Source organism: Rhinichthys klamathensis, unplaced genomic scaffold (assembly GCF_029890125.1).
Source record: "Rhinichthys klamathensis goyatoka isolate OS25496 unplaced genomic scaffold, OSU_Roscu_1.1 h1tg000561l_1, whole genome shotgun sequence".
Classification (NCBI taxonomy): Eukaryota; Metazoa; Chordata; class Actinopteri; order Cypriniformes; family Leuciscidae; genus Rhinichthys; species Rhinichthys klamathensis.
The window spans coordinates 385,367-525,564 of NW_026607027.1; the positions used below are offsets into that span (position 1 = coordinate 385,367).

The window sequence follows — 140,198 nt, forward strand, 5'->3', positions numbered from 1 at the left end:
CTTAAGATAACACGCAGGAGCAGGCCGAGTGGGCAGCCAGGGATCGCTGGTAGGGACCACCACATCTGAGCAGATTACCACCATAGCAGAGCAGATGGGACTAAAGATCCCCATGGTGGAGGAGATGACCCCCACAGCAGTGCAGACAAGACTGAAGATTCCCACAGCGGAACAGAAGACCACCTCAACAGAGTAGACGGGACTGATGATCCCCATGGTGGAGCAGAAGACCACCACAGCAGGGCAGACAGGGCTGGTGACCAGCAATCAGGACCACCATGGCAGAGCAGAAGACCACCAGGGAAGATCAGGTGGAACTGGAGACCACCACAGTGTAGCAAACGAGACAGGAGAACTTGGAACAGCCACTCTGGCTGAGACGAAACGGGCTGGGAAATCAGTAGTGGCCTCCGTGGCCATAAGGCAGGCAGGGATTACTAGGAAGATCACCATGGTCATAACAGGGCAGGCAGGGAGTTCAGTGTCAGCCTCTGTGGCCATAGTAGAGCCGTCAGGGGATACAGAGAGTTCAGAAGTGGCCTCCCCATATGTTGCCGCCTCGGGGGAATCAAGGAGGTGTGTGCAGCCCAAACACAGAAAATGATTGTCGCTGTCACAGAGAGCACTGTGGACAATGGATCAACCTCCGGGACAGACAGTGCTGAGGTTGGCAGGCTTGAGGGCGATGAGGCCGGTGGGCTTGAGACCGTAGGTCTTGGGATGCTGGCTGCTCGCCCCCCCGACAATCAGTGGTGGACCCGAGAAGGATCTGGTGGCAGGCATGATGTGTGAGGACTCTGGGGTAGCTCATGATGCCTGGCGCCCCCAGTAGACCAGACTCTGTGGCCATCAGAGCTTGGGACCTATAATGTTTGCAAAATGATAAAATGGAACGTTCCCTTAATGTTTGCATAACCAAGAAAAAGGATGATTTTTTTTTTTTTTTTAACTGGACGTTTTTTTTTATTTTTTTATTTCTTAATGGGAACGTTAGAAAAACATTCTTAGAACATATTTTTGTTAGCTGGGTATTTATGTATTAGTTGTCTGGGTCTGTGAGCGTTCTTGCTGTGGTATCCTAGCAATGCTCAGATCTGGAATGCGAGGACAGGCTGTGAAGTGCAGCTGTGCTGTTGCCTTTTCAACGACTGTCACATACCATTGGCTGTCTGCCCCATAGTGCCTTCTGATTGGCAGGACCTATGATCTGTTTGAATTAGTGACTGATGTTAGAACAAACAAGAGGCCCAAAACAGGGAAATTTTCTTTGTAAGTTTTATTTCCATTGCCAGATTTTTGTCCATTGCTGAGTCTCGTCAGTATTCACTGAAAATGGAATCTCTGGCAACAGAATATTCTGGATCTTGCCCTTTCATACTGGAGATAGCAGTATAGGAAAGCCAATTTTGTAACTTGTTGAAAATTCAACAATTCCATGCTGGTCTAGGCTGGTTTATGCTTGTTAGTGCTGGTCTAGCTGGTGAACCAGCATGTTCATGCTGTTCTCGAGCAAAACGGAGCTGGTGAAATTAGTTCATCAGCATGGTCTTGCAGGGTTGACTCTGAGTAGGCCAGCTCTCTAAATGCAATCAGTATTTTGGGGGCAAGAATTGTTTTTGCTTGCATATTTTGTGTATTTCACACACTAATGATGTAAAGGAAAAACAATATAAGGTTAAAACATGATTTATTGAATTATTTGATTATAACTTTGTAATTTATTTAAAAAATTCATTGTTTTAGTTATGATTACATTATTAATCAATCAGTGCGCTTACATGCACCCTCATAATGTGATTATAATGGGATTTTGGCAATATTGCAATTAAACTTGACCTAATGTAAACACAATACTTCGATCAAACTAATGCGATTACCGGTAAGCTCATAATCGTAGTAATCATATTTGCATTAAACTATGTGTTGTATGCTGATTTTAATCGCAATAAAACAGGCATGTAATACACGGATGATGTGTTGTTCACACAACTTCATGAATGAACTCCATGACACATGAGTCATGACAACTGAAAGTTGCTGTTTTTAAAGACTTTCGTTCTCATTTGGGAACTCACTGATTCCAAAAAGTGCACATAGTAAAAGGTATGCCATTGCAGTCAGGAGTGTGGAATAGTGGTGATAGTGATATTGTCAGTAGTCACATTTATTTATGTAGTGCTTTTTACAATACAGATTATTTCACAGTAGTGTGCAGTAGTAGCATGCACTTTCAACAATTGCTGAAAGATAATTAATTCAACCAAGGTCAATGGCCAAGTGCCCAACTAAAGGGCTTCAACAACCTTTGTACATGTACCATATGAAATAAATAAAGCCAAACTGGTTTGTAATAAGTGAATATGGTAATGCTGTTTTTGGAATTGTTTAATCCTCCTCTGGTGAGATATTGATTTTATTTGCAGTTGATTTCATCTAAGGCTGTGTGGCTGTAATTCAGTTGTAGTGTGTCACTCTTGTCTTCGGTGATTCTGCTTGTTAAACCAGCATCCCATGCTGGGGACCAGCGTACAAAACATACCTTATGCTGGTGACCAGCGTACAAAACATAACCTATGCTGGTGACCAGCAATGCTGGATTTTTCAGCAGGGTTATATTATGGTACTCGGAATAACTTGCAGTATAACTGAGATTATCTGGCTGATTATAATGACCGATCAAACTACTTCACTAATCAAAGTCTCTTCCTCAGACATGACCAAACTTCATATTTCTTGCAGTGATTCTTGTCTGCATGTTCAAGAGTTTGACTAAAAGTGTGACATTTTACACTCTTTAATGAATGATGAAGTCCTGCAGGTAGGTTTAACACGTCACAGATTAACAGAGGTTTTGCTTCACTTCGAATTCCGAAGGCAACACTGGCAGAATTGTTTTCTGAAGAAGAAAAAAAATGTCACTAACAAGAAGCCTGACAGCCTGGAATTCCACCCAGGTTCACTTTAGACTGAGGCATAAGCCTTTTTTTTTACACACGCAAAATATCTTAAAGAAATAATGAAAATTAAAATCCTTACTTTATTTATTTACCTTGATGTCTTGTCTAATCTGTATGCTGTTTTTCCCTGTGGAAAGCAAAAGGAGAAATTTCAAGGTGACCTTCAAGGGGCCATATGGAGGATTCAGAAACCCTTGTTATTAATGACAGACACTGGTGGCCATTAAGTGAACTGCAGCCAGCTAATTATTGCTCATGCTCACGCTCATGACGCGAGCCATCATCAACCAAAACAGTAACATAATGTACAAGAGACTGAATGCGATGCACCGGCTTCATGATAATAACTAGCTTGACTTTTGAAAATTACTTGGTTAATATAGCATACTGATACACACAGACACCTACACACTATCAGATTATACCAAGACAATTTTACAGTTGTTTACTATTGCACTATTGTACTGTATGTTTTCTATGTCATATGTTGTACTACGACCGAGCAACATGACATCATGACTTTGCGTAAACATACACGCCACTTTCAAGTCAAGTGGCGTGTTATCTATACGCATTTTGAGCTATCCGCGTGTATGTCCACGCCGAAACTAACCGTCATCTTTTGCGTGTATGTCTACGCCATTAAATGTCCGAGTGATTCCGCGTGTATGTGTACGCCGTTAAATGTATATTTACATCTGTGGAGCAATATTTTTTTTCCTAGGATGGTAGGGGAACACTCATAAATGGTATTAACCCCAGTGACGGGTAGGTTTAGGGACGGGGTTGGGGTAGGTCATATATTTATTCATACAGTAATGTAACGTTAAGTCAACGGCGTTGATAAACACGCTGAAAAGCGATTATGCGTGTTGATAGCACGCCAAAAATGGAAATATGAATTGGCGTGTCATACATACGCCATTTCATGAGATCAGTCTGGACCGAGAAACAAGCGTAGGGACTTGCCATTATCCTGTATACCTGACTTTTAGTATAGCGAAATGTCTATATATCTCCCCCTAAATGTCTCCCATGTCTTATAGGGAGCTAATAGAGAGTTTTGGGGACTGGAGTGATAAAAACGGTCTCAGGATAAATGTTAGTAAGACAAACGAAATAGTTGTTGATTATAGTAGACTTCCTCAGAAAGTGGTACCAGTAAATTCCTCTCTCCAACTTTCCCTTTGTCTCCATTCTCTGTCTCAGGTCGTTGGTGTTGGTTTGATGCATATGTACTTGGCGGTTCCCCTGACACTTAAAAGAGCATGTCAAGTCATCGTGGTAACACAGGGCAGCAGGGGCAGCTTGCCCTAGCTTGAGCCTTTCCCAGAATGCACCAGCTGTTCCGTCTAGTGTTGGGACAGAGAGACCTGTCCCGTGCAGGAGACCTCTTCTCTCTGGATGACAGCGAGATTGAAGACTGTCTGTCGCAAGCCCTGGAGGAAATCAAAGTCATATCCTGCTCTACAGTGAGTACACTGACCTCAAATAACAAATAGCTTTCTTAGTTGTTTAAAAGGGTCATATCATTTTTTGTACCAAACATTTGAGTTATTTTAGTTTGTTCATATTTGTTTTATGTGATAATTGTCTATTTTGTTTTCCAAAGTTTACATTATTGTCATGAATTGCGTGGAAGCAAAGGCGGTAGTCGGATCTAAATGCAGCAGCAGACTTTAATAATACAAACTAGGGAAAACTCAGAACAGGCAAGACACTCGTAAATACATTCATACATTCAATAACTGACAAAGACAGGGCAGAAACACAGGGCTTAAATAATCAGAGACAAACGAGCAGACAGGATAACAAGGGGGCGTGGATAACAAGAAACACCTGGGACAACTAATGACAAGACACTAATGACACTAAACATGACAGGACACAAGACCCACATTATGACATAACCCCCCCCCCTTAAGGGCGGCTCCTGACGCCCAACAAAACCAAAAAAAAAAACCAAAAAGTTCAGGAGGGCGGTGAAGCACAGGCGGTCTTGGGGGAGGGATGGAGGGCCGCAGAGCGTGGGCGGACCAGACTGGGCCGGTGACCAGGGCGGAGCCGGACGAGGCGAAGGCCAGGGCGGAGCAGGACGAGGCGAAGGCCAGGGCGGAGCAGGACGAGGCGAAGGCCAGGGTGGTGACGCCCCTGCAGACGACCATGGCGGCGCAGCCTTCATGGTCTCTTCACCGGACCCTTGGCCCCCCCCCCAAAAAATACTTGGGAAAACCTAGGGGGACAACCTCCGGGCTGGCAACGGGCTCTGGAACAGTCTCATGGAGCTTGATAGATATAGGCAGGGCGAAGAGCAGAGACGGGACCGGCAGGGCGAGGCGCAGAGGCGGGGCCGGCAGGGCGAGGCGCACAGGCGGGGCCGGCAGGGCGAGGCGCACAGGCGGGGCCGGCAGGGCGAGGCGTCTGGGAACGCCCACCGGAGCCTGGCGAACCAAACGAGTCCTCCTTCTCCTCCTGCGATGGCGAGTCACTGGGCTTGATACTCTAACTTGGCTAGATTCAGCACTTGACTTGGCACTTGACTCACTTGACACGACACTTGACTCGGGATTCGGTTCACTTGACTCGGGATTCGGTTCACTTGACTCGGGATTCGGTTCACTTGACTCGGGATTCGATTCGGTTCACTTGACTCGGGATTCGACTCGGGATTCGACTCGGGACTTGACTCGGGACTTGACTCGTGAACCGCGGGTTCGGCTGGGCAGACGTCAGTCGCGGGCTCGGAAGACAGAAACTCAGGCATGTCGGTCTCGGCGGGAAGAAGCTCAGGCATGTCGTGAAAAGCAGGCTCGACTTGGCTCACGTGAAGCGCGGGTTCGGCTGGACAGACGTGAGTTGCAGGCTTGTGGAGCGCGGTGTCGGCAGTGCGGATGCGGCGAACGGGCTTTCTCAGAGCTCGGTTGGAAACTCTCTTACGTGAACTGTGCTTGGAATTACCTGGAACGGTCTTGACGGAATGCCCTGGTTTGGGAACACAGCTGATCTCCTCAGCGAGTCCTACAGTGAGTGACGAACCGCACACCCACAACGCTCGGTCCAGGAACTGCACAAAAGAGAGGTGTTCCGCATCTAACAGAAGCATTGCGCCGAGCGTGTCGTCCATCCCACTCCAGAAATTATACTTGAGTGTTTCCTCACTCAAATTTGTCTCATGATAAAACTCTAGATAAGCCCCCACGTACTCCTCAAGCGACCGTCCATTCTGGTAGAATCCGTCCTCCATCATCATACCTCTTGTTTTACGGTCGGTGGTTCCCGGGTACTACTGCTAGATCCTGGTGGTCAGTTATTCTGTCATGAATTGCGTGGAAGCAAAGGCGGTAGTCGGATCTAAATGCAGCAGCAGACTTTAATAATACAAACTAGGGAAAACTCAGAACAGGCAAGACACTCGTAAATACATTCATACATTCAATAACTGACAAAGACAGGGCAGAAACACAGGGCTTAAATAATCAGAGACAAACGAGCAGACAGGATAACAAGGGGGCGTGGATAACAAGAAACACCTGGGACAACTAATGACAAGACACTAATGACACTAAACATGACAGGACACAAGACCCACATTATGACAATTATATTGTTACAGGTTGTACAAAAAGTTCCATCTCTAGTTATTTAAAATCTCGATAGTTAGACTTGTAAAATATTTTTTTTTTATAAAGAATGGTCAAAGCTCAGGCTTGTCATGTATTTGGCTTTTTATTCTTGGATAAGAATGGTGAAGACCCCCATACTGAGATATAATTTTAAGTTTTCTTATTGTGGAAAAAGCATTTTTTGTGATTGATCAGATTTTAGCAATAACAAAGATAACTGATGGATCCTTTATGATAATACATATGTTACGGTACAACTACAGTGCAATGCAAATAGTAAATATAACATAAAGTGAGAAGTAATAGTAAATAGTTTAGTCAATAAAATAAACAAATAGTATACAGCAAATAAAATAGTAATGAATAGTATAATTATTTAATATCATAAGTACAATAATACAATCATAAAAATATTGATAATAGCATATAGTTTATTAATAATACTACAATAATAGCAATATAATAAGAAATATCAATTACAGAGTATATACAATAAAAATAAGTTAAATAGTGACATTTTAATATTTAACTCTTTTTGTTAAATTTCAGTTTTATTGATCAGTAATAGCCATTATAACAGAAGTAGCTTCAGTCAAACATACAGCAGGATACAACGTTAAAATAGCCTAAATATAAAGTTATGAAACTTCACTTTGCCCTCAGCCAAAACGATTTACCAGGGAACCATTTATAGATTAATGAGACCAAAGATCGCCCATTAGATATACACAAGACGAATTATATCTCATGTTTAACCACTAGACTACAGACATCCGAGTCAGCGGCAAAACTTCAGAAGCACTGGCCGAGGTACGGCTGTTCCTGGCGGGGTAGACGAGCGCTGAGCCCCGGTGATAGCATCTTACAACTCCGAAAACGTCAGATCAAATTTTTAAATAGGCGCTATCTTTATAAACAAACCACAGATTTGAGCTTCAAACAACTACATTGTCGACTGAATAACTATTAAAACTACATTTCGTGACACAATAACAGTAGTATTTTTAAATGTAACCTCTGAACGTTACTATTACTAATTAAATCATGACCAAATACAACCAAAAACAAACGTTCAGTCTTGCTTGTGAAAGGTAATTCCTCGAAAAGCTGTTTTCAATTGTGTGGCGATGTGTACAGCCCCAAGCAGCGCACAAAACAGGCATTTTTCTCAATTCCCGGTATGAGAGGTATGGGAAAGTTGCCATCCCCAACATGGCGGCGCCGTTGACGTACGCTCCAGCGGCCAATAGGGCGTCTATGTATTTATTATGTCTATGGTCCCTAGTCTCTTGTGTCATATTCTGATTGGTTCCCTTGTCTATGTGTCACGTTCTCATTAGTTAATTGTTCATTGCTTTCAGGTGTGTCTTGTTAAGTCTTTGGCTACATCCGAATTCGCATACTTCCTTACTATATAGTAGTGATGGCAATTTCAAAACACTGCTTCATGAAGCTTCGAAACCTTTACAAATCTTTTGTTTCAAGTCAATGGTGCGGAGCGTTCAAACTGCCAGAGTCACGTCATTTCAGTAAACGAGGCTTCATTACGTCATAACTGTTTTGAAACACTTCAAAATTTGATCTCTGTCAACCCATGATTAATGAGGAGTCACTGAGAACCAATGAACAGTGGGTTTTACCTGATCTCTGATCAGTTTTATAAATTTGTAGACATTTTAATTAGACATTAATATAATTAAAATTAATAATGGTAGTTAATACATTGGCCTGTTTAGCTGAGCCATTCATAGAACAAACTAAACAAACCCTGACAATTGATCAAAGAACATATAGACACTTGATAATCTTATTGGATGATTAGATAATTGCATTTGAAAGATTTTATTTTTAATAAAAAATTTGCAATAGATTTGTAAATGGGGATTTTTGTATGCATGTTTGGCCTGGGTTTTTGTTGCATTTACACTGTTCTGACCACTAGGGGTCACCGTGGAGACGGGTGTCAGATTGTTTCGAAGCGTCGACACAATATTTATAACTGTTTCAGTGTTCCATGAAGCCTCAATATGCCCACCACTACTATATACCGGTAGTAGGCGAAAAACAAAAGTACGTCTGAATTCACAGTACTCATAGTAGGCAAAAATACCCGGATGAACTACTGCTTCCTGCGAGATTCTGAAGTGTGTGCTGCGATGTACACTTTACTATCCTATGAGGCCATAAGAGAGGATTTATGAATGCCAGTGAAGCGATGCAGCTGATGCTGGTAGGTCACATGATAGTGACATCATGGCGAATGTAGTAGTGCAGATTGCATTCATGCTACACACACTCATAGGTTATAAATTGGCTGTGGCGCACAAGGGAAATAGGTTATAGTATATATAAACAGGAAATTATAACTCATGACATGAGCACACATTAAATTTCCCGTGCACACGTGAAACGTTTCTCGTGTGCACGCAATAGTTTCTCTTGAGCACGCAATAGTTTCCAGTGAGCATGCAAAATAGTCTATCCGAAAGTCTGTCATTTTTTTTTTTTTTTTGCAAGGGTCCGTTTAGGGGCTCCGTAATAAACCATCTGTTAATCTTGCGCACAAGATGAAAGCCTGGAATTAAATTATTAAAAAGGTAATTCAAGAAATATTTAGTTAAACTAAAATAAATCAATTTGTTGTTTTGTTGTTATTGTGAAAATGACAATGAAAGTACATGCACCTTTGAAAATTCATTTGGCTTTATTGCTAAAAACTTACTGCAATGATTCAATCTGGTCAAAGATAAAACAGCAAATTCTACCATGATGTACTGTACACATACACAAGTGTACATTACAGTTAATTTAAATGATCCAAAATAAACACTCGACAACTCAACAATTTTACTATTCTTCTGTAAAATAAATTAGTATTATTATTAAATACTCATTTTTAATTAATTGTATTAATTATTTTACACTTCAATAGTATTGTTGCAATAGTGATATATTTCTTTATCTGTTTTGATCTTTTATCATTTAGATGCTGATGATACTACTACTACTACTATATATTATTATTTTATAGTCATATTGACAGGCCTGGTTGATGATATGCTGTTAAAGTGAAGTTAGAGAGCATATGGCATGTTTTAGTTGATCATTGACCCTGTCAGCACTGCATATCTGAATAATTTGAATAAGGTGACCCCTCATTTCCTCAGTGTTTTTTAAAATTAAAATGAGTAAAAATTAAAATTACTTCTAAAGGAATGTTAGGGACACTGAGCGTGCTAAAGCCAGTTCTTCTTGCCTTATTGGGCTTCTGTGTTCTGGCTGGCTTTTGTAAACAGATTTGGGCTCATCCAGCGTCTCAGGGGTACTCGTTCTCTCTTCGTCTCATTCTCTCTTCTCTTGTATTTCTCTCTCCAGGGCCTACACTGTCCTCCTTTCCACAGTCACGTGCATAACATTATCATTCCAAACATGCCACACCACAAAGATCCAAACTTTCTTGCTTAATGATACCTCATGTTTTCAGAAATCTAAAATGAAGCTGTTTGCATGCAAATACTGTATAGCACACAATTAGTATACAAACTGTTGCTTAATAGTCAGTGTATGAATGTCAATCAAACCATAATGTTTTAAATATCACGAATTGTCAGCGAGGGGTTGCAAAAAGGAGTGAGTTTTGTGATTCAATGAACCCGGAAACGGTCTGATCACCTGGTCAGTCACATGATTGTCTGCTGTAAATAAAATGTCATATGCTTGGAATGATAAGAATAAATTCATATTTAATTTAATAATTGTCACAGATAAACAGGAGAAGGAACCTGGGTATCGTTGAGCAGGATCTTTATTAAATGGGTAGAAGATCGAATGAACAGCAGACAATCAGGAGTTATTTGGAGACAGGTTGCAGATAGTCACACTTAGCTCATGGATCTTTCTCTCTTTTGCAGGTTGATGATGAAGCACACGGATGAGTTGGGAAACTTCGGTTCAGGGAAGCATGTAGCAGGAAGGTGAGCAAGAAGGTAAGCAGGAGTCAGGCATAAGTGTTCTCAAGATCGACTAGACGGGAGTGAGGGAGTGTGGCTGGTGAGTATGTGGGTGATTGGAGCTGAAGGACTTGGTGGACATGTTGGTGGAATCCATGACAGAACCCCCCCTTCACGGACAGCTCCTGATAACCAGGCACGGCGGCCCCTGCCCCGAGGTACTGGGTGTTCTGAATGGGCAGTGTGCAATTTGGTGAAAGAGTAGGATCCAGTATATCATCATGTGGGACCCATGTGGGAATCCTGAATGGAGTGGACGGTGTAGATGTGGTTGTCGTCTGCTTCTATGGGAGGAGAAGGTATTTCATCAGCACCAGGCCCTGTGTAGGAAGGGAGAAGAGATGCATGTGAGGTTTAAGCAGAGACGCATGGAAGGTAGGAGCAATCTTATATTCAGAAGGTAGGTTTAAACGATACGTGACGTCATTGATTTGCCGGTGAATGGTCCAATGAATCGGGGACAGCTTGCTGGAAGGCAGCCAGAGACAGATGTCCCTGGTAGAGAACCAGACCTTCTGCCCTGGATGGTACATGGGTGTCGCTGCTCTTCTTGCATCGACCTGGCTCTTACGTATGTCTCCGTACTGCCCTCTGAAGGTGGATGTGAGCTGAGTCCCACACCCTCTCGCTTTCCTGGAACCAGTAGCTTCAGCTGTGTTGGTGGTTGTGGCAGTATGACCGTAGGTAATATCCGATTTCCTGGATCATGCGCTCCGTTTGGCCATTTGTCTGAGGGTGATATGCTGAAGACAAGCTTACAGACACACCGAGCAGATGTAAGAAGGCTTTCCACACACATGAAGTAAACTGTGACCAACTAACCGACATAATGTCTTCTGGCAGTCCATAGTTACGAAACACATGGTGAAATAATGCCTCTGCAGTCTCCAGAGCGGATGGTAAACCTTTAAATGGGATGAGCTTACAGGCCTTAGAGAAATGGTCAACTACAACCAGGATGCATGTGTTGGTGTCAGAAGGAGGTAAGTCAGTGACGAAGTCGATGCCAAGGTGTCTCACCTCAGTGTCTATTGGGAATCGGCAATCGTTGCAGCTTGCCTTCTGGAAGGTGTCTCGGGGTTCTGGAAACAGCCTCTGACCAATCGTTATGCGTTCTGGGTCAGAGCGAGAGTGTTTTCTGGTAACCTGGATGCCCTCATCCCGGAGACGAGTCCATGAGGGTAACACGTAAAGTTGATGGTATACGTGCAGCCCTCGGGTGGCTGTAGCGAAAGGGTAAGTCAGAATCAGGATGTTTAAGGATGGGAGCAGATCAAAAGGCATTCTTCAGCTGTTGGAAGGCGCTGGTGGCCGCTGGATTCCAGGATAGAGACTTGGGCCGGTTTCGGAGAATTGTGGTTAATGGTGCAGCGATTTGACTAAAATTAGCGACAAACTTTCGATAGATATGGGCAAATCCTAGGAAGCGTTGAAATTCCTCAACGGTGGTGGGTTGTGGCCAGACCTTAACGGCAGTGACTTTCCCCTGGTCCATCTGAACGTTTGATCCATCAATGATGTAACCAAGGAATTGGATGGAGGGAAGATGGAATTCGCACTTTTCCAATTTCAGGTAAAGATGGTTTTTTCCTGAGACGTTGAAGGACCTGCACAACGTGTCTGTGGTGTTCAGCCAGATTCCGAGAGTACATTAGAATATCATTGATGTAGATGATACTGAATTGCTGGAGCATGTCTTGGAACAACTCATCCATGAAAGCATGGAACACAGACAGTGAGTTAGCCAGCCTGTACGGCATAATTCGGTACTCATAGTGGCCAGACGGTGTTAAGGCGGCGGTCTTCCATCCATCATCTTTTCTAATTTGGATAAGATTATTGGCGCTGTGCAGGTCCAGCTTGGAAAAGATGCGGGTCGCCTCTCAGTTGTTCCAGGGTTGATGGGACCAGGGGAAGAGTATAGCGGTACTTGATGATTTGATCAGTGAGAGCCCTGTAGTAAATGCATTGCCGCAAGCCTTCATCCTTTTTGGCCACGTAGAAGAAGAAGCTCAAAGCGGCAGGAGAGGTACCTGTAGATGGTTGAAAGAATCCTTGTTCCAGGGTTTATTTGATGTATTCATCCATGGCCTTTTCGGTCCAGGGAAGTGTGCAGCAGGAAGAAGGTGAGCAAGCAGGTAAGTAGGAGTCAGCCAGATCTCATGTGGAGATCAACCGGTGAGTGTGCCTGGTGAGTATTTGTAGGGGAGGTAATCAAGTGATGACAGATGCAACTGGTTAGAATTCGTGGACCTGGTGCTGAGGTGGAATCCATGACAATAATAGGGAAATAATGTCTTATTATTATTATTATTTGATTATTTAAATCTCCTGTTTAAAAATAGTAAGATAGATTATTATATCTGCCCTGCATTTTTCTCAAAATTAATATCATTTTTAATATATGTGGAAATAAGTTAATGCAGACTCTTAATTACATGAGGTAAACATAAGCTGTTCCAGCATTTCGGTAATAAAAGTGTACAACTTTAAAATGCATGCAAATTACCTGAAGTGCAACAGTTATTGTACGGTGTTGCGCAGTGGTCAAAAAGGATTTAAACAGTGCATTTTGAATTGATCTCCTCTTGTAAACTCAGAGATGTGGATTTGAACAGCAATTAAATTACCTCACAACCTTAGTGTTTGTCAAAAAACAGTAGGTAATTTGGCCGAGGATTTTTATGCGGTGGGAGAAAAACACTGAGATTCTGGATTCGGACGGCAATAAAATCACTGACTAGCCCCTATAAATGTTGAAAATACCTTACGTCCCTTTGAGAAACAATTACCGTCTGAATAGTGCTTAAGATTAACAAGACACAGGTGTGACACTTAATGGCAAAACAAAAACCATGGCAACAAAAGAGCAGAAAACACAGGAAACTGAACTGATAACATTGCAAAACTAACTCAAAATCCAACTCAAGCAAAACAAAGACCAGACGTGTCAAGACCAGACGTGGCCTATTCACTGGATTCTGAAATAAATCAAATACTTCAGAAATGGAGGAAACTAAGAACTTTGATCTTATTTTGTACTGCAGCACTTGCTCCTTCAAATGCTTTCAAATGCTCCTTCGCATTTGAAAATGACGTACCACCTACACTAAACCCTACCCTAACTGAACCTAACTGATAGTGTTAACAAAAGCAAACGTGAGATAAAAGCAAATTTGCTGAAGCAACCAGGGCATTTTATCTTGATTCTACAAGTCTTTGAACTCTTTTTTTAATGTAACAGAGCCTTAAATGCACACTCTTTTATTCAGTTATGTGATTTGTTACAGGACTACCTGACCAATGACAATGACCAGGCGGTGGTGGAGATCTGCATTACACGCATCACTACAGCGATCAGGGAGACAGGCTCGATTGAGAGGCATGGAGCATCTCTTGTGTCCTTATGGGAGTCATGTCTTGAACATAACCTCCAGCCGCAGGGCAAAGATGAAGACACACCTCATGCCAAGATTGCCTCCGACATCACCAGCTGCATCTTGCAGGTGAGAGTAACGCTTAAGTGCTAAAGCACACTAATGATTTCTGTACATTTATAAACACAACAGTATCTTCCTGTTAGCAATAGTAAACATTATTCCAGTAACATTAATAGTGTGTTTGTTCAAAGTTATCTGGTCTTTAATAATATTCCAAAAACGTTAGCACAAGAACATTGTCTATATATTAATCACGGAACGTCTTTTTCTGAAACGTTTTAGTTTTAGTCAAAAGTAACATTCTCATAATGTTTGCAAAATAATAAAAAGGAATGTTCCCTTACCTTTTGCTTAACCAAGAAAAAAAAAGTTTTTAAAACATTCAAAAGATCAGAATGTATTGAATGTTCAGAGTACCTGAAGCCGGGTTCGTCACTTATTGGGGTCCTCTGGAAACATTTCCGTTGTGTTCTGTGCTATTTGCAGCGCGTTTCTGTATTTGGTTGTGTTGTGAACTTTTGCAGCGCTTCTCTGTATTTGATTGTGTTGTGAGTATTTGGAGCACACATGTGTTGATGAAGATGTTTTCTTAATTTGCGGGTGTTTTTCTATTTTGCGGGTGTTTTCTTCAGTTACAGCGCGTTGAGCTCTCTCGGCCACCGTATATGTAACTACCATATAAGTTTCAAAACATTAAATCCACAGAAAAATGCACACAGCCTGCGTAAAGTAGCTGTGCCTTTTCACGAGCCGTTGTGACTTCCGTAAAAGTTTGACGTCAGAACTACTCAGTCACCGTCCCTCCCTCCTTTTGCCCAACCCCCAGGCAACATCCCGTCCATGCAATTGCTGGGCAACAACAACACAGAAACATGTCGAGTAAACGGTGTTCAGTCGATGGATGTCAGGAAACTACATCATTGCACAGGCTTCCGAACAACATTAATATAAAAGACCAGTGGCTAATGTTTATTTATCCAAAAATACCACAGCAATTTAAGTCGACCTTAACCATCTGTTCTGCACATTTCACAAGTGACTGCTTATTCAATCAGGCACAGTTCAATGCCGGTTTTTCAAAGAAGCTACTCATCGAAGATGCTACAGTCCCTACATTGTTGGGTCCGACCTCAAATTCGCAACCCGTAAATAAACTTACATTGGAGCCAGCATAACCTGAAATTATAATTTGTAAACGAATATGCAACACTAACATGTTGCTAAGTTGATGCTGACATGTTGTTTTGTACAGTCTATAGTTACCACAAGCTTTGATAGAATATCTGTTGGAAACAAGACAAAATACGTTGTTTGTTTTCCTAAGTTACAGACACCGGCCCTGTTGGTGATTGAGTTAAAGGCATTGAGATTGAGTTCACTCAGTCTCTGTGTCTTTTGTTTTGCTAACAGAAACTAACGTTTAGTGTACTTGCAAGGGTAACGTTATTCAAAAAGTCTGAGTTTGTTTACAGACAGTTTAAATTAGCGTTAATGTTAAATCTGCGTGCAGCATTGATGTAATAGTAATGATAATACTCTTACAATGCCGAAAGTAAAAAAACAAACATTAATTACTATTCTGAAATATCCTTTTGTAAGCGTGTTTGAGGAGGTGGTTGGTTGTCTCCTGTCGTCGCCGATTAGGGGTCTGAGTCCGGCTCGAACATATAAGGCCGAAATAACATTTCCCTCAGCAATGTCCATCATTACAGGTGTTTTATTTACCTTACTTGTGAGCATCCCCAAGCCACAGCAGGCTACAGCATACATTACCCTAGTTACCTGTGGTTGGCCTAGCCATGCGTCACTCAGAAAACAACAGACCAATCAGAAGAGAGGCTCATGAATATTAATTAGACAGGCCAAAATCGACCTGTTCTTAGCAGAGCTCCTGAGAAAGGAGCTGTAAAAACATATTGAGATGGTTTTTGGTACTTATACCGCAAATATATATTCTTAACTGTGTATAGGGAATAGCGGTACTGACCACACATTTTACAAGATAAGATATTGTTCAATGACGCTCAGAAAGCGTTATTCATTTTCCATGCCTTTCCGAATTTGGCTTCAGGCACATCCCTATTCAAGTGGTGTTCCATCACACTTCAGAAATCCCCAACTGATTGTAATGCAGTATGACAAAAGCTATAATATCATTTGCTTGCAGATTTTCTGCTTTGTTTGATATTTTGTAATCTGACCAATGTCATTCATAGATCTTTTCTATGGGGATACCGCTACACTGTGTTCCAAATTATTATGCAAGTTACATACCAGTAGGAATTCAGTACAATAAACATTTAGATTTTAGTTTTTCAAAGAAAGTGTTTTTGTCCATATCTTTTTAGATAACTGAAATCAATCTAATCTATTATATATATATATATATATATATATATTTTTTTAAATAACCTACCCTTTACACGATACTTTGTCTTATATTACCTTGGTATTGAATTAAAAAGAGCTAGTGCCACTAGGGTGTTTCTAATTCAGCTGCCGAAAGAGTGATAATAAATTCATCATCATTCTCTCTTTTTTGGAAAGTTGTGGAAATGCTGTATTTTTTTTTATTTTTTTTTGCTATTGGAGCAAATGAAAACTCGTTCACCACCATAGATTTTTACCCAACTATGACGACAACTGCTTCCGAGAACCCTGGAAATGTGAAAGGGTCCATATTTAAACCAGCTTTGTCAGTTATGAAGCAATAATAACATTCTCAGGGAGTCAAGTGGCATGTCTTAAAATGGAACTGACACGCCTGACAACAGCAATTAGCCTGCTAATTAATTAGCTGCTTCTTAATATTTGCTTTACTGTCTCATTCTCACATCCTCTCTCTCTCTCTCTCTCTCTCTCTCTCTCTCTCTCTCTCTCTCTCTCTCTCTCTCTCTCTCTCTCTCTCTCTCTCTCTCTCTCGACTTTCCCTCTTGTTTTTGTATTTGTCTCTTTCACACACAGACACACAGACACACACACACACACACACACACACACACACACACACACACACACACACACATGCATGCATTCACTTACACAATGAGCCGCATATGAATCTTAGAGAAGGGCTTAGAGAGAGGCTGATCTAGAGTGATGCATTCTGGGTAGTGGTAGAGATCAGTATTCATTAGAGAACTGCAGCTTGAACGGTCTTATGCCTGAGTTCTTCAGAACTATTTGTGGAAAGGCTCTTTGATCTGAGCAGCAGTCACATATTCAAGTGGCTGTTTTATAATTAGCTTGGGTTCTTTGGAAGTTATTTGCCCTATGTCATGCTTTTTAAAGTTTTATTTCCGATATTTAAGGACCTTTTCCCTTCAGGCAAGAAGATGAATGGCTATCTTTTTTTACAGTAAAGGAAAATAAATCTCTTAATTTGCTCCAGAAGAAATGAAATTCATATTCATAGCATGCAGTAGACGTTAAATTATGATACTAGATAAATTAAATAATGAACTAATTATGGCATTCAAACTAGTGATATTTAAACATAATGAATCTTATTATTTTTATTTTGACCAAATGTATCAAATTGTGGTGTGGTTGTGTAAAACTTGAACCTTTATAATAAAATAACTTCTCATTTCATTCGATGAATCACTTATCCAACTGATGTTTCATCTGTTTCAACCTGACATGTTCACATCATCTTCTCTAGGGGGCAGCAGAACATTTAACATAACCTACTTTCTGTGGCAGGCTTCAGTTTGATCCTTTGAAATGTTTACTGCTGCCTTTCATGCTTTATATAGTATCTCTTATTATTAAATTATTAGAATCTCTTATTATTAAAGAGATACCTTATATAGTATCTCTTATTTATGTAATTAACTAAGCAGCAGCCAGCTAACCCTTATGTAATAATTCTCTGAATCTATTAAAGTCTTTATTGATTGATCTTGGCATACGCTATTTGGAATTAGCACATGCTGATATATTGATTTTTACTTAATTAAATTAAACTTCTAATTGAGCATTTCAATTCAGTCTGCGCGGTGTGGAACGTTCTTTAAAATAGTTTGTAAAGGTCGTAACTAATAAACCGTATACAATTAATCTGTGACCTGAGATGCAGGTCTAAATTTGAGGTTATTTTTTTTATTTTTTTCAGAATTACAACAGGCCTCCAGTGATGGTGTTAGCGGTCCCTGTGGCGGTGCGGTTCTTGCAGCAAGGGAACCAAGAGCTGAGTAGAAACATGTCCAGCTACTTGTCACTGGCTGCCATTGCGAAAGCTGAACTCCTGGCCCAACACACTGAGGCCATCACCTGCAGCGTACTGACAGGTAGGGGTTCGACACAGGGTCCTGGGGGTGGGAGGGTTCACGGTAGGTGACTAAAATAGCATAGACTTCACAAAATACTTTGTGCTCTGGGTCATGGTGATTTTACATTCTTAAAAGGTTTTAGGCAGAGTACAAAGGAACTTAACAGTCACATTGTGTCCTAACTAGATACGGTGTGTTTGGGCATTTTCACACTGGCATATTTTCTTCGTTAGTTCGGTTCGTTTAGGCATGTTTAAACTCAGCAATCGCGCTTGAATTCACACCAAGGAAATCGGTCTGAGATCGCCTGAACAAGAATGTCTCAGTCCGCTTGAAAACAAACTCTTGAGCAGTTTGCTTGTGGTGAGAAAGCAAACCGACATAATGGACCAACGAACCAGGCTGTATCACAATGCATAAGTAATTGCATATGTTATGTGAAAAGCAACTGTGTTTGGTTTGCTGATGCTTCTCAAAATGGTCGCACAGCGGACGAAAAGCACAGCGCCGCGTCTAGGACAACTCACAGGTATCACACACCGGGCGCGCACATTCTATTTTCAGCTTGTCTGTCAGTGGCACCCAGCTAGGACTCAGGACGCTATTCAAAATCTTGCCACACCACAGAGTGCCACTAACAGTTTTCTATGATATCGCATTTTATTTGTCTCAATTCGTCATTTATGTTGTACATACTGATACATTTAGTTTTACATTCATAATTTTACAGCTTGAATAAAGTCTAAACATATGTTGGAAAAATGTATAGGCCTAATAAATGTAGCCCTTTCTAATCTTTCATTTTGCTCTGTTGTGCCATTTTTTTCCATACACTAACCTGAGTGCAAAAGTATATACCGGTACTGTATGTTTGCCTGTCGTGATTACATTCTCTGTTGTGTGCCTTCACCTATTGGAGGTATAGGTCACAACACACTTTAGAGTTATTTCAACAGCATAGGGTAGCGTAGCCAGTGGTGGAATGTAACGAAGTACAAATACTTCGTTACTTTACTTAAGTACATTTTTCACGTATCTGTACTTTACTTAAGTAGAATCAATGGTGCATACTTTTTACTTTTACTTCATTACATTTTGCAGCAATTATTATACTTTCTACTCCACTACATTTCTACAACATTGTTACATTTTCGTTAAATTTTCTGATCAGTTTTTCCCCTGCCAAAACGTCATCCTGACCGTCCGTTCATCGCACGTTTGTCTCACCAGTGAAGTTTGGTTGCCATAGATATATCAACCCGGTCACACTAAATGCGTCTCTATAGCACGCAGTGTGTTTATCGTGCAATTTATACGCGAAAATTAGTTTTTACATGCATAGGAAACGCATTGGTAGGTTTAGTAGTGATGTGGGGTGCGTGTGTATCATACGTTTGGTTAGGATTAGTATGGCAAGCCAAGAGGTTCAGAATTACGCCATAAATGAATCGCGTTTACAGCCAAACGCCTTCATATACGGCGTTTTAACATAATATGTGTGTTTATATATATATATATATATATACCGTATATAGTAAGGGTATATAGTAAGCTTGATGTGTATATTGCCTAATTGTAAGCTTGTTCAGAAATGGTGACAAAAACTTAAAATATAACTGCTTTTCCATCGTATTGAACATCATTATATGAGTATTGGGTTGAATGAGTTAGAATTAACTGTTTTATTAATCATTAGAATATAGACATTAAGAGAATAAATTGTTATGCAAGTACTTTTACTTTTAATACTTAAAGTACATTTAAAATCAGGTACTTTTTACTTTTTACTTAAGTAGGGTTGTCATTGTGGTGCTTCTACTTTTACTAAAGTAAATATGTCTCTGGTTATTTGTACTTTTACTTAAGTACTGAGATTCAGTACTTCCTCCACCACTGAGCGTAGCGATAACTATAACTAAATGGACGACTAAAAACTCAATGAAGTAGGGAAATACCCTGAATTATACGCCAGAAATCGGAGAATATTTAAAGACGAAAATGCTGAAATCAGCGTGGAGGAAGATTGCTGATGTTACTGGATTTTCTTGTGAGATTCTCAATTATGGTACGCCCTGAGGTAAAATGTTCAGTTAACTGACGATAACAACGATACAGTATTTAATTGTGCATTATCTAAATTTCAAAATGTCCTTAAACATAACAATATTGTTGACCACAAACTGACAATAGAATGTGTGCGTCCGGCGTGCGATAGCTGTGAGTTGTCCTAGACGCGGCGCTGCGCTTCTCGTCCGGTGTGCGACCGCCTTAAGACAGGAGTAATTCATTGTTAGGGTTATGGCTGTGTTTGTTTGACAAGAATATTGTTCCAGGACCAACAACAGATGTTGATCCAGGAACATGTCCTAGTTGGCAAAGTCACCGTCACCGTGTGCTATGTTTGATTACGCAATAGAAAACAATGATGAGTCATGGAAGATATAAAACCATCATATTCCCCATGATTCAGTGCTTTCCAGGCCCTGCACCTCATTGCCATTGTTTTAATTAGCGAAGCAGTCCTTTTTTGCCTTTAAAAGAATATTCACACACACACATACCAATGACTGTTTAGTTTCCACAGCACTAAAGTGCCACCCACAGCATTGGCGTAGTGTAGAGGGCGTGTGGTCTTCCTGGCCCACAGTGTGTGGTTATGGTTTCTGGTCTCAAAACCACACAGTTAAATGGGTCATTTGAGACATCCACAATGAAGCAAACTTTATTACAATCATTGTTCTTCAAAATTGACATGTTATTCAATGCTTTTTGAATTAAAGATTTGCATTTTTGTTTTAAAGAGTTGGCCCATGAAATGAGGAATAGATGGTAAATTTGACCTAGTGTTTGTGCCAAAATACACTCACATCTCAGCTGTTCAAACATCTACTCACACAAATTGTTGCCCATCGAAGATAAAGATCTGATTGGTGTGGGTCTACTTATTGTGTTGAAACTCTGTCATTAAGGAAGGGTCAGTCTGGGAGATCTTTGGCCAGGGCCATCAGAGGCAAAGAACAATCATGGCTTCATTAGGGAATAGTGTGGTCAAATTTACATTGACCTAAACTCATTGTCATATAATTTGGTTCAGCCAAAGGACAACAGCATTGTAAATGCCTTCCAACTGAGCCACAGAATAAATACTGAAAGATTTTAAAAAGTTATGTTTTGTTGGTATAGCTTAATCATGTTAAAGATAAGGATATAAACTGGATGAAATCTACTTTTTTTTTACATTTCTTATGGTTGAATAATTAAAATTGTACTGTAGGACAGCTACAAGCGAAAGGCCCTCTAAAAACGGTCACCCAAGAAACTTGAGGGTGTTTTTTTTTTTTTTTTTTTGGATGATGTAGTGGATCACCTGGCATGTTTATTCCACAGGGGGAAGGTGATAAATATATTTTTTTTTGGCTATCTACTTAAAGTCTGGTATATGCCAATTTGTCAGCTTCTTCTGGCCAGAAAATGTCCATTTAGACAAACATTGGCTTAATGATGAGTTTTTTCTTTCACATAAGCCTTCATATCAGCCTGGTAGCTTGTAACACAACTATCACATGTTGTGATACATTTTTTTTGTTTAACAAATGAAACATTATCCGTCCAGTGGATATCCATCCAGTCATGCCACAGTGGTTTATGGAGAGGTCCCTCATTCTACTTTCTACATTCTACTTCTACATTTAACATTCTGCTTCTTGCCAACACAAAAAACATTACCTCAGCTGAAGAAGGACCCTCTTGGGCTTTAATTTGTATTATTCAACTGTTGATGAGGGATTGAGATCTAAATGAAGTGTATTGTCTTAAAACTGGGCTTGCTGCTTGACCATCATGTCTGTCCAAGAGCTGGTTACGTTACTTTCAATTGTGAAACTGTCATGACATTTTCCAGTCAACAATTGCCCAAGTTTTTTAGCCTGAGGTATTGTCAAAAATTGGCTGACCACTGCAGTGAGGCAGTTTGCATTGATATGCTTAGGTTTCCATATGCTCTATGTTTGTGTATATTGTCAGGACTCAGATGATTACATCTTGTACCATTGCAGCACTCTAGTGGGCTGAGTGGGAAGATAAAGCCGATACACAAGTTAGCATAACCTCTGGGTTGAATCCAACCTGCACTAGAGATATAAAACAGAGCATTTACCCTACTCACCCTTTCTTAAAAGTAACATGACAGCACAGGACAACCTACATTTCTACATTTCCTTGCCGTAATTTGACATGACTCATTATGATACTCGGTTTAACTTACAGTAATAGTCAGTTATGGGTCTTCATTTCCAGTATAAGCATATTAAGTTTTGTGGTTTCTCCATGTGCCATGCATTATAGCAGAGCAAATACAGATTATTAGAACTTAATGGCTCAGCATTGTCCTTCCTCAAGCCTCCCATTGGGGTCTGTCTCTTATTCAGTCTCCTTTCCCCTTCTCTCATTAACACCACCCTGGTCCTACTTGCCTCGGGTTCAGAGAGAACCGATAACGTGCGACCTATTCCCAGTCCATGAAGCAGGAAGTGGGGTGAGGTAATAGGGTTCAGGTTAGGTTTTGTGGGATACCTTTGAGGGGTTCTGAATGCTGAACACTGCAAAAGGAAGCGTAGAGCAATGATTCATAGAAACAACTGCTTCATTGGTACAGCGATTAGTTTACAATTTCGTGGTCTGTTTAGTGCTCAGGCCAGGCTCTATGGAAATCAAAGGCTGTGTCCGAAATCGCACACTCTCTTGAGTAGGTTCTTATTTTGAAGTAATTACTTCACGGCCACTAAAAAAGTATGTTCTATAAAGTATGTGTAGTATGACTGTAATCTGGACGTATTACATTTGCCATGTTGCCCTTACCACGGCACGTGACCTACTAGCGTCATCAAATGCACACTTCAGAATCTTGCCGGAAGAAGTAGGTCATCTGGGTACGTTTTGCTTACTCTTTGATGAGTACTGTGAATTCGGACATACTTCTTTTGTTGCATACTGTTTTTAGACTACTATATAGTAGGGAAGTATTAGATTATGAATGCAGCTTAACATTTAGAATGGTAAGTAAAGAACACCATGACCAGCTTGACTTCAGCAATGACTTGTTGGCTACCATCATGAATTTCCACACTGATCAAGGCTGGTAATTACTTGTCAGTACTGGTGTACTAGTTTAGTCTTGTGGTTCACAAGAAATACTTCTGTCGTCCTAATTGACCAAGGTAATGTTGTTATAGTTAAGCAAGTTCAGTAGGCTTGTTGTGGCATGCTGGTCTTTTCAGCAGGACAGGCAACTGCTTGTACAATCATTTAGTCTCTTTAAAACATTTTTGATGAGCTGTGTAGATGTCTCGCCATGACCTCTTGTGTTTCCTTAGTTTGTAGCTGCCTCAACACAGTGGTCTCATGTTAAAGTCATGTCGGAGGTACGATGTGAGTGTTTGTAGTGGTCTGGAGTGTGTTAGGCACAGCTCCCCTGGTGTGTACACTCACTACAGGAGCAGGAAAGCCAGAGGTAGAAAAGAGCATCTTTGAAACATTAAAGGTTTTGAATGGCTCACAAACTCCCTCTAGCAATGCTCATTATTAGTAATATCCTTCAAGAATGCATTCTCCCTACCACCATCTGGATCCACTAATCAGTCTGAGGCCTGAGTGTTTTTGCTAAGCCAATGATTTGTTCCTCTTTTACACTGACCCGTGACCAGTGTCATCCAGATCTTTGGTTTTGTTGCATGTTATAAATGTAAAATACCAGACACTTAGTGTGGCCCATGCTGTTTTCTCATGTTTTCAATTAACTGATTACTTGAATACTCTACACTTGATGTACATGACTCATCATGATCACAAAAGTTCATAATCATTATCAAAATGTATTTACTTGCTCTGTGTCTGAAATAGCCTTTTTGTCCATGTGGTAAAGGTTGTTGTGTGTGTGTGTGTGTGTATTTTTCTTTGAATATAAAGTTTATCTCACTGTGGAAGTAAAATGGGTTTTGAATGTTATTTAAAGTAACAACAGGTAACTTTTCAGCCTTCATAATATATTTCCAAGTCTCTTGTGATGGTACATCGACTTACAATAGGTTGAATGACACGTCTGCCATAGCCTGACGGGGTCTGTAGCGTTTTTAATCGTACTTTTAAACTTCGGGTTTCGGGTAGTAACCGGCGAACAAAGAGAACTACAAAATTCGACTGCTTTACGGCATATACGTCACTTCCACCACCACCCCCACTTCCTTAAAATCGGACTTGCGAGCCAAATGTTACAGTCATGGCCGAAGCAGCACAGAAAAACAAGACAGCAAAGGTTTTATCGGAGCAAAGCAAAAAGAGAAAAAGAGAGTGATCGCGTTAAAGGCAGAACGAGGATCAACATTGCAGAGCTGCCAACTCTCACGCATTGGCCGTGAGACACCCGCATTTAATTGGTTTCACACGCTCACACGCCACACCCCCGGTTTCTCACGCTAAATTGTCAACCCGGTCGGTCAAATGCCTGAAAGATGAGTTTATCTATAGATCTCTACCTGTTGAGCCACTCGTGATCGACAAGTTATACCGCAAATTAGTTCAAATCTCCCGGAATCTAGAGCGAGCGCGCACGCGAGACAGAGACTGTGCTCCAACGCGCGCGGACGGCAGAGAGAGAAAGCGAGCGAGAGACCTTGCGTGTGCAGGGAGCATCGAACCCCCCATCGAAAAAAGAATGCCTCTCTCTAACCTCTCTAATTCGCTAGAGTAGTAGCGAATTATCAATCTGGTAGCTAGTAAACGATATTCTAGTTTTTGATGGTTAGCTATCGCTAGTATTCTCGTTCTGATTTGAACTTTGCAATCGATGAAATGCAAATAGCAAATGTTTGACCTAAAAAGTGTAGTCTACTCAACATGTACAAAGAAAGGAGGAAGATTATTAATAAAATCATATTTTAGGATACCTAACATGTCTGTGATATTTGTTTATTTGTCTTGCCTCAAGCTATAATGCAAATCGATTTGTAAAATTTGCAGATTCATTTATGGTAGCTTGATATTATAATATTGACAATATATGGTTATTATCAACCACTCAAACATTGCATTGAAGTATCATATAGATTCAGTAAAACGGTAACCAATAAACTAGGCTACTATAATGACGCTGGCTTGTAAACGTGAGCATCGCGATCATTTGTCGTTAGAAAAAAAAATAAAACCCATGAAATTATATTCATATGACATGCTGAAATATATGCCACTGTACCTGGGATGAAGACATTTCACACGCGATGCAAGCAGAACACCTGCATGTGACCTCCTCCTACAGTGTTCAGGGCTATCATGGTTGTCAACAAATGCACGTGCATGTAGGATGACAGTTTACGACAGTAGTAGAGGACAATACTGTTTCCCAACTGTAGGGGGAGCCCGAGAGCAAAAAACGACCTGTTGTTACTTTAATGTTGACATTAACTAATAGGTTGCTTCTATTAGATTCTGTAAGTTTTTTTTACTTAAAAAAAAAAGAGGCAAACCACACAAGAGATATTGAAACGTGTAGAGCAGATTCACTGGCCCTGTTTCAAATGCTGTGTTAAGGTGTGGTCACATTACCTAAATTTCAACAATTTTTTGCTGGCAAAATATCCCCATTTTCAAATGTCATTAGTGTAGCGAGCACAGCGCAGACATAAGTAACTTTCAGGCGAAACAGTTGTTGTTGGTCAACGCAGGTCAAATCCATTGCGTATTCTACGTATTGAAATCTTTCTTCTTCATGTATTTGAAATTTCAGATGGCATGAATTCTTAATTTTTTGCACCCACAAAAATTTGCCTAACACTTTCATAGTGGCTACAATTCATGAGCATTCTTCTGTAACCTAAAATGACGAATGGAGCAACCTAGGGTACAGCCATGACAGGTGTGTCATTTTGGACACCCTGCACAATTTTAATTAAAGAATGATTTAGCAAATTAGATATGGTATGATAAAACATCATTGAATCCGGATATATTTATGACACTTTACAGTTAACCCAGCTAACAAAAATATGTTTTGCTAACATTGCCATTAAGTTATAAAAATGTTATTTTTTGATGTTTTAGACAGCGCCCAAATACTAAATATTAAATACTAATACCAAGTACTAAATACTAATACCGTTTTAGACAGCGCCCAAATACTAAATACTAAGCGCCCAAATAATCTTTCACTCTTCTAATTCACACAAAATTATATCAAAATGGCGGTTATGTTTTAAAGGAACGTAAACAGATAAGAAATTAAACACTTGTTTAACAGTATTTTGGATCCATGCAGCTCTTAAAGTGAAAGCAGCCTAATATTCCTGATGTGCTAATGTCTGTGTTTTAATGTTAATCAAACAACAACAACAACAAAAAATCGTTCACTACTCTTGACTAAATAACTTTTGTAACTTTATGGGTCATACTATTAACATTACCTGAGCAGTTGAATTAAATACACTATAAAACCACACTCATTCAGGGACATGCGTTTATTGATAAGAACAGAATATGTTTAAAATGCCAGGTGTGCTGTAAGAGAAGAGGACGGTTTTGTTGAGCACAGTTCAGCTAGTCCTCTTTAATGCTGTTAAACTGAAATTAAGCATAGTGTCTGTCAATCAATTGCATGTGAAATTTGCTGTATTAGGTGTGTGTGTGTGTGTGTGTGTGTGTGTGTGTGTATGTATATATATATATATATATATATATATATATATATATATATATATATATATATATATATATATATATATATATATATATATATATATATATATATATATGCTCATACCCCCCCTAACTCTCTGACTCACCTGAATGCTATTGTGTAATTTCCACTTGGCCTAGACCTACCTGAAAGGCACTGTTTATTTCATATGCATCTTTGTTCTGTTGTATTTATATTGGCCTGTTGAATATTAAAGCATCTAATATATGTTCAACAGAAATTATTTGATGATGTAGCAATCAACTTGCTAGTATACCTTTCAATGCATGCATTTTTGAACTTTGCTAATTTAAAACATGATCAAAACACTATTTTAATAACAAAAGTTCAAAAAGAAAGCAAATGACAAATATCAGTATCTGAATCGGCCAATAGTTGTTTGTTAAAATTGGTTTCAGTATCGGCCAAAAAATAATAATATATCAGTGCATCGCTAGTTCTGAGAATGTTCCATGTCAGCTGGGTATGTTCTATTATCCAATGCACTTTCATTCACCTCTTGATCACAACCGGTCCTGGATGACAATGTTTTTTTTTTGTCATTTTTATTATAGTTTGTTTCTCCCGGCCCTCAGAAAAAAAATATTTATGTACATTATACATTCAACTTTGCCTCTTAACAAAAAACAATTTACATTATATTACATTTAATCACATCAGCAGAAACAAAAATAGTCACAATTTGTAAACATTTTCCACAGTTCCATCATCAAAACATAGCAACCACCTTGTGTTAAAATGACAAACCAAAGGCAAAAAATGTATTCATTAGCAGAAATCATATAACAAAGTATTTCGAAATAGCCATATGTAACATATTCTATAGTTTTAAAAAATGCATAAGAAAAATAACAATGAACAGAAGGATTACATTACAAATAGATTAAAAATTAAGTCTAATCTGAATGTAAACATTACCAATCAAGATAAATAGTTTGGCGATACATAATATATTTGTAAAAATTCCTTCCACTTTGTATTAATTGAAAACATTCTTTTAAAACAGAACATTTTTGTAAAAATATATAGTCATATGTGATGATGTCCCTCCAATGGCAGCAGTTTACCTATTGCTTGACTACAGTCTGTTCACCCTACAATTTCCCTATGAAGGAACATTTTCCATCTGAAAAGGAGGAAAATTACTGTTGTTTGCAGGTGTAGCGAAGCAGGTTCTTAATATGTGATTGTAGGAGCTCAGCTGATTGGAATACAGGGCTCAGGTGGTTAAGACAGTAGAGAAATTAGTATATTAGCTTGACACCCCCTTTTGGCTCAATGTCAGACACGCCCCATGCCACCACATTACCACGGATACCACAACCACTCCCATCCAGCCGTGCCTGCTGAGATATTTCCTTTGAATCCAAAACATGGTCCCACATGTTCACTCCAGTCATCTTCCCTGTGAAGGCTTGATCAGCATCAAATGTGTCTGGCTTACTAAAATGCCTGAAGTGACGTCCATACTCTTGCCCCAATAGTATGCTTCCTTTGCTACGTAGCTCATGCCCCTCAGCCACTCCGGGAGAGCTTGCAGCTTGTTGACCATTCACCCACATCGAGGCCAAGCCCTGCTGTGAGCTCCAGACTGCACAAATGTGCACCCACTGAGCCTCTTGTACTGCTCCTGAAGCTTCCACCAAATGGGCTTCACCATTGACTGTAAAAAAGACACTCTGTCCATTCAACACCAGCTGGAGTTCGTAGGCATTGCCAGTTGTGCTGTAAGTGAAGAGGACGGTTTTGTTGAGCACCTGAGTTGGTTTCACCCACAGACAAATGGTGACGGCATTGGTCTGGAAGGTTTTCTTGGCTGAGACTTCAACATGAGCTGTAGATGAACGTGTGGGGAAGAGCAGCCCAGTGTCACAGCCTGGAGAGAAAGAAGGATTTGTGTTATCAAAGTTTAATTATCCCCTGTTGGAAGGAACAGAATTAATCTGTAGTGATGTCTGTTCCCCTATATTTCAGAGGGAGAACCATTGCACCAATCCACCCATCACTAGGTGCGTATGATTGCACTGTAGAAGACTTTAGCTTATTTTCTATGTGTAACCTTCACATAGTCAAAATCTTTCAAGGAGGGTTCATCACAAAGCATTTACTTTTTTTAATTAAAAGGTCAGTATTTTGTGATGTAATCTTCAGTGCATTCTTTTTAGTCTTATAGGGGTCCTCGGAGTAATGGTTTTTATTGTAAACATTTAGTCATTATGGATCCTGTCCAGTTTTTGCTCCCGCTAAGCCTTTCTAAAGAGCGACAGAGATCAAGAGACTTATTCCTTATTCCTTGTGCTATTAATATTTATTCATTACTGAATGTGATGAGAATTGGTCTGGTAGAACCCAACAAGGATCTTCTTTGTGCAGTTGTGTTTTGTAAGCGTGTGTGAGCATGTTTTATACGGATGGACAGTTTTGTGCACAATTAGCTGGCATAACCATTAAGAGGATCTTCAACTAGAAGAATCTGAATTACAGTGGAAGACTTGTAAAACAGTCATAAAAGAAAAGTAAGGGTCTTTGGTAATGGGTTTGGTAATGAGATTTTCTTTGCTATGGATGATTGCTTTGCTATGACAGGCTATGGCTCTCCTTTCCTACTGTAGCTTACAGTATTTCCATTACATTTGTTTTGGGTTTCCTGCTTTGGGAGGATGGAGGGAGGCTAATTCATTCTCTAAAGTCTCATCTGGTTCTGTTTTCCCCCTTGGACACTTTGGTGTGGTCGCCCTGTATAGCTGTTAATAATTATACCTCCCTCTGTCTTCCATTTACTCTACCTCTACAAAGCTATTTAATGCAGAAGGCATGGGCATTCACAGATTAAATCTTTTTTTGCTTAAGTTGACTAGAAACTGTATCCGGCTTACTGACAAGGTGAAAGCTCTCTTGATGCGGACAAAGCTTGTTTCCCAACTCAGTAGGAGCTTGGGGAAAGTCGTACGGGGTTAAATATTTATTAGATTTTGGGGGATATCAGCCTCCTACCTTAGGTCTGCTCAGGGGGTCGTATGAGTTGACATTTTGTGTTTGTGTTAGTCAGCTAAATTGGCTAGTGGTTTGATGGTAGCATGTGGTTTGCATAAATCACAGATTTACAGCTCAAAATTTACAGCACCAAAGCAGAATCGTCACCTTGGCGGTCTGTTTTAGTCCTATCCAGATTGATCTTAAAAGGTTAACTCACATAAAGCAACTTACTTGCAAAGGGGGTTGAAATTGGTGCATGATTTTTTGTTGTTCAAAACCTGTAACATAAATCTACATGTGCGTTTTACCCTTCCCCAACACAATGTGTTCTTTAATCTGAGCCATGGGGTAGCATTTATTGCACATAGTTAAACACTTTGAGGCATTGTTTAAATGACACAGGTTTGAATCTGGCTTGGAGACATTTCTTTATCCCACTTTGCCTCTCCCTACCCATTGGTTGCTATACTTGCCTCTCAATAAAGTGGCAAATGGACTGCTTTTGCTTGTTACAACATAGACTGTCTCACCTGATGGAAGCATGTGTGCAAAGCTTGACCTGGTGTAAAGAGTCAGCTGTTCCCGGATGGTTTGCAGCTCACTGGAGATAGTTGCCAGAGTCTTTTCCAGCCTACCTCCATTCTCTGTCTCAGTCACTTCTTGCATGAGATGTCGGGTCTGGACGCTCTTGGCTTGGGAGGCCATATCTCCTCCCGCCCATTTCACGCAGCCGTTCTCCAGTCGCTCCAGCCGTGCAGCCTGGTTTACACTGCCAGCCAGTAGCTGCTGCAGGGCTGTATCATGCCGTGTGTACTGATCAGCTGAGACCTCTCGCACACGGTCCAGTGCATTCTGCAATCGCGTCTCTGTTTGAGTCCCAGCCCGTCGAACCAAGCTCTCAACTGCAGATGCACAAGAGCCACCGTACTGGGCCACAAACTGTAACATCTCTCCTCTCAGACTCTGCAGCTCAACCTTGATGATATCATCTGTATACTGCAGGAGCATGTTCTCTTTCATTTGGGAATTTTCCAGCATTGTGAAGAGCTTATCCCACTTAGTAAAAGCTGGACTTTTGCAGGGTTCAGGGAAAGGTGTGGGGGTCTCCCCTAAGAGAGAAATCAAGGGAAAGAGAGGAACGCAGAAAAGTTGAGCTTACATGACATGGTTTTTATATGTACTCAAGGTGACACCATTTGTTGAGTTTGAAGGGTTAGCAGCGAAGAGTGCGACATGGTCCTAGCTAACTCAGAGAATGTCAACTTTAGTAATGAAATATTGCATCTAAGGCAGTCATAGTTGACTTAGCTACTTAGTTCTGGAAAACTCAAAATAAAATAGTGCCAAAAGTAGATAAAGGGTATGACCCATATAGACAAATTATTAATTGAAACTCAACCAAAGAATATCTTTTCCATGTTCTACAACAATAGGATGAGCCTAACAAACAGCAATCCAAAATCTTCACATGAAATCGACACGTTTCTTCACATGATTAAAAATGATTGTGAAGGCACTAACACATTCATTTTCTTCAAAACATAGCTTTATTTCTAACTATGGTTTGCTTATGAAAAAAATGTCACAATAGAATACACAAACTTAAGAAAATGATCAGCTCTTTTTATTTAAATTTAACTTAATATATCTAAAGCTATATTCAGTATGTATATATGACTATCAAACACACAACATTTTTTGTTTCTTGGATCAATCTGGTTAATAAATCAGCTTCTCTCTCTCTTTCTATGTCCCTCCATCGTTTGCTTTCGCCAGAGACAAATAGTACACTCCAAAGACAACAATTGAAAACAACAATCAATACACAATCGTAGTATAACCTCTTCCACAAATAAAACTCATAATTCTGCATTCATTCTGTTACGCTACCACAAATATTCCCACATTCACAAATGTCTAAACACATCCCGGGTGAGTTTCTTTTCCCTGCTAATAAAACTCCTTTTTGACATGTCCACACACACTCTGATAGTGGAAATCCTTTAATCCGGTTTATTTATCCTGTCAGCACTTACATGTCTCCTTCACTTACAGCTGATAGTACTGATCACAGTGGAATATTTTTTATTTCTGTCAGTTACTCACCTTCCATTGGGTCCTCTTCAGTTATCTCGTTAAAATAATTGGGTCCAAAGCCCACATCGATTTCATCCTCATAATTCTCAGGTACTGCCATGGACAATGAAGCCACCAGACACATGGCCTGGAGGAATGTCCACATGGACATGCTAGCCATGTGAAAATAAGAACAAGACTCAGTGTTTGTGTATAATGTCTCGTCCTCTCTCTGTTGGTCCTTCTTGTTAGATGCTAAGCAATCGGTTGGCTGGACTCCTTCTTGTTTGGTGAACTGCAGCTGAAAGGCAACTGAGCCTGATAGAGGAGCTCTGTGGTCTATATAAACATTGCGCTCAGAGAGAGCGAGAAAGAGGGGTGGGGGGAGAGAGAGAGTTACGTAGCTTCAGTGAGAAATTCTTCGTTGGAGGTAGTATGGGAAGTCAAATTGTTGTACTGCTCCTGCAATGGAGAGAGAGAGAGAGAGAGTTTGGGGGAGAGAGAGAGTTTGGGGGAGGATGTTGGGCAAGAGGTAATAAGTTGAGGCAAGTAAATGAAACCTGGAAATACCAGTGAATTAAGAAAAAGTGGCCTGGAAAGGTCATGGGGAATTTTTGTAATGAATGTAAATTTTCTCATATGTAACACCCTATTCCTTAATTTAATTTATCCTTATAACCACTGACACTAATCTAACACAGTCTAAATCTAACCTTGACCCTTAACGTCTGTTATAAATACTGCCCTTGTTCCTTCATCTGACTTGGATCTTAACTCTCAGCCCTAACACCTATTCATACTCTCAGTCCCTAATTTAGTAGTAACTTTCATTTTCAGGTTTGCCATCAATTTTTCATTTTCAATGAGAGTGGTCCATTTATGGCAAAGTTGAAAAAAGTTACAACAGAGACATGAAGTTGCGACTACCAAAAGTGAAGATAGTTGAGCATACGATCCATCTCCTGTGAGACAAAATCTTGGCCTACAGTGCTTCTCATTTGTGATCATATTTTCAAAAGCTAGGGTCAGTTCTGCCGTGCACCAATGATGTCAGGGCAGCCAGCATCAGAAACGCTTAGCAACTAATACAGTGACCTGGCGACCAGTGATTACCCTAGTGACAAAAACCTATACCAAAATGTATTTAAAATACATTTATTTCATACAAAGTATACTACAAAAACCATTAACATATTTACTTGCATATCGCTCGAGACTTACTGATATAAATATTATAATTAAACTTTATTTGGAGTTCTTCTTTATTGCACTATGCACATTTGTTAATATAAAGCTAAATGTGTTTTAATATCACTATTAGTAAGGATAGTATGATCTCTGTATAATATCAGTCTTTAAATGCATGATATTTAAAGTGTACCTAAAGTATACTTTCAATAGTTCCACTTTGGCACAATCAAATATACTTAGGCCTAAGTATATATTTAGTTGAAGTTCAGCACTACTTCCGGATAACTAAAGTGCATTTAGTACAAAATTAGTTGTAGCAATTTAACAGACTTTAAGTATACCAATTTAGTATACTAAACGTACAATTGCAGGGTATTTATATTAAGTACATAAATATGTAAAGGTATTTGTAGTATACTTAGCATAAAATAAATGTATTTTAAATACATTTTGGTATATTTATTTTTTACTAGGGGTAAAATTGCTGTAAATGTGATTTGATTCCAAGCTTCCACTCCTTTACCTAGTCCCAACTCCTTTTCTCCACTCCAAAACAAGACTTGGATCCGGTTCTGGACTAGGATTTGCTGATTTGGATCCACTGTTCAGAAACCTAACTCCAAAATCTAATCCAAAAGTTAATAGGATTGTTTTTTCAAGTATCTGCACACCACATGATAAACCACAAAAAAAAAAAATTCCTTCAAGCCCATGTTCTCTTATTTTATTACCGAATAATGTGCTTTACTTATTCAAATATTACTTGTCTATTATTCTGTTTGTACTGGGTAACTTCTGGGGCTGGTGCAGGATTTATATATTTAATGTGCAGGACATTATGGAAACAGAAGGGTCCATGACATGTACCCTTTGGAAAGTTGACATTAATATGTCTGCAACTCAAAATGCCAAACTCCAACGGATGGATTTTTCTGCTTATGTCAGCTATGTTTATGACAGCATGAGCATGCCAACAAGTCTTTTCAGAATGTGAGCTTTACATAAGTCATCAGTCCATTTGCAGTCAGAATTATCTTAACACGTTCTCTGTTCAGCATAATATTTTTAACTGATGAAGATCACACCCCACAGTCTGCCATTTCCCACAGTAGCATGTGTTCCCTGCTGAGGATGTATATTACTTGTTGCAAAAATTACAGAGGCGTATCTGAATGTGAACTCAGAGCAGGGTGACGGGACAGTACAAATGTGAATGACTGGTCTCGTTGTCTAATGGGAACACAGTGGAAGGTCAGTCAGCCTTGGCTAATGCCGTCAATCTGCCACCTTGGAATGAAAAGTGCTGATAATGAAATTCCAGTAGCACCTACACCATAATTGAAGGCAAAGCTCAGACAATGAGGTCCTCTTAACTAGATTTTAATTGTGCAGTATATTGCATGACAACCTTACACCTACACCCGAAGTGGGCTGAGCAGGAAGGAAATATTAAAATGAACACCTGGATATTTATCATTTCCTTGAAATACATTTTTGTAATTTATTGTACATGGAATGCACTTTATTATTTGTTGTACTGAACAAAATGTGTTAATGCTCTGAGTCCACCTGATTTAAATAGGGTGATCAGACATCTCTTTTCCCCCGGGACATTCCTGTATTTCAGCTCCATTTTTAGTGTCCCGACTTATTATGAAAATATTATGTTTTGTCCCATATCTCTTCTTTCCTAAATTGTCTTTGCTTGGTGATCATAAAAACAAGTATCAGAGAGCGTAGAGGAGATCAAGTCAGACGCAAAGATGTCAACGAATTTAATGAAGATCTTCAAAATGCGTTTATCAATTATTATGCACAGTAAGTTGTGAGAAAAGAACTCCATGTGGCATCGCGTTGAATGACACACACCAGAAGCGCTCTCTCAGACAGCGCCAGTCCCGAATTCAGTTCTCTTTGGGCCTAAATGACATTTGGTATGCATTCAGGGCTCGACAGTACTGCCCGATGGAGCGTGAACGACTCTCGGGACAGTAGACGGAACTGTCACTTGCCCGAGTGCTGGTGGGCCAGTGCTGCATCGTCACAAAAGTTTATAATTTGCACGTGTTTATCATTTGCAAGCTTTGGCTATTGAAATATTTTAAAAGTGCAAGAAGACGCATTTGGTACTCGCTGTTTGAGAAGTTCTCTTTCACGTTTTCTTTCGCTTGAACGTACATTTTCACACAAAATTATGACAAATATGCCCATATTGCGATTATCCTAGTAAACATTGTCGGTTGTGACTTAAGTGAATGTAAACAGTTGAGAAGTAAAACGCTTGTGTAAGGACAGGTCCAAATATGTTTGTACTGTTAAAAGCATGGGATTGCAAGTCAGTGGAACTGCTGCCTGTCTTTTTAATGTTGATAAAACAACAAGACAAAGAAAAAAAATCGCTCACGGCTCTTGACCGAATAGCTTTTGAAACTTTAAAAAGGATGAATCTCTATTTAATTCATACAGTGAAGACTATCCAGTGTTATTTAACATTTGTTTACTTTATTCAATACCAGTACCTGAAAACAATAACTAGGCCAGTCGAAAGCCCCTTGGTTTATTGTTAACATTGAATATAACTTTATTGAATCACTGAATAACTTAGCCTACACATTGATAAGCAATAGTATTACTTCAGTTATATGCTATAACACGTGTAGTGTTTAAAAATTATGGTTACACTTTCCAATTAGTTTCTTTTTAAAGAGTCTTTAAAATATTGTATCTCTATGTAGGTAAATATTGTTGTTTAATGTTATGTATTGTTAGATTAGTGCTTTAAAATGATAATTCTGGAACGTGTGAAAGGCTCCTAAGTCGACTTCAAACACGAAAATCTATTTAAAAAATGGATCCTGTCACTGTTAGTGAAAGATTCAGTGATATGGAAATAAAACAAACCATGTTTGACTTTCTTATTATTTAATATATATTCAATTTTCCCATGCTGGTGGCAAGCAACCAGCATCCCATGCTTGTCCCTGCATGCAAAACATACCTTATGCTGGTGACCAGCAATCCTGGATTTTTCAGAAGGGTATATATGCAACTTATTTAGTGTCAGGCAACATAGAAACTGTACTTGGGAATCCTAATGCAATTTCTGTGGCAAAATGGACTTGCACGAATAATAAATCCGTTGTCAAACTGGCTTACCAAACCCTTCCTCCGTACTGAGGGGGTTGAAATTTTTCTAAAAATTTTCAGATACCTTCTGCCAAAGCACTTGGCAAAGATTAAATTACTTATCACATGTGGTCTTTGGAAGTGAATGAAAGATTGTTAGTATTTCCTGTTAACTGTCTAAGGCCAGTAAGTCTTATTATGGAATGTTATGTATAACACCAATCCTTCATTAACACCTCCCGCTGTATGTAGAAACAGGTGGGCAGGTCTTCTGCAAGACTAAATGTCCTCCCTGAGCCAGGCAAAACATCTCCTTTACAGAATTATGTCTGTTAACTGACCGCTCTGACTTAGATGGCTTGCCAGAGCAGAGATTAGATTTGTGGTTGATGATGGGTGGGAGTTTCCTACCATATTTAGTTCCTGGTGACGTGACATTTTTTTTAGCAGATATGTGGATGATCAGTAAGAATTGTACATGACACTAAATCAGAGCGTTAGTTACAGCTGGGTCTTTGAAATTAGTAGACTTATTCATCAATATTTCTTAGCTATAACCTTCCAGTAAACTTTTCAAAGGGGGGTGGGGGGGGTTGTTAGTTCCAGCTCATGCAATTTCCCAATCCTGTCCCCCTCTCTCTCCCACTTCGCTTCCTGTCTACCTTATACTGTGCTATATAATAATGGAAGACAAAAAGTTGCACATTTATTTTTACTTAATAATCCCACTGCACACAAATCTTATTTGTTTTTCAAGTTGAATTTTTAGTTAGTTAGATTGATTACATTGGCATTTTAATGATTGATTCGTTACAATGCCAAAACTTCAATAACAAATACTCAGAGAGAAAAACATTGTTAGATTTATGATGTTAACTGTGGAAACGTGCCATCGCAGTCTGTGAAAATGCTCCAATAGTGCTTCAAGAAAAGGGCTCAGATAATGAATCCATCCTCACTCATTTTGTATGAGAAATGCCATTTACATTTCCACAACAGTACAATTTGTTCCTTAGTGGGAGGTTCTGTTCATCTTGTTTTTTGTGTTGTTGTTTTTTTTTTACATTTTTTTGTTTGTAGTTAAGTAACATTTATGGCTTTTTGGCATAGATTATGGCTACCATGATCATTTTCATAAGGGAGGTGTGCTGTATTGATTGATTGTTGGTTTGAATAGGTAATGCCATGCTGTTGAGAGTGCTGCCATCCGTATATCCACGACAACCAGGGCCAATCCATCAACACATCCGTGAGCTGACGGCGATGATGTCCCAGCTGGACCAAGCCGGTAGACACCACCTGCTCAGACTACTGCAGATGATTTCTGACCTTCACCCCCTGGTAAGTGAAGAGAGGTGGATGAGTGAGTGAAAGAATGAAAGTGGTATTTGGGGATGAATTCTGGTCAAGGTGAGTTATTCTGAGTAACAGAAAAAATAATTTAAAGGTCGTCAAATGAGTGCAGAGTGAGTTATTTAGCATTTATTTTAAAGCAGACAGCTGCAGCACAAGGTCAAACACTATAAAACAGTTTGATGGTTGACGCCTCTGCAGATTCCATAGCAGCCGTCAAACGGATGGGGAAATATAAGAAAACACGTCAGAACCCGCTGCCCCCCCACGACTCTCAGTGAAGACAAATTTTACAGGAAAAGAAAAGGGGAAACCACACTTTTGGCAGAAACAGAACAAGTCATCTGTTTTTTTTACATTTTACATCTGGCAAATAGCAGATGTGCGGAGTCAGAAGTAAAGAATGCAGTAGTCATGAGGTGTTAATTTTGCATTGGGTAACCAGCACATGCATATCAATCAGCTCATCAGTGAAAATACCCACATTAACACATTGGGTGCTTTCAATAGTGGTGAGATTAGGAAAGACTATGAGACAGTATCTTGTAATTGGTCATTCTTTTGGCATTTCCATTTGTGTTCATTTACAGAAACAGGAAATGGGAAATCAATGGAAACTGGTTCTACAGTACTTTCAAGGATTCATATTATCATTCCTCAAGCCCAAAGTCCAGGGCCATAACCATCATAGACACTGAGGAAAAAGGTCAAGGTCAACCCAATATTAAGACTAGTGGTCAACAAAAATGGGATTTTCAATGGATGATAGATACACTTGTTGTTACGGGTGCGTGGTACCAAGAAGCACGAGGAGACGAGGAATACAGGAAACAGGATTTAATAACAAAAGACACTATCCAAAAATGTACCATACACAAACGAGAACCGACAAGGAGTGAGGGAGAACACAGGGTTTACATACACAGAGAACAGATTAGGGAAACAAGGCACAGCTGGGACAAATTAACTAAACACAGGTGAAGGAACTGAACACAAACGAGGAGCGGGAAAACTGGGACACTGGACTGAACCAAAAATACTAAACAGGGGGAAACACAGGACATACATGTAACACTTGTATCACGATTTAGAAATATATGGTTACAGCCTTACGAAGCAGCAAAACATATGTATTGTTACTAACCCTAAAACAGTTCATTAAACTTTGTGGCAAGAAACTATTTTCTGTACAATAATGAGCATGAATAATGAAATGCTGATAAAGGCTAGAACAATTATTGTTCACTTGTGGAAAAGCTTTAGCTTTTAATTCATAAGGTTTTTGATATCATGAAAAACATGAATTCAGTCTAGTGTGTCTAAAGTTATGACAGGTAATGTATGTGACTCATTCTCAGGAAGGAATGCAGTTTGCTTCAAAGTTGTACTATTTCCTTAAAGACTTAATATTTTGTAGAAAAATATAAATTGTGGCTGTGTTTGAATTTCTTCACAAAAAATGTTTTAATTTAAAGTCGGCATGCAATGGAAATTCACCCTATGCATGTTATACAGCTTATTGTGAACAATTTATCTGTGCATACGGTTCATTTTTTTAAACGTTTTTGACCTTGTGATGTTTAATCAAAATGTCATAACCAATCTTTTAATCTTGCTAAACCCTGGCCTTGCAAGCTCATGTTCATCTGCCATCAACATCTAATTGACAACAGATTCATAGAACCAAGTTAATTTGTTAATAATCCATTACACTCAGATGTATGTCTCAATTCTATAAATCCAGATATTCACTTCATCATGACTATACAAGTCTGCCAGCTGGAATACGTACTTACCAGCATAGACTATCATAGAAATGTATAATAGCTTTTCTGTTTAAATGTATGGATTGATGGATAAAAAACAAACAAACAAACAGGTTGATCAATAACTTTCCATGTATTGTAAATCAGAAATAATTTCCAAGAGGAGTTTCCCCAGGCACTTTCTGCCCCAAAACCAGAGTCCTTCAAGGGTCCCGTTTGGTAAACCCGCACCCGTCCCGTACCTGCAGTACTTAACAGAACACCCGACCCGTTATCCGACAGCAGCACTAATTTAATATAAGAACAATACAAAACTTTCGGCCACTGCTGGAAGTTTATATAGAGATTTGGAAGCAAATGGGATTAACTAAGATTAGTCAGTGGTTTTTACATCCTGGCAGAGACTGGGAATCCTGCTTCTCACAGGACGTCCTGTCTGCCTCACCAGATCCTCTTTATCTCCTCTCCACCACTGCCAGTTCAAAGGTTTCCCAAAGAACAATGAGAGGATTAAGAAAATCCTTGCTAAAAGGGTATCGTTAGATCAATTTCATGCTGGAGAAAAGAGCTCATGTGACTCATATGCCTCTGGTCATCACTACAGTTTGTAAGACATGACACAAGATGTCAACCAACACACAAGATTTTACTGATGATCTGTCTTTCTTTTGTGAGTCACTTTTTGAAGGTCATTCACTGCTTTGTTGTAACAGACGTTAATACATCTTGAAAAACTCTCCATAGTGGGAGGATGATGACGAGTTTCCTTCTGCTCTACATTTTATTTCTCTCTGTTACTATCTCCATCAATTTTTTTTACACAAGCTCATAGGAACTAGGGATTCTGGTTAATGGGTGGGCGGCACTGAACTCAACCAACCAGAGTGCAGTGGTTCTTTACGCAGCACGATTAGAACCATAAGGGACCTCTGATGAAAGAACAGTTCAGGACCAAATGAGTGTGTTTGTGGTGTTTTTACCTCTTTTTTTTTTACATCCCCACTGTGAAGGATCCAGATAGCCTGTCCCTATGTGCTTCCAAGAACAGCAGAGAACAAACTTTTCCACCTTATGCTTCTCCTTCCGTCCTATTTCCTCGGCCCGTTGTCATGCTGCACGCTTTTTATGCAATATAAAACAGGTCTTACGCTTTAACCCTTCTGAATAATCTCGTCTTTTTGTCTCCTCAGGTTTTATCGTCTTTGGTACCATCGTTGATTGGTTACCTCAGTGACAATGATCTCAGTGACACTGCCCTGGGTGTGTTGGTTAACGTGGCTCAGGCAAGCCCTGCCTCTCTCGCTCCCTACCTGTCAACACTGAGAAATGTAGGTCAGAAGAACCCTTGGTTGTTGGGACACATCGCTAAGATCCATGGGACAGTGGGTCTGACTAGTGAGGTGGGTATTTATGTTTTCGTGCTTTAAAAGCTTGTTCTTATGTCAGAAATACATTGAGATGAGTGTCATGCACCATATAAAATTAAAACACTATTTATAAAAAACGAATAAACACTATTCAGATGATTACTAATGAATGCACCTTTATAAATGTGCCTGCTCATGGCGTGAGAAGCTGAAAAAAAGTCTAGTGCATAGTTACATGGGCCATCACCAAAAATAGTACATTCAGAATGAAGGAACAAGTCTTTGTGAATAACAATCAAGAAGCATATGCCAGTACACGTTATCTTTAAGCCTTTGCACTAATAGCTTCTCTCTCTATCTTACCTTTAAAATGCACGGTTGCATATCACATACCACCGGTAGGACTTTTTCTTCTCACATAATAAAACAGTAATTACTGTGAGATTTATTGTTGAAGGCAGTGAATGTTGCAGAAGTGGTTCTTTGATGTCTCTAATGTTGTTGCTTTAGGGGTGAATGTAGAAACAGGGAGGAGTTGAAGCACGCTAAAACTGCTGCTAAAACCTTTATTAGACATTAGACACTTCACGTTTCTCTTGGAGTTGAAACAGCCATGCTGCACGTTTTCTCCAGTTTTTTTATTTTTATTTATGGGGGATTTCAGAGCAGATCTGGGCAGGATTATGGTTATTGTAGTAGGCGATGAAGAGTTAAGATGGATGAGGAACGTGAGTTGTATCACTCATCGGTCGTGTCTGTGTGTGCATGTATATGTGTGGATCTCCGGTTTCTTTGTGTTAGTATATTGGCACCCTGGACTGTTTGTTCCAGCGTGTTTTGTATCATTATTATAAGTATCCATCATGTTAGGGAAATCAGGAGAGCGGAAAATGGACTTTGCTCTTTTTGGTCCGTTGTTTTAGTACAAACACCCGTTTTCACTCGACTTCCTCTTTTATCTTTTTATCTTTTATCTTTCTCTCTTTGATTCCGTCTGTTCTCCTCTCCCTCTAATTGTCTTTATTTCCACATTTTCCACAATAAATGTGTTTAATAAAACATTTTGTTGTTGTTTTTGAGTATAATATTTCAATACATCAACCTTTTATGGCTCATATACTGTACGTAGTATGATATAGTGAGAATATGGAGCTCATTCTCAAGGAGGAAAAAAATACCTCACATTAATTCAGAGGCTCAAACTGAGCAAAAAAGCAATTTGGTCCAGTTGTTGATATTTATATGGCCAAAAATGTTGTATATGAAAAAAAGTAAACTCAAGTTCTTTCAATCAGTAAGTGTCCATCTTGAAATCACCACCTTCAGCACCCTGGCATTGTGTTGGTGACTTTTGCCAACTCACATTTTCTTCAAAAACTGTAAAACGTACTTCATCTTCTTTAGTTCTACAACACTCCTCCATCTCCCAACTTTGTCTTATGCTTTGTTCTTCTTTCAGCAACTACAGTATTTGTTAGCAGTAATTTAGTCACTAATGGCTCCGCTCACTTTTTTGTGCCATCCTCTCTTTCATGTTAATTGAGTAGAATGGAAGTGTTGACAAAGTTCTGGATGTGTCAGCATCACTAAGCTGTTCCAGAATAAAATCACTCAGGGTGCTTCTGAAATTAGTGAGGATGCTCTAGTAAAGTGCAGATGTAATGTGTAAGCGTGTAATTGGCCGTCTGTCCTCTTAGTCGGTCCCTTCCTAGTCTTGGTGGGCCACTGTCCTTCAGAGTTCAGCTCCAACCCCAATTAAACACACCTGATCCAGTTAATCAAGGTTTTAGGCATACTAGAACAGGCAGGTGGGCCTCGCTTAGCTCATCCTTGTGATGAAGTTCCAAACCTGCTTGCTGTACCAAGAGATAAGGGAACACATTTTAGCACTTCATCGCTATTTCAGAGAGAGAGCGCTCTTGCATTCTTTCTTTCATTCTCTATCAGTTTGGTAAACCAATACAGTACCTGCAGCGTACTTGGCCGTTTCTCAATGTTGCCTAATGTGTTTGCTTTGGAGGTGGATCACGGTCTGACCAGTTGTGATCAGGGCCATGTGGAGATGAAATGGCAGAAGCTGAAGGAGGTTTGATCCAGTTACTTTCTTAGTGGACCTACTCAGAGGTCCCATATGCCCTTGCAGCAAAACAATCAAGGAAATATGGCACTTTTACTTCTGTACAACCATGATGTAACTCTGAAAGTATGAAATAAACTTCCAAAACCAATCGTAAACCTTAGTTTAGTACCGTCTAAATACCCATCAAAACATTTATAAAACAGCATTTATATCCATCTATATAGTTTTCTAGTTAGGTCTCTGTTGAGGAATTGACCAATGTTTTACTGAACTGGCTTCATGTGGCAGGCTTCCCTGTGTTCAGAAAGAGTGACAGCGTTGGCTTGTTAAACATGGATAAGTCCCAAATTGCTGAATGCTGAAAAAGTTTATTCCTTTCATATTTGCGGAGGGGCAATTAGGGGAGACAGCAGAAAAAAATTGACAAACAAAAAGGGTTTACCACGGTTTTAGAAAATCGTCACTGAAACATGAGCTACAGAACAAAAGCACGTGCACACACACATGCTCAACCACCATAGAGGAGATTGGACCATTGTTGGATGCTAAATCTCATATGATTGCCTAAGACTGGCCAAATTGCTCCTTTTCCCCCTGCGTAGCAACACATGCTGTGAATCTGCATTTCTCAAATTGTTCCTGCTCCTGTAAAAAAAAAAAAAAAAAAAAAAATAATGATTTTTTTTTTTTTGCACATTACTGTGGGCTGACTGGAAATAGGGAATAATTATAGTGTCACAATACTAAAATAAATGTAATCATTCTAAAATAGGCTTCATTTATTATGAATTTTTTCTTTTCTTTTTCTTTCAGGGTAAAATGTGACCCAGACATTGCTTGACCGTTTTTTTGTTGTTGTTTTTTGTAAGATTCACCTAAACCCGAAACCCATGGTGTGGGTTTAGGTGAAAAAACCTAAACCCTAAAAAACCTAAACCTAAACCCATGGTGTGGGTTTAGGTGGGTCAGTGTGATATTGCTGATACCAGCACTGTATCATATACAGATACAGTACTTATTGTAAGGGGCATTGTGTACTTTATTTGTTTTTTTGAATACTTTCCCTACCAAATCTTTTTTTTTATAGGATTCATTTAATTTAATTTCTTCCTGGCCCTCATTCTCATTTCCTTTTGGTGATGTGTGACACGTCTTTTTAACCCACATTAGTAACAGAAAACATGTAAGGATTGGCCCTGCGGCTACAAAATACATGTGTTGTTTTTTGAGGCAACACTTAATAAAATCCTAAACAAACTTTAGCGACAGGTTTAGCTGTTTACTTTTCAAAGTGTTGATTAATTGTAATGATGTAAACCATATTAAAAAATCATGATGCATATTTTGTCGTAGGGTGAAATTTCAAAAAGTTCAAAAAATTGTGCTTAAAGTACAAGTACAAGTACAAATGTAATATGTAAATATAAATATATAATAAACGTAAAACAATAAATGATATATATGATAAATATAATATTAGCAAGCTGGGAGGCTGAAATTGGTTTGTTTATTTTAAATTAGAGGGGAAAAAAATCTGGTTAAAAAAATAACATTGAAGAATGCTGTCAACAAATATAGTTATGTAAATATTAAGAAACTGAAATTAAATTTCAAATTTAAAGTATTTATTTGACTTCCCAACATGCTGTGAAAATGCAGTAACGGGGTTGTAATTACGCAATTAATTGTAAAATTAGGTCATTAAAAATTAGGGTAGCACTTTATTTTAATATGTCCTTGTTACACGTTACATGTATTTACTATAGTAATAACTATAAATTAGGCATAATTATATGCAACTAACCATCAACCAAACCCTAATCCTACCCTAACCCTAATGTAAGTACATGAAGTTAATAAATATTACTCAGTACTTAAATGTATTACACTGTAACAATGACACCTCAAAATAAAGTGCAGTAACCAAAATGAGTTGGGTATGGACAGCACTCTTATTCCATGAATGGTATGTGTCTTATATAACAGGTAAATTCTGATGGAATAATTGGCAACTTTGTTACAATGGTGTGTGTGTGTCATTCTCTTGGTTCTGTATATGGTCCAACTTGCAAGCTTGGCTCTTGTTCATGCTCTGAGTATAATTCTTTTGGGATTTTTCCTAGAATTGAGAGATGTTTACCCCAGTCTGAATGATGAAACTGGGCTGCTATTCCGTGTGCGAACCACAGTGTGGGGCATCAAATGAATGTTTCTGAACAGTGCATGATTTTGCCAGTGCCAGTAAATGGCACAATCGGCTTTGATTTGGCTTTGCACGTTTTGCCCAACTGTGATATTTTTAACATCTGTTTACCTTCTAATGACTCAAGAACAAGTAGATTATTTGCAACCATGACTCAGGCATAGGCACCAAGAGTGTTTTGTAACGTGTTACTGCAGCTTCCAAAAACAGTTTGTCGGATAATTGTTTGGAATTTTTCCTTGAAGAAATTCAAACTGGAAAGCAGATTTAATGTTACAGAACATCTTATAAAGGTGATAAAAAATTTTTTTTTAAAAAGACACTAGGGGTGTTACGGTACTTGGTAAAAAAAAAGACAGCCCAAGTCCCTTTTTATTGTCATTATATAAAAAGGGTAGCACTTTATTTGACAGTCTTGTAAAATAAACGATGTACTTATTACAGTAATTACAGTAAATGGGTAATAACTAGGCACCTAACCTAACTCCTAAACCTTACCTTAACCCCTGTAGTTACCTTAAATAACCCAGTTTTTCCTTAGGTAGATACACTGCAAGTACACTGTAAGTACATTTAAGTACAGTATACTGTAAAATAATGTGCAACCAAAAAAAGCAATGTGGATATTGTACATCATATTTCAATTGAAGAAAGGAAGTATTACAAGTTTGGAATGACATAAGGAATGGCATAAGTTATGACACTATAAATTAAAACTATCTTTTTGTGATGGATGGTAAAACAGCTCCTGCCCCTGCCCCTTCAACCTCCTGCCCCAGGTTGTTGTTCTAATTAGTTCAGTTTAGTTTTCAGCTGACTCTTAACTGAGTCAAACAGAGGAACAAATCGATCTCTGTAATTCACAATCTAAAAGCCTAAGTCTGGAAATTACAGAACAGTGCTGAGGCAGATCTCCTCGCCCTCCATCACTCACCCTTCCTTTCCTTAGAAAAGCATTGTTTCCAGTTATTTTAAAACAAAACTAGGTATGTTTACATCAAAGTCCTTTTCAGGCAAGTCATTTCACTTGCCATCATTGAAACGCCTCTCGCAGCTCCTATCTCTTTGAATGGGGAAACATCAAATTCTCGAAAACTGTTCTCTAAGCTTGCAATAAAATTTCATATTTGAAATCACCAATGAAATCTGACAACAACTGTCCCATACATTTTGTTTATAAATGCTCAACTCATGACAAAAAACTGCATTCAGGCTGGAGCAGCCAATGTTTATGCGCAGTCTTAAGCACACGTCTCAGAACACTGACTGTTTCTATCATAGACATAATAAATACATAGACGCCCTATTGGCCGCTGGAGCGTACGTCAACGGTGCCGCCATATTGGGGATGGCAACTTTCCCATACCTCTCATACCGGGAATTGAGAAAAAGGCCTGTTTTGTGCGCTGCTTGGGGCTGTACACATCGCCACACAATTGAAAACAGCTTTCAGGGAATTACCTTTCACAAGCAAGACTGAACGTTTGCTTTTGGTTGTATTTGGTCATGATTTAATTAGTAATAGTAACGTTCAGAGGATACATTTAAAAATACTACTGTTATTGTGTCACGAAATGTAGTTATAATAGTTTTTCAGTCGACAATGTAGTTGTTTAAAGCTCAAATCTGTGGTTTGTTTATAAAGATAGCGCCTATTTAAAAATTTTATCTGACGTTTTCGGAGTCGTAAGATGCTATCACCGGGGCTCAGCGCTCGTCTACCCCGCCTGGAACAGCCGTACCTCGGCCAGTGCTTCTGGCGTTTGCCGCTGACTCGGATGTCTCTAGTCTAGTGGTTAAACATGAGATATAATTCGTCTTGTGTATATCTAATGGGCGATCTTTGGTCTCATTAATCTATAAATGGTTCCCTGGTAAATCGTTTTGGCTGAGGGCAAAGTGAAGTTTCATAACTTTATATTTAGGCTATTTTAACGTTGTATCCTGCTGTATGTTTGACTGAAACTTCTGTTATAATGGCTATTACTGATCAATAAAACTTAACAAATTTAAGCAATTTAACAAAAAGAGTTAAATATTAAATATAAGTCACTATTTAACTTATTTTTTATTGTGTATATTCTGTAATTGATATTTCTTATTCTATTGCTATTATTATAGTATTATTAATAAACTATATGCTATTATCAATATTTTTATGATTGTATTATTGTACTTATGATATTATATAATTATACTATTCATTACTATTTTATTTGCTGTATACTATTTGTTTATTTTATTGACTAAACTATTTACTATTACTTCTCACTTTGTTATATTTACTATTTGCATTGCACTGTAGTTGTACCATAACATATGTATTATCATAAAGGATCCATCAGTTATCTTTGTTATTGCTAAAATCTGTTAAATCACAGAAAATGCTTTTTCCACAATAAGAAAACTTAAATTATATCTCAGTATGGGGGTCTTATCCAAGAATAAAAAGCCAAATACATGACAAGCCTGAGCTTTGACCATTCTTTATTTAAAAAAAAAAATATTTTACAAGTCTAACTATTGAGATTTTAAATAACTAGAGATGGAACTTTTTGTACACCACATACAAACCACTGAAATCGGTTGATAAATGTAAAAACAGTTTTTGTTTTTATCCAGAAAAAATGCAGCTCGCCGTTTACTTGCATTTGATTACAGTGCAGTCTTGCCCTCCGCAAAATGGCGGACCCGTTGACGTATCGCAGCAACGTTCCAAAGTGGCCAATAGGGCGTCTATGTATTTATTATGTCTATGGTTTCTATAGCAAAGAGAGCTTCTAACGGCAGCTGCAATGGCGCAATAACTTTATCAATTGGTGATTGGCTCTTTTACTTGGCGGGACTTATTCCACCATATTGCTCGTTGTACTTTCATAGTAATACAAGTGCACCATCTTTGTACATCTAAAGTCTTTGGTTTACATGCACTTATTTTCGTCAGTCGGAATTAGTCAGATTTCAGATTCTGAAAGTTCTGTTTATATGAACACTAAACAATGCAATTTTATTCACATTTTCATTTAAATAAGCATTTCATAAATTCCTGAACAAAACTTCAAAAAGCCTCATGATAATGTCACCGGAGCTACCGCGAGCATATTGTCATAAGATCTTTTCTAGCAAATATTTAGTAAATGTTCAGTCTCCTCCACTGACCTGTTCGTAAGATGTTAGACGTATATTAACAAACACACAGTTGTGTGACGTTAACTGTATGAAAACATCAAGTTATTTTGAATACGACAGAAAATGATCGGATTCAAGCATTTACATGCTTACATTGTGATCAGATGATTTTAGATCTACAGCACCCCTTTACAATCTGATCGAAATTTCATTCGGAACCATTAAGGCTTTTCAATCTGATGCATGACACGGTCTTCCAAAAACATGATGCTCAAGTTAAAAGAAGTTCGACTTTTAAAAAAACGCGTCTCTTTGTTCTACTGACCTTGTGTTTTTAACGGCAAAAACTCATTCTTTGTGAACTAGCATCATACCCAGTAGGGGTGTCAAAAGAACTGCTTTGGTACCAAATCGATATTGCAATAAAAATGCAATACTTTCTATAGTATTATGAGTTGACCGGCAGAAGGCTGTCTGTCTGGCAGTCGGCTGCTTTCAGACGCAGCATGCATACTGTATTTGTGTACGTGAACTCACTAGGTTTTAGAACATAGCCATTAGTTCTGTTTTGCTCAAATTTCAGTCCTGTTAAACTTAAAAGAGTGTGAGGTATTTTCACATGAAATTTGGCTAATAGGTTTAGCACAATAATTTTGGATGAAAGTGATCTCATTAGGCCAAACATAAATTTGTGGTGGTGGTAAGCAGAGATTACAGTAAAATGAAGTGTGTTGGCTTATTGAGCCAGAGCTCAGCCCGATGTCTACGGGACAGAGTTTGGCTGGCCAAGGCTTTTCTTGGCACTCTTGACTTGATCTCTGGTCCAAAGCTCGTATCAGATTTAAACACAACCAGATGTTTACGTATGCACTCAACCTGTAAAATTCACGAGCGTATGCCAAAAATCGGAATCCCTCATTCTGTTTGAATATGAAACTGCACCTCATCATTTACTTCCTTTTTATCGTTACAGGCTAAATCTTGTCTGTCTGTGATTTCTCTGTCCTAATATCCTAACTTTATTGTTAAAATTAAGTTTGAGTTTAGGATTCTAGAAGGACGTTTAAAGGACCTTTAAGATAATGTAAAGAATGACCAAGAATATATTTTTTGAAGATGTGCCTCTTAAGGCTTCGTTCAGACAGCAGGCAAAGTATGATTTTTGTTTTTTGCTCATATGTGGTTTTTGCCATGACAGTGTGAACGGCACAAACCACATGGAATCTGATCTTTTAGGGCCACTTCCATATGTGGTCCTAAATCTGTTACAGGTCAGATGTTTTGCAATGCGACCTCAGTCTGAACGGTCATATCAGAATTCATGCGACTTTTATGTCACGTTTATGTCGCATTTTTACTTTAATGTTCTCCGTGTTTACCTCCGCAGAGCCGGACAGTAACGGAGTACATTTACTTGAGTACAATTTTGAGGGATCTGTACTTTACTCGAGTATCATTTTTGGGGATTACTCATGACTTTACTCAAGTACATTTGAGAGGCAAATATTGTACTCTTTACTCCACTACATTTCTATCCATAACCGTGAGTACCCGTTACTTCTAAAAAAAAAAAGAAAAGAAAAAAAAGAAAAATCTCGGAAACTCTCAATTTGTTGTTTCCCTCTCAAACTTGATTGGATTGTGCAGGCGCCACTGATTGGGACAGCCTATCAGCAATCACCTTCAGCTTTCCGCCAAAGTCAACTCCATGGTCAGATTTAGATAAGAGACGAAACAGGTTCAAATGTGGGTGCAAAAAATCCATTAAAACTCTAGCAGAGGTTTGTCAGAGCGTTGCCATTGTGCATTGCTTTGTGGGCAAGTGAGAAATGTTAAATAAAGCAACATGGTAAAAAGATGAAAATGACTCGAATTAACTTTCAATTCCTTTTAGATTATCAAAGGTATTAACATTTTTCATAACTCCATGTAGGACGTTTCTGTACATAAATGTAAGCACGGTTCGCGTACCTACCCCGAAGTGATAAAATAAAATTCTGTATCAAATTTATAGGCAAAGACAAGTAGTTTGTTTAGGCATGGTTTGTAGGGAATTAAAAACCTGCGCACATATATTCGAACACACATAACTATAGAATCAATTCTTAACGCGCATGTGAACGCCATCAGCGTTTATCACAGGTTCAGTTTAAAGTCTGTTTAGAGAGAACGGCGTCGTCTTAGCCGCCCCTAATTTAATAACAAATGATCATTTCGACGGAAGTGAATCAATCAAAACTAACTTTAGCTGGAAATAACATTATTCAAGAATCGCTATAAAGCCAAAACAATCTCTGTTACCTTAAATTATGTTTATCTCTGTAAAGCTGCTTTGAAACAATCTACATTGTTAAAAGCGCTATATAAATGAAGATGACTTGACACTGTGGCAGTAGTAATGCAATATTTAGACAATTTACTCTTGTACTCTTGATACTCAAGTACTTTTAAAAACAAGTACTTCAGTACTTTTACTTAAGTAGACATCTGACTGTAGTACTTTTACTTGAGTAAAATTTAGCAAGGGGTATCTGTACCTTTACTCAAGTAACGAAGCTGTGTACTCTGTCCACCTCTGTACTTCCGTATGACAGCGTGCTGCGTGATGTCCTTTTGTCATTCTTTTGCGCATGTGGGTCAGTCCAGGACCATGATCTGTTCGTACTGGAATCTGATATTGGCCACATTTAAAACAACAATGTGAACAGCTATACAAAACAAATCGGATCTGAGCAATAAATGGCTCGCAGTGTGAACATAGCCTATAAATTCTATGTAAATGTCCCTTTTGCTTGTAAAATGAGTAACAACGAATAAAGGAATTAAAGGAAAATTGTACTTCTGATTAAATGACCACAACACACCATTAAAACAGCACTGTTTTATTGTGGAGAGCTCATACACTTAAGAAAAAGAAGAAAAAAAGAACAATCAACACCTAATGTTTTTCCGGTTACACTGATTTTGTTTTGCATGTAAACACCTTTATTGGCACGTTAGTTTATTCAGTGTGCACATCTAACTGCATAACAATTTTGGCATTCTGACATATAGTTAGACAGCCACTATCACATACCAGCAGGCCAACTTGCGTCATACTGATAATTATTTAAGTGACTCAAGAGCAAGCATATAGGCGTGCTTTGGTTTTCCGTTCATATAGCAGCCAACATGAATAATAAATAATTACCACTGTCTTACCTAATTCAGCAAAATCCAACTCTCGAACCTGACATCATACAGTACGGTCATATACTGTAGTCACCACCACCAAAGCGGCAGCTTGAAATGTTTTTAGAAGTTAGGATATTATCTAGTGGAGAGAATTGAGCAGGGGAATTGTTTGGTTGATGTTTTAGCTGGTTTTATTTTGACCAAGTCAAGTTCACTGCACACTAGTTTAGAGTTGATTGAGATTGAAAAATTACTAAAACTTTAAAAGTAAAAATAAAAAACTGAAAAGATATAAAATAAATAAAATAGCCAGGGTGTCACGTTTAGTTGTGGGTTTTGTTTCATGTTCATGTTTCATGTCTTTTATTTAGAAGTTTTGTGCCTGGTTTCTTGTCATGTGACCTTGCCCTCATGTGACCATGTCCTGTGCTTCCCTATATGCGTCAGGTTCTGATTGGTTCCCTTGTTTCATGATCTTATTGGTTCTTTGTTGAAGGTCTAGCTTTCTATAACAAAGTACACTGAAGGCAAGTATAAAGATCGTGAAGTTTATTTAAATCCTATTGTAAACAGATACAAATTGAACAAAGACTTGGCTTTACTTGATAAACTAAACTTGAACATGAACAACTTCATCAATTTTACAACAAATACTCACAACACAAGCAAATACAGAAACGCGCTGCAAATAGCACAGACCGCAACGGAAATGTTTCCAGAGGACCCCAATAAGTGACGTACCTGGCTGGGACATGCTTATTGCTCAATGTATACTTTTTATTTATTTTAATGCAAAACGTATACAATATACAAAATGTATTAGAGTTAACAAAGAGCTGAAAAAATAAATAAATAAAAATAAAAGATAGAGAAAAAGAACATGAGGGTAAGATATTAATCTATACATCAGTTACATTGTACAGATTTTTGTCATGTTATATTTAAATAATTTTCATAGGAAATGTTAGGTAATGCAGGGTCCAAAGATGAGAAGGCAAGTTTTAAAGTTGAGACACTCACACACAGATAAAGCATGTTATAAAAACTTTTTTTTTATAAAATATATATTTATTTGCAACAGTTATGTTAACAGCAATAATAAGAAATCTCTGTCTTAAGAACAGCTATTCAGCTTATGGACACCGTGCTGCGTTGTCATGGGAACATCCCAGGTGAAAATAATGAGGAAATTACGAAATCGCCCCCTAAACCCTCATTCACTATTCCCTACATTTGTCTACTAATACAGTTCACTTGAAGGAGTGAATCAAAAGGAGTGAGTGAATTCGGACAGCCGTTGATCTGTACACAGCTGGGTTCGTCACTTATTGGGGTCCCCTGGAAACATTTCCGTTGTGGTCTGTGCTATTTGCTGCGCGTTTCTGTATTTGGTTGTGTTGTGAGTATTTGGAGCACACGTGTGTTGTGAAACTGATGAAGATGTTTTCTTAATTTACGGGTGTTTTTTCTATTGGCAAGTATTTTCTTCAGTTGCAGCGCACTGAGCTCTCTCGGCCACCGTACATTAGGGCTATTTATACACAAAGACTAAACAACAAGAAACACCTGAACCCAGTGAAATAATAAAAACATGACACATGAAACACTTAAGACTAGGGAAGCACAATACATGTTTACATGAGCGCAAGGAAGTCACATGACAAGAAACCAGGAACAAAACTTCAAAATAAAAGACATGAAACTTAACGTGACACAGGCGTAGCGAATCTATAAGAAGCGTAACTTTATTAAACAAAACAAAAGAGTGAGAAATAAACAAAATATAAGAAATAAATGCACAATACACAACCAACACCAGACAATGAACAGACAGAACTGAGGGTAATACATACAAAGCAAACGAATGAACTAAACAAGGAACAGGTGAATGAAATCAATGAAACAATAAGTAACCATGACGACAAATGAAAGCATTCTTAGTACCAAGACAGTGGAAAGGGAACACGGGACATAATGAGAAACAAACTTAAAGTCCATGAAAAGTAAACAAAAACCAAAACTGAACGTGACAATACTAATATCTCAGTGATACTAAAAAAAACACTGGTTTTATTTATTTATTCATTCATTTTTGGTTGCCCAATCTTTATCTGTTGTCACATTCCGTACAGAATTAATTCAGAATTTGTTGTGCTTGTTCATGCCCAATGAGCTAAAAAAATATTTCTTTTCTAATGGCACTGTACATTAAGAGCATTTTATTACAAATGCAGATGTTCAAAAACTGTTAATGGATCCAAACATCTTTTTAAATGATTTGTTTACCCTAATGTGTAATGGACCAACTGTTTCTTAAGACCCACAGTTCTGTCATAATGGAGCTAGATCAGTCTGTATATTAATATCAGAAGCTGTTTTTGACTTTTCACATCCTGATTCTGACACATTTGTACTACATTGTTTTATACAAATCTTATGTTTTCAAATGGGAATTCAATTGCTGATGCCAATATGAAAATTTATTGTCTCCCCCTTTCAGTTTGATTTAGTTTTTGTTTTGAGTCACCACTCTGACTGGGGGGGAAACATGTTTTGAATCAGATCCACATATTAGTTTAAAATAGGAATGAAAAATAGTGTTTAGATATGCTTTCAGGCACAGCCAGAGTCACACCCATTGTGTAAGACGTAATGTAGTCCCTGTTTTGTACGTTTCTTAAAAATCCATCATGATGTGATTTTACTCTATTTCTGGACCTTTCTTGATATTTTAAAATATTGTTTATTGCGCTACATGTCCTGAATTGCGGCCAATCATTTTGTTACAGTTTTCTTGTTTTATATACAACTTTTTATTTTAAAAGATCTGTTGTTTATCTCAAATGTACAATGGTGAATGGTTTACTCTGATATACCTGGTAATCATTCAGTATGATCTCTGTATCATTTTACTATAGTACTTTTTTGAAATGGTTAAAAAAATCGGTTATCTTAATTATATCATCAATAAGTGATCAACATCAGCAACAATAGGATAACAGCTTACTAGTTAATGTCCAAAATTAATAATCCTTTAGAAATCATTATAATATGCTGATTTTGTGCTCAATAATTCTTTTTTTATAATTCTTCTATGATTATTCGTATTATTATAAATGTTTTATATCTGTTGTGCTGCTACATTTTAAATGACTGTACATCAACTGCATCTAGTATTAAGCATCATGTAATGTTTACAAATTACAAACAGCAATAAGCCACAGGAGGCCATATGTTACAGTGATTTTACCACGAGTAAAGAATATTCATAGGCACGGTGTGAAGTGAAACAGCATCAACAGCAATAGGATAAAAGACCAATGTTTAAAGTCAGCATGAAATGGAAGTTTGTGACGTACATTCAAGTGAAACAGCTTTTTGAACAAGAAACAATGAAGTTCAGGACTTGATTTTTGTTCACCGGGTATTGATTGTATCGTTGGATGGTTGTGGTTTGCTATTGCTGTGATCTCATGTGAGTGACAGGTTGTCCCGCCCTCACGCCAGTAAACGCATCATCAGAGAAGAGAAGAGATGATTTTGATTAAGGAATACGAGGGCACATGATTATTAAAAAAAATAATGATTGTGCACAGAATGATAAATCATTTATAATAAATACTGCAATATTCCATTAAAAAAAAAAAAGAATTGTCCATTTTGATTTCATAAACAAAATATACAGTTCTTCCACCCATTATTATATGTCTTATTGAACACTGTTTGGTTGCCACCACTCAACTTGGATTTTTTTATTTAAAATTACAATACATTTTACATGTACTTCTCATGTGCAGGTCCAGGCCCGCGGGGCGCTGCAGTATCTGGTGTCTCTGTTAGCGAGTATGGAGCACAGCGCCCATCACACACTACTGCTGGAAATCCGCTGCCTGACCGATCGCTACACCTCCATCCTGGGCGGCGGAGGAAAAGACATCTACCGCATGAGCAACAGCTTCACCGCCATCGCTCGACTGCTGGGACGCAAGCTGGAAGCTGATAGTACACTGAGCAGGTACACACACACACACACACATGCTTTGATTTCCTGAGTAGCTTTGACATGTTCCAGAATTCGTTTTTTGAAATCACACGGGTGATTAGTTTTATTGCTGTAATTGACATTTTATTATGATGGAGTAACTTCTGTTTAAAAGCTCCTTAATCCACAGACCTTTGTCTGCTTGTCAACACTCGCCATTGCAAAATTCTTCTTATAATCAGCGTTTTGGCAGTTTCATTGCTAGAAGAACGATGAGGTAAAGAGTTGTACTTCAGATTGAAGCATTCTGTCCATTTCTCTTTTTCATATGTGCTCTCTTGAGGAAAAATTAGCTGCGAAAGATTAATGACCGAGAAAGATACATTTACAGAATGAAATATGGGATAAAGGTATTTTGTAAATTAAATGGACAGGATAGAAAATCCTTTCTCTACTTTTTCTCGTCTTTCTCCCCGTGTTCTTGCTTATCTACTTTTTGAAAGGATTTTAAAATCTTGAATTATCTAAAAATGACCTTTACTACAACTAGAACTATAGAAGTAGTTTTTATTGCATATATGTGTCTTTCTAGTTTAGTTTAGTTTAGTTTAGTTTAGTTTATTAAGATCCCCATTAGCTGCTGCAAAAGCAGTAGCTATTCTTCCTGGGGTCTATAGACTTCAACACAAGAAAAAATATTCTTATAACATAAAACCATACATTATATAGACAAAAAAGGAGTGTACACATTCATACATTACAATACAACAACATACTAAAAAACAATAAAACAACAGCTCTACATTATTCATTATCACAATACACAGTTACAGCCATACTACTATAGGGTTCATAATTTTCACAATGTTTTTCCTCTTTTCAACCATTCATATCAAAAAAACATAAAATAATAACAATTATTCAAATGTAAATAAATTAAGTCTTAATCTTTTACGAAAATGTATTGCATTCATTCCCAAAATCAAAAACTGCGGAAGAGAATTCCATGCCACCATCGCTCTATACAGCACCGTCTTTTTGTATAAGGTTAGTTCGACACGGAGGTAACAAAAAGCGACTCTCTGTTGACTGACGAGTGGAATATTGATGCACAGCACTAAAAAAAGACAGTCTGCTGTATAGTATTTCTGGCATTTTTGTAACAATAATTTTCCTAACAAAGTTAACAATGCAATAACTAATTCCACTTTTTACACTTAGCCAAACTAACCTAGTATTCAGGTCTCTAACACTAGTCCTGAAAGGGCAACTTAGTCTAGTCTAGTTTAACTATTTATACCTACCTATCAATTTCAGTGTGCAGGTTTGGAATAAATTATGATTATTACATGGCTTTCTGGAATGCTTGATTCTGATTGTTCAATGACGTTAGTCTGATAATTTTGTTTAATGACACTAAACCGCATTCACTCAGGGTTTAGACTACATTAAAATGAAAAATTAAATCTAGCAAGAAAAGTCAATAAGAGATCTCTATTTAGATTCAGACTCAAACACACTCAGTTGTGGCTTGTTTATCAGACTGAGCTGTGTTAAATTAAATGTATACTACAAGTAAATGTAATGCACACTAGTTCACATTTTGGTCACATTTTTTAAGGGCTATATTTCTAAGTAACCTCTTTCTGAGATTGTTTGTGTACATTTTTTGCTGTATGTTTAAAATACCAGGATGATGTGCATTTTTGTTCCAATAGAGTATACCGTATCCCCTTTCACGCAGAGCGTTGATCCCAGAAAATTGCCATAGAATTGCTAGAGTGCCTTCTGGGTGAACGCAAACACTTCCCGGGATCAATCGCGAGATGTGGTCCTAGTAACATTGCCGGGATCAGTCTCGGAACGCACCCTGTGTGAACAAAAGGCAGGACCAATGCCGTAAGGGGTGTGTCGTCGCAATGACGTAGTTTCGTGCGACTCTTTTACCGGGGGTTTTAAATGTAGATCAACGTTCACGTTGCACCTTAAAAAGAAGAAAGTCTGTGTTCGTCAAGGAACAAAGGAAGGATGAAAAAATTTATGCAAACACGTCACATCCTGATGTCATGTGTCTTTATGGGATCTTTACAGGATGTGTGTGAACGCACAAACAGATTCCAGAAAATCACTGGCAGTGTGAATGAACCAAAACCAAATGATCCCGGGACACATTATCAGTGTATTTTCTGGAATCTCTGTGTGAAAGGGGCTTGTGTGAGATTCCATTTCCAATATAATAAGCCATAGCTTCATCTTCAAAGGAATAGTCTATTGACTGCAATTTGTCTGTCTTGACTTTTTTTTATTTTTTAAGTTAAGGGATTTTACACAATATTGAGTAAAAAGGCAAAGTAACCATTTTTACATGATTGTAATGTACCTTGCCAGAACAGAACAGGATGAGCATGTGACGACAATCTACTATTTGCTACATTGATTGTTACATAGATTATACTAATTCAAATACTGTTTTTTTTTTAAGTATACTGTACATACTGTGCAGTATACAGTAAGCGCAGTGCAGTAGTGTTCTTTTCTGAACACAGCCTTTATCTTTGTGCATCAGAGGAGAGGAGAAGGTGCAGGATTTGTCCAGGCCGAGTGAAGCCAAGTCTAGTTCTGACATGTTTGCTGAGAACCAGCGTCTCCAGGTGAAGATCCAGGCTTTTGATCAGAAGATGGGAGATGAGGAGGAGGTGGAGTCTGAGAGAGAGGACGCGTCTCCTGGTCCTCAGAGATGCCACAGTCTGGGTCAGGCAGCGCGAGACGAGCGCAGAGAGATGAGGTTCAACAGGTGGGCAATACAATGAAAATATAAGTTCAAAATGATTGAAATTTATATTATTACAGTTACATTCTGCTTTCTTAAGATGGGTTGAAAGTCATGAACTTAATTACATTTTATGCTATTGACAGCCATAACTTTATGTTTCTCTTCAGTTTTATACATCTAACTATAAATGTGGGTAGAAAGAAATACAGTGTCAACTTAATAAAAGTAAATATTTCCCAGATAAGGTTTTACTTATTGCACCTATACTGTATAGTCGTGTATTTTAAACATGAGAATGTATTGTTGACTTGAGGGATGATAATACTGTATTTGGGGGCCCGTGGCATCAAAAAAGTTTGAAGACCCTTTTTGTGTGAACAACACTCGTTTACAAATTAATTATTAGAATATCAGATCGTTTATATATAGAAGTCTTAGGGTGTGTTAGGTACCAAATGAACCAAGTGAACCAAACTACAAGTGTGAAGACTTACCCTTAAAGTTAATCAGAATCAAAATTGGCCATATTTACTTTCTTAAATGAAGTCTGGCAGTGTTTTCATAAAAAAAAAATCTAATTTAACAACTTGTTTTTCCTTTGAATCAGCTTTCTTTTTTTGCTGATGTAACAAATCCCTCTTGCTTTTCAATACCTCCCTTCTAATCACATGTCTCCGTTCTTGAATGCCTCTTTTCAGGATCAGAGCAGTTCCAGATGGATAAAAAAAAAATGTATTTAATGTTGACAGGTACCGAAGAAAAAGCTAACTATTTAATTATAAAAGCTAGGGAAAAGGCAGGAAAATGGTCATGGAAATCTTATTTAAGGTGTGTTTACAATTGGCAGGTTTGGTTTGATTAAGACAAACTCTGGTATGATTGCTCTTTTAGTGCGGTTCATTTGAATAAGTGTGAACGCTGCCATTCGAAACCCTGGTGCGCACCAAACAAGCGGGCCGAGACCCACCTCTTCAGGGGTCTCAGCACGCTTCCAAACAAACTCTGATGCGATTAAACTAAAATATGAATGCAGCAAGGACCAAAGATCTAAACGAACCAAAAACAGGATGTGATGTCACAAGATGCGACCCTAAAAAGGACAGAATGCTCAAACATACCTGGTTCTTCTCTTCATAGGAGTTACGTTGCCCATCACAGTTTGGTACAGGCGTCTGAATTATTGTCTCCTTGCTGCAGATTTTCGTTTATATGTGCAAAACAGGAATACCTAGCACTGTTTACACTTTTTAGAACCTCTTTGTGAGTTCTCATCTGGTAAAAAATAACAACATATGTATACACATACAACAAGCACATTTAGCCCAGCACACAACATTGTTTTCGATGTTCGGTAAGTTCCGTCACAAAGGATACATAATAAAAGGTGCTTAAAAATAAATAAAAATAAATTTGGTGTTAAAAATGACAGTGTGGCCGCTAAGCGAACCAGGCCTAAATGTGTTTTCTTTTTTGGACCAAAAAAACCAAGAGAACCAAAATGCAAGTGTAAGCACACCCTAAGACATAAGTAGGCTTCAGGGAAATACTATAATACTGCAAAAAAATATGTTCTACATAGTCTATTATAGTATGGTCCTTTTTAACTCATAGGATTAAAAAACATGAAGTGAGACTGAGATTTTGTATTTTGAGTTGTGCTGTTCTCTCATGTTCAGGTCAAAAAGTCTGGCTCTTCACGCTGTACGCACACAATCCATTAACTCTGACAGCAGTCCAGAGGGAGAGGGGTTGGTGGATGTGAGCACAGAACTCAATGTCTGTGAGGCCAGTCCCAGCTCAGAGACTGGTCCTGTCCCCTCAACCCTGCAGGAGAACCACAAAGATCCCACAAAAAATCAACCCGACACCTCTCCAAACAGTGAGGGGCAAAAGGTGGAGGTTGGAGACCCCCGGGAGGGAGATCGACTCTGGATCCACCTGAGAGACAACATGAAGGAAATCAAAACCTTCTGTGCCGAAATGATCAAACTAATCCCCATACCTGAGCACTGTGTCATTGAAGGTAAACCGTCAAATCTAAGAACAATCCACACAGTAACATGTTCAAAAATACCTCACATTCAAGTGTAGTGCAGCAGGACAACTCTCTTCTACAACTCACTCTCATTTAGAAATTACTTATTATTGGAGGCAAAATGATGTGAATGATTATTCAAGATTGAATTTCATGTCAGGTGCTAATTCTTGTTTTTAGCTGGTTTAGCAGAACATGAAGATAACACTTTCCTGGCATATTTTTAGATATGTTAGAAATGTAAACGCCAATTACACACTGGGATTGCATGCTGAGTGGTCTAACTTTTTTAGTCGATTCCCCACTGTTATGATAATGTTATCACCAAATACTGCTCTTCACATGCCCAGAAATTTTGTTTGAAATACACATGATCCACATATGAGCTCATTTTTTTCATTAGATTGCAGAGTTTAGTACATGACATTGTTTTTGTACCCTATATTTATATTTGAATCCCAAATTTCACTAATATTTTCATTAAATTGCTCGATAGAAGCTGTTCCATTGTTTGAGTCGATGGTCAAAACATGATTTATAATATTAGCTATGACATTGGTTATTGACCATAATGTAGAACTAACATTTTCCGTAGAGAAAGTTGTCCTTGCCCTGGCAAAACTCTCTGCACTCTTAAGCAATATCACATGATCAAGAGTGCTGTTTTTCCTGAGCACGATTCCGAATGTGATATTGATGTTATTATACAGGTTAATATTAAGTTAGTTACATTTTAGACACACTTTTGTCTGTTTTCATATGTTTTGCCAACGAAAATTAGCCTGGTTAAAACCAGACCATTCTCAGTTGTAACTTTATGGTCTGGCAAAGCGTCATAGACAAATCATTTCCAGAGGGGCGTCACCAACGGACGTCGCAGATAGACCTAAAACCAATCAGAGCGATGAAGGAGATGACGTATGCAGAGCGTCCGAGTGTTGTTCTTTGCTCGGTTTTTAACAAAAAGGAAACGTTCAAATCGCTTAAAACAGACGCGATAGCTGATTCGAACGAGTGATGTTCGACGGCGGCATCCATCTTTGTAATGTAGGCTACAAAATCTGCTTCAAAATCCCAGCGCTGTCGTCATCGTGTAAAGCCCGCCCCAACGTTTCTGATTGGTGCCGCGATTTCGACGGATTGGAAATGGGCTTGAATGAGCTGACTAACTTTCAGAGCAAATCCAAATTTGCCGGAAGTTGTCTGGGTTTTCCCAGGCTAAACGAAAATAGTTCCAAACAAAACTGAATCTGCGTTTTTGAATGAATCGTATGAGTGAATGAGTAATGAATCAGCTGTTTGACTCAATGACTCACTTATTAAGACAGTGACTTACCGCCACCTACTAAAAAGTATCAATTCTTTATTTTTCAATCATTTGATGTTTTAATGTTCAACATGTTGTTTTTAAAACATTAATTTCATAATAATCCCGTCAGGAATTCATAAGTCCAGTTGCTGTAATAGCACACCTCTCCTCAATAAGCTGATTTGATGTATCATCATCACTAGCACATTGCTGGATGAGTTATGCGCTGAAGTGAAGTTCATAAGGTTCAATTCATTGTTCAAATCCATGAGTATGAACAATAGTAATAGTGATGCTTGCCTTTTCAAACACCACTAATTATCAGCTGTCTGTTCATTGAGTGTAATACGCTACAATTAAGCTGTGGGTGGCAGAGAGAACAAAGGGTTGCTTGGCAAAGCTATTTTAACATCTCCCCTGCACTCCCCGGGTCTCTGCCTCACCTTCACATTACTCAACAGCTCTCCCACTGAGAAACAGTAAGATAATCGATCAGTCGGAGACCTGCTGAACTGGCGGGATACATGTGAGTTCGTTTATGTGTGTCAGCGTGAGGGATTCAGTGCAGTCATACTTACCAGATCATGGAAAAACAGCTAATGCCATAGACATTTGTGGAAAGGTGTTAGAAAGTGATTTTGTGAAAGATTTGTTGAACAGTGTCCTATTATTGGCAGACATCAGTAGATAGATCTCTTGTCTTTTACTCTAGTCCTTTTAGCAATTAGTCTCCCTTTTGAAGCGCACAACTATAGCACTCGAGTTCGACAGTGAAGAAGCATTTCAATGGTTGGACCCACTGAACAAACATGCCTCTTCGCTACATGAGAACGTTTTTTGAGTCTGTTAAGCAGAAGAATTAGCTTTATTTATGAATATGTAAAACGACGTAAACTGTATTGTCGCCCAGCTCTAATCTGCTAATTGTGTGAATATATTAAGATACCATAAATATTAGCATCATTTTCTGTAAAGCTGCTTTGAAGAAAATTGGGTAACGCTTTAGATTACAGCCCGGAAAGTACTGTGTAATTAAGAGGAATTTACAGAGTAACTTTCCGTAATTATAGTGTACCTATAAAATACTTACATGTAAGTGTAAGGGAACAATATGTAAAGTTTGGGGAATAAAGGGGTAACAACCAGGAGAACTAAAAAAATATTTATACTGTAAATATTATAGAACTAAGGGGTACTTATTCTACCATTATGATACAACAATCTTACATTTGGGAGCAATTTAGCAAGAACATACACTGCATACCTTTTTGTAATAATTGTGTACCAAGGCAATAAATACTGTATAGGCTTTTTTAAAATTACACGGTACATATCTATGCATTTATACCTTTTTTTTTTCTTTCTTTTTTTGATAGCAAAAGTGCAGATGTTTAAGTTTGGGCTAACATGTTTCAAGGCAAGAAAAGCTAAGACAATTGCAATTTTTTTTAAATACTGGGAAATATATCTTGTTTCATGGGGTTACAGGGTAAGTGGTGCTTGTATAATAAATAAAGGTTTCCGAGTCAGTGATATAAGATTGTGTGTATGCATTTTTATTGTACTTACCCTGTAACTACATGGAACAAGGGGGTAACAAGCACCACTACATGAAACAAGAGTATCTTTGCTCAATATTTTAGCAAAAGTTGCAGTTGTTTTAGTTTTCAGAGCACTTTTGTTAAAAATATTACTTTATAAATGCATAGATATGTACCCTGTAATTTTTAAAAAGCCTATACAGTATGTACTGGTTCACCATTATTTCAAAAAGGTACGCAGTGTATGTTCTTGCTAAATTGATCCCAAATGTAAGATTGTTATATCATAATAGTAGAATAAGTACCCCTTAGTTCTATAATACTTACAGTATAAATATTTTTTTTAATTCTCCTGGTTGTTACCCCTTTATTCCCCAAACTTAAATTATTGTTCCCATATACTTATATTGTAAGTACGTTGTAGGTACACTATAATCACCGAAGGTTACGCTGTAAAATTGCTTAAATTACGCAGTACTTTCCGGGCTGTAATCTAAAGTGTTACGGAAAAATTGGGTATTATAAAAAGTGCTATACACATACATTTTACTGGACATAAAGAAGTTATTGAAACTCAGAATTTACTTTAAGCACAAATGTATTCATTATTAATTAAGTATTTTTGCCCTTTTTGTATAGTTTGACAAGTTATGCTTTAGATCAGCTTTATTGTGGATAAAATTATTATGATGATTGAACAAAACTGTTGAGTGAAGAATTCAATAACTTAATCATAAGAAGACATTCACTGGTTGCCTCCTACTGGTATATTAATGTTTGAGTCAATAAGAGGAATTAACATCACCACCATTTAGCCCAAAATATAATTTCGATTTTATAAAAATTTTGGTGCTGCTTGAGCCATGTCAAAAAAGACAATGTGATCTAAAGCAGTTATTCTATAAGTGCTGTTTCAGAAACACATCTGGAGAATCAAGGGACTTTAATACCATACACTATTGTATTACAAGATGGAGCAGTTTATTTTAGGATATTATGTGGTTTTGGGAAGTAGGTTATATTTTTGATGAAGGAATTCATAAGCAATTCATGCTCCTGTGCTTGTGTGTGTGTTGTACTCCAGACTCCCATCGTGGCTGTGTGGCTAAGCTGTCATTCTCCTGTCCACTGAAAGGACACTACTGCCTCTATGGAAAGTCCTGTTTCTCCCTGTGTAGCTGCCAGCCACATATCTGGATCCAAATCATGCTTCTGGCACTGCAGGTAACAGTCAGACATGTTGTTTTTGTGGCACAAGATGTGTGGGGGTGTGTGAGTGTGTTTATATTTGTGAGGGCCAGATGTTCTCACTTAGATAATGCAATATCATGACAACCATTTATTGATTCAAAGGCTTATAAATAGGCCAAATCATGTTTGTATTTAAATCTAGTGATCTGCAGAGGTTTCTGTGAGGGTTATGTTTAAGGGTAGGGGTCAGGTTTGAAAATTATCATTAACCTGATATAAAAACAATGGAAGTCTATGAGATGTTTAGACTAATAAAAACAAATGTGTTTGTGTATGTGTCAATGTATCATTGAGGGGAATAAATAACAGTTGTAAATATTATTTGTGGTAGTTGGATCCTTTATATATAGACTTTATTTATAAATTATACATGTATTTGCTTGCTTTCTGTACATATTACCTTTGGTTTTGTTTTTTCAAGCTTTATTTTTCAAGCTGCTTAGTACACACTGCAGAGTTCTTGGAGTGACAACCGTATTTAAATGCGGGATTGAATCTTATACAGTAGGTATATTGAATCTTAAAACATGAGACCCCACCCTCCCTTCAGAGCGTCTCCAAAAGCCCCCTTTAAAACATGAATGCACACGGCAGAGTCTGCAAAGCGTCACGAGAGACAAAGTTAAATTACCTAATTTCTCAAACCACATAACATTACAATAATAATCATCGTAAACTACTTACAGAGCTCTTACTTGTACCACTTGACTGCTGCAGATTAATTTCTGCATTGATAGTGTTGACATAGAAACAGAAAAATCCCAGTCTGAGGACGTCACGGGTTGCCATCTCGTAATTACAGTTACGACATGGTGTGAAAGCAGCATAAGCTCGTTGTTTTGGTTTAGGAGGAACTGTAAAAGGCTGCTGCTGTTTGTTTGTGGCGCTCGGTAACGGTCTACAAATCAGCATAGCTTTAACGTGCTAATGACGTGTGATGTCGGCGCGAGCAGGGTGTGCAGAAGTATGGAAATGCATATGTTGACAGGCAGGTAGGACATCATATCATTGCATTCGGACCGAATACAATGATTGGATGAACATGTTTTGGTCCTGAGACTTCCACTGAAGATATATGTTTTAATATTTAGACCACTTCTCTTATTGATTGCTATCAGGATGTGAAGAGAGTTTCACCCAGTATAACAAAAAGTGTTTATAAAACGAATTTCCGACCCTTCCTCTAAACTGCATTGGTTGACGTTGCAACCATAGCAATGGACAGGGCAAAACAGATCTGTAAGTTGATATACAGTACAGTAGAGTGATATATCAGTGATATTTCAAATTAAACTATTTTAGTAAATTTACAAAATGAGCCTGCTGTTTACCAGGGTGTTGCTGTGCGGTTGTGTTCTAGGTGGTTTCTACTAGGCAGTTGGTTGAGGGTTATTCAATTCAATTCACATTTATTTGTATAGCGCTTTTCACAATACACATAATTTCGAAACAGCTTTACAGAAAATGCATGAGTCCACATTACAATTTAGAGTGATCTGTTTTCAGAGGTAACTGTCTAAGTTATGTATTTCAGACATGTACATATACGAAATCACAGTTAGCGAAAAAGGTATTAATTTAAACAATGTAATAATTGAATGCAGAAACAATGAGCTCATTGAAGTAATGAATACTTGTTAACAAATGATTATGACATTTTATGATGGATGTTATGATGGATTCTAGGGTGTTCTTGGTGTGGGACAAGTTACATATGTAGATGTTTAATACTTTGGCTTAGAGGTTTATCTTATCTTACCATAAGCAGCAGCAAATGTAATGCTTGCCTCTAATTATGAGTGGAGTGAATCTTGGCAAGCTAGCAGTGTATCTTGTCTATGTGCAGAGTAAAGTGAGCGAGGCGTTGTGCTGTCAGGACGAGTGTGTACAGCAGCTGAGGAAACTCTGGGAGAAAACACAGCTGACGGGAGCACACAGCTTCGAGCTGGCCATGACCCAGACAACTGTTCCTCACAAGAAGGTAAAGTCTCTACCATCTCTCTTTTATGCTGTCTCTGTCTGTCTGTCTGTCTGTCTGTCTGTCTGTCATTCACACAAACACACACTCATATGAACCAACATGTATCCACTCAGTCAGCACCTCCCTCTACCTGAGAAATGACGCTAGATTTGACCTCACACTCCAGCCCATCTGCTTTTAACCCACCCATGATGTTTGAAGGGATTGTTCATCTAAAAAAAAAAAAAAGACAAAATGGCACCATCAAAGTGGTCCACACAACTCACATGCTATATTCCAATGGATGTCAATTTACATAAATTCCCATAATCGATTGTTGTTTAAATTAGCCTTAACCTCTTAAATCCGAAGCAGGGTTGCTACTAAGTTATTATGTTACTTAAAAACCACAGCCCTGAATGTCAGCAGAGATCCTGTCAACTAGACAATCCGCTGTGACGACCTCGTCGACACGACAGCCATTGGCACAGATCCTCAGCAAAGACCACAAGAACCAGACAAGTCCTCTGCACAGACCTATGACTAGCTTCATCCCCATACTGGCATGATGAATCTGATCTGCCCCCAATTTTTTTAAGAACACTCAGGAAGCATAGGCAATAAATCACAACCACATAAACCAAATCAAGATTGAAAAACTGAACCGAAAAAACTAGGGGCTTAAATAGGAGTTATTTACGGAACTAAGAATAGGTGTGGAACTAACTATGGAAACTAACAATGACCGGGAACACAGGCAAAACAAGAACAGGGAAAATGAAACCAAAACACAATCAAACTGAACAGAACTAAACATAACCCTGACAGACACTTGATAATGGTAATGCAATTCACTCATTGCATTATCATACATTATATTTAGCATTATATATAAAGTTTACTTGCTTTTTTGTGATCAGATTAGAAGTCATTCTAATATGCTGATTTGATGCTCAATTACTAATAATGGTTCTTATTATTATCAGTGTTGAAAATGTCGCCTAATTTTTTTATTATTTTTTTGGAAACCGTGATACTTTTTAGGATTCTCTGATTTTTTTTTTTAAAGAACATAATTTATTTGAAAATATATATTTTTTTGTAATATTATAAATGTCAGTACTGTTAGTTTTGATCAATTGAATGCAGTTTTCCGATTAAATGTTTGTTTTTGTTTTTATCTTTCCACAAACTTCAAAATCAAAACAAAACAGCAAAACACATGGATAAGTATAAACATATGTAGTTATAAAACATTTATAAGCCATTGATAATAAGACAAATAATAAGAAAAATAATAGAAGAAGAAGAAAAATTATTGTGCACCAAATCAGCATATTAAAATGATTTCTGAAGGATCATGTGACACTGAAGACTGGAGTAATAGCAGCTAAAAATTCAGCTTTCCCATCACAGGAATAAAATACGTAAATATACAGTATTTAAATAGAAAAACGTTCTATGAAATTGTTATATTATTTCACAATATTACTGTTTTTACTGTGTTTTTGATCAAATAAATGCAGCCTTGGTGAGCATAATATACATAGACAGTGAAGTAAATTATTTATATTGCTTTCTGCTGAGAATCCCCAACTGTAGGTTAGATCAAATAAGCAGGATCAATCAGTCATCATGCCGCTTCCTCTCTGCAGGACATATTTAAGGAAGAAGTGGCCCAGCAGGGTATGAAAACTCTGTCTAATCCGTGTCAAGACTTACATTTATGCCTTTGGGGAAAATGCATAGATTTCTAAAGCGTGTATATAATGGCAACCTTGCTCTACAAGTCAAACTTCTCTGTGGAGATCAATAAAGAAAGACCTAAAATAAAGTAGATATTTAACATCACAGAGCTCAATATACTTCCTCTGTTATAGTGGAAAATGGCCACGTCATGCAAACCGTGAGAGGTCAGAGGTCGTGATAGCTCCTGAGACTGGGATGTTTACCTTAGGTCATTTCCTCTTCATGGTGCCATGTAAATCTGAGTGCTTGGTTGATCTTTTCAAACATCGTAAATGTCAAGTCTGGAATAATTACATAGTACAGCTGGTGTCTTTTGTGCCTTTATGCTGTCTTCCTTGTCTTCCTCCCTTTGCCTAAATGTGGGGTCATTTAACTTCTAGCGAAGAACTTTGTGTGCACTACACACATATGGAATCTGTTTGCGTTGGGCACATACAAAAAATACGAGGCAGGACACTAGCAAAACCATCTTGAATGCACTCATAAACATCCCCTAACTGATGCCGTAACCCCTAACATGTCCTTTGATTTGTTCTCTGGCCTACGCTTCAATTGAAAGGGTCGTATCATGAAAAAAAAGGTATGTTTTTCTTGTACTATTTAGACATACTTTAAGGATTATAATGCAAAGCTTCCTCCTAGTCTACCTAAAAACTTTCATTAGAAACTGCACTGCGAAAACTCGTTCAGAAATTATTTAGTGTTCATTAACTTTTCTATGGAAGTAAAATAATCCCAAATGTTTTTGAAACAAAAAGCCTGTTGAATTGTACTACTTGAAAAAAATATGCATTGCATTAACCCTGCTTGTATTTTAATGCATTGTATTTTTAGGGCTTGTATTTTTATAGGCTGAAATTTAGCATGGTTGAATATTTAAGCTGTGAATATTTCAAATCAAATCATTTCAAACACATTTTCATTAGTACAATTTCAATAATCCATATTCACCTTTCATATTTCACTTCCAAAATATTCAAACTGATTAAAAATACAAACTATAATATTCAACAGGCGGTTTTCGGTCCATTTTATTTCGCTTTGCAAATTCGCTTCCACAAATTCAGTGGTTCAAATTCGACAGTAAATTCAACGTTGACATCCAGGAGCTGCAGGAAAAGCAGTAGATTACCGAGCATAATCTCCATCTGCGGTTAGTCGACATCACCAGCAGGGGGTGCAAGCGCGTGTTGTTGAGAAGACCAGAGCAACAGTTAGACTAGAGCAAGCCATTCATTCATAAAAACTCAGCATGCATTACGTTTTTTGTGACGATTATCTGGGTCAGTATATATGCGGAAAAGATGATATCTAAAGGCACAAAAAATGTTTTTATGTTTCATTCATTGTTACTTTCCCTGTGTAGCCTTATGTTATCAGCGAACGGGATTATAATCTGTTTCCCTCAATACATCATCATACTCAAAGATTCCCCAAATTCCGTCAGGACTTAAGCGCTTAACGTAGCTTAATGGACTACAGTACAGTGATATAAAAGACCAAACTCGCACCTTATTTGGAAAGTATGTATTGTACATGTACTGCATTAGATTAAACTGGGAAGTAGCACTTTCATATTGTTGTTCTATATTGTTAGTTTAACTAGTCGCTTTGGATAAAAGTGCCAGCTAAAAGACTAAATGTAAAATTGGGTTGACATTCGCACATTTAGGGACCGTCTCTAAAGTAACAAGTCCTATAGGCCTAAACGTTTCTAACTTCAATAGCAAACTTCAATCTATTTGAAAAAATTGCGCATTATGCCTGAGCCTGACACCTACACGAACACTTTACAGTTGGTTTTATGACTGTAAGTCGTTCTTTTCAAATGGTATTTAAGTTAGAAACGTGTATACCAATTTCGTATGTAACTTTAGAGACGGTCCCTAAATGTGCGAATGTCCAATGTCAAACCAAATATATGCCAGTATATCACTGGGAAACGCTCAGCATTAAACTTTGCGCGTCAAATTCATATTCTGAGTCCATCTGCTAGCCTGCGAGTTTGGTCTTTTATGTCCATTAAGCTACGTTAAGCGTTTTATATGTCCAGCAGGGGAATCCTGACATATTGAGGGAAACCAAACCCTAGTACTGCATGCAGCACATCGCTGCAATATAAGGTTAAGGCAACTAAACAACCAAGAGAAATGTGTCAAATGTAACACTGGATCTGTACATCCGCATCGGGGGAATAACATTATCGTTCATGGTAGAGAAAGATGCATGTAGGCTACACAGGAAAAGTAATCGTGAACACACTGAATTTCACATAAAACAGACGTCATAATAATCACAAATACACTTACATTTTTGTAAATATGTTTTTATGAATGAATGGCTTGCTCTAGTCTAACTGTTGCTCTGGTCTTCGTCAACAACACGCGCTTGCACCCCCTGCTGGTGAGGTCCACTAACAGCAGATGGAGATTATGCTCGGTAATCTACTACTTTTCCTGCAGCTCCTGGATGTCAATGTTGAATTTACTGTCGAATTTGAACCACTGAATTTGTGGAAGCGAATTTGCAAAGCGAAATAAAATGGACCGAAAACCGCCTGTTGAATATTTTAGGTTGTATTTTTAATCAGTTTGAATATTTGGGAAATGAAATATGAAAGGTGAATATGGATTATTGAAATTTTACTAATGAAAATGTGTTTGAAATGATTTGATTTGAAATATTCACAGCTTAAATATTTAACCATGCTAAATTTCAGCCTATAAAAATGCAAGCCCTAAAAATACAATGCATTAAAATACAAGCAGGGTTAATGCAATGCATATTTTTTTCAAGTAGTACAATTCAACAGGCTTTTTGTTTCAAAAACATTTGGGATTATTTTACTTCCATACTTTTCCATTCGTCTCAAAGGTAGTCGAATGGACCCTCACATTTCCAGGGTTCCAGTCGTCGTAGTTGAGTAAACCCCTATAGTGGTGAATGGGAGACAACATCAAATATAATGCTTGTATTTCCATTTGCTCCAATAGCAGAAGAAAACAACTGTGATTTTTCCAAAAAGAGGGAAATTAGGTCATTTAACACAAAGTAGCATTATGAATGTGTATTATTTTTTTTAAAACTGAAAATATGAAAAACTTTACGGTTATGTTTATAACTGTGGAAACACGTCATCACAGTCTGTAAAAAAAAGGGTCCATAGCAGTTATTCAATATGTTCTACAGGTTCCTTTGTGACAACTGACCATGTATATAGTGAGACGAATGTCCATGTATTGGATCATCCAAAAGATTTCTTTGTTCCTGGGCAATAAGTTTCAATGTTCAAAAATTGTGTGTGAACCTGTGTTTTAGTAGATCACAGTGGACAGTGGAAATTTAAATGTAAGAAGGCACTGGGTCATACGCCACATGGTAGAGAGAGAGGGAGAGAGAGTTAAATTTGCCAGTAAAATGCCTTTGTAATTTTTCTTTACTCAGAAAAAAATGAAGTAGACAGAAAAATAAAATTGCAGGAGGTCTTAGAGGAATTTTCACCACATAACATCTTGAAGGCATTATAAGTGTGTCATATTGCTAATGATAGATCACGCTGGAATAATAGTAAAAAAAAAAAATGAATCTGTTTGGAGAATATAGAAATTTCCCTTAGCCTGCATATCACTATGCATTTTATTGATTGTGATTGGTTTCCTATTACCATCTAGGTGTGAGTGTATGTGCAATTGTTGCGTGTTTGGGAGACTGAGGCTCTATAAAAGGACACTGGGAAGAGTGTTGCAATAGTATCCATTACAAACAGAAGGACCTCTCTTTTTCGGTCTCCACAGGATAATGATGACATGTTAGCTAGCATGTAGTAGGCCCTGTGTGGTTATGCGGTTCTCCCCTGACGCTTTGGCACATCTGGGGCTTAGCGTTTTTTTAGTGAACATGTACACTGGGGCTTTGAGAGTCAAGGTTGGTGTTGACATCTTTCTTTTGACATGCTAGAATAGCGTAGCCCCATTGTTCAGTTCTGTTTCCCAACACTGGCAGGCTGCCAACCCTAATTGCCCAACATTTTAAATCAGAAAAAGAGTGAAAATGGTATTCGGGGCATGTTAAATGCTGTTGGAGACCTCTGTTAATTATTCCTCAACCCTCAATGAGACATTTCATTCTGTGATTTATTGAACTGACTCATCTTTTGTGTGTTTCACACTTATCATCTTGAGTCATTTTGAGTCATCTGTTTACAGATTCAGCTTTGAAAAGAGTGAAAGCATAAAACACTCTCATGCACATTATGATAGACATGGGCATGGCATCAAACACACATCAGTCAACAGCCATGCACAGTAAAGGCTTTTACATCCAGGAACAATAAACTGAAACAAACACTAGTAAACAGCAACGATCAATTTTTTTGGACAGCACTCCTTCTCCATGCTTAAAACAAATAAACAATTATTGACGATTTTAAAGCACTTCTTATTTATTGAAATTTATCCAAAATAAAAAAGAGCATGCCATTAGACTTATTTCATGAACCTTTTTTGTCTCATGATAGTTCACCCAAATAGGACAATTCTGTAATGAATTACTCGTTTATTTTCTGAACACAAATGAAGGTATTTTAATGAAACCTGGGGAGACACAATTGCTTTATTTGATGAACAGTTTCAATGCGTGCATTTCAACATGCATTATTCTTTACAAGCTTTTTGAAGCATTAAAAAATATATATACTTTGGGTGAACTAACCCTTTAAGACAGATGTTTTAATATAGTCTCTATTTTTTTTTTTTTTGCATTGCATTGCATTGCATTCCATTGCATTGCGAATAATAGTGATTTGGTAAGTTTTATTCATTTCCATGAATTAGTTCAAATAGTGAATTTCAGTGAATCTAAAACTGATGCACTGATTAATTTGCGGCATCCTTCTAAAGTGACATTTTTTATGTATTCATTTGTTTTAGTAAAACTATAAGTAAATAGTTTCTTTGTTGTTGTTTTTTTGTTTTGTTAAATTGATGCATATCATTGAATATAAGTTACATTACATATTTTTCTGTTAATGTAGTGAAACAGTATGCTAAATTTGATTATATAAAATATGAATCAATTTTCTTGCATTGAATATTTTAATTTAATTAATTGGCTAAAATGGCTATTTGGTCATTGCTCTCATTGAAAAAAAAAAACTCCTTTTAAATATTAAGGGATAAACCAAATATTTTCAACAAAAATTAATCAAGATATGTGTTGGGTCCATGACAACGTGTTGTGGGTCACATGGCTTCAGTTGCTTTTCTTCTAAACTGTGTCCATTTGGTATGGTAGTCTGTAATGTCTAATATATTTGAAATTGTGATATGATATGTGGAAATAAAGTGCTTTATGCTCCCAAAGTATTTTATAAGTGAACCACACACTCTCCAGAAGGCCATCTGAATGCAGTTGCTGCATGGTGTTATTTATATAAGCAGTCACACCATTGGTGGAGCCAGAATTTGACATATTGGGCCGCTCAAACAAATAGAGCAATGTTTTGATAGCGCCACAGAGACAGTGTTTACACTCTTGTGGGAAATCAACCTAAGAAATGGCTACTTAAAGTTGTCTCTGCGCATTAAACTGAGATAGGAGAAAGTATGTTACCATCCAAACAATGACACACATCAGCTTTAACTACCATTTACAATCAATTTGTCAAGTGTTCTACTGATTGTGAGATTTTGAGAGATTTAATCTTTGAAAGTCTACATGTGCAAATGCGTCACCAGCACATGGTCTGTCTACACCTTAATATATATATTTATACTGATACAGATGTCTGTACCTGCTGTTAACATCTCTGTAAATAGCCTTCATCCAACAATGACAAACAGCCATGGATGATATTTTGCCTTAGACCAGTGTTCAACCAGACTGATTTATTGTACAAAGGTAACAAAAAGTCCTTAAAATGTATTAATGTTAACATTAGTTGGGGATAGGCCCAACAATGATTAGCAAGGCATAGTCTGAATGTCAAAATGCATTAACAATAGCAGAAGTGTGAATTAGCAACACATCAAACAAACACTAGGCCATATTTGATCAAATTATTGTTATAATATTATATAATCCTAAGAATGTATTATTTATATAGCTAGTTACATTATATTTTTTACATTTACCAAAGTTTTCCCGAGCTGTCCACAACCTATTCAAAACAGACCTACAACCTAATTATGGTTTTCAGGACCATATATTAGAGTGAATGATTTGGGCAAATCCTCTTCAGCTCAGATTTCTTTGAGCCTTGCTTTTAATAAGGAACATAAACCACAGCACACTGGACTCAGCATGTGCGAATATAAACTGTTGCACATGCACACACATGGTCCTTGTTTAGATCTATGTACTCGACTCATCTGTAAAAAAAAAATACATCAGATACCATTTTAACATTTGTACTATTTGAAAGGTTTTCATGGCACAAATAATCAAATGCACATTACATTTCTTGCTCAATTCTTACACTGATTTAGTTGGCGTGAAATGAGTCATGGCAGAGCACCAGTAAGATGACTCGACTGTTCTTCGCCAGAAAGGCTGTCTGCGGGGGTTCGATAATGACCTGCATCAATCTATAGGAAAGCATGAAGACAAATTTAAACATAAGATGTGTGATTGATGGTCTTTCATCTCCCTTTGTTCTAAACTCAGAGAAAGAAATGCTCTAAAATGCCAAGCCTGTCCTAGTCACTCACAGGGAAGGTGAAAATTAAAGTCTGGTCTAACCCTTGTGTCAGATTTCTATAGGGTCTGAACAACTTGTGTCATGTAGTTGTAATGGAAGCTTTAGTTGTCTGTTAAGAACTGACCAGTCAACTGAAATGTGAAACAGGCTCCTTGAAGCAATTTCTTCTCTTAAAAGTTGAAAACAAATTTAGTGTTGTTCTATTGGAAAAGGCGGCTTTACAGTGTCACTCACCTTTATCTAAGTAATGCGCTGCCATGCTGAAGGAGAAGGTGAAAACCCTTGCCATTCATCTCTCTGAGCCTCAGGTCTGAGAAGGCTGGAATGACTGATGAATGACCTGGCTTTATTCGCCTGAGAGGAAACTGCGTGTAATGCAGGAAGTGCCCCCCACCCCCCACACGGTCCGAAAATAAATAAATGAATGAATGCAGTGAACTCCATCTCATGGTGTGCATTTGGGAGCATATCTGTAAGATGTCTTGTTTTGACTACGTTTCCCATGATGCTTTGTGTTCTGTTCCCTGACCTAGTTTCCCTGTGTTCATTGATCATTCTGTTTCACCTGTGTTCATCTATTATCTCATTAGATTCCTTTGTTTCATCCATGCTTATACCCTGAGTTCCTGAGTCTCTGTCCGTCTTCATCTATGTATAGCGTGTGTGAAGTGTATTCTGGGATTTATCTCCTAAATTTAGTTTTTTAATCCTGTTTCCTGTTCTACCTCTTCGTCGTGCGATTGAATACACACACCGTATCCTGACAGTAGCGGACACCAGTTCCACATTATTTTCACAGTTGCATAATTTCCAACATTTTTGTAGGAAGATGGTAGATACAGCGTTTCACTTGATTTGTAATGAGACGTGTTTGTTTTCTTCCAAAATAAAAGCTCAACTGCAATTTGTGTCAAAATAAGATTATCCCTTGCAAGTAAAGTAATATACTTATGAAATATTCATTTCATTTATTTTACAGGGGATTTTTTTTTACAATATATGGCTATTTCTGTCATATGAATAATAATATCAAATTATTATTATTAATTTCAAATTGTTTGACTTTTTCTTTGTTCAATTTACACACTTAACATGGGTTGGAGCTTTAAATTGAACTCTTAAAGTGCACCAGATTGATGAATTTAACTTTAAAATGTACAAAAGTTTCTTATAGGGGGTAATAATATCTTCTTTTATGTTTCACAGAAGAATTTTATGGATAGCTTTGTGAAGTGGTTATTCACTAAAAATCATGGCAACTTCTTGGTATGTTCATGAAAAAAGGACTAATGCTGGATTGGTCAACAAATCTTTCTTCATATCAGAACTCTTCTGAATGATTCATTCACAAATCAGACTGATACAGTTCTCAAGGCTGTCACCGTTGTAAACAGCCCACTGGAGAAGATTATCAATTAATAATGCCATAAATTTCAGCCTGTTCCTTACACAGAACTATTATATGGCTTCAAAAGACAGCGTACAAGTCATATGGACAACTTATGATAATTTCATTCTGTTTTGTCATTTTGAAGCTTGATGACATCAGTACTCATTCACTTCCATTGTATGGAAATAAGTGATCAACACAAGTTGTGTTTTTATTTTTGGTTAACTATCCCTTTAAAAGATAGTGTAGTTTTAGATGGACAGAAACACAAAAGACCGTCTTGCTCCGTACTTTTAGTTTATTGAACTGCCCGCTCTCCCAACGTGCTCTCCGTTACACATCATAGAAGGCGGGGCTGACCTTAAGGGGACATACACATAACTCTACATCCCCCCTCTTTTAGTGGAAGACCAGATGAAATTGCAGGAGACAAAACAACAAAAGAAAACTATAACCAACCACATAACGTTGGATGAAAAAACATGTGCAATAAGCAAGAACATCTAACCACACAAAATCAGACATAACATACGCACCAGGCATGAAGAACTGTAAGAATGACAGCACATTTCAATCAGGTCATAACATAGTCTTTGTAACATTGGTTAGGACGACTGACTCTTCCAGAACGAGTCACCACTGAGTGTTTGCCCTCTGTGTCAGTGTAACAATCCACTTTAGGGGAGTGTGGTTGCTGCATGGGCCCCTCAGCATTGGATGGTGTTGCGAGTGTCTCAGCATTAGTCACCACTGGGAGATCATCCTCAAAGTCAGCTGAAAGGGATTCTGAGACATGGAGTAGATGCCGTCTGTTCCTGATGTACTTGACACCTTGTGATGTCACAATGTAGCTATTTGGTTGCTGGGCAGGGGAATTCACAATTGCTAACCTGTCAAAACCGCGTGCTGTCTGCATTCTGACAGTTTGCCCTGGCTTCAGTGCAGTGAGCTGATGAGCATTTCTGTCATAATAGTCTTTTCCCCTCAGTCTTTGTTTTGTGATGGCGTCCTTTACGTTTGTGTGAACAACATGCTGAAGCATTGCCTTGGTCACTGGGAGGAAGGTCCTTGTTTGTCTGGAAAGCAGGCGTTGTGCAGGGGATGGTAGGCCATCTCGGGGAAGATTACGAACATGGAGAAGTGCAGCACGGATGTCAGTATGATCGCGGTAGCATTTTTCCAATAGATGCTTGGCAGATCTAACCGCACGCTCAGCCAGTCCATTGGATTGGGGATAGTGAGGGCTGCTGCGAATATATGCTTGAAGTCCCAAGTGCGTGAAAAATCTTCAAATTCTTTGCACACAAACTGAGTAGCATTATCAGTCATTAAAGTGTGCGGGACACCATGTACTGCAAAATGTCTTTTCAGTGATGTGATAACCTTCTCATGTCAGGAAGATAATCCAGCTCAAACCAGCCCGAGAATGAATCCACAAGGACTAGATGTGTTTTTCCATGCCAATCAAACAGGTCAGCAGCCGTGAAAGACCAGGGAAGATCCGGGATTTCATGGAGAGCTGCAGAGGTTCTTTTGTCTGATGAGGTTTGAGAGCATTGCAAGGTGCGCAACGAGAGAGTTCAGCGTCAATATCAGTGTACATCGATGGCCAATACATAAGTTCCTTAGCCCTGCGCTTTGTTGCTGTAGTACCAGGATGGCCCTGATGTAACTGGCTTACATAAAATTTCTGCAGTGCAGGTGGGATAATCAATCTCTCCCCACGAAGCAGCAGGCCATCCTGAATGGTCAGCTCATCGCTCATTGAAAAGAAGGGACGCAAGGAATATGGAAGTTCTTTTGAGGTGGCTGGCCAGCCGTTACTAATCATGTCAGAAAGCTGTTGGCATGTGACATCTTTTTGCACAGCAGCCCTGAGTTCATCAACCCGACGGGAAGACAGCACCTGGACGGTCATGACCTCCAGCAGGTCATCAGTGAGTTATGGGTCAGATGTGGAGAGGTGGGCCCGGGACAAAGCATCAGCCACGAACAGCTCCTTACCACGTTTGAAAATGACATCCAGGTGATAACGATGCAGTTTCATCATCATACCCTGTAGGCGGGGTGAGGCAGTGTGGAGTGGCTTTTTTAATATGGTTATTAAGGGCTGATGATCAGTTTCTACAGTGACAGGGCGGCCATAGATAAAGTCATGGAATTTTTTTGTTGCAAAGACAAGTGCCAGCATTTCTTTTTCAATTTGAGCGTAACGAGACTCAGTGGGCGTGAGGGCCCTTGATGCAAATGCCACAGGCCGCCCCCGCTGTAAGCATACTGCACCAAGGCCATGTTGGGAGGCATCCGCAGAGAGAAATGAAAGCGTAGCGTAAGTTCTGCCAGGAAGACTCAATTGTTACGTCATTTATTACCTTCTCATCTATCCAATCGCGTTCTAATACGTGAAGTATAAAAGATTCTTACTTACACTCGTCTGAGTTCGCAGATGCTGACGCTTTCACTTACCACCATCCTCCCCACCTCCACCAAGACGGTCTTCGCTCCATCCTTCCCACACCACCAGGTCGGTCCCTTCCAATACCCCAAGGGGGGGTCGGCTGCGCCCCTGCCTTCATCTTCAGGCAGGATATGCAGAATCCGTACCCTCGGATCGCGAGTTACGGACGGGGCCTACGCCAAAGAACTTTATTGCATATATGGCTTGCTGGGCTGTTAATAAAATGCATAATTGTACAGTATCTTCTCTCCCGAGTCTTTTTTTGGTAGAACTACTGGTACGGACGTGTCAAAATATTGCAACACTGGGGGGTTTGTCAAAGCCTGTTTCAGTCTCGCAAAAGCCTTGTCATGAGTCTCATGCCAGCACCACTCCGAATCCTGATGAAGCAACTGTCTTAAAGGACCAGTGATATCACTGTACTGGGGAATGAATTTGGATAAGTAATTTGTCATGCCCAGTAACTGCTGCAGAGCTTGTTTTTCCTGAGGTGTTGGCATTTTCAGGGTCATTTTTGACACCCTCAGCAGTCAGCAGGTGACCCACATTCTGGACAGAATCGACTCTGAATCTGCATTTGTCCGGGTTGAGTTTCATGTTAATGGCACGATTTTTGTTCAGTACCTGTCGCAAACGATCATCATGTTCCTCATGCGTACGGCCCCAGAGGAGAATGTCGTCAACTACAATTTCACAAGGCTCTCCAGCAAACAATTGCTCCATTGATCTTTGAAAGACCTCACTGCCTGTTGAGATTCCATATGGCATCCTCAAGAACCTGTAACGGCCAAACGGGGACATAAATGTGGTTAGTTTGGATGAAGCTTCATCAAGGGGGATTTGCCAGAACCCACATTTAGCACCCAGAATGGTAAACACTTTAGCACCAGGCATATCTGCAATTATCTGTTCAATTGTTTTTAGTGGGTGCCGTGGTCTAAGGAGGGCTTTGTTAAGATGAACTGGGTCTATGCAAATCCTTACAGACCCTTTTTTTTTTTTTGGCTGCAACCATGGCTGATACCCACTCCGTTGCCTCAGTTACAGGTGTTATCACACCCAGCTCAGTCATGTGATTCAGTTCTGCTTTTACTTTTCCTTTCATGGCTATTGGTATTTTACGGGGTGCACAGACCACCGGGGTCACTGTGTTATCCAGTCTCATATGATATACAACTGGCAGGCTGCCAATGACATCACAATCAAAAAGATCCACTGTATTCACGTACCTCCGGTGCCTCATGATGCAGCATGTGTACATCAGGTCCCAATTGGATGAGTCCCATAGCGATGCTATCCCGTAGACCGAGAAGGGGTTTTACATCACGATCCACTACATGAAATTTAAATTCCCCACGGACACACTGCAACACTGTTTTTCCCTCAGTGTCGATTGTCTCCCCTCCATAAGCCACCAGATTGACTTTCTCTGCTATGTTGGTAGGGATGGTGTGATTCAAACCTTTCAGAATTCGTTTTGATATCACATTACACTTGGCGCCTGTATCAACCTTTACTTTCAGTTGACCATTTCCATTTTTTAATTTCAGAGTTGTGAAGATCTCACCCTTCTGATTGGTGAGCTCAACAGGTTCACAGAAAAAAGCGTCCTGCATATTGTCATCAGGTTGCGCATCCAGCTCATGTATTCTATCCCTTTGCTGGGTTCTAGGCTGATAGAATGTTTTAGCGCCTAGTTGCTGTGTTGGTGCTGACCTGCAGCATCTCGCAAAGTGGTTTAGTTTACCACAGGTGTTGCAGCGTTTGTTGTATGCATACCATTTGTTTTTTTCTGAAGAATGTTGGCCATTACAGTTTGAGCAACGTGTTTTTTGCAGAGCACATACCTCTGTGTCTTTTCTCAGCTCTTTCAGACTTCTCTCAGATTGTTCATACAGCAAACATATGCTAACAGCCAAGTCCAGGGTGAGTTTTTTTTCACGGAGCAACTGTTTGCGAACAGTGTCACTTTCTATACCGCACACTATGCGGTCTCTAATGAGTTCATCTTGCAGTGATCCGAATTCACATTTCTTTGCCAGTATTTTCAAATTGGAAACGTATGCTTTCACAGATTCGCCTGGGTGTTGAACAGCGGTATTAAACGCGTGTCTATCCATGATGACGTTTTTTGCTGGTAAGCACAATTCAGAGAATTTTCGTTAGAAGTACCTCTGGATCCTCATGGTCTTCCTCGTCATCATACACAAATGTTTCAGACTTGTCAACCGCTTCTGGACCGGCAAGGTTTAGCAATGTGTAGGCTTGAACTTTCTTTGATTTATCAGACAGGCCAGCATAGCAGTAGATGCGCCATTCCTTTTCAAACTTTCTCCAGTTATCGGCAGTGTTGTCATCAAAGACCAACGGATCGATACGACTGAGCCCCTGGGCCATATTTATCCCACTTCTGACACCATGTAGTTTTAAATGGACAGAAACACAAAAGACCGTCTTGCTCCGTACTCTTAGTTTATTGAACTGCCCGCTCTCCCACCATGCTCTCCGTTACACATCATAGAAGGCGGGGCTGACCTTAAGGGGACATACACATAACTCTACAGATAGTTCACTCAAAAACAGAAATTCTGTCATCAGTTGGTCGCCCTCATGCTGTTCCAAACTCTTAATGGTGCGTTCACACCAGGCCGGTAACAGAGTGCAGTAGTTAAGCAACAAGGCTAGGCTACTAGTGAGTCTCCGTGATGAGTCTCCCCGAAAATGTGTTTCGAGATCGCCCAAAATGTCCGGGATTCGGCTTTTGCGTTCTACAGTCGCCATTCATCATGTTTACTGTGGCGAGCAGGACGAGACTAGGGCCGCGGGAGAACTGTGCGAGGCCGGTGGCGTGATTACCGATGAGCGACACCTGTGAGACGCACCGGTCTCGTATCTCTCACGGAAGAGCGGGAATTTTCTTAGCAATGTTAAAATGCACATCAAACGATCACTTGTTTAGCGCTCATGTAAACACTACATTAAGATTCACCAATCGGAATGAATTCAGTTAGATTGAAACAAAAGTGCATGTAAACAATGAATGGCGACTGCAGAAAGCAAAAGCTGAATCCCGGACATCGACGGCCGGACATAAAGAGGATGGTAACCCCTACTACTCAAATTTCTCCACAGAACAAGAGCCTGCTAGCTTAGCTTCCAAAAAAAAGATGGCTGACACTATGTGTACATTCTGTGAGTGAGATCCCACCCTCTATGGGCGGGTTGAAAACATGCGGGACAGCCCCTACTACTGACTGTAGTCTTTAGCCTCTGGCCAAAAAATCCTCCCATGACGCAAAATGACGATTTTTGCGTCATCGGAGGATTTTCTCCAGACAAAAAATACATAAATCTCTCGTCTCAGAGGGATATGTGGGTGGATAGCATGGTAATACTTCAGGTTTCCTACCAATACAAAGCTTAATGCTAAATCCTGAAGTATCGCTTTAAGTTAATGCAAAGACGCGTTACACGCGTAAAAAATTCCTGCGGCGCGGTAAACGCGAATATGCCTTCGCGCGTCAAGTTCGCGCGAATGGCGTGTCTGGCGCGTTACGCGCGAATGATTTTATTAAGTGCTTTTTGTGCATTCACGCGTTTGACGCAAATTCGCGTCTGCCGCCCGAGTTGAAAAATCTGAACTTTGGCGTCAATTCGCGCCGCGTTAACCAATCAGGAGCCTAGCTGCTTGCTGCTGTCACGTGGTGAAGTATCCGGATGCTTCAATAAATTATTTTGTAATATGACTAAATGCCTGTGTGGTTCTAATGCACAACAAAGCAAATATTTTATCACATAAAACTTGATTTCAATATATGAGACATTCATTTTGTATTGAATGCTATTTATTCCAATCTAGATTATATGAAATAGTATTATAATGTAAAGACAACCAACATACTATAGTGCATAAGTTCGTGTCTGGACAGTGTTGTGTGAGAGAGAAAAAAAAATCACAGGACAGGTTAATCACTTTAGGAGGCTGGCTCCATTTATCATCAACACAAAAATAAATGACATATTAGGTGGGTGAGGGCGAGGGTGATCCTCACTCCGATGCGGGACAACAGGTAATCAAACTGGGCGCGGGACAGGCAGAAGTACCGCTGAAAGCCGCCGTCATCCAGGCGCAGCTCCTGGAGCGAGCAAATGGTGAAACTCGCCAAACTGGGTTCGCCTCCGAAAGGTCTGGTGGACACAAATACGGCGACGATGATCCCTACGCCGCTGTTCTGCTCTCCAGAGCAAATACAGAGCGGTGACTCTCCCGATGAATGCTCGATCAAAATAAAAAAGATGGCCGCCAATGGGTTTGGAATGGAATCCGACGCGCGTAAATTTCGCTTCAAACTTTTGTTTTTACGCGCGTCAGTTTCACTCTTGACGCGCGAATTAACACAAAGTGGTCAAGCGTCAAACTAGACGCGGTAGACGCGAATTTGCCGCGCTATTCGCGTCCGGTGTGAACGCACAGTAAGACTTTCATTCATCGTTGGAACACAAATGAAGACATTTTTAATGAAACCTACGAATTTCTTCCCCCTCCTTTTAAAAAAAGTCCAATCCACCAAAACATTTACACTACAAAATATTCATAGCGACATTGAAAAATGAATCCATATGAAGTCTTCTGAAGAGACACGGTCAATAATAAACAAATGTAATCATTTGGTTCTAAGAACGGTAAGGAACATTTAAAGTTATATTTCCACTTGAGGTTGGTTCGGTACGGCGCAATTACAAAGTGTTCTCAGCCCGGAAATCTTGTGTAGTGACTCATTCAGGATTGGTCACTTGTCTGTTGCCTGTCTACCAGTCTCTGAGGCTGGCCAAACGCACAATTTAATAATAGAAATATCTGATCATTCTCCATAATGCGGTCACACATCTCATAAACTGTAAACTCTGGATTGCATTCCAAAAAGCTATGTTATCAGCCCCACAGTGGAAAAGGAAACCATATCCATACTGGCTGGGCCAGATTAGCATGGAATGGAAAGGTTTAGCAACAAGAACGGTTTGGCCTGACACTGAAAAAGCGGCTATATGAACATTGATCAGCGCACATACATCAAACTCATCAAATATGTTCAGTGGCAGTTCAACTGTTCTTGCTCGATGCACCAGAACAAACTGGATTAAACTACTTGACTCAAATTTATTACGTCTTTATAAAAAAAATTATGCAAGTTTTGGTGGAATGGACTTGGTGGAGGGACAGAAATCTCTCAGGTTTCATTAAAAGATCTTCATTTGTGTTTTGAATATGATCGAAAGTCTTAAGGGTTTGGAACGACATAAGGGTGAGTAGTTGATGACAGAATTTCCATTTATGGGTGAACTAACCTTTTAAAGGTGGAGCCAATGCACAAACCGGTGATTGTAATTTCTTGGAAAGGACTTCCGAACAATCCTTGTTTTTCTCCTAACTCTTCTGTGTGATGTTTGCAATCGTCGTTTTTCCAGAATAACTCAGTTCAGTATAATAGTCACTTCACTGGCTTTGATATCTGTAAAAACAAATAATTTTCTAATATCATTGGTTGTCTTCATTTTAGCAGATTCCTCTTTCTAAAGGCCACACACCCTCACATCCATTGGAATTTCTAGCCAATAAGCATATGTAGATGCCAGCTCTCATTGTTCATTTTAGTCTAGCTGTGCTGTTGACTCTCTAATACGTAAAGTAAATCCCATATTGTCATTACGCAGCTGTTTCAGTCCATTGACGGCTTTCCATAAAGACTTTAAAGACAAATTCTAGGATAATCTGATCAATGTGAAGATTCTTCAAAGGGCTGTCCTGCTTTAAGACTATTGAGACTCTTATACACACTCTATTAATCTTGAGAACTGGTAGCCAGGAGCGGCTAACCACAACTTCTCACGACTAAGAAAGCTAGCTTGTAGTTTACTGCTTCCCTGGTGTCAAGAAATACTGCACAATGTAAATCTTCACATTAAAATAAATGTAGTGTACATCTTAACCCTGTTAAACCTAGCAACCTGCCTCGCTGTCCACTGAACACTAAGGAGCTCTTCTGTCAACAATGTTAGCCATTTTGCTAGCTTCAGCTAGACTTTGCTTTTCAGCAAAGTTTTGCCCTCTAAAGCTATCTCAGCAAAATGGTACACTCAGTGACTGACAGGCAGAGATCACCTCACATTCTTTTGATTAGCAAAGCAGTAGTGTCCAGCTGTCTTTCTTTTTTTTCATTATTGGCATTTATATGTCAATGTCAATGTCACATTTATTTATATAGCACATTTCCAAGGCCAAGGCCTACCAAAGTACTTCACAATGAAAACACTAAGATATTATTCACAGACTGATACAATAAAAACACAATAAAATAACAAATGCTAAAAATAAAAGAAGAATTGAAAAAAATGAAGAACACATAGAATATAACATTCATCAAGGCAGCTCCCCTGTGCCAAAAGCTACTTCAAACAAATGAGTCTTCAGCAATGATTTAAAAGTGGACAAGCTACTAGCAGTCCGCACAGCTACAGGCAGTGAGTTCCAGAGAGTTGGACCTGCCACTGAAAAAGCTCGATCACCACTGGATCTCCGTTTCGATCTAGGAACCTCCAGGACCATCAGACTGGCTGAACGAAGGTCTCTGGAGGGCCTATGCAACGTGACAAGGTCTGTAAGGTACTCTGGGGCTAACCCATTGATACATTTAAAAACAAATAGAATAACCTTAAAATCAATCCGATACTTTACTGGAAGCCAGTGAAGGGATGAGAGCACTGGAGTAATGTGCTCCCGCTTCTTCCTGCCACTTAAAAGACGAGCTGCTGCATTCTGTACAAGCTGCAGACGATAAAGCTCAGACTTCCCAATGCCTGTATACAAGGAGTTACAGTAATCCAGGCGTGAGGTAATAAAAGCATGAATGACTTTTTCTAGGTCAGCCTGTCTCAGATACGGTTTGACTTTAGCTATCAGTCTAAGCTGAAAAAAGCTAGCCTTAACCACAGCACTGACCTGCTTATCCAGTTTAAAAGCACTATCAACAATCACTCCAAGATTCCTGGCATGGGATCTTAAGTGAGGTGCTAGTTGGCCAAGGGCACTGGTAAGAACCTGAACCAACTCTGGACGACCAAACAAGACAACCTCCGTTTTATTCTCATTAAGTTTTAAAAAGTTTAGGTCCATCCATTTCTTAATATCGCTCATGCAGTTTATCACGGCCTGCAAAGATTCTTTAGCTGGAACCTTTAGTGGAAGATACACCTGCACATCATCAGCGAAGCAGTGGAAGGAGATGCCATGCTTCCTGAAAATTAATCCCAATGGTAGCATATACAGGGTAAATAGGAGTGGACCCAGAACTGACCCCTGCGGTACCCCACAGGTCAGAGGGGCCACTGAGGATGAAAACTGTCCCATTTGTACTGAGATTGATCTGTCTGTTAAGTACGACTCAAACCACTTTAGGACAGTGCCTTTTAAGCCAACACAGTGCTCTAAGCGCCACAGAAGAATTTTATGATCAACTGTGTCGAAGGCTGCAGTCAAATCAAGCAGAATTAAAATGGCACAGTTGCCAGTATCAAGGTGTAAGAACAGATCATTAAAAACTTTTAATAGAGCAGTCTCAGTACTGTGACGAGACCTAAAACCAGACTGAAACTGTTCGTAAACATCCGCTGTTTTTAAAAATTCTTGGACCTGCATTAACACAACTCTTTCCAAAACCTTTGAAATAAAAGGGAGCTTAGAAATGGGTCTAAAATTAGATAAAACCATAGGGTCTAAGTTCTTCTTCTTCAGGAGAGGCTGAACTATGGCATGTTTAAAAGAAGATGGAACGCAGCCAGAACTAAGACACAAATTAATAAATTTCAAAATAAAAGACTCCACTGAACAGAAGACCTCCTTAAACAGACATGATGGAATATTATCCGTTTGACAGTTAGCAGGGCGTAAATGTGCAACTATCTCATTCAGTTCAGTAGGGGTGACCGGTTCAAAGCTGTCAAAGACAGCTGTGCTTGCTATAGGAGCTGAGGGGACCTGAGCAGACCGAGATAGTGGGATTCTAATAGCAGAGATCTTGTCTGTAAAAAACTGCAGAAAAGCCTCACACAAACTAGAAGAAGGCTCTAAACAGACAGCATCACCACAGTTCACCATTTTTTGACACCAGTGAGGAGAAATAATCAATTTTTGCAGTTTTTACAGCCTGCTGATAATTAATAAGACTGTCTTGAAGGAGTTCCCTAGAAATTTGAAGATTGTCCTTTTTCCATTTTCTCTCCGCCTGTCTACATGTGCGCCTGAGCGTACGAGTGGACTCATTCAGCCAGGGCTCCTTCTGAGGCTTTATGCGCTTTAAAGTCATGGGTGCAATCGAATCTAAAATCTTAGTACAGAAAGAATCAAACATTGCTATGCATTCATCCACACTGCGGTCATTAAGATCATCCAAAGAATATAAAAAAGAGTCTTTAAAAATAGCACAAAACAACTGTGTTCCAGAATTAAAAACACGAAGACGGCGCAGAGGAGCTGCGCTTAGAGAGGGAGCAGGCACAGAGATGGAAAATAAAACAGGTAAATGGTCAGATAAAAGTGTGTGGCCGATCTCAGTTATCTGTATGTCCAGCCCATATGACAGCACAAGATCCAAAATATGACCCTTTTCATGCGTGGGCTCCCGAACAGACTGCATAAGGTTGAAAGAGTCAATTACATTCATAAAGTCTTTGACCAGAGGTCTGTTCTCACAACACACATGTATATTGAAATCGCCAACAATCAAAAAGTGGTCATATTTAAGAGTAACACCCGATACAAAGTCTGCAAAGTCCCGAACAAAGTCTTTGTTGAATTTTGGTGGCCGATAGACCACCGCACAGAGAAAAGTTTCCGAAAGCTTTTCCTCAAAGAGTTGCAGCTCAAAGCTGGAGTAGCCTGCAGTTGAAGATTGTTGACAGCAAAAAGTAGATTTAAAAATGGATGTCAGTCCTCCACCTTTACCGGTAATACGAGGGGAGTTAAAATAATTGCATCCAGGGGGAAGAAGCTCCGATAAAGGAGTAAGATCACCTTCACGCAGCCAGGTTTCCGTCAGGAACATAAAATCCAAATTACGTGCGATAAAGAAATCGTTCAGTAAAAACGTTTTGTTTGTGACAGATCTCACATTCAGCAGAGCCAGATTTAAAGTAACAGTGTCAAATACGGACAGGACTTGCTTCAGGGATCGAAGGCTCCGACGATCCACACCTCTTCTCCTAGTCGGTACACGCCAGCTGGCAGGGGGAAGCACCAGCCGATCGGGGTCCACCGAGCGGCCGACACCGCCTAAGCCACCAGCGTCAGGGAACACCGGCCGAATCCATCGGTCCCTGAACACCCCCGAGTGCAGAACAGCGTCGTCCAACAGATACAGCTCAGTCCAGCGACCAAACACACGAATAGTCCTCAGAGTAGCCTTTAACCTTACCCGGACACCTCCGCGTTTACCACGTCTTCTGCACCGTCTCTTGGAAGCATAATAGAGAGGAGGGCGCCTCAGGAAGACCGGAATTTCCTCGAGGCATGGAGGTGGAGGTGAGCTTTTCAGCAGGTCAGGTTTAAACTGATTGCAGAAGACTCCAATCTCAAGCAGAGTTTGGCGATCATAAGTGAGAAACGATAGTACGCCTTGGCAACATAGGTAAAATAATAATAGATATAAAACAAAGACAAAGTGGAGCGACAGACGGCCAGCCAAACATCTCAGCGCCATCAAAAAAAATGAATGGAAGACCGGTGGACCCCGATCGGCTGGTGCTTCCCCCTGCCAGCTGGCGTGTACCGACTAGGAGAAGAAGTTATAACGTCAGATTTATAGAATCTGACGTTATAACAGAGAGAGCTTTGATGTCTCAAGACACATTTCAACAATATCGGTGCTATTCCATAGAAAATGTGCTTAAGAAATGTGACTTGCTTGTAGTTCATTCCAATAGTTTGGCATTAGTATGTTGTTAAGCTAACAAAATAAGTCATATATCCGTTTGTTAATGCCATATCCGGGTCCAGGCCTCCACTATTTTCAATTAAGAATACTATCTCAACAGCCATTTATGAGCACTATTAATTCATATTACACATTTACGGCAAGCTTTTATAAACTCATGGTGTATATACTACAGTCTCTGGACTCACTGAGTCCAATACAAAACCAATACTTTAACGATTAAAAAAAGATGAATTGCTATCGTTTTGACCCGGAAACAGTGACGTCAGTTTTAACGAGTGGATCAACATTTTGCCATCTTGGATCATTTATTCCACCAACCTTGTTGCAATGCATTCTAGCATTAATTTTAGAACTCTTTCCCTGTGTGTTGTCTTTTGAATAGCATCATCTGCTAAATTTCATCTCTCCATCTCTCTCAGGATGTGGACAGTTTGCTGATGTATCTGGAGGAGGTTCGTTTCTTTGACCTGTTCAGCTACAGTGAAGAGGAGGGTGGCTGGCTCTGTTTCATGTGCAGTAACCCAGAAAAAGCCACAGGTAAATAAGATTTGCTTCTTTTTGGCTAATGTACAAACATATATGCACACAATAAATGAGTCACTCTAACCTCTGGCAATATACAGGGCTCCAGACTAACATTTGAGAGCAGTAGCACCAGTGCCACTAAATTTTACAGATGGTGGAACAAGCACCTAATTTGGCAGCGCTGGGGGGTGGGGAGATTTTTAATCATAAAGGTAATTTAGTCATAAAATGAATAATAATAATAAAAAAGTTTTATTTATAAAACGACTTTCCCAAGCTCAAGGTCGCTGTACAAGAAGATAACAAAAACACAGCATCAAGAATTAGTATGCATCAAATAGAAATATACAGTAACAAAACAGCAGAACACTAAACAGAGGAGGGTTGGACATACTGTAAGAAAATATTTTTAGTTGAGATTTGAGTGAGGATATACTAGAAGTGTCACGAAGAGTTAGAGGAAGAGAATTCCAGAGTTTCGGAGCCACAGCACTGAATGATCTACCACCCATTGTTGAAAGACGAAAATGACTATTGTTTTACATTAATAAGTGCAGTAACTAACAATATTACTTTTATTTCTTGGAAATGCACATTTGACAGTAAAGCACTGAGCTTGAGTTGAGATGCAGATAAAATTAGCAACAGTAACATAAAAACCAAATTTTTATAAAGAAAAACTAAAATATTTAATATTTTTGGTTATCACAATAAAAATCACATTTAAAGGCCCACTGAAGTTTCTTGAAACGTGCAGCTTTGTATGATGCGTTGACGTAATTTCCACTGAAACAGGAAGGTAAGGCGGGACATATTGAAAGGCTCCTCCACCTTTTCAAATAGCCAAGAGCATTTAGTTTACCTCACAGACTGCGAGTCATACTTGACAGCACCATGGAAACGAATCTGAGCGCTGATACGTTGGATTCAATAGTAACGTTAGAAGTGTGAATAAATTCTAGCTATTTCATTCTAAAAATGGAATAAAACTTGAGCGTTTGAGGAACCGAACACACATCTCCAACCCATATTGCTCCGTGACGTGACAACGGTAGTGATGTCCGGTTCATGAACGAATTGTTCTTTTGAAGCGGTTCAGTTCACCAAATCGAACTGAATCATTCAAAACAGAGTCAGCGCTGATCCAGTTTTCTAAAGTTACTCGCTTTCGGACGTGCCCGACATTCACTCCGACTCGAAATAAACAATATACCGTGGTGAAGTCTGCGGGGACATCATAAAAATCCATGATCCATTTTAGCGGAAGTCAGAGACTAAGTTTTGAATGCTTATATCTCCTAAATGCGAATTTTGTCATTGTTTTGGAACACACCAGCTTATTTAATGTTAAGGCTAATATATTCACCCTAAGAGCTAAAAAACGTACATTTTGATTTCAATGGGCCTTTAAGTTAAGGGCTAGAAAAAGTGTGGAGCACTTTAAAGTCCTTGAAAAGTGCTTGTATTTCACTCTCAAAAGGCTGTATGAAGCCTCTCCGTAGCCACCATAGCTGCCATAGAGCGGCCGATGGCGCGGGCCGTCTCCTTGGTGGCACGCAGAGGTAAATCAGTGGCCTGACGCAGTTATTTTAATGGCGTCGGACCCCACACCTTAGCCCTCATCCAGATCCCTAAGCAGGTCGGCCTGGTACGCTTGCAAGATGACCATTGTGTGTAAGCAAGCACCTGCCTGACCTGCCACCATTTACACGTTGCCCACCAGCGAAGATGTTGTATGGCATGGCTTGGTGGGCAATGTCGGGGCTTTAAGGGATGATTCAGCGTCAGGGGAGAGATAAGCTGCTAAAGTCTCTTCTACTCTGGGAATCATCCCATAGCCGTTCTCTTTGAGCCACACAATAGAAGCGTTATTATGCAACGTGGGACTCGATAGTCGAGAAGAGAACAGATTTTTCCAGGATCTCGACACCACAATGTGGAAATCCGGAAAGAATGGCAAGCCCCGCTGTGGAGGATGTGCTTTTGATTGCAGGAAGCGCTCATCGAGTTTACTTTTTCTTTGCACTTCCCACTTCTCGTCCGGCCTATCGATATTTAGCTTCACCACGGCACGAGTTACAACCTTCACGACTCACGAGCTTCTCATACTGCGGGTATAGGGCTGGCGAGTCACCCAAAATCACCTGCTTTGATGCTGAGAACATCCAACTCCTCAGAGCTAGACAGCCCTAACAGTCCTAACTTTTGCAGCTCACACAAAAGTTGTGTGTATCACAAACAAACACCAAATAAGACTTACACACATAGGGCCCTATCTTGCGCCCGGCGCAAATGACTTTGTACACTGACGCATGTATCATTCCTATTTTGCACCCGCGCAAAGCAGGCTTTTCCCTCCACAGACGCACGTCGGTAAACTAGGAAATGAACTTGCGGTCCCTGGGCGGGTCGGCGCAAAAAGGAGGCGTGTTTCGGCGCAAACATTCCCTAGTGCTATTTTGCAGTTCCAGAAAACAATTCCGCCACTGACCAGAAAAAACCTAGTCTAAAGTCAGCGCATACACTTTGATTCTCTCATCAACACAGATGCAGCAGTTTTTATTTTTGCAAATCATACATTATAACAAGGAAAAATATTAACACATGAGGGAAATCATTGTGGTGTCCATGAAGATGTAAAAAAATGTAGGCCTAAATCTAGCTTACACATTGACCCAAATTTTTCAGGCTAATTGTAGTAATGACGGATCAGACCTGTTTGCCCAATAGTGGCAAGACACATATGTATATAAGGACATGTGACAAATTAGTTTGTCCGTCAAGAACCAGAAAAAAAAACAACGTCACTTCTCTGTCTTTCACTGCCCTGACAAGAACGTCGGTCTCCTCGGCTGTGTCCCGCTCCTGGCGCGCGCCTGGTAAATCCGCCATAATAATAACAATCCGCCATGCAACAAGCGCGCCTGCTCTTAAAGGGTATTTTGGATGACGCTCTAATTGGTTTATTTCACGTTACGCCCAAACCACTCCTATGAATAATGAAGCTTTTTCAGACCAACCCCTTTTAAACTTGCGTCGGGCGCAAGAGTCATTTATCCCGCCGGTAAAATAGCAACAGCGCCCAAGCCCCGCCCACAAAGTTACTTGATACTTGCGTTTCAGATCGTTAAAATTGGGCCAATAGGCTACATTCACACTGTCAAATCCGATTATTTGTGTATCCGATTGGAATCTGATCTAAACGTATTGATAACTTTTCAGATCCAATTTGTGTGTCCATGCAGCTCTTTCGTTTTCTGGAATATCTGCATTGGTTTCTATGGCAATGATGGCAAAAACAACAACCGCAACATGGAGGGGTTTGCAATACAGATGGTCGCTTATTTAAATTTGACAACATATGCAGCCATGCACTGGACTATGCATCTTCTGAGGCAGCGGCAGGACCGAAGGCTGGTATGCACAGCTTTTTTCTGCACTGTCCTCTCTGCCGGTTACAAAATATGTCTCCGATATATTGTCATTTCCTGGCGCTATCACGCTGAAGGCGTTCCTCAAAGTGTCGTCATACAACGCAGCGTGAGGTCCCTCGAAAGGGAATTATTACAAAGATAGCATAGATTTCATTACTTTTTGAAAGTGAATTTGGTGGAATTCGGTTGTAAATAAACAAACTCTGTCCTTGGTGCGTAATAATTCATAAGAGAATTCTTTTGAGTCTTTTTAATGAACCAGTTAATATGGTTCAAAAATCTAGTCTGAATGATTCATCCACAAATTGGGCTGATCTGGTTCTTGAGTTCATCTAGCTGACTCAATGATCCGGACGCAGCTGTTAACAGCTCACTTGAGGGCAAGATTATCAGTGAATAACAACCATCATTTTAAGAGTTTCTGTTGATGCTTCTCTGAAGTTAATGATTAGCGACTACATAATTTTGCAAAAGCACGTCAGGACTCCAGATGTCGTATAAAGCTTCAGTCTTCTGTGATGATTGCTAAAATCTGCTTTCCATGAAGAGAAGAAAGAAACCAAAACTAGAGGAAAAGGTGGTTCCTCTCATTTCTGTAGCTGAGATACATTTACAACAGTCCAGCATTAGGATGTTCAGACAAAGAGGCTTCTGATCCCATTCAAGTGCATCCAGAATTGTTGTTGCTTTGTTTTAAATCTTCTGCAGATGTGCTTTTTGGTAGGATTTTTCCACAAGAACCAATTAGATACAACAGAGAAGGTTTTTGCCTCTGGCCTGAACATTTTACCTAAAACAATGAAACATATTGTAAATCGCTGCACATGGAACATGTCTATTTCATCTGAGATCATTTATAGGCATTTGAAACACTACAAGTAAATGCAAATTATTTCATTCAAATTAGCTAATGCAACACAATTCTTTAACATCGTTTCACACTGTAATTGTATTGCATGCAATCAATTCAAAATTATAAAATGGAAGTTTACTTAATCCATTTTGATCGGTCACAACCAGTATCCGGATCAACACAGTGTATTTCCCGTAATGACTTAACTCACTGCCTTTTTTTTAATCCTGTATACTGTATATGGTTCAATCAGTCAACAGCGTTCTCTACAACATTTCTCTAAGATGCTGCTGTAACAAACATGGCATCCGATGATTTTGTTTTATTTGATGCTCGATTCATCTCAGGTTACTTATTATAGTAATGTGCAATCTTCAATAACAGCGTTGATTATTGGCGCACTAAAATATATCGAAAGAAATTGATTTGAAAGAAATGTACTCCATGTAATGTTGGCTTGCTTATTGCGCTTGATATACTGAAGTCCACATGTCATGGTAACAAGAAGTGCTTTTAAGCAAAGGTCTAGAGCTGCCACACAAGTGAGCAACCCAGAAGTGACCATAGTTAGCTAACGATGCTTTTGAGAAATACACCTCAGGTTAGGAATTGATGCAAGCTTTATTTTAGTAGTTAGTAGTTTATTCCTTCCTGTAGCCTTCCTGTAGCTCAAACAGTAGAGCATTGGCTCAAACAGTAGAGCATAGAGCTGATAAGAATGTAAAATGTGTACTTTGAAATGCAATGTAAGTCACTTTGGATAAAAGCGTCTGCCAAATGCATAAATGTAAATGTAAATTCCAACAAAAACAAATAGGGCCCTATTTTAACGATCTGAAACGAAATTATCAAGCGCGAAGCGCAAGTAACTTTGTGGGCGGGTCTTGGACGCTGTTGCTATTTTACCGGCGGGATAAATGACTCTTGCGCCCGACGCAAGTTTAAAAGGGGTTGGTCTGAAATAGCTTCATTATTCATAGGAGTGGTTTGGGCGTAACGTGAAATAAACCAATCAGAGCGTCATCCAAAATACCCTTTAAGAGCAGGTGCGCACGTTGCATGGCGGATTGTTATTATTACGGCGGATTTACCAGGCACGCGCCAGGAGCGGTTCACAGCCGAGGAGACCGACGTTCTTGTCAGGGCAGTGAAAGACAGAGAAGTGACGTTGTATGGGGATGGGAGATTGTTTTTTTTTCTGGTTCTTGATGGACAAACTAATTTGTCAGATGTCCTTATATACGTATGTGTCTTGCCACTATTAGGCAAACAGGTCTGATCCGTCATTACTACAATTTGCCTGAAAAATTTGGGTAAATGTGTAAGCTAGATTTAGGCCTACATTTTTTTACATCTTCTTGGACACCACAATGATTTCCCTCATGTGTTAATATTTTTCCTTGTTATAATGTATGATTTGCAAAAATAAAAAACTGCTGCATCTGTGTTGATGAGAGAATCAAAGTGTATGCGCGTTGTGCACCCGCTACATTATGGCCAAGCATGCGCGCTTAAAATAGCATTATGAACAACGCGCAACGCGCCACTGACTTTGTTTTTTCTGGTCAGTGGCGGAATTGTTTTCTGGAACTGCAAAATAGCACTAGGGAATGTTTTGCGCCGAAACACGCCTCCTTTTTGCGCCGACCCGCCCAGGGAGCGCAAGTTCATTTCCTAGTTTACCGACGTGCGAGATAGGGCCCGTTGTGAGGAAATAACAGCAGGATGCAGTATGCAAGTAAACTCAGTTTAATGGATAATATTGAATGAACAATGAAGAAGGCACAAGTCGGGGACAACACTCAGATGGACAGTGAAGCAGGGACGAGATGGCGATCCGGTGGAAAACAGGTGATGAAGTGCTCGAGTGAATCCCAGGGGAAGTGAACATCCAGATGACACGACGAACTGACGAACATCCAGACGACACGAGGAACAGACGAACTCCAGACTAGGAACAGCAGACGAGGCACGAGCACAGGAAACACACCGGGGAACAACCACAACGATCTGACAACAAGGGAGAGAATTGCTGGGTATATAAAGGGAACTGAAATGGATGACAGCTGGTGACACTAATCAGCACAACGAGTAACCACACCCACACAATACACTCACGCAGACACATCAGCGTGAGACAGCCGATTCATAAACCGTGACAGTACCCCTCCTCCTAAGAACGCCTCCTGGCGTTCTCAGACTCCCTTACCTGTCGATTGTAATCATCGATAAGGGAATGATCCAGGATGTCTCTAGCCGGTACCCAACTTCTCTCCTCCGGACCGTAACCCTCCCAGTCCACCAAGTACTGAAATCCGCGTCCCCTCCGTCTCGAGTCCAGAATGCGGTTAACCGAATATGTGGGTTCCCCATCTACGAGTCGCGGCGGGGGGGGAACCGGGGCAGGCGGATTAATGTGAGAATGAAAAACGGGTTTGATTTTAGACACATGGAAGGCGGGGTGAATTCTCCTGTACGCAGGAGGGAGTTTGAGTCGGACTGTCACCGGACTAATAATCTTGGTGACAGGAAACGGGCCAATAAATTTAGGAGCTAGCTTGTTAGACACGGAGCGGAGAGGAATATTCTTGGTAGAAAGCCACACTTTTTGACCCACGACGTAAACGGGAGGCTTTGACCGGTGGCGATCGGCCTTGGCCTTCATGCGCCTCCCTGCTTGGAGTAGAGTCTCACGGGCTCTAGTCCAAGTACGGTGGCACCTCTGGACGAATGCGTGAGCGGAGGGGACCGCGACCTCGGATTCCAGACTCGGAAAAATTGGTGGCTGGTAACCTAAACTACACTTAAACGGCGAGAGGCCCGTGGATGACACTGGTAATGAATTGTGGGCGTACTCCACCATAGAAAGCTGTTGGCTCCAGGACGACGGATTCTTGGCAACCAAACATCGCAACATTCTTTCGAGGTCCTGATTGGCTCGCTCAGACTGGCCATTACTCTGGGGATGATAGCCCGAGGACAGACTGACCGTGGCCCCCAGTAATTTACAAAATTCCTGCCAAAATCTGGATACGAATTGGGAACCCCTGTCAGAGACCACGTCCATCGGGAGGCCATGTAACCGAAAAACGTGATCTATGACAGTGACCGCTGTCTCCTTGGCTGAAGGTAATTTGGGCAAGGGAATGAAATGTGCCGCCTTCGAGAACCGGTCCACTACGGTTAAAACAACCGTCATGCCATTGGAAGGCGGGAGGGCGGTGACAAAATCTAGAGCGATGTGGGACCAGGGTCTCGAAGGGACAGACAGCGGTCGAAGTAACCCGTCTGGGGGTTGGTTAGATGTCTTACTAGTGGCACAGACTGAGCAAGCCAAAACAAAATCGTGAATGTCGCGAGCCATCAATGGCCACCAAAATCGTTGTTTAACTAGAAACCTGGTGCGAGTCACTCCTGGATGACAAGCCACGTTGGAGCAATGACCCCATCTAATAACGTCGGACCGTAACCCCTCCGGAACAAATAATCGGCTCGGTGGACAACCAGGCGGAGGCGTTACCCCTTCTAAGGCTGTCTTGACCTTCGATTCGACCTCCCATACCAGAGTGGAGATGACAACTTTCTCAGGTAAAATACACTCGGGAGTCACCGGGCGTTCGGATGGATCAAAAATACGAGATAAAGAGTCGGGTTTGATGTTTTTGGACCCGGGGCGGTACGAGAGAACAAAATCAAAACGACCGAAAAAAAGAGCCCACCGAGCCTGCCTGGAGTTGAGTCTTTTAGCAGATCTGATATATTCCAGATTCTTATGGTCGGTCCAAACGATAAAGGGAACCCCCGAACCCTCTAACCAATGACGCCACTCCTCCAACGCTAGTTTAACTGCCAACAACTCTCTATTACCAATGTCATAATTACGTTCGGCAGACGATAGTCGATGAGAAAGAAACGCGCAGGGATGCATCTTGTCGTCTGAGGAAGCGCGTTGTGAAAGCACTGCTCCTACTCCCACCTCTGACGCGTCGACCTCCACCACGAACTGACGTGTGGGATCAGGGGTGACAAGAATGGGAGCCGAAACGAAGCGACTTTTGAGGTTGTTGAACACTGCCTCGGTAGTGTTCGACCACCTGAACGTCGTTCGGGGGGAGGTCAAGGCAGTCAGAGGTGCGACTAGTTGGCTGAAATTACGAATGAAACGTCGGTAAAAATTGGCGAATCCCAGAAACCGCTGTAGGGCCTTACGGGAATCTGGACTTGGCCAATCTACCACAGCCTTAACCTTGTCAGGATCCATGCGCACTCCCTCAGAAGAGATGATGTACCCTAAGAAGGGAACAGACTGTGCATGAAACGAGCATTTCTCCGCCTTGACAAAAAGCCCATTCTCTAACAACCTCTGGAGCACTCGCCTGACGTGTTGAACGTGTTCCTGGAGAGACGAAGAAAAAATCAATATGTCATCCAGGTAAACATATATGAACTGATCTACCATGTCTCTCAACACGTCATTCACGAGTGCTTGAAAAACCGCTGGGGAGTTGGAAAGCCCGAACGGCATAACCAAATATTCAAAGTGCCCCCTAGGGGTATTAAAAGCGGTTTTCCATTCATCCCCCTTCCTGATGCGAACCAAATGATATGCATTACGTAAGTCCAGTTTCGTGAAAATGGATGCTCCCTGCAACCTCTCGAAAGCTGAAGACATCAACGGCAAAGGGTAAGAGTTCTTTACCGTGATGTTATTCAGCTCTCGGTAATCAATGCAAGGTCGCAGAGAACCATCCTTCTTCCCAACGAAAAAGAACCCCGCCCCCGCAGGAGAAGAGGAAGGTTGGATGAACCCAGAGGCCAGAGAATCAGAAATATATTTCTCCATGGCCTCCCTCTCGGGAACAGAAAGAGAGTAAAGTTTGCCCTTGGGCGGAGATTTACCTGGCAGTAGATCTATCGCACAGTCATAGGAACGATGCGGAGGAAGAGAAGCAGCGCGAGACTTACTGAACACCTCCTTCAGGTCTTGGTACTCCGCGGGCACGTTAGACAAATCCGCTGCCTCACTCTGAAACACAGAACCGGACACAGAAGGACAGGCAGACACTAAACAAGACTCATGACAGTGGTTACTCCATGTGGAAACAGTGTTAGTGCACCAATCGATCCGGGGGTTGTGCCTGGAAAGCCACGGGTGTCCCAAAACCACTGGTGCAAGTGGTGAGTCCATGAGAAAAAATGAAATGAGTTCTGTGTGATTTCCAGAAGTGATTAGGGTAATGTCTTCAGTAGCATGTGTAATTAGGGGAAGTTCTTGACCATTGAGTGCGTTGACTGTAATCTGGTGCGAGAGAGGAGTGACGGGAATCTGAAGCTTAAGTGCAAGTTTGAAGTCCATGAAATTACCCTCCGCTCCCGAATCCAGTAGTGCGTTGGTGCAGTGCGTCGACTGTCGCCATCTCAGTCTTACCGGGAGGAGGGTTGATGATGGTGATGAGGTCTTCTCGGCGGAGATCCCACCCGATAGTAGCCTCATACTTACTACCGGGCTTGCTCTTTTACCGGGCAGGAGTGGATGAAGTGACCTGCCCGGCCACAGTAGAGACAGAGTCCCTGGGATCTCCGCCTCTCCCTCTCCTCCCGGGAAAGCCGAGCTCTCCCCACCTGCATGGGTTCGTGGTCGAATACGGGGCTGACCGCGCTCGCGCCACCGGGCTGGTGGTCTTCCGGGCTGGACTGGGAACGGCTGGGGCGCGTCAGTCTGGTCACACGATTCAGGCGAGAGTCCACTCTCAGCGCAAGTTCCACCAGTCCGTTCAGTCTCTCTGGTAAGTCCATCGCGTAAATTTCCTTCTGAACGCGGTCAGCCAACCCATGCAGGAACATATCCCACTGCGCCTCCTCGTTCCAACGGCACTCTGCGGCCAGGGTGCGGAACCGGATGGAGTAGTCCGCCACCGAGCCTTCTCCCTGTCGCAGTTCGGCGAGTAATCTGGCCGCCTCCTTACCCGCCACTGCACGGTCGAAAACCCTCTTCATCTCCTCGGAGAGTGCCTGGAACGAGGTGCAGCAGTCGTCTCCGTTCTCCCACACCGCCGTTCCCCAAAGTGCTGCTTTCCCTGACAGCAGGGTTAGCACGAAGGCTACTTTGGCCTGTTCGCTCTGAAAAGTGCGTGGCTGTAAGGCAAAATGCATAGAACATCTTGTGAGGAATGCTCTGCAATACTCCGGTTCACCGGAATATCCCTCTGGTGTGGGTAGGCGTGGCTCTGGTCTCTCAACTGCTGCAGGCATCGGTGGTGGGGGAACGGGCGGTGTGGGGGGCGCAGTGGGAGTCTGTAAAAGTTGTACCTGTTGGGTGAGCTCGGACACCTGCTTCACGAGTGCTTGCACCGCACGACCTGTGCCCGAGATGCTCTCTGCTTGTTGGTCCATACGTGAGATACTGTGAGCGATGAAGTCGTTGAGCTGTGATGAACTTGCTGCATCCATGGTTGGTCAGATCGTTCTGTGAGGAAATAACAGCAGGATGCAGTATGCAAGTAAACTCAGTTTAATGGATAATATTGAATGAACAATGAAGAAGGCACAAGTCGGGGACAACACTCAGATGGACAGTGAAGCAGGGACGAGATGGCGATCCGGTGGAAAACAGGTGATGAAGTGCTCGAGTGAATCCCAGGGGAAGTGAACATCCAGATGACACGACGAACTGACGAACATCCAGACGACACGAGGAACAGACGAACTCCAGACTAGGAACAGCAGACGAGGCACGAGCACAGGAAACACACCGGGGAACAACCACAACGATCTGACAACAAGGGAGAGAATTGCTGGGTATATAAAGGGAACTGAAATGGATGACAGCTGGTGACACTAATCAGCACAACGAGTAACCACACCCACACAATACACTCACGCAGACACATCAGCGTGAGACAGCCGATTCATAAACCGTGACACCCGTAGAGTAAATTTGGTCCGACCAAATTATGTTTAGTTTAAAAGGCTTCATTAAAGGAATAGTTCACCCAAAAAAGAAAAATTGTCCTATAATTTACTAACCCTCAATCCATTCTAGGTGTATATGACAATATATAAATATCCTGGCTCTTCCTAGCTTTGTAGTGACATTGAATAGAGCCAGAGTTTTTGAAGCCCCAAAAAGCGCATCCATCCATCATAAAAGTAATCCATACGACACCAGTGGGTTAATAAATGCCTTCTGAAGCAAAGCGATGAGTTTTTGGAAGAAAAATATCCATATTTAAATATTTATAAACTATAATCACTGGCTTCCGGCAATGGCCGTACACACGTTCACAGGAGAGTCGAGAGTCGTATGGCGTAGGCATAGTGTAGACCTTAGGTGAGAATGGACCTAGAATGGCTTAAGGGCAAATTAGAGTAAATTATGGGATTTTCATTTATCAATGAACTATTCCTTTGCTTTGGCTGAAAAGTTTACATCAATTTAATTAAGTGATATGGTTCCGTTCGGGCCGAGCAGCAATAACCCCCCTTAGGGTAAACAGAACAGAACCAACATGAATGTGTATGCAGATATAATTAATTCAAGATTTTAAAGTACAACATAATTCGAGAATTTATTCTGATTCAAGGGGAATCAGAATGCCAAATCCTGACTGTACGAGAGGAGCTGGGGAGGGAGGAGGGTAATTCGCTCCTGAGAAACAAGATAGCTGCTGATAATACTGAAGGAGCTTATATATGTATACAGTGATAGGTGTCGTATTCCTATAGGTAGACATGGATCAGCTGAGAGTCACTGATGCGAGCTTGACCAACGTGACCTGCCAGAACTGACGCTATGCTTGATTTTTTTATTGTGTGCCTAAGATGACCCTTTACCTGTGGTCAAATTAATGGCTTATAGCTTTATCAAACAAAAGCCGCTTTTCCACATTAAACTCGCTAAATTACTGTAAAGTTGCCATATCGACTTTTCGGGTAAATACATCATACTGTATATGCTGTTCACACAAGCAATGTTTACCATTACCATTCACATTAGCCCCAAAATATTGGAAAACTGTGATGCCAAGCTTTGCGGCAATTATGAAGGTCTGATGGAAATAACGCACAATAACACTGTGTTGTTTACAGTAACATCATACAATAGCATCATGTTTACAATTGCATCAAACGGTAATTTACTGGTAATGTTACAACTTCTCATCCCAGAAAATTGACAGAACTGATTCACCATATTTTTATCATATTTTATTTTATTTTATATTTTATGCTCAATAGACAGTATTTCTCTGCTTTGAGTCTTTCTTTTCGTACAACAACAAAAAATCTAAATTCTGAAAAATTGTTCACTGCTGCTTTTGGTGGAGTATTGGATTGCTACGGTACATGAAATATTCGTCACTTTACCTCAGAAATCAATTTTTTTTGCCACGACAAGACAGTTTAATGAGACAGGAAATGTTTTTACATACCACCATCCAGCAGCCAAGGTGGCAATAAAGACTCATTGAAACCTCAATAGCAAGCGCCGCTCATTAAACGAGTGTTTGTAGCACACATTCTACCTCCTTTCTCCTTGTTTGGAGTGTGGGACAGTTTCCATTAGCAGAGCGCTGTAATGATTTTTAATAGAGGGAGGTGAATGTTTGCAGAAATAAGGACTCGGGGAAGCAAAGCTTGGACAGGCAGCACCTACCCTGGCAGTGTTATGGTCTGAAGAAGTCTTGTGTGTCGTCAGCTCATAAAGCACGGTAGTGTTTGAAAGCATTCCATCGCTTGGAGTTTGGTTCAGACATTAATGAGGGAATTTAAACAAGGAGACGCAGTGCTACAGGTTTATAACTACCATGCTGCTTTTCTCACTGCTGAAACTTCATGTGGTGCATCCTGGCTGTTGGTTGCTTTTCTCACTTGTTAAGCATTTAAGCATAAAAAAGAATGGATGATTTTTAAAATCATGAAAAAAAAAAAAATCAACTAAGTGTGTCCACACTTAAAAGTGTGTGTGTTATGCTTAAATATTTTATTAGCCTATGGAATATTTTGTTTGAAAATATGGGTAACACTATAGTATTATTGTTCAATTCTTACTATTTCTAGTTCCTTAGCATGCATATTACTAGGATATTGACTGTTTATTAGTTCTTATAAAGCACATATTAATGCCTTATTCTGCATGACCATATTCTACTTCCCTTAATCTTACCCAATACCTAAAACAACTACCTACTAACTATTAATGAGCAGTAATTAGGAGTTTATTAAGGCAAAGTCGTAGTTAATAAATATTAATAGTGAGAATTGGATCTAAAGTGTGACCAAAATATTTAATAATTTTTTTCTATAACTTTTATTAACTTAGGAACTAAGGGAAATGCATTGGTACTTAATGATATACAAAGCAATTTGGGGGGTTTACCACCTTATCTCTGTTGTTTGATCCAACAAAAAGCAGTTGGTAAAAATTTATTGTGTTCACAATCTTGTTATAATCTCTATTTACCTCCTGCTAGAACTAATCCAGGTAAAACTGACTTTAAATACGCTGCCCCTTCAGACTGGAACCCTCTTCAAATGAAATTGAGGCTAAATCATTTGGTGTCTTTTAGTCATTTTAAAACACGCATGCATGCACTAGAGAAAGATTTAGTGATTTGCAAATGCTTCTAAGGCTGTACTTTTAATGATATTGTATTATGTGCTGTTGTTTGTTATATGTGTATTTGTATATTTGGGCCGTCTATCTTGGCCAGGACACTCCTGTAACAGATTTTTAATCTTCTCTCCTGGTTAAATAAAGGATCAATTAAAAAATTAAACAACAACTTTAAATGAAGTTCATAATGGAAAAAACTAAACAGAATTACATTTCTAATGATTGAAACATTGTTTATCTTATTTTGTAATATTTTGAACTCAAATCATTTAAACCTCATGAACATATAGTGACATTTCCCCTTTTAAAACCCCAACTCCTAAACCTTTATTCTATGTTTTATTTTCGACGTGGTGTTGAACATACTCCAACTTTGCTAAATATGTGAATTCTGTCCTGTAAATTCTATGGAAGTGAATCCACACTCTCAGCAGGGGTTGCTGGAATCTTGTCTGACTATCAGAGCTGCTCTAAATCAACAGAAGAGCACAGCGTTGGCCAAAGCCCAGCAAAAAATCTATAACATACGCCAACCAGGAGAAAAATAAACACTGACCTTTCTTTCCCCACAGAGACTAGCAATATCCTCATTGCATGAATTTACAGTTGTAGCAGAATTGGAATAAACACTTCTTACCTCGAAATATTTTATTGATGTATTGGTAACATAGCACTCAAAATGTCTTACTCTTCTCCCATTGGCTTTTGTTGCTTTCTGTACTACCTGTGCATTGGGACTGCCATAATCCAGGTTTTCAAAGATGGGCTGCATCCAGATTAATATAATAGACTATTTACTACAGGTTTGTACTTCGCTTATGATGGGAGTACACATTTGATGTGCGTCTCAAAAGGCTACTGTCATGTTCCATGTTTGTCATGTGATTCCTTGTTAGTCATGTGATCCTGCCATGTGTTCCCTTGTCTGATGTGTCATGTTGTCATTGGTTCATGGTTTCGTTGTTCACAGGTGTCCCTTGTCTTGTCATGAGTCTTGTGTGTATTTAAGCCCTCATGTTTGCCATGTGTCTTTGTCAAGTATTGTTAACTGTAACCTCTGTTGGTAAGCGTTATGTTTATGTTTAAGTTTTGAGTCCCTGCCACGTCATGCTTTTGTTTTATGTTTGATCTTGGATTTTGTTATGTGAATAAACTGCATTTGGGTTCTCTTCAAACTTGCCTTCAGTGGATCCTTTACAGCTACTATGATTTAGGATATTGTGTAACTTCAGAAAGGCCAAAATCATTTCAAACAATTGTAGTCTGTCTGTCTGTGGGCTTGCTGAGCATCGGTTTTGGCCTCTGCTCTTATCATTAGTGTGTGTTTCACTTTTATGACCACAAACTCATTTTCATATACACATTAAAATCAACAGAACAGAAATCAATTTAGGCAAACAAATGTCATGCAGAATGAAGCACAGATGCTTTTAATATTGTATAGATTTACAAAGCATACATTTTATATTTGTTTTGCTCATGTACTCGCATACACGTTCTAGTGCTTTGATTCATGCATTTGAGAAAAGCTGAGAGAGTATAAAAGCAAATTAAATGAAAAATAATTCATAATAGAGAATTATTATGTTGCTCATGGGATAAACCCACACGAATTCAATTATCAACATTTACCAGCATTGTAATACTGACATCTGCAAAAGGTTTTGGGTTGAAACAACCAGAACAAGCATTATCTCTTCCAAAGCTTTTTCAATTGTTCTGCCCGTTTTTTGTTCTTTAAAAACATTTTTATGTGGTTTACCAGAAATAGCCTACCAACGTGAAAACATTTGAAATGTTTTAGCACTTTCCTAAAATAAAGTACATCGGTGTCGACATGATTTTAATGTTTTACTGCTTTGAAGGTATAATTCCATCCAATTCCATCAAAACTACTATTTATATCAATGAAAAAACAAACAAACAATAACTTGTCAATAAAAGTAGCTAATTTTAGAATCAAATCCCTGTTTAACCTATTTGAAATGATGATTTCGGGCTGTCCCACTTTGAGATCTTGACCTTCTCAAGTGCATTCAACACACAATGCATCATCGTTTTGAAATAATCTGTTGAACTGATATTCAACGTGTTGTTTTTTTTTTTTACTGATTTAACTGACATATTTATGCAACACAGTCACAGTATGTATTTATAGCAGCTCATATAAAATCTAGCTTAACTTCCTTGAGGTAAACAATCAACATTTTCTGAGTGTTAAACACCTCCTTTCACTAACCATTTGTTGAAAAAAGAACAAGAAAATGACTTTAATTTTGCCTTATTTTGTGCCTTATTCATGGAAAGTGCATTTTATATCCCAGAATGAAATTATTATACTAACGCAATTACTAGCGCCATTTTTTGTTTTCTAGGAAATTGCGTCAATCAAGGGCTGTGTTTTTTACCCCAAAGTAAATCATTACTTCAGTGTTCTCTAATACACCATGCGCTTAACTTCTGCCATTTGGGATTATAGTTTGGTGATTATCAGATATCAGTCTTGCTTAATCTGAAGCGCTGCAGATTCTCATCTGTTTTCCTTGCTGAAAAAAGGAAAACTCAGACAATGGGCTGCTTTGTACCATCCTGGAAGGGCTATAACACAGCTTCCTGTTTAACTCAAATAGACCCATGAGAGAGATCTGTGAAACGCTTTGTGTAGTTCGGACAGACCTAGCAAACACAGGCAGGAGACACAATATTCACCATGTCTGAAACCACACCAGATATTGCAATGTGGTGATAAACACTGAGCAGTGCTCCTTTGTCCGTCTAATGAGAAAACTTTTCCCATTATAAATAGTTAAGCATGGCGTATGTCCAGAAGAGGATGGCTCTGTGAGTGTAGAGTATTGTTTGGTGTTGCATTCAAAGTGACTATGGGCAGACATGGCTCTAGTTCACCAAAATAATTCATTAATTGTTTACTTTTTAAATCAATTTTGACTGACTTTTTTTCCGTAGAGCACAAAAGAAGATATTTTGAAGAGTGTATATGGTGCTCTTTTCCATACAATGAAAGCAGGCAGGACCGAGGGCTGACAAAAAGCATCATAAAAGCATCATTAGTCCATACAACCTTCTCATGAAATCTTTCTAATGATGTGAGACAGAGTTGCTTCCCTTACTTTAACATTCTCTTTTTCATTTTGACTCTTTCTGCTCAGTCGTTAACCAGGATGGCCAGCCACTCATTGAAGGGAAGCTGAAGGAGAAACAGGTACGCTGGAAGTTCATCAAAAGGTGGAAAACACGTTATTTCACGCTTGCCGGCAACCAGCTTCTTTTCAGAAGAGGAAAATCAGTAAGTGTCCCATTCACAAGACATCAGATTGTATAATTTATGCATTTCTTACCATCAACTGATCATACAAAAATGACAATTTTGTAATAATCATTTACTCAGCCTTATATCGTCCGACGTATTTTGTTTCTTCAATGGAACACAAAATAAGATATTAGGCAGCTTCTGTTTTCCAAAAAAAGGAAAGCTGATGATTTATACTGTCATGCTTAAAGGACAAAAGATCACAAACATAGTCCACACAATTTTTGCGGTATGTTCCAGATCTTCAAAAGTCTGATGACCCTGTGTGAGAAAGGCAAAACTTAAGTTGTTAGCGCTGTCTTGGTTTTTATGTCATCTTTAGATGTTTCATCAAGACCAACATCATTGATGCCAAATGCCGTTTCTTCTCGTGTCATGTGACTGATCAAAAAGCAGCAAATTTGAAAAACATTACAACAACTAAAAGCAATGCCAATTAACTCTTTCCCCGCCAGGGACGGAAATTTCCATCATTTTTGAGAACTCTTCCCTGCCATTGACGGAATTTTCTGTCTTTCCGTGTTTTCACTTTTATACGCTAGGGGGCACTATTACGCATCTTCTGAAAGAGTACTGAGGCCATGTCCACACTAATACGTTTTCGTTTGAATATACGTATATTTTTCTCTCCGGTTTGGCCTTCCGTCCACACTGAGACGCCGTTTTAAGTCAATGAAAACGTAGCTTTTGGAAAACGCTCTCCAAAGTGGATAAATTTGAAAACGCCGTTTTCGCGTTGTAGTGTGGACTGTGAAGCCGGAGGTATTTGAAAACGATGACTTAAGTTTAGTCATGTGATCCATGTTGTACCAATAGATATTCATGTTTACCGGTATTGTGCCTGTTATGTGCTATTGACTTTCACACTGTTGCTAAAATATGTTACTTTGCACACTCTTCATATCACAGTCCTGCACAGATGACAGAAAATGTACTCACATTTGCTGTCCTGCGGCAAAACATGAGAGCGGTTGCGTTTTAGACCATATATGGTGACTGAGTGTGACCTGGACGCATCAGTGATGGTGAGATATTTTGCTAAATAAAATTATCCGGTTAGAAGAATTGCGCGGTAACTTTATTATTTATTTTTCCATCTGTATCATCTCGGTGAGCTTTTGTGAGGTTTCACGCATGCGCAGTAAGGTGAATTTAGAAGTATCTCATCCACACTGAAACGTCCGAAAACGCCTGAAAACGCTAGTGTGGACGGAGAGCGTTTTTAAATGAAAACGCCGTTTTCAAATGTATCCAGATTAATGTGGACGTAGCCTGAATCTCCTGATCAAAACTCTTGAGAAGAACCAGAAACAAGCAAGGGGGTAATCCACCAGCCAGAAACAGAAGCTTCGCTTGGGGACCCTCATTGTAGCAGACCATCACCTGCTGTTAGCATTCCATTGACTCCCATTCATTTTGGCGTTACTTTGACAGCGAATAACTTTACATCTGAGGCGTCCAAAGACTCCATTTGTCCATTATTTATTTCTAAAGAAACACGACAATGTATAAAAGGCTCCATTACTTTGGATCTTACGTTAGGGCCGTTTTTTTTTTTGATTGCGTCAATACCATGGGACTCTCTGTCACACAGTAGAGAAATTACCGTATAGACAGAAGGAGAAGCTCGTAGGCAATCTTTTACTGTTGTGACGGGCTGGAAGTATCACACGACGAGGAGAGTTCAAATTAATTACCTCGGAGGGTGTATTCATTAACAAGTGGTAGGTGAAGAGTGAAGAGTGGCTTGCTGAGGTGGTGCGGTGCTCTCTGTGAGAGATTTCCTTGGTGCGGTGAGTCAGTGCTGTGCTCGAGTCAGGTCTAGCTCGGTCACACGCTGGTTTCTGGAAAGAACAAGAGACGACACGTTAGTTCTCAGAATTCAAGACACCAGTCTCCACGTTGTTTAGCCTCATGCTGCTTATATGGCCGTGGGGGAAATTGGTGACAGGTGTGGTCCATAAAGTCCATAAAAGCAGAGGGACAAAATATTTCAGCAACAGATTTGTTTCAGATTTTAATTCAGATTTGTCTCGGCACAGCTACTAGAAGATCAGAACGGTTGCTCTCGTCACATCTACGTCGTCAAGCTCACTTTGAGCCTGCGCAGTTCGCTCAGCCATCAGGAAGTGAGTGCTTCTAATGGGCTTCAATTTTCTCTGTTGAAATCTATGGGGTCGCTGTGTCCATTTCTTTTACTGTCTATGGATAGCATATGTAAGCAGATGCATATGTAAAATAATGCGTCAACATTAAATGGCATATAAATCAAAACTCCCTAAAGTTACTGAATGAAATGTTGATCCAGGACGAGGTAGGCTATAGGACTGTGCAAGCTTTGGGGGTGTTGATGGACTCGATCTATGTTTTGATAATCATTCTAAATACGATCTGGGATAGTCTTTGCGAAAAATCACTACGTGAAATCTCACGGCCCACAGAGAAGGAAATTAATTGTTGAGTAAAGTCGTTATTTTTGTTTGTTTTTTGCGCACAAAAAGTATTCTCGTCGCTTGATAAACTTAAGATTGAGCCACTGTAGTCACTTGGACTAAGATATAAAAAATATCTTAATTTGTGTTCCGAAGATGAACGAAAGTCTTACGGGGTTGGAACAACATGAGGGTGAGTAATTACTGACAGAAATTTCATTTTGGGATGAACTAACCCTTTAAGGCCCTTGCACACTGAGTCCGAAATTTTCGTATCATTTTTTAACGTGTGAAATTTTCGGACGCGAATTTCGGACTCAGTGTGCAAGGCCCTTTACTGTGTTTAGTTTACGGTGTAGGAAGCCTCAGGACAAGCAGAGCTGATGTTGTTATGGCAATGGGCGTTTTTGTTTTCGATACGCACGCTGTACGCGGTAGACCAATCACAACGGACTGAGCTGTCTGGCCAATCAGAGCAGAGTAGCTTGCGGAAAGGAGGGATTTAGAGAGATTGATTCATCTGACGAGTCGTTGTGATGTGCAAATGTATATTATGAGAAAATGAACGTTTTTTTTTTTACCTTTGATGCATGTAAACCTGTTGTAGGAGATTCCAAAACAACATTAGGAAACTTTAAAATAGCATAATAGGGGCACTTTAAAGTCAGAGGCTCTGTTCTATCTTTTTCTTTTTTGATATATTGCGTGTTCAGATATTCATACAACAGATTATTCTGGGGGCCATGAAACTTTTGTGAAAATGATCAAAAATGCTGCCGGTGGTTGGTAAGTTTTCAAAGACGCTGGCAGGTAAAGATTTACCTAAAGCTAAATTTACCTTGTGACCTAAATTTATGTCTGTTTCTCACACAAAGCCATTGAATTGCTTCAAAAGACTTAGAATATCTGGAATAAGTTGCATGGACTACTAAATGTGAACATGATCAACAGTATTCCTGAACAACCATCTATTCCTAACGATTCTTTAATCTAGCAACAAAAAAGTATTTTAAATGGCTCATTTTGGAGCCAATGGCTACCAAATATTGTATTACTCTAGAGCCCTGCTTTCTGGAAGATGATCATTATCTTTTAAAACCCCATGACTTCATCTTGAGATTCACCAAAGTCTTTCCTGAAGGGAATTACATTAACTAAATAAAACTAAAATGGCTTTTCAGAATCTCTCTATTGCTTTTAAACAAAGCAAAGACCCAATTTACTATGGGTCCATATAACCTGGAGCCATATTTAATATTGTGCAAAGGAGAATTCATAACCAAAGCCATGACAAACAGTGACTGCAAAGCTAAGATCAGTAAAATGCCAGCAAAAGCTTTTTAGTAAAAATGAATTATTTTGTCAGAGCTGTAAGCACATTAAATTGATTCATTGTAAATTTTACTCTGGAAAAGTGGGATGCATCGCTACAGTCATTTCATATTGCAAAGTCTTGACAAATCTTTGGTTTATCAGGCATGGCACAAATGCTTTCAATATGATTTTGAGGAATATTTGGCCTCTTGTCACAGTATCTTGTTTTTATTATGCCTTAAATTTGCTTGCAATTCTGCTGTTTTTCTTTCATTTTAATGGTGCCCATGTACACAAACAACAATAAGCTTCGTTTTTGGCAAACTTTGTGCAGTTATTCCTATATTCATCTTTTTGTAAACTTTTTGTATTTTTTAAATTCAGAATAATAGTTTAAAGGTGTTATATGACCCCTTAAAAAACTTGTTGTGGGACAGGAAGAAAAATAGAGCAGGAGAATTGGGACCATGCATGCTGTGAGCCTCCAACCAAGATTGTGTCTTATCTAAACGACCCACAATTTGTGAAAAAGTAGTGTGCTAAACTGTATTGGATGTGCACTTGTAGTGTACTTGAAATATTAAAAGAAAAATATATTTTTACAAATATATAAAAAAAAAAACTGAACTTGCAGATAATATAATTTTAATGAAATAAAAGGCCACTTAAGTGTACTTAAAGAGAGTGTAACACACTCACACACACTTATAACACTTTGTAATAATGTCAAATTTAAAGTTTTACTTAAAAAACACATTTTAAGCACGTTTTTTTTCATTCTTTAAACTCTGAATGAAATTGAATGATGTCGAGGCTGTAATGTGATTGCTTATCAAGGCACATGTGATCTAAGTTAGCCGTTACGCTTTTTCCAATGGTGGAGCCACAGACCCTCATATCACCCCATAATAAGACCATCTCAGGCTCCATGAACTGAGCTGAGTGTCAGATAAGAGAGACATACAGGACCAGGATTGAAAACCACTGACATAAGCAATGTTTCCATCAACACGTTTTTATCCGCATTAAGTGATATCGAATGAAAAATGCCTTATGGAAACAGTAAAATTCGATTGAATTTCATGAATATCGACTCAAATGAAATTAGTGCTGGGCCGTTATCGGCGTTAACGTGCTGCGTTAACGTGAGACTCTTATCGGGCGATAAAAAAAAATATCGCCGTTAATCAAAGTTGGGTTGGGATCATAAATAGCTTTTTCGAATATCGTTATATTTTCGCGCAATTCTAATGTGTAGTATGACGCCGCGCCTACTGTCTGTCACAGATCGCGCAGTAGGGTATTTCCCTGTCAGGGTCAGGGACACAAGGTGTACTTTTACTTTGTTACGTTGGGCGACGTTCCTCTCGTTACTTTATTTTAATGCAATACGTTGTTAAATGAGTTTATTCCAAGCGCGCTGTGTCCTTTGTATGGGCATGAGCGATGCTCATTTACAAATGAATCACTCTTTTGAGTCGATTCTGTTCAAAGACTTCATCATAACAAGTTGTCAGATGATCTGTCTAAATCGGTTCGCGAATCAGTTGATCTGTTCAGTTCCTCGCGCACTGAATCGTCTGAAGCGCTTTCAATTCACACTCGGAGTCGAAACAGGAAGATTTAAGAGCATCAAGAGCGTTGGATGAAGTGGCCGATACAGTCTAGTCTAGTGAATGCATATCTGCAAATGCATCATATTTTTGCCAGCGATGAAGATCTTTATTAGTTGAACATCTTCGTAAGCTGTCTGTGAATGAATGATTCCACAGGACGATGCATTCGATTTCATTTCATTCAGGTAATACACATTGTGTGTGTATTGCGCGTGTATTGCGCAGTGGCATAATCACACGAATAGTTTACATTGATTGAAACTAATTTGTTTAAAAATGAGGCTATTGTAGTAACAAGGCAGGTTCACATAAAATTCTTATGACATATGATGACATTATTTTTTGATCTAACGAGCATTGGCGATGCAAAAACGGACTGTCGTGCGTATTGTTTTTTTTCTTCTTCCAGTTAGCCTACTGTTAAAAAAAAGGACGAAAACATGTTACTTGTTCAATTAATAAACAGTTTGTTTGATGACAAATCGCTAAAGATGAAATTGGCCTCCCTTTCTGTCATTGCGGTTTTTATTTTATTTTTTATTTTTAACGATATTCGACTTTTGCTCCTCGATTTTCGAATGGCATTTTTGGCAGAAATGCACATCCCTACGCGAGGCAAACTATTCTCAAAGACTTACTTTTAGTCATTATTTGGGTAGCACACATATTCTGAATGCCTTCGGGAGAATTCAAATGAGCCATTTTAATCTAGATTAATCTAGATTAATTTCAATATTAATCTAGATTAAAAAAATTAATCTATGCCCACCTCTAAATGAAATACGATCGGTCTCATCGGATTTTATCTTGATCGATATACGGCTTATGCGATAAACGCGGATGGAAACGGTATTATGGTGCGATCCATTTTGCCTAGTAAAACTTTGTTCGCAAATGTTGGCTTGAATGTTGTGCAATTCGGTGAGAAAATGAATGGAAACACCTTAACATGTCTCAAATCAATTCGATATACCAATTTGATCGCAAAACAGCATGTGACGTCATTACGCACAGGTTTTTATCCGCTTTAAAGCCGTTTGATGGAAACACACTTTCACAGCTTTATTCGCATGAGGTTTTTTACCGAACTTCAGAAAATTCGATTGACAAGTGGATAGAAACATGGCTATAGACCACTGGCTGCGTTCCATTCATTTCAAACCTATCTGAACATTAGAGTGGAAAGCATTAGCTCTGATTGATGGCACTTTTTCCCTCTTGTGCTCACAGAAGGACGAGCTGGACGACAGCACAATTGAACTTAGCAAGGTGCAAAGCGTAAAGGTGGTTGCAAAGAAGAGGCGCGACCGCGGGCTGCCCAGAGCCTTCGAGATCTTCACCGACAGCAAAACCTACGTGCTGAAAGCTCAAGATGAGAAGCATGCGGAAGAATGGCTGCAGTGCATCAACGTGGCTGTGGCCCAGGCCAAAGAACGCGAGAACCGCGAGGCCACCACATACCTGTGACGCCTGTTCTGCCGAGGATGCTGTCATACAAACTGGCATATCAAGCCACATGGGTACGTCTTATTGCTACGCTATCTCATTACAATGGTTTAACAACATCAACGACAAAGGCCTTGTCTCAAAAGCCACCTTCAGTTGTTGCAGCCATCCTCCACCTAAATTCTTGCAATAGTAGGTCACAGAGACCGTCGGTTAGTACTTTGTAGGGTGGGCTTGGCAATGGGCGTTAAGGGCCTTCTGAATCATGAAATGATCAATGGGACTTCTCGGACTAATGACAGGAAAGGGCACAAGGCTAGAAGTCAACAACATGTGCGTCATTTGGGGCATGACCAAAGAAAAGAGTGACATCCAATGAAGCTGAGAAACATCTGTTCCACACTTCGCACTGACAGTCATTGTGTGGGTCATATTGTATCATGTTTTGAGAAACAAAAATGCTGATTTTTTAAATCTTTGTCTTCCAGAAAAGTATAGAATAATCAGAGTCAGCTATCACTTACACTTAGGGTTGTTGTGGTAAACATGTTAACGCATACAATAAATACTGTTAATTGTTAAACCCTAGAATGCACAACCCTAAAAATCTACACGAATGCATAAAGGGGGTCAAAGTGATTCGAAATGGAATCAATGGTTTTTTTTCTATTAAAGGTATTGTAGGTAGGAATTTTTTTTTAAACTTTTTGCCAAATTTGTTTAAACTTTCTATATATATCAATGCATAATTAAAATATAAGTACTCTGGAAAAGAGAGTATAAAAATCGAGTGTCTGTAGTCCTCTCAGGGCTGTAATAAACACAGCTACTTATCTCCATTCACTTCCACCCCCTCCATTCTGGGCTCCTTCCAAAACCACGCCCCCAAAACACATGAACGCGCGATGCCGACAGCTCACAGCTGGAGGACGCGCTTACCAGCGCCGAGCAGAGAGGAGCGCAGTGCATGTAGTGACATCATGTCAGACTCACATGTAATAAAATACCTAACTTTATCATTATGAATATAAACAACTAACATGGCTGTTAGTACTCACTATCAAGCTAGCATATCGATACTGGTAAAGTTTAAAATATATTGAGTTTGATTCGTTAACGAGCTAGTAACATAAAGCAAAGCTAAAAACAGGTTGCATTGATACACGTTTTCCCATTACAATCAGTTACACTGTGATAAAGGTGAATTTCGTGTAAGATTCATAACATATACGCCGTGTTTTGCATGTAATTGTGTCTCTTACTAGTCTCTTGCCCTCCTCGAGTCAAACGAGTGCGCGCATGTGGGCAGCCCATGTAGCAGCGGGGGTGTTGCCATGGTTGCGAGAGAGTGACAGTCGTCTAAGCCAATCCATTGTTTCGTCCCGGAAGGAAATAATGAGCTGTGTTTAGTGCAGATTAAACGGTCTAGAGTCACTCGATTTTTATACTCTTTTTATCAGAGTACTTACATTTTAATTATGCATTGATATATATAGAAAGTTTAAACAAATTTGGGAAAAAGTTTTTTAGACCAAAAACGACCTACCCTACCTTTAATACAATAATTGATGCACCCGGTTTAATATACCAAATATGTTTATTTGTCCACATTCCTTATATATATATATGCATTACAAAAGATGGAATTTATTCTTTTCAAAATGCACTTGTACTCTTTCTAAACAAACTTAACTCAAATTTAGATCTACGTACTTTAGAGTATATTCAAGTTTGAACCTTTACTCCCCACATTTCTCACAGACCATTTGAAAATGATCTTTGCAGGCAGAGACAGAACATTTCACATACCATTTGCACCTTTCTAAGCATAACTTTTGGGTAGAGTTTGCACCTCTTTCTTTGTTTGGGCCTTTAGCTATCCTTTACTGGGCCCTTTCTCTACTCATCTACTGCATCTAAAATCACATACTGAGTAGGTTCTACATTTGAGAACTTCATGACTGTTAAAAAAGTATGCATGTGTACAGTATGAATAAAATATCATCAAGCTTGAATGTGTGTAGAGTGCAATCTGAATGTTCTACGTCCGCCGCCATGTTAGCATTGACATGTGAGCTAGTGAATCAGTGAGTTCATGACTTCTCTCCCATGGCCTATGCATAGTAAAGTGTCCATTGGATGTGAACTTCAGAATAATGACAGAACAACTATGTCATCCAGGTACTTTTTTGGCCTATTGAGGCCATTTCACCTGCTATACAGAAATATGAATATTCGTACACAGGGTTGGTGTGTGAGGCAAATTCTTGGTTCAGTTCAGAGCAAAAAAGTAACAACAGATTTTTAAGTAATCCATAAAGTTTAAAGAAAATAAATATTAGGTATCCGGAAATACAGTGTTGATTCTAAATTCCATTGGGAATGAATACGGGCCAAAAATGACCCCCTTTATGCATTCTTGGGGTAATGATAAAAAATAAAAATAAAACATCACCACATATGACCAAAAAATATGCAAATCACATTGATGAGATCAGAAACAAACATTTTTGAAGGATTAATGAAATATTCATGGATAAAATATTGAAATAATCACAGCATGCTGGGTAAATTTGACCCCCTTTATGCACTATTTAATTCAATTTAATGTTATATACTATGTTTAGTGTCATTTTCCTTTTTGAGAAATATAAAATCTGTCAATTTTTGTGCAAGTGAGATGAGGAACATTTATGACATGAGCAGCATCCACATAAATGTATTATTTTGCTCTTTCCTTTAAAAGGAACTGAATGCGTTAACATGTTAACTACAACTATGTGCCGAAATTATTATTTTGACCAAAACACCGAAACCAAAATGAATCTTTTCGTGACATTTGCTCAAGCATACATTAAATAATGAAGAAAACAGGTTAAGTAAAAATATAATGAACATGCAATATAGTGCATATTTAATAAAACATTTTCTAGCTGTCTATAAAGCTCTGAACAATGAATAGCTTTCCTGAGGTAAATGTAGCATTATGTGACATTGTTTACAAGCTGTTTTATTGACATCTTTCTGCGGTTGAAACACTGATTGAGGGATTACATGAGAGTAAGCTGCAGTTGTTTCTTTCAACATTCCTTCTAATTTTCATTCATGTTTATTTTGTGCTATAACTAGTAGTAAAGTGGAAGAGAGTGATCCGTCACGCCACATTAAAGAGCATCAAAACCAAATTTATTGTTTGAATTTTGTTATAAAACTGACAGCTTTTGAAAGCTCAGACTTTGTTTCATATCAAAAGTAACAAAGCACTAGGCTTTGTTATGCATAATCGCATTAATAATCGCTTACTGCGATTATTGGATGGTAGGTGTGGTTGGATGGTACAAAATAATTGTTAAAGAGCATATTGCAGGTAAAAAAAAAATCGAAATTAATATATAACCTTGTATGAAAATACCATATGAAAAGGTAATGCAGGATTTAAAATGTTTTAAAACTACATAAGGGCACAAATTTAGTAGATAAAGTGAGCGTTTCTTTGACTGCTCGTAAAAACCGTTTTTTTTTTCAACATCGCGTCATTTTACGTCACCAGAGGGAGGGAGCCTCAGCAGCGCAGATAGGTTTGTATTCAGTACAAGCGGGTAAATTTGCTTTTTTATACTCAGAATGACAATTTGGAATGTAAAGAACAACATATTATACAGTTATTTGTTTTATTAGGAAAATACCATATACATAAAAAGAATTGGGCTTTTTTTCACGTTTTATAAATGACTTCACATTATATGTACATCTTTTGGAACAAACAAACTAAAAACAAAAAAGCAATGGAAACATGTAATGCTTTGAAAGCACAGGATTTTATGTAAAACCTTTTTTTGTATTTTTTATTTCCTGGCAGCTAATGTTAATGTGATATTGTGAATATGTAAAACCTCTTGTTTTTGTGGCATCGAATTTAAAAAAAAAAAGTCAGTAAGAGCGGTCGTGAATCAGTGTTTTCGGTAGTTTTTATATTTTAATTTATCATCGTCATCATGGTAAATTATTGTGTTTGTGGAGGTTGCATATATAACATGTACTTGTATCTTATCAGCCATTGGAGAATCGCTAACTAATCATCACCTTTTCGGTTGCCGAAATTTCGCTGCATCACTAACTACAACCATAAATGGTTTAATTAATTGACGGCCCTACTTACAGTAAGCATGAAGTCTTCATAATCTTGAATTTTAGTGCCTCTGTGTTCCCAGAATCCAGCAAGGGCCATCTCGACAGTAATAATATTATTCTGCATTAACCACTCAGTTGTCAAACCATGTGGACGGTTACAACATAAAGCAATAAAAGAATAACGGTAAGCTGGATTGTTTTTTACCAAAAAAGGACCAAAAGTATCAAGAAGTGCCTCTAATAATCAGCGCATGGAACCATTCACCGCTGGGGATACACATGTATAAATGGAGTGGCAAAACAGATCTTTGTACACAGTGTTCTTTTGCCACAGGATCTTGCGTGTCAGTAATGTTGATCAATATCTTCTTGAATAACACAAAGGACCTCTCCAAAGTTTGAGGGAACCGCATAACAATAGCGGTGAAAAATTAGTCACTGGTATCTATTTCCGTGCTGTGTTTTATGCGCTAATGTGGGCTTTTATGTCTCCAGGCTTGTTTGCTGGCAAAAGTTTGTCCCTTTTTCTCTACAATTTTTATCCATGGATGAATACTAATTATGTTGTTCAGTAATAATGATTCAAATACAAGCCTTTTATTTATTTATACTATTTTTGTTGTGCAAAGGCAAATTAGTAGTAAATGAGTGACAGCTGGTCTCTGAGACTGTGATATGTGATCGAATGGTTTGGCTCTATTAGGTTTAGATTCAGATTCAAATCAATCTAAATGTAATATATTTTTCTGCTTCAGTGTGGGTGTATTTTCTGAATTTTTTTTTATCTCAATACGCTAATCATTTTTTTAAAAAAAAAATGCAGTGGAGGGAATTAATCAACAAGGTTTTTTTGCAAGTGTTATTTTGGTGCCCGGTTTAATAAAGGAATTAAATTAGGTAATAGCTCAAACATAGTAGTTCGATTCTGACTGCTGGGTTGTGGAGAATCTATAATAAACCTAATTTACTTTGAATGGGGTGGTTTTGTGTATAAAATAATGACAAAGACACAATTTAAATATCTTCACAGTGCAGCATTTAGGTTAAAATGGAAAAAGATTCCAGTTTTATGCTGAAAATATGCATACCATGCATTATGAAATAGCTCCTTATATTTCCAGCCTGGTCTCATTGTTTATACGTATTAGTACGTAACATTTACGTAGAATTTTTGTACATTTTGCATAGATGGTGAAATATTGTCCATATATATATGGACAATATATATCCAAAAATATGGATACAATTTGGACGTATTGACAACGTAAACATTATTATTTACAGCTAAAGAAATATCATAAAGATATTTGTATAGTTGCATTTTTACAGATACATTTTATAGATAAATTTAAGATCCTGACAACTGTTAACCCTAAACATAACCATTTTACAGAGAACATTAAAAGAATATATAAAACGTAATGGACACAAATATGTAGGCCTACAATGACAATTAAGTAACGATATAGAATAAAAAGTACATTTTGAGCAGCTATTCCCACTCCTACCTCTAAACCTAACCATAACCATTTCTTAAAAATATATAGAAAAACAAAACAGACAGACAAGTGTAACCACAATAATTTATTTATTGCAAAAGTGTAAGACAAAGTCATTTACTCTGTGATAAACTGACCACTATCATTTTCAGTTGGGCCTTTTCTTCATTTTCTTTACTTTATTTGTATACTTTTTTTTTTTTTGGCGGCGGCGGCGGCGGCTGTGTGAAAATTTCAGCTCATGAATATTTAATGCGGCATGAATTAAGGCTTTTTTATGATTGGTTGTCTGTTGCTAATGTTGTTAAACAGCATTTCATTGTGTCACACTAAATATAGCAAAAGTGTTTCTTAACCCAGGGTTAAATGTAGCTTTAACCCGAGGCTAAAAAGATGTTAACTCAAGGTGAAGCGTGGCATGAAAAGCCCTGTTGTAGTTGAAATTTTCAGCATCCAAAACCACAGATGTTTCTTGTTTTCCTTCACAGTGTTACTCTGTTTGTTTACTTGGGTTGACAACATAATCCAGTCAGGATGCATGTCAACATCTTGTAGCATTTATTTAGATTTCACACCCCTAATGGCTCATAACAGATGAGTTTTGAGCAAGGTGCTTCAAGGCCCCAGGATGTGTGAAGATCCAAACTGTCTTATGAGACACACATTTTCATCTCCATAGTTTGCTACAAAGTCATTTACCAACTATCAACTTTCTTCCGGTCATCTGATAAGACCACTTTTTTCCATATGTTGGGGTCTCTGAGCCAAAATCCTATTTATTTTGAAACAAAATTGGTTTGCTTTTGGTTCATCTGATTTTAAATGAACTTTCAGGCAGCTGTATAAATATCTGTCCAATTGCACGCTAAATGAAGGTGTGCACATGTGCACATGACCTTTGTGACCTGAGCAAGGCTTTTGTTTGTGTTGTTTCTCTTGAGGGAAGAATGTCTATTTTCTCTGTATTGAATGCTGTACTATGTGTTCTCTATTTTAAAATAATGGAATGTACAATCGAGGAACTACTGACTGCGAGCACCAATGTTTCAAAGACAGTGTTATATATATATTTGTATTAATCAACCTAAAATTTACCCTAATTACTCTCTTAAAATGTGTTCTTGTTCTTGTTGTGAAAGATTCATTTAAATATCTTATTCCAAAGAATTTAGATATCCAATTAGCTATGTGAGCTAATGGACAATGTTAGTAGCCATATCTATTTAAGCATCTCATCAAACACAATTCACATTCTGTTATGAAACCCCCTCTTTTACTTGATCATGATTCCCAGTAGATAAAATCAAATCCACCCAGAAATATGTCAAATCCTCCTTGACTTTTAGAATTTTAGTAATGATTGTGAACATAAAGAGCACACTGGTAAAAATCAAATGTATTTGTTAGTTATTGTAATTCATGTTTTAATCCATTTGGTTACACTTTATTTCAATGGTCCACTTTAGACATTCTAATAACTACAAGTAACTTGTCAACTACATGTCAGCTAACTCTTATTAGAGTATTATTAGACTGTTGTAGACTGTTAGTAGAGACTGTTAGATTAGGCTTAAGGGTAGTAGAATAAATTGACGTACATAGTTATAGTCAGTACAGTAGAATGTCTGTTGGGGAGCATCAAAATAAAGAATTAGCAGATATTAAACAGACAGTTTACTAATACTCTAATGCGAGCTAGTTTACATGTAGCTGCAAAGTTACTTATAGTCATTAGAATGTCTAAGGTGGACAATCAAAACAGTGTTACCATTCATTTTTATTTCTTTTGATCTGTATGTATTTCAAGTGTTTGAATATTATTTGAATAAATACAAAATTAATATCAATTTGTTTCAGATTAATTTTAGTTGACATTTATCCAAAGCTGAAATAGTTTCCTTTAATATAGAGACGAGCAGTTTCACTAAATCTACCCATTTATCGACTAATTTAAAAAAAATTCTTCTTTTGTGCATGTTATATGATGACATAAAAACTGATTTATTTGTTATTATTATGGCAACATTTACTTTCATGAAAACTCTAGGACGAGTTACATTTTAAAGTGCCACTATAATGCTATTTTAAAGGTTCCTAATTTTGTTTTTGGATGTCTCCTACAATAGGGTTACATCCATCCAACCTCAAATTTTCTCATAATACACATTGCAGCGTCACTTCTTTTCTTACAGTGTCTGAAACGGTTCGATAAAGGATTCAGTCTCTCTAAACCACTCCTTTCCGAGAGACTACTAGGCTCTGATTGGTCAAATGGTCCAGTGTGTTCTGATGGTCAACCACTTAACGCGTGTGTTGGAAACGAAATGTCCATTACCATATCTGAATTTCAGCTCTGGATCTTCCTCATCACTTGATACACAGTGATATTAACAGTAACGATGGTGTCGGTTTTACAGTATCAGTTGGAACCCAAGTCCTCATCCTTTTGAAGTGCATGCAAATTGGATTGGCTTTCGCAGCGCAGAAAACAGCGTCTTCTAGACATGTAGTCAACACAAAACAAACTCTTCCGGGCCTCAGCTACAACTACAGTGTTCGAGGGCGGGTCAAAGTAGATGTTGTTCACAGGCAGCCAATGAAGATCATAGGCTGGCAGGTTACACTTTATTTTGATGGTCCACTTTAGACTTTCTACTAACTATAAGTTACTGGTCAACTACATGTCTCTTAACTCTCATTAGATTATTAGTAATCTATAATCTATAGACTAAAACACTTTAGTCTTTTTTTTTAGAGCTTTTCATTCAAAAACAGCTATATTACACACTACATGAAATGTAATATCCGAATAAGCATAATAGGGGCACTTTTTAAAACAAATTGTCTTGGTTTTGGGATTTTGAAAACCAACCAAGTTTAAACTATGTTAGCTTTGTGAAGTTGACCTTTTCCTACTTACTTTGTAGAGTTTTTCATGTTCTTTACACATCAGACAGACTGCACATGGGTTGAACATTAAATTTCCGCTGTGTGCCTGAACAGCAGTCACTACTGAACACAGAGGAATACACAATATGACAGTGTTTAAACATGATATGACGGCACTTCAGAACCCTTGAGTAGACACAGCAACTTTTCAAAATGTATCCATGTTTAATCCCACCCAACAGACCAGAGAGACACTGGAAAGATCGTGGACCTGCTCCAACATGTGCATGTGTGCAAGCAAATTGCACTGTTCCTAAAGCCAACTTGAGTTGGGAAAACATGAATAAGACCCTTGGGAGAATAGTGTTCTGTCTGAAATCTTCTCTTTGAGTTAACTTGGCAAACAGTTTTCTGTTAGGCCTCCCCCACTCAGCATATAGAGATCCTACTGACACCGTGACCTGAACAAACGTGATGCAGTAAGTTTCCAGTGACAACCAATTTATCTGTCCACACCGAACGCAAAACAGCTGTGCAACGTGACACAATCACAGCCAATCAGAATATATTTGATATTTAATGTACACTGATCAGGAGCTTTGGAGGGAAAACATTTATTTTTCATCCCATTGGTGCATAGACCCGTATTGCACAATGAGTTATGAAAAGGTCCTCATATTTCAGCACTAGGCGAAGAGACGCCATCTTGTAGCAATTAAATCTACAAATATGCAGATCATCATCCCTTTTCATAACTCACTGAGCCGTGTTTTGGACGAGTGTGACTTCACAGTGGACAGGACTACCAAGCATGATACCCAGGGATTGACAATATGTCCTGTCACTTGTTGCATGTTTATGGAGTTAAAAACATCTACATTCTGACGATTTGGAGCGGAACAATTTGTCCCAGGAACTTTTTCCCCCCAAACCTGTTGCTTTCTGCATTTCCACCAGCGCTTAAGTCCCACCCCCCGAAAGTTCCTAAACTTGGAAAAAGTACCACATCGCAAGCAGGGACTTTCTGAGGGGGACGTTTTTACCCAGAACTTAATTTAGACCCTGGTTCCTGCGGTCGAAACATACCGAGTAAAAGTTCCTAGTTCCTGGGAAAAGTTCCTGCGGTGGAAACGTGGCTTTTGACAAATTATAAAGAATTACCAATTAAGTACTTATCACAACATTATTGTGTGTCTGAGACGTAATCAATCATCTTTTTTACTCTGAAGTGAAGTGACGTGAAGGCCAAGTATGGTAACCCATACTTTTTCCTCTGCATTTAACCCATCCAAATTAGTGCACACACACACTGCAAACCGTGGATACACACACCCGGAGCAGTGGGCAGGCATTCACTGTGACCGCGGGGAGCGATTGGGGGTTAGGTGCTCAAGGGCACCTCAGTCATTTCCTGCTGGTATTGAGAATCGATCCCGCGACCTTCAGGTTACAAGTCTGACTCTCTAACCATTAGGCCACGACTGCCCCAAACTGAATATAGTCATAAAATGCGTCACTAATTACTCAAGTGTTATCACTCTGCAGGAACTACTAGGGATCTGGACCATTATTTTAAAGTAAAAACGTGGACAAAATAAAACTGTTATACATATAATCATTAAATACTAAAAATAGAGTTTAAATAGTTGTTTATGTTATAATGTTAAAGGGGTCATATAATGGTACATGCACTTTTTCAAGTTGATTGTACTGAAATGTGTGTTGGCAGTGCCTGTACACAACCATAATGCTAAAAATCTATCCAGTGTTTTTGTTTTAATCCCCTTATATGTTTTCCCCTGTCTCAAATCGAGCCGTTCGACCGTGTGACGTCACACGGTCGGACGCCCCTCCCATGATTGTTGATTGACAGCAGCGTTTCAACACATCCCCGCCCTGAGCGAGCTGTCATCATAGTCCGCCATTGTTGATAGACTGGAGCAGAACGGCGTCTAAGCGATTGTGGTGTTCTGTTCTTGGGTGTAATAACGAACACAGCAGTCATTTTGATGTTCCTAAATCCGAACCGCTGAAGACGCAGTGGCTGAGTTTGTTTTCGATATATCCCCACGATCAACTTCATGTTTGCGCGATTCGCGAATCTTTTCTCACCAGACTGCTTTATAAACGAGGGTCAGTATAAGCTGGTTTGGTAAGAAGCTGCTCCTGAAAAAAAAATCGGTACCAACTATTCATGTCCCTGCTGCACCTCTAGAAGAAGTGAGTGTAACATTTTATTAACCTTATATTAAAGGTTCTCTAAGCGATCCTGGGTGACGTCACTTCTTGTTGACGTTCGAACTATTGTCAAACAAAACGGAGGCTAGCTAGACCCTCCCTCCTCCTCATCCGCACACTAACCCCCCAAACCACACCCCCAAACCCTTCTTGTCGGTCATTGGCTGGAACAGTTTGTTATGTTTTGGGGAGCGGGTCGCTGCAGTTTGTTTTTGGTGCTGTTTGTGAAGCATGGGCTGTCTACAGAGATCGCGTTTCTTTACAGTGTGTTCAGGGGACAGGCAGCCAGCGGATAGTGAGGAGATGTTTGCTGTATGTGACAAAAAATGTTTTGGCCTAAAAAACACATGACATCGCTTAGAGCACCTTTAATCTTTGCAAATCGCTTGCATGCTTCACGATGAATGCGGCTAAGGTTTACACTCAGGGTACATTACGGCATGTTTTCTATGTACGACGTCCTCAATATAATTCATTATCCCGCGTTTGTAATGAACAACGCGTTATGGTTATTGTGTTATTACAAACTGAGTACGTATACATCAGTAAACACAAAGCGTTCCTTACTCTAACGTTATCCTGCCAGTACATACAAAGATAGATCAAAGTGACATTATGTTAACCAACCATTCAGAAATGTCCTGTTCGAGCCTTAATTGTCGAACTTCTTCGGGGCTGTCAACTTGTTCCGGGTCCGACTCCGGTTCAAACTGATACGATTGCACAGATGTGTCCTCAGAGACTCCCGCTGCCATTCTTTCTCCAAAATATACCCTTAACTGTTGTCAAGGCAACACTCCACGTGCGTTGTGTCAAAACGCCCGCAGAACAGAGGGGCGGAATGAGCGAAGCTCATTATCATTTAAAGGCATATGCACTGAAACGGCGTGCTGAAAACAGAGCTGTTTTTGACCAGGTAAAATGAGTGTTTTCTTACAATACTAATGAGAATGTTTTATTAAAGTATATTACAAACTTTTAATTTAGACCCTAAAGAATCAAATTAACTTGCATGAAAACGGCATTATATGACCCCTTTAATAATGTTACCAATATTTGTCTATGCTATGTTTTTTTATGCATATTAGTGAATGAGAATCTTTCTAAAGCAGTTTTGGAGCAGAGCCATAGATTACATTTGGCAAGCAGACTGTTTCCAAAGTCCAGAACTGTTAGCTGAAGTTGTATATCAATGTCTGGTTGTTTTTTGAAGCTGGACTGCATGTGTTCTTCACGTGTCTGGGACTCTGGACAGTTGTGTTATTATGACCGCATGCGAGCCATAAGAGATTTATAAATGAGAATTAGAAATGAGCCCAATCTGTAGGAGAGATCAGTGGTCACTGTTTGTTTGGGCATCGTTCATTCACAGATGAGGTGCTGACTAGATGTCAAAGGGTTACGGTTACAATCGCCGAGGACAAAAGAAAGCACAAGCAAAGGTCATCTTATAATGTAAATAAATACACTTCCAAAGGAAATGACAGTGAGAGGTTGGAAGAAATGGAAGCTTTAGCGTAAGCCCTGCCAGGAAGACTCAATTGTTACGTCACTTATTACTTTCTCATCAACAATCATGTTCTAATACTCATAGTATAAAAGATCGGTACTTACACATGTCTGAGTTCGCAGATTCTGACGCCAACATTCCCCTCCATCCTCCCCACCACCACCAGGATGGTCCCTTCCCATACCTCCCAGGGGGTCGGCTGCGCCCCTGCCTTCGTCTTCAGGCAGGAAATGCAGAATCCATTACCCTCGGATTGCGAGTTACGGACGGGGCCTACGCCAAAGAACTTTATATCACAATACTTGCTTGCTGGGCCGTTAATAAATGTGTGCTTTATTACGTCATTTTGCCTCCTGAGTCTTTCTGGTAGAACTGCATCTATGGTAGTTGAGGAAGAGTTTTTGGTTTGTGACAGCTCTATTAAAGGGTTAGTTCACCCAAAAATTAAAATTCTGTCATTAATTGCTGTTGAAAGAGTGTAAACAGTGCAGTGCTTGCTGGGCAGCATCACATGGTATGGGTGAGTAATTAATGACAGAATTTTCATTTTTGGGTGAACTAACCCTTTAACCCTCAAGCAGCATAGCATTAACTTTCATCCAAGCTGGATGAATTCTTAATCCTTTATGTTTCAGTAACAAATTCAGTTGACTTTCAGTGGGTAATTATTTATTAAATTGATGCATTTAAAGGGGTCATATAATGCCATTTTTGTACAAGCTAGTATGATTCTTTAGGGTCTAAATTAAAAGTTTGTAATATACTTTAATTACAAATTCTCATTAGTATTGTAAGAAAACACTTGTTTTACTTGGTCAAAAACAGCTCTGTTTTCAGCACGCCGTTTCAGTGCATATGATTTTAAATGATAATGAGCTTTGGTCACCCCGCCCCTCTGTTCTGTGCGTACACCGTTTGTAACACAATAACACAATAACCATAACGTGTTGTTCAGTATAAACGATTATGCTTTATGGGATTGTGAATTATATTGAGAACATCATACATAGAAAACATGCCGTAATGTACCCTAAGTGTAAACCTTAGACGCATTCATTGTGAAGCGTGCAGCTAGCGATTTGCAAAGATTAATATAAATATTAATATAAAGTTTAATAAAACGTTACACTCGCTTCAGTTGTTCTAGAGGTTCAGCAGGAACACGAATAGCTGGTACCGATCCTTTTTTCATGAGCAGCTTCTTAGCAAAACCAGCTTTATACTGACCCTCGTTTATAAAGCAGTCTGGTGAGAAATGATTCGCGCAAACATGAGAGCATTGACGTTGCTCGTGGGGAATATTCCCTTCGAAAACAAACTCAGCCACTGCGTCTTCAGCGGTTCGGATTTAGGAACATTAAAATGACTGCTGTGTTCGTTATTACACCCAAGAACAGAACACCACAATCGCTTAGACGCCATTCTGCTCATAGACAGTGCTCCAGCATATCAACAATGACCGCGCCGGTCCGCGCGGACTATGATTGACAGTTCGCTCACGAGCGAGGGCGGGTCTGTGTTGAAACGCTGCTGTCAATCAACAATCATGGGAGGGGCTTCCGAGCGTGTGACGTCACACGGTCGAACGGCTCGATTTGAGACAGGGGAAAACATATAAGGAGATTAAAACAAAAACACTGGATGGATTTTTATCATTTTATGATGGTTGTGTACAGGCACTGCCAACATTTCAGTACAATCAACTTGTAAAAGTGCATGTACCATTATATGACCCCTTTAAGCAAAACGTGCAAAACAATTCATAATGCAAACACGTTGTAATAAATATTATGCCATAGTGGGCAATAGTGTAAACTTCATACTATACTGTCATTTTTCTCTTACAGGGGTGCGTTTCCCGAAAGCATAGTTAGCCAACTATGGTCGCAAGTTCCGTCGTTATCAGCATAGTTCAACGAGTCGATGTTTCCCGAAACCATCGTTCCAACGAACATTTGTAAACAGCATCGCAAAGTTGAGTTGACAGCTCTCGAGCTGTGGTTAGAAGCAGAGTTTCTAGATTGCATGACATGTGGACTTAATAATTCCTTATCTTGAGCAAAATAAGCAAGCTGACATTCAGTACAACCTGTGTCTTTTATTTAGAATACATACAAATGTAATTTACGTCTTTGAGTTTGTCAAGAGATTTAAAGCACCGTTTTTGAAGACTGCACATGTGCGAACGTGCTCTACTATGTAAGAATGAGCCTATGATTGAATCTGGAAATAAAGCGAAATAACTGAGAAAAATTAGAAATATTCCTCAGATGCCATGTCTGTAATTTATATCAAAACATCTAGCATTGATTCGATCTCAAACAGTTTCATTAAAATAAGTTATTACTCCACCACGTGCGTGACGTCATCAACCAATGGTTGAACGACCACTTTGCGACAATATGGTTTCGGGAAACAGTCGTGACTAGTTGATTTCTTCAACGATGCATCGTACTATGGTAGTGAAGCATCGAGTTACGTTGTTGTACTGGAAACGCACCCCAGATCAACTAACTTAAACCAACAGTTTAAGTGAGTTAAAGTTAAACTGTAGACATGACCGGAATGGTCATGTTTTATGAACACATCTGAAACCACCTTCGTTTTCTGTCCTTCTATTTTTCTGTCTCTTCTTTTTAACCACCCAGCTCCATTCTGGTATGGAAACCTGCTTTTTCACAATTCAAACAATACCTGATGAAAATCATTACATCAATGCATATGGAAGATTCAAGGTTTACATGACCAGTTCATGTATTCCCTGGGAATGAAACCCATGACCTTGTCTTTGCCAGGGCCATGCTGTTTAAACTACAGCAAAATCACATCTGACCTTATTTTTTTTTTATCTATTTTTTTCATAGAATATCCTTTTTCACTCAAAAATTCCATCAGATTAGGGAAGTAAAATAGGTTGTGGAAGTCGTTTCCTGTTGACTTTATATGTATGTACAACGGGACAATGCTTATATGTACAAGCCTAATATATAAGATATGTATTTGTATGCTGTTTTGCATGGGTGCTCTTCTAATCTAACATGACAAATGTACACTGCAAAGGTGGCAGAAGCACTTCTGAAGTGGCAAATTAGGTGTTTAATACTGTTTAGTCATATGGAGTGGTGTCAGAACCGGGAAGTCTAATGGGCTCTATGCACGGCGGTATTTCCGGTGAAGGTCTAAGGATGCTGGATTACTTCCGCCGATCGTAGAGTCCAATGCTATACCGAGAATTTATATTGGTTTTTATACTCTATTGCTATACTAAAGAAACGTTAGTCACAAAAACAGACAAAACAGACACCCCTCATTTTGTTTATGCTTCTTTGTTTATTATATTAAATAAACATAACTATATATAAAATTACATCTAAACGTATTCAAGTTTCGTTTCAAAGACGAGAGGACAGTAAATTTGGAAGACTCTGCCATAATCCCGTTTTCCTCCGCTTTAAATCTCCCCAACCGGAAACGCAAGAGCATCCTTGCATCAAACGCGGAAGTTATGCATGCATATAGCCCATTCGCTGCTGGTTCCTTCGAGATTTTCCTATGGGTTTTTGATTTATGTGTAAAATAAAGTCTGTGGTAACTTTGAAATTTTTTTACACAGACCCATAGCAAAAACGCGAATTTTTGAAAACATACATTTTTAATGAGTAACTAGATAAGTGTACGTTGTAGAACAAAACGTCAAGGTATCGTCAGGTTATGTTTACCACAGGATTTATTTTACTCAACCCCATTATGAGACCCCATAGGAAAATATCGGAGGAACCAGTGGAAAATTAGACTTCTGGGTTCTGACATCATACCTGTGCTATACATAACTGACTCACGGGTAGTATAAATGCATTTATTTTTTATAAATGCAAAGTGATTTCTACTTTGAAACCTGGGGGCCTTATCTCAGCCGTGTAAAAATGCCTTCTGTTTCACATACAAGCTGCTATAGAGCCATCTGAAAAGAAAACAATATCTTAAATGTGATCCTTCTTTTGAGATGTTTCATCACTTGCACAGTGTTGTACACTTCAAAGCTGTAACACAGTGTATTAATACAAATTTGCTATTGAATTCCAGATATTTTCTCTCCCTTAGAGACACATGCCCCACTCTGTGAGGGGTTGTTTTTGGACATCTGTGGTGCCAAGACACACATCCTGGACGTGTGAATTGAAATCAGTCGGTTGCAGAAAATCGTCTCTCCAAGGATGATACATCTTTGTTTGTTTAAGTCAGTTATGCAAATCCCAGAATCGACTGTTGTTCAGAGGTTCTCTGAAGACTGAAGGGGAAGAATAAAGAAACAAAACAATGTAAACGCTTTGGAAGTTGCATTAGAAACAAATCAAATGTAAAAATCCTTGAGTGGGACAAAAGTGAAGTCGACGGACTCTAAGAGAGGCAGCATGTGTTTTCAATTGGGTCCTCTGGCTGTGATTTGCTTAGAGGCCCTGTGGGGGCCCGCATGTGTCTTAATTACCTCAAATGTTGCTTTAATAAGCCTTTCTGTAGAGCTTTGCCTCTACCTGATTTGACTTCTGGCTCCAGAGAGGCTGATTTGTGACGACGACGTTTGCACCATCAAGCGTTTTAAATAAATAACAAAACAAAGCCGAAACATACTGGTTCAACTCTGCGAACTACATCACTGTACTGCACACATTGATTTTTCTAAAATAGAAATGCTTTATTTTTTATATACTTGTTCTTAGCCATGTATAGTGGCCCAGACAATATCTATAGATAGCTTATCATTCATTTATATTTTTACCCATTGTTTTTCTTTGAACTTTTGCGTTTGACTATTATTTTTCTCTGACTGATTGAAGACGAAACCAAAGAGCATTTTCTGTGACTTTCTACAGCAACAGAACTAGAGCATCGCTGCAAAATCTGTTTCTTCAAACACAGATACTGTATAATATTAAAGATGTTGTCTGCCGGTGTTGTGAGCATCTCATTTTTTTATTAAATGAGCCATTCATTAGCACACAAACCCCAAAAAAACATAATGCAACCTTTTTTTACGAGGTTGTGATTTTATATAAATTCATACAATGTGAATTATATGAAAATGAAAAAAAGAGCATTAAAATGTCCACTCCTAATCCCAACCCTTTAAACAACCATCATTAGACAAGCAGATCGTAAGAAAAAACGTACGAATTAGATCACGAACTCATACAAATGCGTCACCATTTTGCCAAAATGTAAAATAGTTAAAAATTGACATGAGATTTATCACTTTACGGTGAATAACACATCATTTTGTTTAAAAAGTTTTAAGGACTTATATGGGAAAGTAAAATCCCTAAACCTATAACCCTAGCCCTAAATTTTCTATTTCTAAAGTCAACATCCTTGAAAGCTATTCCCACACTTCCCATTAGCATCATAAACAACATCATTGCTGCACATTTGTCTTTTGATTTATGAAAGTCACACATTCTTCTCTAAACTATGCGTTTACATTTTCTCTACACATGTCCGTTCAGTAACCTGAATGCTCTGTACTTTTGTAATATGATGTTTGAATTATTATCCAGCCATTGACTCAGTCCATCTGTTAGGGCTCTTAATGGGAAGTGCTGTGTCAGCAGACCGGTTAAATAACGTGAACGTGACGTTCTGCGACAGCTCTGGCAGAGTACGTGCAAAACCCCTGCATATCAACAGGCCGGCCAATTTCAGGGGTTGGTTAATGAGCCATTCTAACATGGATTATGGTATCCCATATTAAACCACAAAGATTTTGAGAAAGCCTTGCTCAATGACTTGGATGGTTTGTATCTGCTTCTTATGGATGTCATAATCACTGAGTGGGGAATCTGGGAGTTGTGTACAGCCATATAGACTAACCTTGTATGATGATACATGATATATTAACAAATACTGCAATCGCTTATAACCATGGGAGTTAAAATGTGTTCTCATACTGTATCTATTTCATGGAGTTTTCTCTTTTTAAAGCATACCGTTTTTTATTTATTCAGATGGTATATCTGTTTTGGTAACACTATATATTTTGATGGTCCCTTTTGAACATTCTGTTGACTATAAGTAACTCTGCAACTATATCAATTTATTCTAATCTTACCAGTCTACTAATGGTGCGTTCACGTGCTATGGAAAATATGATATTTTCCACTTGTGAACTGGTATTTACCAGTGTGTTGCGTTCAAGTGCTTTTGTTGTCGTAATGTGGTAAAAAGATGGAGATCCAGACCTGTTATTTAGCTAAAACTATTTTAGATTGCTAAGTCATCTGCTAAAGCAAGAAAATGATTTATCAAAACTCAAACGTAAATAATATATGCTGTATATTTTCTAGATCATGAATAGTACATATTGTTACCATTCACAACTCTTGCGTTGCTCTCCGCCATTTTGAAAAGGTCAAAGGTAATCTCATCTCGGCAACTCGTGCATCAAAATATTCTACGAGTTGCCCAGTGGAAAATACCACATGAGGGGGTGTTCATGTGCATTTTCCATGTCGGCTTTTGGTATTTACCATAATTGCCATAGCACGTGAACGCACCATAATACTCTAATGAGAGTTAGTTGACATGTTGGTGCAATGCTACTTATAGTCAACAGAATGTGTTAAAGGTGCAATGTGTAACATTTTTGAGTATCTATTAACAGAAATGCAATATGACATCCATAACTATGTGTTCAGTGGTGTATAAAGAACTTACTTAATAAACCGTAATGTTTTTATTACCTTAGAATGAGGCATTTATATCTACATAGGCGCGGGAATCCCAAGGGGGTAATCCATCGACCGGAAGTTGAAGCCCGCCGGGTGCCGCCATGTTGTAGCAGAACTTCACTTGCGTTAGCATTTCCATTGACTCCCATTCATTTTTGCGTCACTTTGACAGCGAATAACTTTACATCTGAGGCGTTTAAAGACTCCATTTGTCCATTATTTATTTCTAAAGAAACACGACAATGTATAAAGGGCTCTATTACCTTCTATGTTACACTATGGCCCCGTAGAAACAGATTTAGTAAAAATAGGCTAACGATTGCGTCATAACCACTCGACTCTCTGTCGCGCTGTACAGAAGTTACCGTACAGACAGGAGGAGAAGCTCGCAGGCAATCGGGGGGACGTCCCGTCAAGGGAGAAGCCCATAGATAATGAGTCCATAAAAGCAACGGAATTCTTACTCCTGCTCACTCACGCCAAATAACTCTTTGCTCAAGTTCCCCGTCTCTGCAAGATTAACGTTGGCAGTTTTCACGCACAGCTACTAGAAGATTAAGGGCCCTTACATAGTCAACGCATCGGTACGCATACGCGTGCGCAAGGCTACACATCGCTACGCTTCGGCCGCCATTATGCGTCGATGCGTAGCCAAATGTGTCATCCTAGTTTTTGATACGCGACGCGCCGATGCACGCAATACTATGCGTTGTCGGTGGGGGCGACATTGCAAGTAATGTACATAAAAAGGTATATTATTATGTTTACAGAAGAAGAAGATTTGAATACAATGGCGGGCGAAGAGGAAAAGTTATGCGAGCTTGTTCGTATAACTTACATCCTTTGTTGCCGCCGATGTAAAATCAGCAATATGCACTCCTCTTCAGTTGCCATTTTGATCTGAATATTACGTGACCCGACTCTAGACTCTACTACCCCCTGCTGCGCGATCGGTGTATTGCATTTCACGCATCGCCGGTGACGCTTGTGTACTATGAAAAGGAGCGCGTAGCTCGCGTCGCTCGCGTTGACTATGTAAAGGCCCTAACGTCTGTCAGACAGGTTGCTCACGTCATCAAGCTTAGTTTGAGTCGGTCTGAATCCCCATAGACAGTAAAAGAAATGGACAGAGCGATCTCATTGGAACTCAGTTGAGACAGTTGAAGCCCACTTTTAGCGATTTTTGAGAACTTCCGTTCCTGACGCGCAGACTCAGACCGACTCAAACTAAGCTTGATGACGTGAGCAACCTGTCTGACAGACGTTAATCTTCTAGTAGCTGTGCGTGAAAACTGCCAACGTTAATCTTGCAGAGACGGGGAACTTGAGCAAAGAGTCCTTTATCGTGAGTGAGCAGGAGTAAGTATTCCGTTGCTTTTATGGACTCATTATCTATGGGCTTCTCCCTTGACGAGGCGTCCCCCCGATTGCCTGCGAGCTTCTCCTCCTGTCTTTACGGTAATTTCTGTACAGCGCGACAGAGAGTCGAGTGGTTATGACGCAATCGTTAGCCTATTTTTACTAAATCTGTTTCTACGGGGCCATAATGTAACATAGAAGGTAATGGAGCCCTTTATACATTGTCGTGTTTCTTTAGAAATAAATAATGGACAAATGGAGTCTTTAAATGCCTCAGATGTAAAGTTATTCGCTGTCAAAGTGACCCCAAAATGAATGGGAGTCAATGGAAATGCTAACGCAAGTGAAGTTCTGCTACAACATGGCGGCACCCGGCCGGCTTCAACTTCCGGTCGATGGATTACCCCCTTGGGAATCCCCTTCTATGAAGGTCGCCATATTGTGACGTCATGTTTCTACCGTAGCCGACAGCGAACAAACAGCGTTACAGAGCGCGTTTCGTCACTACATTGAAAAAGAAGCCGCAGGAAGCTAGAAGAAGCTAGTCATAAACACCGTGAGTAGTGACTTTTCCCTTGTCAGTGGTGTAAATATGTAGTTGGATTGTTTCATGTAACTTAATTCTTCTCCCTCGCTGTGTTATGGCTTTGCTATGTGGGGATAAATGTGCTGGTTAAGTTCGTGAGACAGCTGATTAGTAGGCTACTCTTGTCATTGACCGTAAAACAGTTACAGGAATCACCAACCCGTCGATCTTGGAAGCATTTTAAGTCGATCGAGTTTCCAAAATCAGAGAAAAAAGCCTTTGTGTGTAGTAAGTGGTGTCTAGGGGATGCGGAGGCGCGCGCGCTGTCACAATCACGTCATTTTTGCCGCACGCACCTTTGGGCTCATGCGGACGCGTCGAGTTTAAACAAGGCTCAGCCACAGTAACAGCTCATATTAGCCAGCTAAACTTTTACTACCCTGTTAGAAAAAATATATTGTTGCATAGTTTCATTCTTCTCCCTTGCTGTATTATGGGTTTGCTGTGTGGGGAGAATGTGCGGGTTACGTTCGTGAGACAATCAGCTGATTACTATTATTATATTATGTAAGGTGCATTGTGTAATATTTCTGAGGATCTATTGACAGAAATGCAATATAAAATCCATAACTATGTTTTCAGTGGTGTATAAAGACCTCACTTAATGAACCGTTATGTTTTTATTACCTTAGAATGAGACATTTATATCTACATAGACGCGGGAATCCCCTTCTATGAAGGTCTGAAGGTATGTTTCTACCGTAGCCGAAAGCGAACAAACAGCGCTAAAGAAACCTCATTGCTTGACTTACTACTCTCTGCTGCTGACTCAGACTCAGACGACGACATATTTTGTCTTACGTCGGCCACCGTAGCTTCTCATTCGAGTTTGAAAACCGAGGGATAGGCCGCGAGTGACTGACTGTTTGCAATTTGCAATCTCACCACTAGATGCCGCTAAAAATCCCACACTGCACCTTTAAAGGGACATCAAAATAAAGTGAAACCTCAGTTTTAAGCTAATTGCAAAAGTAAATCTCTTGTTTCTTTTAAGCAAATGCCATGTTTGAATATGCGGAAACACAATTAAGATACAGTGGATTCAAAGATATCCAGAAAATAGTAACTTAAATTAAATTTATGATACTTTTATGGTATTTTTCATCATCCTTTTGTTGCTAAAATAGCAGCGTGAACATTCTTAAGAATATCTTCTTTTGTGCTCCACAGCAAAAAGAAAGTCATGCGGATTTTGAATCACGCGAGTAAATGATGACAGAGTTTAATTATCTTTTTTAGTGTTCAAACTATTTGTCCGGAAAGATTTAGTTAAACACACACAAACATGTCAAATCTCAAAAGTTGAATGTGAAATCATCAGATACAGTGCAAAACAGGTGTGGTTGGATGGAACTGTGCGCATAGACAACATTGCGTCACACACTGAACCAACTGAGGTCTCGGATCACTGATGTCCTCTCCTAACATGAGACTGACTGCTGGACAACCAAATTAATGAATGTTTAAAACAGCACCTCTTGTGGTTCAGTGTAATAATAATAAATCTTTGCTAGGCAGACATTGCCCCCTTGTGGGTCAGTGTATTTACTTTGATGAAGGTCAATGGAAGAAACAAAACAAACATGAAGTGCTCTTGAAGCGACTCCCCCTATGAGGCCCATAAAAATCAGCCCTTCCTTCACCGCCCAAAACACACCCGACATTAGCACAACATTCAGATTCAGAGCTCAAAGCACAAATAAACTGTAAAGATGATGTCATATTCATGTCAAGAAATTGTTTGTTACACATTTGTATGGTTGCTGATTTACACATGAATTCCACTGAACAAGAGGAAGTCTTAAATAAGGCTTCACTGACATGGAAATGTGAAAACAAATTCACTACAATGTAGTGAATTATTATTTCCAAATTTTTTCCAAAGATTTGACATTTTATCATAATTTGCAAATTGCAAACTATCAGTTCATGAGTGTGATTTTAAATTGAACTTGCCACAAACAACAGGAATTAATTGTATTATAATTTCCTGAAATTAAATTCTACACTGTCACAGGAATTTCATTAGTTCAACGTGTGAAAAGACATGGATAATTACATAATTAATTATGCAAAAATACACAAATGTATTCCCTGATATGTAGAATGTCTAAAGAAGTACAATACTATCAAAACAATTAACAGCCATTTAATTTTGCCATTAAAATTTTACACTTACAGTAATTTTTTGAATTTCATTCTACACTCACCTAAAGGATTATTAGGAACACCATACTAATACTGTGTTTGACCCCCTTTTGCCTTCAGAACTGCCTTAATTCTACGTGGCATTGATTCAACAAGGTGCTGAAAGCATTCTTTAGAAATGTTGGCCTATATTGATAGGATAGCATCTTGCAGTTGATGGAGATTTGTGGGATGCACATCCAGGGCACGAAGCTCCCATTCCACCACATCCCAAAGATGCTCTATTGGGTTGAGATCTGGTGACTGTGGGGGCCATTTTAGTACAGTGAACTCATTGTCATGCTCAAGAAACCAATTTGAAATGATTCAAGCTTTGTGACATGGTGCATTATCCTGCTGGAAGTAGCCATCAGAGGATGGGTACATGGTGGCCATAAAGGGATGGACATGGTCAGAAACAATGCTCAGGTAGGCCGTGGCATTTAAACGATGCCCAATTGGCACTAAGGGGCCTAAAGTGTGCCAAGAAAACATCCCCCACACCATTACACCACCACCACCAGCCTGCACAGTGGTAACAAGGCATGATGGATCCATGTTCTCATTCTGTTTACGCCAAATTCTGACTCTACCATCTGAATGTCTCAACAGAAATCGAGACTCATCAAACCAGGCAACATTTTTCCAATCTTCAACTGCCCAATTTTGGTGAGCTCTTGCAAATTGTAGCCTCTTTTTCCTATTTGTAGTGGAGATGAGTGGTAACCGGTGGGGTCTTCTGCTGTTGTAGCCCATCCGCCTCAAGGTTGTGCCTGTTGTGGCTTCACAAATGCTTTGCTGCATACCTCGGTTGTAACGAGTGGTTATTTCAGTCAAAGTTGCTCTTCTATCAGCTTGAATCAGTCGGCCCATTCTCCTCTGACCTCTAGCATCAACAAGGCATTTTCGCCCACAGGACTGCCGCATACTGGATGTTTTTCCCTTTTCACACCATTCTTTGTAAACCCTAGAAATGGTTGTGCGTAGGGATGGCCCGATACCGATACTGGCATCGGGGATCGGGCCGATACTGTCCTAATATACTCGTACTCGTACTCATAAAAATTCGCCGATACCACGCACCGATACCACGTACATTTTGCAAAACGAAACTGGCCGCCGCGAGTGCTTTGTCGAGGTGAACTGAGGCATAGGAAAGTATAATGTCGGCGGTTTGGGCTCATTTCAAGATAAGGGGTGATGACAGCAAGGCAGACTGTGAGTTATGTTCAGCTAAGGTGTCGAGAGGAGGGAAAGAAAGTACATCGTTTAACACCAGCAATCTAATTAAACATCTGAAGACGCATCATAGATCTGATGGCCGAGCGCGCGCGCGGGCGGTAATGCACTCACTCTGTGTGTGCGGGTTACGGGAGAATAAAACGATTCGCGGGACTCCCGCAAACTAGAAATATCTATGAATAAAACATAAAAACTAAAAGATTTTTATTCATCTCTTGCAGAAAAGCAACAAGAACAACTACAACAAAATAGAAACGATTTACAGGCCAGAGTTTCTATTCATAACATGGTTACAGCGTTGAGCGATGTAGCCAATCACAGACATATGTGTTGATTTCTGGAGCGCAATGGCCAATCAGAAGCATTTAAGATAGACTCCCCTCACCGCTCAAAACGGACTTTTTTGTTCAGTGCTGAATTCTGTATGCTGGCAAATCCTCTAATTATAACAAACAAAGTGTGGATATTATGAAAGATTGATTGTGCAGTCAGCTTCATTGATAATAACAGAGATGTGTGAGATCGCGATGAACTGTCAGCTTTTAGGATTTATTAAGGGAGCGCACTTTGCGTGCATTCAGTCATGCCAGACCATGCACGCAGTAGCCTGCTTGCTTTTATGTTAAATTAACAGTGGTTTGTGTGTTAATACAGGGCTGCCAACTTTTGAGTTCAGCTTAGAGTGAGATTTTGGGGGGCGGGGCTTGGGTTATGGGGGAGGGGCTTATTGAGGGGCGTGGCTTGGTGTGGGGAAAAATACAAACACAAAATCCTTGCATTAACAGAAGTGTATTAAGTATATATTGATTGTCAAAGTATTTGGTATATCTGTACAGAATTTCTTTTGAGATTTACATTACATTTAATTTTAACATTTTAATTGACATTCTGTTCTTAGAAAACAATAATTAACATTAACTACTAGGCATGTCCAGATATTTGTCATCTGGAAATGCTTTTGTACTGTTTTTATGATAAAGTTATGTAAAATAACTGCTCAGTGCTGCAAAACAAACAACTCTGCTATTGCTAACTTAATTCTATATAAACTATATAACAGGCCTATTAATTACCAGCCTAAACTGGATGGAGACAAGGAGCTCACTGTAACTCAAGGTAACTCACTGACCTGCCTGCGTTCACAATTCACACAGTGCAGATGGGAGGGAGAACGGCTGACTACACAGTTTATGGGAATAAATTGTGTATTTCCCTCACAATTGTCACAAAAAACTCACACTGTCTGTCTGGTCTCCAGAGCCTGTCCGAGCCTTTTGGGGGCCCTAAGCAGAATTTGATTTGGGGGCCCCCTCCCACTACGCAAAGTCCCCTGTGCTTGACGATTATTGACACAAATGTCACGCAATAATGATACATTATGAATGAATACAGTAAGGTTATGTATTAATACAAAATAAATAGGCCTACTTAATAAAAAATAGATGCCTACTTAAATAAAAAAGTTTTAACTTTTACTTTACTCTTTTACCAACTCTTTAAAACTTCTTCAAACAAACTGTCTCAAAACATAAAATAAATTATTTGCTAAAATAATGACAAAACTGAGAAATCAGAAATATAATAAGAGCAAGGGTTCAACAATGACAATTATTGTTGAAAACTAAAAATATTATTATTTCTCAACTGTCTCAATACAGTGTAACTGTCCACTGGGTTGTGTTGCGAAAGACACGCAAGCTCGTTTACCTCTCTGCCGTCGTGTGCGCGACTGCGCGTGCGCGATTAGGAGCGCGCCGTTAGGAGCTCAACACAACTGTCTCGCATGCACGCTCGCTCGCTATAGATTACAGGATATTTTAACTAATTTGCGGTAAAACTAGTCGATCACGAATGGCTCAACTGGTAGATCTATAGATAAACTTATCTTTCAGGCATTTGACCGACTGGGTTGACACTTCAGCGTGAGAAATCGGGGGTGTGGCGTGAGAGCGTGAGAATTGGCTCAATTGCGTGAGTCTCACGGTGAATGCGTGAGAGTTGGCAGCCCTGTTAATACATTTATTATTTTACTCATTTTTATTTATTTATAGACTTGTTAAAACAAGCAGAGAAGAAAATAAAAACAGTCTTCTAACCTGTGTTCTAAAATAGTCGTCTTCTTTTCTGGGAGCCTATTACTTTTGTGGTAGAAATATCGGTATCGTACTCGGTATCGGCAAGTACACAAATGTAAATACTCGTACTCGTATCGGTTTGAAAAAAAATGGTATCGGGCCATCCCTAGTTGTGCGTGAACATCCCAGTAACTGAGCAGATTGTAAAATACTCAGACCGGCCCGTCTGGCACCAACAACCATGCCACGCTCAAAATTGCTTAAATCACCCTTCTTTCCCATTCTGACATTCAGTTTGGAGTTCAGGAGATTGTCTTGACCAGGACCACAACCCTAAATGCATTGAAGCAACTGCCATGTGATTGGTTGATTAGAGTATTGCATTAATGAGAAATTGAACAGGTGTTCCTAATAATCCTCTAGGTGAGTGTATATAAATTGTACTTCCTTCAAATCAAATTTAAATTCAATTCAATTCTGCATTCTATTTGCTACCGCCTCTCATTTCTGCATGCATGGACAACCCTAATGGAAACCTAATGGTGTTTTTGAATTTTAACAGAAAAGCACTGAA

At 39.2% G+C, this 140,198-nt stretch overlaps 2 protein-coding genes across 2 annotated transcripts; one reads left to right on the forward strand and one right to left on the reverse strand.

Moving 5' to 3' along the window:
* Positions 1-4,169: 4,169 nt before the first annotated feature.
* On the forward strand, positions 4,170-113,402 carry veph1 (ventricular zone expressed PH domain-containing 1). The gene is made up of 13 exons (XM_056239401.1): positions 4,170-4,429; positions 13,881-14,096; positions 18,148-18,322; positions 37,594-37,757; positions 40,726-40,935; positions 55,286-55,503; positions 58,037-58,264; positions 59,920-60,266; positions 64,213-64,352; positions 66,226-66,360; positions 89,042-89,159; positions 106,218-106,354; positions 112,971-113,402. The coding sequence occupies exons 1-13, from the start codon at positions 4,292-4,294 to the stop codon at positions 113,205-113,207; spliced, it is 2,463 nt and encodes an 820-aa protein (XP_056095376.1). The 5' UTR covers positions 4,170-4,291; the 3' UTR covers positions 113,208-113,402.
* ptx3a (pentraxin 3, long a) lies at positions 27,643-32,505 on the reverse strand. The gene is made up of 3 exons (XM_056239402.1): positions 32,130-32,505; positions 30,554-31,132; positions 27,643-28,923 (listed from the first exon to the last, which is right to left on the reverse strand). The coding sequence occupies exons 1-3, from the start codon at positions 32,278-32,280 to the stop codon at positions 28,292-28,294; spliced, it is 1,362 nt and encodes a 453-aa protein (XP_056095377.1). The 5' UTR covers positions 32,281-32,505; the 3' UTR covers positions 27,643-28,291.
* Positions 113,403-140,198: the final 26,796 nt, after the last annotated feature.

Excerpts from the sequence above, each read along its gene's own strand:
- veph1 (XM_056239401.1), top strand. The coding sequence starts at position 4,292 with ATGCACCAGCTGTTCCGTCTAGTGTTGGGACAGAGAGACCTGTCCCGT. Across the intron at positions 37,758-40,725 it reads TTTCTGACCTTCACCCCCTG|GTTTTATCGTCTTTGGTACC; the intron begins GTAAGTGAAGAG and ends TTGTCTCCTCAG. Across the intron at positions 60,267-64,212 it reads TGAGCACTGTGTCATTGAAG|ACTCCCATCGTGGCTGTGTG; the intron begins GTAAACCGTCAA and ends GTTGTACTCCAG.
- ptx3a (XM_056239402.1), bottom strand. The coding sequence starts at position 32,280 with ATGGCTAGCATGTCCATGTGGACATTCCTCCAGGCCATGTGTCTGGTG. Across the intron at positions 31,133-32,129 it reads TGAAGAGGACCCAATGGAAG|GGGAGACCCCCACACCTTTC; the intron begins GTGAGTAACTGA and ends TTTCTCTCTTAG. Across the intron at positions 28,924-30,553 it reads TGCACACATGCTTCCATCAG|GCTGTGACACTGGGCTGCTC; the intron begins GTGAGACAGTCT and ends CTTTCTCTCCAG.